Genomic DNA, 134,202 nt, shown 5'->3' with positions numbered 1-134,202 from the left:
TCAATACCTAGGTGCACTGATTCATTAGGAGTTTCAAACTGTGATACTCTATCATTCCTTCTTCATTTCTTAGCTAAAATACTTCTATAGAGAACCTTCTCCTATATTGTGTTTTGTTACCATGAAGTACAGTTCACCCAGCAAAGGCAGGATACATGCTTGATTCTTTTAATTTACTAGGTTTCAAAAGAATGAACTGGCTTCCCCAGCATCTTCCAATTCGGTTTCCCCCCCCCCAAGTATCTTTATTAACTCGTGGACTTTAAATATTTCCTGTGTCTTAATTGCGTCATTTTTCTGATTGAAGCTTGGATTGCTCTAATTGTCCAGTGAGAGCTTCTTCAAGTTGGCTTCAGAATCCTTTGGACATGACTGCAGAAGCCTTTCTTTGTTAGCTTCCTCGCTTTTAAGATGTCCCAGGTTCATCTTGTACGTTTCCTACCCCAGACCTGACATCAATGGCTAGGTAACTCCGAGCTTCTGAGATTTCCAGGGAAGCAACATTTACTGGGATCAAGCAGTGTTCATGGCTCTGTTTTGACAATAACATGGGCACAGCCGACTGGTGCCATTCACCTCCAGCTTAGCTCAGGGAGCCTTCCACCAGCTGCGGCCCAGGGCTGTCTTCTTCCACCTCGGGGCTTATGCTGCTTTCTTTCATTCAGTGAATCAATAACAAAAACAACAAAAGTGGTTACAAAACAGCTAAATCCACAATGACAGCGATCCTTGTTTGCAGAGCAACACGGTCTGTCCAGGGGCAGTTTGGGTCTGGTGGAAAGAACGCTCCACTTGGAGTCAAAGAAAACTGAATTGGATCTTGGCACTTCTTCATTTACGGGACTAAAAATAAACTACCTCAGAGTTGCAAGTGAGATTATGAATATGGAAGTGCAGGATGTACATGATTAATATATTCTATATGATATACTTAGAGTAACCCTGCGTTGAGCATCTACTATGTGCTAGATACCATGATTTTATTTCATTAATCTTCATAACAACAGTGGCAGAATATGCCACCCCAAAATATGCCACTTTGGCATTAAGGATTATTTTGAGCTAAAGGCACTCGAAAAACAGCAGATGCAAGAAGAGCATTCTAATCTCCCCTTTTCCTTCTGAAAACAGGAGATAATACTCCCATCTATTTGTTACTTTTCCACAATCACCCCTTTGTCCAATCTGTTAGAAGAGCATTTACGTTTGCCACCTCTTCGAGTGTCCATTTCCTTATGAGGGCTCCCATGTCACTGTAAAACATATTTGATCAATTTGTGTGCTTTTTCTCCTGTTGATCTGTTTTATATTAATTAAATTCTCAGGCCCAGCCAAAAACCGCAAGAGGGTAAAGGTCAAGTTTTTCCTCCCCCCACATGTTCCTGTGGTGTGCCAGTGAACCAGCTGGGGTTAGGGAGGAGCCTTGATTTGTAGAATTTGCTGATTAACAGCGTGTAAATACTTCCACCAAGGCTGATTTCAAGCTACCAAAGGCTTCAACAACTAGCTTGCAAAATTCCCGAATATTTAACAGTAGGCTCTCCCAAGCCAGTAGGAGCAGGCTTCAGCACACCACTGAATCAGGCCCATTTCAAAGATGAGGAAATGGAGGCTCAGGGAGGTTGAGCAACTTGGATTCACGGCAGGGGGTGTGGGTCCAGGCTGTCAACCTGGTCTGTGCCTCCACAAACGTGTGCTTTCTCTACCACATAGCTGGCCCTTCTCGAAGCAGCTGATCCACACTCTTTGACCTCCTTGACTGTCAACATCCCAGGAGCAGGGACATGCCCCATAATCTTTATATCCTCAGGGCCTCATTCCACGCATGGCACGCAGTAGGCATTCAACAAACATTCATTAAATAAATGGAATCAACCAGCCCCAGTTTTGGGGGGAAACAGAAAGAGAGAATCAACTTTAATTTCATGCTTTACCTGTAACAGGCATCCACTTTGAGAGTCAGAATTTAATTGGGGAAAAAAAAGCATATAATTATAGGGCACTTTCTACATTCCACATGTTATACATGGATTATGTCATTTAATCCTTAAAACAAATCCATCCTTCTGTGTATGAGGCAGGTAGGGTGTAGGGGGTGAAACAACTTGTTCTGTGTTATACAACCGGAAGGCAATGGGGTTGAGCTTTGAACTGGACAGCTGGGCCCCAGACACACCTCACAAAGCACAACTCACTGTCTAATTTAACTGTACACAGTGGCCTTGAGTCATTAATACTGGTGGTGCTTTGGGACTCAGACTTTCTTTGTCACCTGGAAAAGGTCTTGCCTGTGCTTACGTTAGGTGTGGAGGAGCCAGGGGGAAGGTGGGATTGAGACCAACTGCTTCCTGCGGCAACACTTCCCAGCCAGCTCTGCAAGAAAATGCGACTTTTCCGCAGAGGACCAGCTTCAAGGCAAGGCAAGTGGTTCAGGAACCACCCCACTTCACTTTCTCTTCCTCAAATTATATACAAGTTGTTACAAGAAACAAAAATTTGCTCTCCTAAATTTTCCACACGGGCCTCCAAGGAACTGAAAAACAAAAATCATTTTCCAGTTTCTCTGGCTTCAAGCCTGATTCCAGGACATGATCCAACACTAATCACCATCCAAATGCCTGTCAGTGAGATGGTGGCGATGCACTCTGGCATATAGTACTGAGGCAGCCTTGTGCAATGTTGTTACAGCATTATGTTATAATTACACCCCAGCCTTGTTTCCTGCACATCTCGCAGATGCTTATCCACCAGCGGGGTGATAGCTGACAATCACTCTAAACAAGCCTGGACAGAAGAAATAATAGCGGTAACCCTGAGGAACTTCTGAAAGAATATACAGCTAATATTCTAGAACGTTCGGCCAGTTCAGTAGTCTCTTACAGGCAGGTCAAACGTCAGGCAGCATTTCTACCTTTTCCTGTTCTGCTCTGAGCTCTCTCTGTGCTCTCTTGTCTTGTCCAGAATAACATCACTTAACTCCTCTGTATCTTGAAACATGTTGACTTAAAACATGAAACACCGGAGGAAATTCTTACAATCCCTCAGTCCCCACCCCCACCTCCCAGAGGAGCTAAAAGCTTAAGGAGTGGTGTAGCAGGCTGTTTGTTATAACTGCTAAGGGGGCGGGGGAGCTGCCTACCCAACCTCCTACCGCTCCTCCCCTGGGATGGGACAAACAGAATCCTATTGGTCATGGACACTGGGTCCGACCAGATGGAACTCTCTGGAAATGTTCCCACTGAAATCCAGGGAAGTGGGAAGGAGGAAGTTCCAGAGGGAAGAATCTAGGTGGTGGTGTGTGTAGTTTGCATTCCTGTCTGTGTTTTAAGAGGTTTCCAGGCAGGTTTTAATTAACCTCCAGCTGAAACTTGCTAAACAAGTTTTGCAACCCAGGTTGTTGTGTTAGTATTTTTCTGGGTGTATTGTCCTAGGTTTGAATTTCATGAAGTTTATTATTCTTTCTAATTAAAACTCAATGGGAAAAAGCAAAGTGTATGTTTTAAAACCTAGGTATTTCCTGGTAATGGCTTGTAGGAAAGAATGAGATTTGGATTGAGAAACGAAATGAGAATTTATTTACAAGTGATAAGACAAAACTAAAAATATTATTTTTTCCAATGAAAAATACACCATCTTTTGGGTCAAATGCTAATTGTTTAAGACTTCATTTTTAAAACAAACCCTTAGGTTTCATATGCTCCAACACCTAGGGGTGAAACAGAATACTTTCTTTCTAGTTTCCTTCATCAAGGCCTGCATTTCAGAAACTAAAGCACAGCATGATCTTTCTGCAACAATAACCACTGAATAATAATCACTCTGTCCTCAAAGGAGCCACTGAGAAGAGTGGGCTTTGAGGATACTCGACAAGATGCAGGCTGCTGCCGCAGGGGCCTCTGTCCCCAAACCCTAAGAATAATCTTTTGACATGATCTCTGATAAATCACTCTCTACAGTCATTTATATAACCCTCTGCCCCTAGCACAGAGGAGTCTGCTAGTTCAAGTCCTTCAAACTGGGAAATATTTGCCATTTGAAGTATATGAGAACTTTCCAGGTGACTGAGATTTAGGAACTTGCTTTCCAAACCTCAAATTCCATATGTAGGGCTTCCCTGGTGGCGCAGTGGTTGGGGGTCCGCCTGTCGATGCGGGGTGCGCGGGTTCGTGCCCCGGTCCGGGAGGGTCCCGCGTGCCGCGGGGCGGCTGGGCCCGCGCGTCCGGAGCCTGTGCTCCGCGCCGCCGTGGTGGGAGGCCCGCGTACCGCAAAAAAAAATAATAAATAAATAAAATAAATAAATAAATAAATATTCCATATGTACTCTTTCTGGAAATAATCTGCCTGACAGTGCCCCTGAGGTAACAAGGTCACACTCGGTTCCTCTTGACCATCTCCCCTTCCATAATAGTCCTTGCACTTGAATACAAAAAGATGTATCCCTTATCTACCCTGAATCTTAGCAGAGTGTGTTACCTCAAAGTGTAAAAACCTCTGGGCACCAAACCAAGGAATAATTCAGCAATGTACAGCTCCTGAGGAAAGTTCCCTGAGAGTTAAGCCAGAGTCAGGGAGAAAAAATAATTTTTTCTCTACCCTTCTAGGTTCTTGCTGAGATCTCCCTATAATGAAAGACAGATTAACAGGAGATAAACAAACAGAAGTTTAACAACATGTATGCCTCCTGTATACCCAGGAAAACTAATTCTCCAAAATGGCCCAAGGCACCACCTTCAATACCATCTCTAGCTAAAGACAAAAGAAAGATGTTAGGGGAGAGGAGAGCCAGCTACTGATGGTTACCAGGAAAAGCACAGTAAACAGTAAAGGGTATGGCAGATTTAAGTTGTTGTCTTCTCCACTGATAAGAGCTTCTAGAGACTTAGACATTTTCTTTGTCCTAGTACACAGAGGGAGACACCCTTACAAACGGATATTTCTCTTATAAGTGTAAATGTCTCTTATAAAAGTGTAATTTCTACTCCATTTTCAGAGCTTCTCCTGTGTCTGCTAGTTCTTAAAAATAATCAGCCTAAAATAATCGTCATGCCAAAGAGGCATGTTTGAGGGGAGGGATATTTTGCTCCCCTTCACCAGCTTCTCAGGTTGCTTAGGAGCACAAACCAAGGTTTACATTTCAAACTCCACAACGAAAGAGGCTCCTGAGCAAGCCAATTCAAACTGTCTCTCTTGGTAGAAATCTAAGTGGTACAATAAAGGAACTACTGGTTAAAGAGTGTCAGCAGTCAGTTGGCTCCGGGCGGGGGCGGGGGTGGGGGGAAACGACATGACCATACATTTCCACGCGATTGCTGGCTCAAGCATTTTATCATGATTGTTTATTACGTCCCAGAAGAGACTGTAAATTCCATTAGACATTTGGGACAGTTTTCTCTCTCAAGATCTGAGAAAGAGATCATTTGGTTAAAAAACAAATTGAGAGGAACCGTAACTTATTTTACCCAGGTGACAAACTGCTTTATCTAAGCATTAGAAGTGGAAGGGAGATAATATTTAACATTTATTTGAATTGAAAAATAAAGTCAGATTTTCTTTAAGGATTTCCATTCCCTTTCACCTAATTAACTCCTACTCTTCCTCAACTCTCCACTTAAATGTCACTTCCTCAGGGAAGCCCTCCCAGACCACCTCCTAGTATACATTCCACTAACACCTCCTTCATTGCAGTCTTCCCATTTGTGACTTGCTGTTTATCTGTGAAATTCTTTAAGATCTGTCTCTCTCATTAGAACAGAAGCTCATAACGGCAAGAATCATGTCAGTTTTAGGTCCACCATTGGTTGGTGAGCAGGGAGACGGTTAATATTTTGCACATTTCTTTAAAAGTTAGTTTGCTTTGGCTGATTGGTTTGACAATGAGGACTGGCTGTGCCATTAGGTGTACAGCAGGCACTTTCCATTAACTGAATGAGCTAAATGAGCTGTGCTGAGATTTCAAAGCAATAAAAATAGATTTAAAGTATGTGCATAATGTACAGTACATCAGAAATCATGTTCTCTGCAACTATTTAACCTATGATTTTACAAATATAAAATGTCAATTCAAAATGTACAAGAGAAAATTTGAAAATTAAATTTTTAAAAGATGAAATATATGGAGAGGTACATAGCTGTTCAAAATTCTTTTGAACAGAAATGCTTGAACGAAACTGAAATAGTACAATCACTGCACGAACACAGGACTCCCACTTCTACTCTTCCTGGGTGGGCGTCAGTCAGCATCTGCTTGAACACATTCCGTGCTGGGGAAGTTACTACCCTACATGCTAGCTCAAAGCACTGTTGGAAAGCTCCATTTGTGAAAAAGTTCACCTAGCTTGAAGTCGAAAACTGTCTCTTTGTTGTTTCTATTCACCCAACTGTGGCCTTAACTCTGCCACCGGAGGTAGAATAGCCCCTCACCCACTGAGCAGGCTTTTAATGATTCCAAGATAGACACATCCAATATCCAACCCTTTAAAAATTCTGTATTATATTATTTCTTGGCAGGGCACCATCCTTCTTTGAAGATCTCCATTCCCCTTCACCTAATTTATAGACTCCTACTCTTCCTCAGCAATCAGCTTATTTATTTATTTATTTATTTTTGCGGTACACGGGCCTCTCACTGTTGAGGCCTCTCCCGCTGCGGAGCACAGGCTCCGAACGCGCAGGCTCAGCGGCCTTGGCTCACGGGCCCAGCCGCTCCGCGGCATGTGGGATCCTCCCGGACCGGGGCACAAACCCGTGTCCCCTGCATCGGCAGGCGGACTCTCAATCACTGCGCCACCAGGGAAGCCCTCAGCAATCAGCTTAAATGTCACTTCCGGCACCTCCAAGCAATGTGTCCATTTTCTACGCAGGGAAAGTGGGAAGGCAGAGGGTGAAATACACAGCCTGTCCTTAAACAGCTTGTCCTTTTAAAAAAAATTCTGTAGAAAGACATCTCAAAAAAAAAAAAAAAAAAGAAAGAAAGAAAAAAGAAAGCCTTCTCTAATCACTTCCATCTACATTTCATTGGCTGGGACGTGTCACAAGGAAACTCTTAGTAGTAAAGGAGGCTGGGAATTCTAGTATGTTGCTTTCCGATTACTCTTATAGAAAGCCATGGGTATAAGGTGAGCAAAGTGATAAATCACATATTGGCAAAATTACAAGCTATGGTTTTAGAAGTTATTTGGAAGACTGTAAAGTAAACTAAATAATCAGCTAACAAAGTAGTTATTAAGACAAAACAAACCTTTGACAATGTGTAAAGCTACGCAATTTTCTAGCTGGGTCAAAGCAAAAATATAAACAGTTCACCAAAAAATGTAGATTCGCAAAAAAATAAAAGGTAGTATATATGGCCTGACATTGCTTTGCTCTTAAAATTTTCCAGTGACTTCTCTTTCCACTCCCAACTCCAACCACCCTACCCCAAAGTGTTAAATGGTTGTGACGTTCACGTTTCCTAATCAGCATGTAAGTCAGAAATTCCTAAAATGCATTTTAAATTGTGATCACACCAGGACATGACTTTGTCTATAAAGCAATTTGATTTTTAAGGCAACTTAATTTTAAAAAGACTTGCACACAAATGTTCAGTTGATGACGATTAAGACCATTTTCTTCTGGTGAATCAGCATGATTTCTTCATCAAATTATGCATTTTGTCTGCTTTGTGGAACATTGGCAGTTTCATTTCCTGTTAAGGAAACAGTATCTTCAAAACTCAGATAAACCTTTGCCTTTGCTATTTGAGTACTGGAAATAAACCAGGAAAAATCTCAAATAAGTCTTCATGATTATTTAAAGGTTTAGAAGGGGATTATTTGTTCTGATTGAAAAAAATTATCTTTTCATGTGAATACTTTATATGGAAGGTCATTTCTGAAGCTTCTGTGGCTGATGCGGTTGGATTCGTACCTAACTTCTTTCTTCTTGTAAAATAGAATCCTGTCATCATCACAATCTATACTCTCCCACCTGGACTCTCAGCAGGAACCCTGGGGTGGCTCCAGGGGTAAGAGCCCCAGTTCTCTCAGTATACATTGCATACAAACATCCTAACAACTTTTTTCAAAGTGTTTCATTATTAGTGTTTTGTTTGAGAAAAAGTCCAAAAGAGGATCTGGTGAAAAGTCTACAGGATAAGGAACATGAGGAGAAAGAGACAGCATTTTGAAATAGAATCACATGATTTGCAAGCAGGGAAAAAGCAAGAAGAAAAAAAAAAGAGGGGTGGTGAGAAATCATAGAGAAATTGTGCTGAGTGGCAGCGAAGAGAGGCTAGTACCATACTGAACATTTTTTGAAGTGTCTGTATAGGCGTTGGTATGACAGTGACCTTAATGTACCAATAGCATCCTGTAGACAATACAGGGGGGCTACATATAAGGTTGTTTGGTTTCTGTTTTTTTTATGGAACGGTCCAGATTTTTAGTTTTCTGTCTAGAAAGCAAAAAAATCAAAAGTGCAAATACCATGGCCTGCAGAGGCTCTAGTTTTCGCCCAGCCCACTCCCCATCTCCCTCCTTCTGTTCATTAGCAGAACTCCCCTTCCACCTACATGGTCCCGGTGTCCTGGTAAGATTATCAGTCAGGATGCCCTGCTCCTTTCGAAGCTCCCATCTCGCCAGGACTTGGCTCAGGGCTGGGTGTACCCGGGCTCCACAGCTCCCACTAGTTCACAGGCTAGAGGCTGTAGCCAGGAGCTGTTGGCTGCCACCTTCCTCGCCTTGAGGGAGCACCTGCTGTGAGAGGCCTGTGGGAACCAGAGCCAAGCGCTGGGTTTGACATGTTCCTCCTCCCCTTGAACTCTTAGCTCACGCTCCACCGTGAACCACAGCCTCCCCATTTATAGGTTGCCTCATATTCTTGAATCTACCCCATGAGGGTAGCTCTTCTCCCCACCTAGGTCCTAAATGGCTTGGCAGCAGGCCATGTTGTGTTGGGTTTTTTTCCCCAAGAAACAAGGAAATGTAGTTAAGATCTGTTCAATTATTTTCTTGTGACAGAAAGTATACTAAAACCAGAATGTTTTTCTAATAAGCGAGCACACTAGATGGTTGCTTAAAAAACAGCATTTATGGTACAGAACTTACATTATCTCGTTTAATCTGCACACCTAACCTGTGAGGTGGATGTTCAAGTTTATGACCTTGGAATTTTGAGCTGAATTATAAATTGCAATGAATGCAAGTACCTCTGACTCCAAATTCTGTATAAGAAAACAAACGGCCCATAACGCCTCCTCTTCACGCCCCCCCCCCCCCGGCAACCAACAAGCAAACTTGCACCACCTTGTTATTCCTGGTTATCTCAGGGATAAAGGATGTTCAAAGACAAGGCCTTACAAGCTGAATAAACTGGACAAATTATCCACTTGAATTTCATCAAATACATTTCCCAAGCAACAAAGTAGGTGATTCAGCATAGAAAAAACTAACTGCTCAAGAAGATAACACATTTTCTGAGAGTGCCTTTGGCCAACCTTAATAACTGTCTCCGCAGGAGAGGCCTACATTTGGGGAATGGAGGGAGGGAGGACAAGCCAGTTGTTGGACTGGGACCTTCCAGAACCACAGATGTGACCCTTAACAAGATAGCTGACCTGGGCCTTTCATTTCTTTGACTTTATTTATGCTTTTAATTCCAAAGTTGCAAATAACAGGAAATGAACCACAGTGTTAGCCAGTTAACATCAAAGGTAGAAGGAGACCAGGAGGCCGACTGTGAAAAAGAATTAAAAGGGTAAACATTCCAGTGAGTCACAAGCATTCAAAACTCACTAGAACCACAAGAAGCAAATAGTGTGGGAACGCAGAAGTGGACACCCCAAGGAAGAGCAGACCTGGAGCTCTTTGAAAAGTATAAAGTTCTATACAAATGTGAGAAATAAGACATAAGTCACAGGGAAAATATTCATAAGACAGAAAAATGATTTTTAATGGAAATTAATTTGGAGATATACTGACCTGCACTACGTACACGCTAGCCATTTGTTCTTTCTTGTAGAGAGAATAATCCTTGAAGGATACTTGCTCTTATATTTTTCAGACCATAAATATCACAGATTATATGGTACTTCAACTTTGAAATGAAAGTTTGTGTGCTGTGTTTTAATAAAAATGGTAAATTTACAAATCATGGTGCTGAGAGGAAAGCAGTAGCAATCTGCTTTTTCTCTTTGGCACAGTGGTTCCCAGCCTTGGGGAGTCTTACAAAATACTGATAACTGGGTTCCCCCCGCTTGCCTGCCAGAGAGAACCTGATGTCATTGGTCTGAGTACAGCCTGGACATCGGACATTTAAAAATCACCCCAGGTGATTCAAATGTGTGGTTAAGGGCAAGAACCACTGTCCTCAAAATTGCTTAGAAAGCAAGGCAGCTGCCCAGAGAAAGAAGGGAATTTCTTTTGAAAAACAAAATTATTTATTTGGCTGCTCTGGGTCTTAGTTGCAGCACGTGGGATCTTAATTGCCGCATGGGCATGCGGGATCTTTAGTTGGGGCACGCGGGATCTAGTTCCCTAACCAGGGATCGACCCGGGGCCCCTGCATTGGGAGCACTGAGTCTTAACCACTGGACCACCAGGGAAGTCTCGGGGAATTTGAGGTAGATGGAATCCATAGTTCTGATTCCATCCCCCTTAGCTTAGCACCCTCCACCACAGGTGTATCCGCAGAGAGTTTCTACTCCAAGAAATCTGGGCATCAAAAAAAACTTTTAGGGAATTCCCTGGGGGTCCAATGGTTAGGACTCCACACTTTCACTGCCGAGGGCGCAGGTTCAAACCCCGGTCAGGGAACTAAGATCCTGCAAGCCGCTCGGTGTGGCCAAATTAAAAAACAAAACAAAAAAACCCCTTTTAATTTTCCCATTCTTTCAGATGTTTGGGAGAAAAGGGTATAAAGGAAAAGTTCCACAGCTGGCATCTGTCATGCTGGGTTTGCTCACCACCACTTAGGCTGAGTTTGAACGCCAAAAATGTTCGAAGTTAGACTGTTTAAGAGATGTGACCTGCATGTGTGTGTGTGTTTTAACGACAATCAGAGAAATCTGGTGTAAAGGTGCATGACATCACACTTATTGCTACCTCCATCTGACCAAAAGCTCAGGTAACTTTAGTCATAAAAATATTTATGTAATGATGCACAAGCGGGAGCTTTAGTTTCTGTCTAGGTTTATTTCACCTAACAATTAAACAGCGCTAGATGAGGGAAAAAGTGATCTGTAACTTCCCTTTGTCTCTGAGAACTCATTCTAGTAAAGTAAAATGAGGTTTAATGAGAGGAGGTAAAAAAATAGTATAAAGAAGTGAAAATCAGATTGAAAATGAAGATACATTTTCAAGTCTGATCTCGAAATGAAACGTTCACTGCTGTGACTTCATTACAATTTCATTTTGATCATTTCAATTTGATATAAATTCTGCTCCACCTTTTTTTCTGTGTCTGCCAAAAACATTGGTATTTCCTTGATGTACACTTCTGAATCTGCAAAGAGATTAAGATTTACATATTTCTGGGTTAAAACTGCAAGAGAAAAACACCATGGAAGTTCCTCAAAAAGTTAAAAATAGAACTACCACATGATCCAGCAATCCCACTTCTGAGTATTTATCTAAAATGGCTGAAAGCAGGTTCAAAGAGATATCTGTACACTCAGGTTCATAGCAACATTATTCACAATAGCCCAGAGGCAGAAGCAACCCAAATGTCCACAGATGTATGAACAGATGAACAAAATGTGGTATATACATACAGTGGAATATTATTTAGCACTAAAAAGGAATCCTGTCACATGCTACAATGTGGATGAACCTCGAGGATATTATGCTAAGTGAAATAAGGGCAGTCACTAAGGACAAATACTATATTATTTCATTTATATGAGGTATCTATCTAGTCAAATTCATAGAAACAGAAAGCAGAATGGTGGTTCTCAGGGGTTGTGGGGAGAAACGGAGTTGTCATTTAATCGGTATTATAGGGGAGCAAAACTTGCCATCCCAAAATGTGTCTCTTCGGCATGTGGATTATTTCGAGCTGAAAACAACCAAGGCCCAAGACTCAGAAAGAACCTCTGACCTGCCGCCTAACTGCCTAAAAGAATTTAGGTAAAAGGCCTGCTCCCCAAATAGAGCTATCACCAGAGAGCTCTGTAAAGAACATGGGCGAGGTGTGATGAAGGAGACTCAGCAGGGCCTACAGAGATCAGAGTCTACTATGTACCCCACTGTCTCTGCCTGGCCCAGCAAACATTGTTTACGAAACATTTGCTTATGGTTGCATCTTCACAATGAATTGCCTTCCTCTCCTTTGAAGTCCCAAACCACTACCCCCAACATGCTCTTTTGTCTTTAGCTGAAGATGGTATTCAAGGTGAGGGCTTAGGCCGTTTTGGGGAATGACTTAGTTTCCCTGGGTCTCTCCCATGTATACATGTTATTAAACTTTTGTTTGATTTTCTCCTATTAATTTGTTCATGTCAATTTAATTCTTAGACCAGCCAGAAAAACCTAGGAGGGCAAAAGAAAATTTCTTCCTCCCCAACAGTACAGAGTTTTAGTTTTGCAAGATGAAAAAGTTCTGGAGATTTTTTCACATCAATGGGACTATATTTACTACTACTAAACTGTACACTTTAAAATGGTAAATTTTATGTTATGTGGTTTTTATGACAAGTTTTTAAAAATCTTGGTTTCAAACGTCAGAAACAGAATCTGGGTAACTTAAAGGAAGAAAATTTGGAAGATGATGTGATCACTCATGGATCAAATCTGAGAAGGCTGAAGAGCCAAACTTTAAGAACAAGAAAGACTGGGAATCAGGAAATTGGGTGGTCCCTTGAAGTTGGTGAGTTTTGCATGTTCCTTTGACTGGGAAGCATCCAGTAATAAATCTCGGGTTCATAAATATCATGGAGGAAAAAAAACTAAAAAAGGAAGGCTGAGCTAAAGGAAGTCAAAGGGTTTAGGCAGCAGGTGCCCTCCGTTCTAAATTGGGACAGGAACAGTCGTGCAATTGCAGACTCTGAAACAATAAAAGGCAGAGGACTCAACAGTACTCTGAAAAGGTATTCCATTGTGATGTATTTTGATCTGAGTCTGTTCTCATTCTATTAAAAGAAAAGTCTCTCTTTGGTGGGAACTAAAAACAAAATCTGATTCATATTGAATTTTTTCCCAAAAGTTACACAAAGGGAAATAATAATGCCAACTGTGAGAATTGAAGTGGAAATCAGATCTCAGCCCGACTAGAACAACCAATGGGGACAATAGACAATAACTGTGACTCTAATGAAATTCATTTCTCAGCTGAAGGCACTGGGCCTATGTTTCTCTTGTTCTATTCTTAGTACTAAATTTAACTTTTTCCCTTTCAGGGAAACAGCTCTCTTCAGTTTGAAACAATAGATATTCACACTGCATTCCATATTTTCTGGGTTCTCAGTGTTGCCTAAAATGTCATGACCTCCTCTCTTCCCCCACAATATTTCCCTTTCTGGGGGGGGGGTCATAGCTGTTTTCAGCACATGAGAGTGGACAGCTGGGGTAGGCGGTGCAAATCTACGCATCAGGAGCAGTAGTGATGAAGTGAGGGAAGGCACAAAAGCTGTATCTTACTCATCTCTTCCTCTCCAGTGCTATGCTGCCATTTGCTGGCATTCAGGAAATTTTGTTGAATGAATAGGACAAATTTAGTATCTTTCTACACATGAAAATGAGCTAAAAATTTTAAAGTAAAAGTGGTTGTTGCATTACAACACCTCAATAAATGCTAAAGTAATGTGTGGCTGAATGAACTAGATTTCCTAGTAACCATGCCCGCTGTTGCCTTTTAGGTGGTTGTGGTGCAGGGCCCAGCTGCCTACTAAATACACTCTCCAATTCTCTCTCACATTAAGAGAATCCCAGTTTTTCACTTGGCATATTGTTTCTCAGCTAAAAGACATTTGTCAGACTCCGTTGTAGCTAGGTTAAGTTATAGTCAACAAGTAAGCTGAAGTAATGGGTGGAAGTTCTGGGAAGTCTTGGAAGGGAGGTGGCATATGCACCATCCTCTCTTCTTCTATTCTGCTGCTTGGAACTATGGTGTGATGGCTGGAGCTCCAGCAGCCATTTTAGACCATAAGGATGAAGAGTCTATCCTAGAGATGGCAGAGCGGAAAGCTGAAGGGAGCCTTAGTCCCTATGACCATGAAGCTGTCACACCAGCCCTTGGACTGCTTACTCCTAAGGTTATTTTATTGGGGAAATAAACGTCTGTATTTTCAGCCACTAGTTTTAGGCTGAACCCAATCCTAAGAGATACAGCTGTGATCTCAGAAAATAAAGAACTAGGAGAGAGGTCTCAGACCCTCCCCTTTCTCTCCTTAACACATCACACTCAGTTTAGGGAGGGTACCAGTCCTCTACCTTACAAAGGTACCCCTTTGTTTTCATGATATATTCCTGTATTACTGCAAAGGTAGTTTAATTTGACTGGCAGTCTCCTGGCTCCTGACTCCTCTTCCGTATTGCTAGAAGACAGTTCAGTGCCACGGTGCTTACCAAAGACTCCCCTTGGCCTCTCTGCCGCCTTCCCTTGTGACCTCTTCTAGGCCTGCCTTCTCCCTACGGCAAAACTGTCCAACACCCTCTTGCAATCTGATTAAACTGATTCACAGTGAGAATGAATAATAGTCTTCATCTAGGGAGAAGGGTAGGCGAGCACACATTCTATGGGTGTATAATTCAGAATGCATTTGTCACTTGGGGAGAGTGAGAGTGGAACATGGTTGTAAAATGATTTGTGAGGTCACAAAGGCGGTGAGGCACAGGTCTGGGACACGAATCCAGGCCTTCTACCTCCTGGTTCAGTGTTCTTTCCTTCAAGCCAAGGAGTCAGGCACATTAGGCACTCCACTTCAAAACTGGTGTTGCCATGTCCAGGAAGAGCATGTGGAGGGTGAGATGAGTGCCTTATGAGCTCTGCCAAGTTATAATCTGTTGGCAGAGCTGAAGCCACAGGAGTGGGAAGCACATGGGGAGGATCACAGGCTGAACTTTTAACCCCAAGGCTCTGAGCGGCACATGATGGGAAAGGGAAGAGGCTCCCACTGTGTGCACGTGACTTCTCTCGTGTGGCTCTTTCATGGAAGGCTTGCGAGGAATAGATGAAACTGCCCAGAAGGCATCTCTATTGCTTCTTCCAGGGCTAAATTTGTGGTATGGGTCTCGTATCTTCTTGGTGATATTCAGAAAACAGGCTATAGAGAAATCTTTTTTTTAAGTTGTAAAATTAACATAATGTAAAATTTACCATCTTAACCATTTTTAAGCATACAGCTCGGTGTCATTAAATACATTCACATTGTTGTGCTACCATCACAACCATCCATCCACAGGACTCTTTTCATCTTCCCCAACTGAAACTCTCTCCTCATTAAACACTAAGCCCCTGTTCCTTTCTCTGCAGCCCTCAACAATCACCATCCAACTTTCCGTCTCTATGAATTTGACTACTCTAGGTGCCTCATATAAGTAAAATCATACAGCATTTGTCCTTTTGTGTTAGGCTTATTTCACTTACCTTAACGTCTTCAAGGCTCATCCACGTGGTAGCATGTGTCAGAATTTTATTCCTTCCAGGGCTGAATTATGTTTCATTGTATGGAGAGATATAGGAATTATTTTTAAAGAAAAGATACATACATATGTACATAAACAAAGACACTGAAGTTATCTGATACTGTACAAAGGGGTTGAATTTTGAGTCTATGCTTCGTGCGGTGAGTATAGAAGGAGCTGGTAGCCTTGCCACATATTAGGTGCCAGTGAAGAGAGACAATACAATGTGGGCCCGTCCTTCAAGACAGCTCACAGTCAACCTGGGAGGCAGACATAAGTAGCTTTAATACAATATGACAAACGTTACATCAAAATAGAGGTGAAACATATGAATTCTCCCTAGGAGGCGTCAGAATGATTACAGGGTGACCCTTTTTTTCAGCGTGACCTTTGACTAGGCCTTTGAGAACAACGAAGACGGGAGTATCTGGACTGGCGATCTCAATGTCAGGACTGAAACTCTCACAGGTGTTATGTGGGGTTCCTGTTGCGATGGTGGTGAAACAAATTATACCCAAACTTGGAAGCGGAAAAACAGCCCTTTATTTATGCTCATGGATTCTGTGAGTTGTCAATTCCATCACGGCTCAGCAGACACAGAAGGTTGCTGCTCCACTGCATCTCGGCTGGAAGACCTGAAGCCTGGCTCAGTCGCATGTCTGACAGTCTGCCAAGATCATAGCTGGAACCATCAGTGGAACACCTACACTTGGCCTCTCCGTGCGACCCGGGCTTCCTCACAGCATGGCGCCTGGGTTCTGAGGGCAAGCTTAGTGAGGCAACCAGGTGGAAGTCACATTGCCTTTTCTGACCTAACCTCAAAAGTCATGCAGCTCACTTCTGCTGCATCCAATTTGATAAGAGGAAATCACTAAGGTCGGCCCGCACTCAAAGGGAGGAGAATTAGATTCCTCCTTTTGGTGGGAGGTATGGCCAGGTTCTACAAGAACGTGTGGAACCAGAAATACTGCTATGGCCATATTTGATCATAGCAGGTTTGGTGGTACATGCCAGAGGCTGGAACTATCTTGGCATGGGGACTCCCTGTGCGACAAAGGCCGAGTCCACGAGTACAAATCAGCTACAGGAATATAAAGAGTGGTAATCTTAGGCCACCATTCCAGCCCTTGCAATGACTAATTTCAGTAGTGAGCAGGTAGTAATGGCCATGTGTCTATCTTTCATTTAGGACTGACCGATTCAGACCTACTAAGCCCCTAGGGTTCTTAAATACAATGGGGGGGGGGCTTGAGAGAGAGAGTGCAATATTGGATTGGCTACTAATTTGGGTATGTGGGTGTTTGAGCAATTAACTTGGTTACAGGGAAGTGACATTTGTACCTCCAAGCTGGTGAAAAGGTCATACCTACTACAACTTTCATATGCTAATTTGTAGGCCTACCTGCCCCTCCCACCAGATTAGAAGCTCTTTTAAGGACAGGACCCATCTTACATGGTCTCCCCAAAGGATTTAACAACAAGCTTGGCCTTTGGAATTACACAATTCTTTCTTTTTTAACATTTTTATTGGAGTATAATTGCTTTACAATGGTGTGTTAGTTTCTGCTATATAACAAAGTGATCAGCTATACATATACATATATCCCCATATCCCCTCCCTCTTGCATCTCCCTCCCACCCCTCTAGGTGGTCACAGAGCACCAAGCTGATCTCCCTGTGTTATGCAGCTGTTTCCCACTAGCTAGCTATTTCACATTTGGTAGTGTATATATCTCCATGCCACTCTCTCACTTCGTCCCAGCTTACCCTTCCCCCTCCCCGTATCGTCAAGTCCATTCTCTATGTCTTCGTCTTTATTCCTGTCCTGCCCCTAGGCTCTTCAGAACCATTTTTTTTAGATTCCATATGCATGTGTTAGCATACAGTATTTGTTTTTCTCTTTCTGACTTACTTCACTCTGTATGACAGACTCTAGGTCCATCCACCTCACTACAAATAACTCAATTTCATTTCTTTTTATGGCTGAGTAATATTCCATTGTATATATGTGCCACATCTTCTTTATCCATTCATCTGTCGATGGACACTTAGGGTGCTTCCATGTCCTGGCTATTGTAAATAGAGCTGCAATGAACATTTTGGTACATGACTCTTTTTGAATTATGGTTTTCTCAGGGTATATGCCCAGTAGTGGGATTGCTGGGTCATATGGTAGTTCTATTTTTAGTTTTTTAAGGAACCTCCATACTGTTCTCCATAGTGGCTGTAGTAATTCGCATTCCCACCAGCAGTGCAAGAGTGTTCCCTTTTCTCCACACCCTCTCCAGCATTTATTGTTTGTAGATTTTTTGATGATGGCCATTCTGACGGGTGTGAGGTGATACCTCATTGTAGTGCTGACTTGCATTTCTCTAATGATTAGTGATGTTCAGCATCCTTTCATGTGTTTGTTGGCAATCTGTAAATCTTCTTTGGAGAAATGTCTATTTAGGTCTTCTGCCCATTTTTGGATTGGGTTGTTTGTTTTTTTGATATTGAGCTGCAAGAGCTGCTTGTAAATTTTGGAGATGAATCCTTTGTCAGTTGCTTCATTTACAAATATTTTCTCCCATTCTGAGGGTTGTCTTTTCGTCCTGTTTATGGTTTCCTTTGCTGTGCAAAAGCTTTTAAGTTTCATTAGGTCCCATTTGTTTTTGTTTTTATTTCCATTTCTCTAGGAGGTGGGTCAAAAAGGATCTTGCTGTGATGTCATAGAGTGTTCTGCCTATGTTTTCCTCTAAGAGTTTTATAGTGTCTGGCCTTATGTTTAGGTCTTTAATCCATTTTGAGTTTATTTTTGTGTATGGTGGAATCACACAATTCTTGATTTAAATCTCAACACTGCCACGTGCTAGCTGTGTGGACTTGATTATGCCAGACTTAAGGGTTCTCATCTCAGAATTATTAAAATGATTCAATGACATTATTTTGCCCTGCACCAAGAAGGCAGCCAATAAATATTAGTTTCTTTCTTTCCCACTCAAAAATGTATGGTCAGGGGCTTCCCTGGTGGCGCAGTGGTTGAGAGTCCGCCTGCCGATGCAGGGGACACAGGTTCGTGCCCCGGTCCGGGAAGATCCCACGTGCCGTGGAGCGGCTGGGCCCGTGAGCCAAGGCCGCTGAGCCTGCGCGTCTGGAGCCTGTGCTCTGCAACGGGAGAGGCCACAACAATGAGAGGCCCGTGTACCGCAAAAAAAAAAAAAAAAAAAAGGTTCCCCAATTCCCACAATGATAGGAGGAGTTGGGAGGCAGGAAGGGACCAGGGGCTTTAGGAATAAGAAAGAGGAGCTGGCATGCCTTGGGGAGCAGGGAGGAAGCCCAGTTGCTAGAGCAAGTTAAATCCATTTCATTCATTGATGAAATAAATATTGATTCCATCTCACTAGGTCCTAAAGACTATGCAAGAAGCTGGGGATACAGCAATGAGGAAGAACAAGGTCTCTATCTAATCTTTGCAGACTTTTGGAATTTATACTAGTCATTAGTATATTCTATGTGGGGAAAAGATGGTGTAGACAAAAGATAGACAAACAAAACATAGTGATAGTGCAAGAAGGAAAATAAAACTACCTTACACTGGTTGATTGGAACCCACCCAACTGAAGATCGATTTAGGTCAAGACCTGGATGTCAAGGAGCTAGGCTTGCAAAGATCCAGGGCAGGGCTGCTAACCCCCAGCACTACTGACATTCGCGGATGGATCATTCTTTGTTGTGAGACTGTCCTGTGCATTGCCAGAAGTTCAGTAGCATCCCTGGCCTCTGCCCACAAGATGCCAATGGCACCCACTCTCCTAAGTTGAGACAGCCAGAAATGTCTCCAGACATTGTCCAAGTGTCACCTGGGGGGCAGAATTGCCTGATTGAGAACCACTGGGCCCAGCCTGCTTGGCCTCACCAGTTCCAGCTGCCTCTCCCTCTCAGTGAATCTGTCAACTGTGACAACTGGCAATAGATCTTGAAGATGAAAGAGGTAAACCATGAAGTGAGAATACTTCCTGGTTCAACCCTTCTTCATGGGCTGCTCTTCTTCCCCACTTGCAGCCTGAAACTGGGGTGAAATAGTATCAGAATACCACAGAGTACACAGTCAGACGGGTACCATGGGACTGGGTTCTGCATCACTCCCCTGAAGAGGACCCCCCAGCAGTCCATCAAACTTAGAGGAGGGCCAGGCAGCCACATTTCTATCATTTAAGACCGGATTTTTAGTTGCTTTTAGCAGTTGTCTTAGTTAACTGGAAAAAATAAATGTAAACAACTCTACCTCAAATTTTATCATGTAAACTCACCATCTCTAAATATCATCAGCTTCCTAGAAATAAGCCACAAATAGAAGTAACTGAGCTAATATCACTTGAACTTCCTAAGTATACTTTTATTACATTTTGAGAAATTCCCTCATTTTCATTTCAGAGACTATGTATAACACGATATGGGACAGAACAGGGTGTTGGGGCAGAGTTCAGGTAATAGGGGTGTTGCTTGGGCAATGCAGGACACAAGGTCTTTTTTTTTCATTTTTAAAATTGTGATTTAAAAAAACAACATAAAACCTACCATCTTAACCATTTTTAAGTATGCTATTTTTAAGTTCAGTACTGTTAAGTATATTTACATTGCTATGCAAAAGAACTTTTCCATCTTGAACTTTTTCATTTTGCAAATCTGAAACTCCAGAACTCCAGAACCCTTTCATTTTGCAAATCTGAAACTGTACCCATTAAACAAGAACTCACCCTAGTTCCTGGCAACTACCATTCTTTCTGTTTCTATGAATTTGACTATAGTAATACCCCCTTAACCATGGGGGATACATTGTTCCAAGACCCCCAGTGGATGCCTGAAACCACAGATAATACCGAACCCTATATACATACAGGCATACCTCACTTTATTGCATTTCACTTTATTGTACCTTGTAGACACCGCATTTTTTACAAATTGAAGGTTTGTGGCAACTCCGTGTCAAGCAAGTCTTTTGGTACGATTTTTCCAAACATTTGCTCATTTCAGGTCTCTGTGTCACATTTTGGTAATTCTTGCAGTATTTTAAACTTCTTCATTATTATTATACTTGTTATGGTGATCTGTGATCTTTGATGTTACTATTACAAAAAGATTATGACTTGCTAAAGGCTGATGATGGTCAGCATTTTTTTAGTAATAAAGTTTTTTTTTTTTTTTTTTGCGGTACGCGGGCCTCTCACTGTTGTGGCCTCTCCCATTGCGGAGCACAGGCTCCGGACGCGCAGGCCCAGCGGCCACGGCTCACGGGCCCAGCCGCTCCGCAGCATGTGGCATCTTCCTGGACCAGGGCACGAACCCGCGTCCCCTGCATCGGCAGGCAGACTATCAACCACTGCGCCACCAGGGAAGCCCAGTAATAAAGTATTTTTACTTAAGGTACATACATTGCTTTTTTAGACAAAATGCTATTGCACACAATAAACTACAATACAATATAAACATAACTTTTATATGTCCCAGGTGGGATGGTGCAAGATTTCATCACACTACTCATAATGGTAATTTAAAACTTACAAATTGTTTATTTCTGGAATTTTCCATTTAATATATTGGGAACTTGGTTGACTATGGGTAACTGAAACTGGGTAACTGAAACTGCAGAAAGCAAAACCATGGATAAGGGGGGACCACTGTACTTTAGATACCATATCAGTGGAATCACACAGTATTTGTCCTTTTGTGACTTATTTCAATTAGAATAATGTCCTCAAGTTTCATCTACATTGTAGCATGTTGACAGGATTTCTTTCCTTTTTAAAAAAATTTTTTGGGTTTTAGATTTCCTTCATTTTTAAGGCTGAGTAATATTCCATTTATGGATATATTACATTTTATTTATCTGTCGATGGGCATTTGGGTTGCTTCCACCCCCCAGCTATTGTGAATAGTGTTGCTATAAACACAGGTATGCAAATACATACACAGTCTTTTAAAAAACATCTTTATTGAGATATAATTCACAAACCATACAATTCACCCATTTAAAGTGTACAATTCAATAGTTTTCCATATATTCAGAGTTGTGCAACCATCACCTCAATTTTAGAACATACTCATTACCTCAAAAAGAAAACCATTAGCAGTCACTTTCCCTCCATGCCCCTGCCCATGATGGTCAGTTTTATGTATCAACTTGGCTAGACTACAGTCCCTAGGTGTCCAATCAAACACTAATCTAGGTACTGCTGTGAAAGTTATTTTCTAGATGTGATTAAGTCCATAATCAGTTGACTTAAATCTAAGTGGGCCTGATTCAATCAGCTGAAAGGCCTAAAAGCAGAACTGAGGTTTCCCTGAAGAAGAAATTCCACTTATGGACTATAGCTTCAGCTCACACCTGAGAGCCTGCCCTTCCTGATGTCCTATGGATTCTGGACTTGCCTAGCTAACCCCCACAATCACCTAAGCAAATTCCTTGCAATAAACCTCTCAGTATATATCTCCTACTTGTTCTGTTTCTCTAGTTGAACCCTGACTGATAACACTCCCACCCTACACAGCCCTAAGCAACCACTAATCTACTTTCTGTCTCTATGGATTTGCCTATTCTAGACATCTCAAGTAAATGGAATCATACCATATGTGATCTTACAATACAATATGTGACTGGTTTCTTTCACTTAGCATAAGGTTTCAAAGTGTCATCGATGTAGCATTTATCAGTACGTCATTCCTTCCATGGCTGAATAATATTCCATTGTGTGAAAATACATTTTGTTTACCTATTCATCTGTTGATGGACATTCAGTTGTTTCCACTGTTTGGCTGTTATGAATAATGATGCTATGGACATGTGTGTACAAGTTTTCATGAGGACCATGTTTTCATTTCTCTTGGGTATATACCTAGGAATGGAATTTCTGGGTCATATGAATACTCTAGGCTCAATATTTTGAGAACTGCTGGACTGTTTTCTTCACATTCTCATCAATGCTTGTTATTGTCTGCCTATTCTATTATAGCCATCCTAGTAGATGTGATGTGGTATCTCACTGTGGTCTTCACTTGTATTGCCCTAATGACTAAGGATGTTGAACATCTTTTTCATGTATTTATTGGCCATTTGTATACCTTCTTTGGAAAAATGTCTGTTCAAATCCTTTGCCCAGTTTTAACTGGGTTATTTGTCTTTCTATTGTTGAGTTGTAAAAGTTCTTCATATATCTGGACACCGACTCTTATCAGATATACGTCTTATTATACAAATATTTTCTGCACTCAATGGGTTGTCTTTTAGTTTTCTTGATAGTATTGTTTATAGCACTAAAGCTTTTAAATTTTGAGATAGCCCAATTTATCTATCCTGTCGCTTGTACTTTTGGTGTTGTATCAGAGGAACCATTGCCCAACCCAAGGTCATGATTTACTCCTTTACCAAGAGTTACTCCTATGTCATCTTCTGAGAGTTCTGGTTTTAGCTCTTACATTTAGGTCTATGATCCCACACAGTCTAAAATCTTACCTATTTGGTAGTGCTTTCCCAGGGAAGTATTTATGGCACCATCAAAAAACAAACAAACTATTGTGTTTAAAACAAAATGTGCAGTGTGTGCTCTTTAGCATTCTGATCTGGGCTGAGAACAATATTTGAAATGAGCTAGTGCTCTCTCTGTAGGACAAATAAATGCTTTCATAAGTACGTCACTTTTGAATGGAGTGCAGTTTATGACCTATTTACTTATGAACTAGCCCAAACAGCTTGCCTCCATAGCGTGAGGGAAGGAAGAAAGACTCTATTGTAAGAATCAGAAAAAAAAATCCAATCACTAATTTGGTCTAAATAAGGGAGCTTAGTTTTTGGTGGCTTTCAAAAACTACTTTCTTGTTGCTTGAGGAAGACGAATAAAAACTGTTTTTTAATGTCTTGTGACCTGGAAATATTTAATGTAAATATAATAGTCCTTTTATATTTATGTTTTTCCTCTAAAGCAGAGGGGAAGATGGCACAACATAAATGAGACAAATAGCATCTCAACATGCTGTTTTGCGTGTCCCCAAGATTACCCACACATTCGGCAATTCGCTGAAATGACTCACAGGACAGCATACGGTTGTCCTCGTGGCTTAGGTTTATCACGGCAAAGGGTACACAACAAGACCAGCGAGAGAAAAAGACAAGGGCAGAATCTGGAGAAATGCACGCATAAGCTTCAGAGGCTCTCTCCCGCCCAGCCTAACAGGGATACATGAGTGTCTTCCCTTCTCCAGCAGAAAAACTGCCGCCACACACGTGCAATGCTTCTGCCGCAGGGAAGCCCATTAAAGAGACTCAGCACCCAAGGTTTTTACTAGGGGCTGGTCGCAGAAGCAGCCCCTGCCTAGCAACTACCAAAATTCACGAGCCCCAGAAGAAAATCAGGTGTTTGCCATAAATCACATCATTTGCACAAACAATCTATGTGACCTGACAGAGCAAAGTCTGGTGCCTCAGCCTTTATCAGCTTGGGGAACTTCTGAGAAGCTGAGTTTCCTAAGGGCCAACCCTGCAAGAAAGTCTTTCTAAAGATGGCAGTCTCAGGCCTGCTATGTTAACTCTCTTCTGCACAGAGGCCATCGCATTCACTTAAGCTCTAATTTGAAATTTACTTAAGGAAACATTCAAATTTGGTGTCTAATGATATTCTGATTTTGTCATCATTTTAGTGAGATGAAGTTTATACTATCAATGAATTTTAAAAAGTATATTACAACAGTAGATATTGTATGGTGCATGTTTAAGCTAAGAGATTTTTAAAGGACAGTGGCATACCTTACTATGCAAACAGATATTAATTTTAAATTAAACATATCTATCCATTAAAGCACGACTTGCAGGATCTCAGCTGGTACTACTCTTAGCCAGACATTAAAATTCCTATTCATACTGAAAGTAATAAGACATTAAATCTTGTCTAGGACTTCCTTGGTGGTGCAGTGGTTAAGTATCCGCCTGCCAATGCAGGGGACATGGGTTCGATCCCTGGTCCGGGAAGATGCCACATGCCTTGGAATAACTAAGACCGTGCGCCATAACTACTTAGCCCGCACTCTAGAGCCCGCGCACCACAACTACTAAGCCCGCATGCTGCAACTACTGAAGCCCACGTGCCTAGAGCCTGTGCTCCGCAACAAGAGAGGCCACCATGATGAGAAGCCCGTGAACCGCAATGAAGAGTAGCCCCCGCTCACCGCAACTAGAGAAAGCAGCAAATACCCAGTGCAGCCAAAAATAAAATAAATAAATTTATTTAAAAAAAATCATTCCTCCAACCACACTCAAATTTGGGGTCACTAACAAAATCCCAGTATTGTGTCAAATAAGCATTTAAAGGACTCACTAATGACTTCACTTTTGAGTGTGGGGAGCAGTCTTCGCATCCTGGATTTTCCTCCATCTTTGCATTTGTTTTTTGTTCCACCTGTCCTGTACACTCCCAAAACAGGCCAGCACTGAAGTGAGTCTTCAGTGTGTACCTTCAGGGTGTACCTGAGAGGAGAGAGAATTTACGGAGTGACTTTGCCAATGCTGAGCCTGAAGACTACGTCACAGGTGGGAGGGTGGGCAGGGAGAAGAGTCACTTCCTTCGCTTTTCTTTTGCCTTCAAGAGTCACAGCTAAAGTTGAACAACTAAGTTCTAGAGCTGATTAAGATGATAAAGGCCCTTAAATGTGAAATATAGGTGACTCAGCACTGAACAAAATGTGAAATAGTGAAACGCTTGTTTATGAAAACAAACTTTTCCCCCACTGAGAAATGTGCTTGGCTATCATTTCATAAACTTAAATAAGCCTGAACTTCGGTTATATCTGGAGTTTGACCTAATTGTACCTTTAGAACTATGTGCTGGCTAATTATTGACTTGAAATCTGAACCTCTCAGAAGGGAAACAAAACATCAGACAGGAGGTAGACAGGGTGAAAACCAAAACCTCAAGCAAGTTTCTTTCAACCAGTGGTGAACAAAACCATTATTGCAAATATTTACTTTTAATTAAAATTAAGCCTCGGATGAGGGTGTAGTCCCACAAATATACTGCTGGTCCCTCTGACAGTGGTTTTTGCATTAACGTGGGTGGGTGCAATGAATTAAATAAAAAGTGAAAACGTACACTCACAGTAAATTCCTCAGCTCCTATAAATAATCATGAATAGTGCTGGTCACAGACGAAAATGTTCCTCTAAATACTTAGCCTTTTCCAAAAGATTGTGCCAAGTGTGTTCATCAAGAAAGGAGAATGAGGAAAACATAATCTCTTTTTTTTGCTGAGCTCAAGCATTCTGAATTTTATCTTTAAACTAATGAAAATCATCATTACTCATTACTTGGCCTAATTTTAACTGTCACAGATTTGCTATTTAACCACAAGCTAGTTGCATTTTTCTATCTCTATATGTGAACACAGGCATTTTACATATATTTTGAATTTTCTTTGAGCCATTTAGATATAATGTCATTGATCCATTTAGGGAAGTGCTTTGCATCACACAGGCCTCTACTGGGCTGGGATCCAGCACTGCACTTAGCACAAAAGCTGCTGACCCAGCAGCCCAGGCACCTGCTAGTCCACTGCCTGGGTGGGTGGTCCCTCAGCGGGCCTCGATTCTTCTATCTACTACTATTATTGTGACTCTGTCCCAAGGCGTGACATAGGTGATAAGATTGATGAAGGCATTCTTTAGCGCCACTAGTCTCTTTCTTTCCCACTGAAACAATTGCTTTTAAATCTTGATTTTTGACAAAGCAATCTTTCTTAGGACACATTATTACAGAATAAAACATGCCACATCTGTCTCTTCAGAGAAGCTTAAATCACTCTGTATGGTAGAGAACGTTGTCTCCAAAGCCCTAAAGTTATTCAAATAGAACCATCCTGATTAAGTTAGAGATAAATTGGATTGAGAGTCAGTCTTATTATAAGAAAAAATGGTCATAAGAAACAGAGTAAAGAGTGTAAATGTAAGTAGAGAGTATTACCTCAGGACAGAGAAAAACAGAGTACAAATGCACTGAGGTCAGGAAATAAGCCAAAAAGGAAAGATAGAAAATAGCATTAGAAAAGTATAAACAGCTAGGGAAATGTAAGATACTATAATATGAAAAATTTATATTCCCTGCAGTTCAAAGTTCATGGAAGGCATGCAAAAAGTATTAAATACAAAAAAAGGCAGCACTGGATACAAACAGCCATGAAAGGAAAAGATCATAGCATAAAAGCAACTGAGTTGCCCTGGGTGGGAGGTGATTCACTTGTTATCCTAAATATGGGCCAGATACTACTGGGTGCCAGCTCTGTGAGACCCACCGTCCTTGGAGGAGTTAAGAGATTTTAAGGCAGTGTTTCAACACGACTAAAGTGTTAAAAATGGAAGTAATACCTTCCAATTAGGAGACTCTGAAACACCTTTTGATTGATGATCTCCAGAGCACACTGCGGTGGGGGCCATTCCTTCATCTTCTCTAGATCAAGAGTGAGGAAACCTGTGGATTCTCTACTTTCTGGAGGTGACAGAGGAAGCCAAGGCAACGGGAAAAGCCTGAAACAATAATAGTATATTTATAGTGAGATATTATAATTTAGGCACAGCTTTAATGTATTTGGTTGACTGGTATAGTAACACGAAAGTATTTCAGTATAGCAGGAAATAAAAGATTTCTGGGTCACTAGGGGGATTATTCTGGAGACAAATATGCTTCGGCTCATTAATCCAGTAACAATGCTGGCACCGTTCCTGTCATCTTGGCTCTGTCAAATGTATTTAACATTAACATGTGCATGTTCCATTTGTGTATTGCTATCCTACCAACTGCTATCAGTTCTGGAAGGTCAACAATTTAGGAATTAAATTGACACTATAAGAATACAAAGATGACTTATAATTTCTAAGCTTGACTGAAATTTGGAAATTCTCAATCCTCTTTCATATAGTTTCCCCACCCATCCTTCCTGGCTGGCTGACAAGTCAAAAGAAACTCCTGCTGTTCCCACCAGCACCGGGAAGACGGAGTTCAATGAGCTGTGCACTTAGAGGCCACAAAGGCAAATACAAGGCCTACATACAGAGAACCAACACACACAACCACACACCATTCCTCCGCTGGCAGAGGACAGAGACTACGTCATTATGCATCTCCCGCTGGCAGTCAAGAACCGGAAGATCTGTACAAGCTGGGAGGCAATGGCACACAATAAGGGGTCACGGTCATTGTTCTTTTGTATGTCTTCTCATCAGGGTCAGGCAAACTTTTACTTACAAGTTTTGCTCCTTGTGCTGGCAACAGAAGCATCGTCTCTCTGCTCCAGAGCCACTTTTCTCAACTTGACCTTTGGAGACTGCCTGACAGCTGATGCTAAGAAGCAGAGTGAATGGTTTTAACATACACACACACCATGCACACACGCATACCCCCCCACACACATACAGGTACACTCAGAGACACACACAGGGACATCAGATACACTTAAACTGTCACTCAATAAATAATAAGAGAAAAAAAAGCAGGACAACTTTTTTTTTAACTTAGAATTTTAATTATGTACATAAATAGCAACATGAGAATGAGGAGTTCTAAGACTTATACATTATCTCTAGGTGAAAGAATTTCAGATTAGTCCACTTGGAGTATGGCATCACCCAAGATAACAAAGAGGCCTAGTATAGTTTTTCCTGAAGAAGAATGCCAACTTACTACATTCAGTACTGACTTCTCTGCCATTTTTCTGTAGAAATACTGGTTTATCATATGGAGTTTCCAATGTTTACCTATAAATAAAAGAAAAAGAAAACCATAAATAAACAGTTCCCCCCAAAATAAAAACAGCTCTAAGGTTTTGCAGTTTGAAAATTCTTTAGGTTTAAGTGATCACATCAAATACTTATAATACCATTATATGACCATGAGGATGACAATGAGCCAGAGAAATCTGTAATTATTCCCATTTTATAAATGGGTACACTAAAAACCAGAAAGGTTTTGTGTTACATCAATACTACATGCAGATTCTCAGCTAGCTGGGTATCTGAGATAAACAGATGGATGGGTGAATAAATTAAAAATAAACGCTTAAATGGCACAGGACACACTACATCGCTCCCCTTCTGAAAACCAAACAACTACATTTCCATCCATCTGCTGGAGGAGAGCATGATTACATCATTGCTAGTCTGACGCATACCTTTCCTCACATCACCCCATCATTCTTTTCTGGAATGAAACACACATCAAATCCAAAGACACCAAAGACAAACCAACTCTTCTCCAGATTGCCTTTTTCCTAATACATAATGAACCTACTTAGCAATTAGAGGTTTATAAATATTTCAGTTTTAATATAAAACTAAAAATTCTTAAACATCTAAACCACTAACTTACCTTTTCTATCTCTGTTTATTAATCTGTTTTGAACTTCTCTAAGAATTCAATAGATTTACTGCATTGTTAAAAAAAACTACAAACTGCCAGTAATCTATATTAATAAGGATTCAATAGATCATGGTAGTCCATACTAGGAAATTATGAAGCAGCTAAAGGAGGAATGAGATAGATCTATAAGTACCAACAGGGAAAGATGTACACAACATATTAAGTGAAAAAAAAAGCAAGTTCATTCAATATAACTAAACATGACACTGTCTACAAAGTACTCTTACCAAAAAATTGAACCTAAATCTGATTTAGCCTTCAGATCCAACTATCAGTTTATGGGAAATGCAGAGAGGAGAGGAACCAAGAGATAAGCAGAATGACACTAAATGGATGCACTCAGCCACAGCCAGAGCATGGGAAATTTAAAGGAAAAATAAGCCCAGTTTTTCAACAAATAAATGATAAGAGAAAAATGAGGGAGAAGGAACTATTACAGTTTAAAAGGGACTTAAGACATCTGAAAATAAAGACAGTTTATATCTTTGTAAAAAAATTAAAAAACAAAAAAATAAAAGGGACTTAAGAGACTCATCAGTCAAATGCAGTGGCAGATCTTGTTTGGATCCTGACTCAAACAAAATAACTGTAAAAAGTTATTAACGAGACAATCAGGGAAATCTGCAAACTACCTGAATATTAGATGATATTACGGAATTAGTGTTAATTTCTTCAGGTGTGATAATAAAACTGCACTATGTGCCTGCATGGAGCTTTCAGTATACTTGCAAAACAGTACAAGGAATATGATCTCATTCTATCAAAAACCCAAAAGCATGTATGGATGCGTGTACATGTGCATGTGCACGTGTGTGTGTGTGTGTGTGTGTGTGTGTGTGTGTATTACACATAAAGAAAAAAGTCTGGAATGATGTACCAAACTATCAACAGAAATTACCTCTGGGAAAGGAATGGAGGACAAGACAAGCTTTAAAAATATTTATCTAAAAAAACTCTTTACAACAAATATGCATCACTTTTATAATTAAAAATTACGTCTCCAATAAAGAGCTAACAAAAATTAAAAATGAAATCAAGGCTGTGTATATAGTAAGCTGAACTCTGGCCCAGAATATTTTTGAAAGAATGAAGTGGATATGTACATGGTTTTCCTTTATTCTGTGGCTCGTTGCCCCTGTAAAGAAATATAACCATATTCAGTGTAAAGTCTCTGAAGGACATGTGTGACTTCCTGGCTGCTTACCCACCAGTCGCCTTTCTAACAGCATATCTGATGCACACCGGGCTCCACTTTCCAGAGATGCCAGTTCTGCGGTGGGGTCTACGCCTCTGCTTTTTAACAAGCTTCCCAGGTAATTTGTATAACAAAATTTGAGAAATGCTGATTTGGGGTTACTATATGAAAGGCTGTGATGTGAAAGAGGATCTGGATTTATTTTCTGGGACTGCTAAGGCAAGATCAGACCATTGTGTAGGAGTTACAAGGAGACGTATTTTTGCTTAGTATAAGAAACAGCTCCCTAAAAATTAGGACTGCCCAAAGATGGCTGTCCTGTGGGGTGCTTTTCCTATCAGTGGAGGTGAAAAGTGGGAACACACAGGGCTACAGAGAATTTACGCTTGAGGCTGGGGGTTGGGCCAGATGATCCTTTTCAAATTCTAAGATTATATGACTCTCTAGGTCTCTGAAAACACAGAGACAACTTGAGAAAGAAAACCTCAAACCCAGAGCTTTCATGAGTTTTAAATAGTAGCCATGCCTTATGATAAATGTGACACTGATTTTTTTAAACAAATTTCTATTATAAAGAAAATGCATATTCATTGCAAAAAATTTAAAAATACATAAAGTTATACAGAAGAAAAAATATAAAAATCATCCATAATCCTACTATCTGAAGATACATACTTAAATTTTTGTTGTATTTCCTGGTCATTATCCTCTCTAAAAATGTATCACACTAGCCTTTTTTTTTTTAAATTAATAATTGTGCATATGTTCCCATGCAATTAAATATTATTGAAACATAATAACATTCCTCTTTATGGACATACCATAATTAAACCATTTTCCTGTAGCTGAATATTTAGATTGTTTCCAAATTCAATATAATCTAATTACCATGAAATCATAAGTGCTATTATATAATTTTTAATATATACACAAAATAATATTAACATAACTAGTGTTTTCTACTTAGCAAGTACTCAATGGGTAAATATTGAACATATGAATGAAAACAAATGGTGAATTGAGTATACGACCAGAAGAAATCACACTGATTGACTTTATCAGATACTATCCTAAATTTCTCTAGACTCAAGTTACTCAAATCCACAAAGAAAGACGACACCTATGAATTCCCTATGTCACTTACTCTATATAATTTTGAGCTTCTCTACAATAGTCATGCATTCAGCAAATGTTTATTGAATGATTATTAGATGCATACAACTGTGCTTACTATAGTGAAATGCTGTCTGAAAAAAAAATAAGCCTAGGAAATAATTGTTTGAAATAGGTTTATAGACAAATCCCAAATGTCGAGTTCTAGCTTGTATTAAAAAACCCAGGTACTTCTCAGGAACAAACACAATTAAAAAGTCACAGCACTTAAGCCCAGAAATTAAAGATGGAATGAAATATCATCCTGACCCTTATGTGTCCACACGAAGTTGAAATGGCTATAATTAATCAAATTAAATTAATTAAAGACAAGTCATTTCAATTGGTGCTAATAATGCTAAAAATAACCACAGAGTTTTCTTGTTCTTTACCTGATTAAAATGGGCAGAGCATGGAGTATTCTACTTATTTCCGGGTGAATTCTTCACATTTTCCGACTTGTAAAACAGAAAGTAAGAATATTAATGCAGTTTGAAAAGAAATAGTAAAACTTCTAAAGAAATAGTAGACTGTTTCAAAGTGCACATCTTCACCTTGTGACTGAATATTATCTGATGCAAAGTGACCCATGTCTCGGTAAACTGAAGGAATTACTAGGGCTCCCTGAGGGCCCTGCTGTAGAAAGTGACTCAGGCACAGAGGAGAGCAGGAAATAAAGCTCCATTAATCCTCACTACACAGATTCGGCCAACAGCTGATTTGATAAAAAATCCAATCAATAGTGAAAAGATTTCTTTACTACTTCATGGCACTGTAATTGTTAAAGAAAGTTACTGAATCACTTTGCTGTACACCTGAAACTAACACGACACTGTAAATCAATTATACTCCAATAAAAAAAAAGAATAGTCATCATGATCTGAAACTAAAAAAAAAAGGTTTCACACCTATGGGACGGTTTCCTGTGGGTACTCTGCTCCGTATATCATCCAACATAGGGGCTAAATCACAAAACATGTTTACTCTGGAAGAGGTTATAACCAGACGGCACTCATTCCACCTGGCCACCATCTGGGAACATATAATTAGGTCACGTCATCAATGAAAAGTAAGGTAGGAAAGGTTCTAGTGGGAAAAGTTCACGTGTTAAATGTTTAAGGCCTTACTTGCTTTCCCAGATGTTTTTAAGACTTTAATTCTGAAAACACATTAATAAGACCTGATGTACGTCAAGGATCTGAGCTCTCATGAGATGGCAATCTGAAAAACACTAGGCTGTAGTTGGGTGGGCAATAGGGCTGTGACTCTGTGGTCTAGACTTGGTGCAGGTTCTGCCGGTGACCTTCTCTCGGAGTTATCCATGGGTGAAGGAGGGGGGAATGTGAGAAAGCAGGAACACACGCCTAACCTTGTAATTTCAGAGCATGGCTCCTAGGCAACTTCAGGCTTACTGAAGTGGTTGAGAACCTGTCTCTAAGCATAGTGATCATACATCTTGGCTTGCCCAAGTTATACATACTGGTTTATACTTATTGTCCCAGCATAATTAATAGTGCCCCGTTTCACTCTCAAGAGTATCCTGGTTTGGATGATAAATTATATGGTCACCCTATCTACAGACCACATTCCCTTGATGATGGAGTTCTGGGGAAAGAGGCCATACGTATTGCTTGGTGGATCATCACACAATATCCAGGTCTACTTGTTGCTCTGAACAGAGCTCTACAGGACTCAGCGCCTATGCCTTACACTATTCCTTGAGAGCCACTTTCACACACACACACACACACACACACACACCCCAGAGGCATTCTTGCTGTTGCTCTTCCAACTTGCCAAGCTCTTTCCTGGGATAGGACCTTTGCAAAATAAATCCCTTGACCTAGACTGGTCAATCCCAATTTTGGTTTGGCTAAATGCTATTCATCCTTTAGATCAAGGCTTTCCCCTGTCCTCTGCCCTTCGATTCAGATAAGAACCTTTTATTCACATTGATAGCATCCATGTACTTCCTGATTTGTGTAATTCTTTCATTCATGTTTGAATCCTTCACAAATATATTTAAGTTTCATGAGGGCACAATACTCCTAGGACCTCCTAGCATACAGTATTCAAACAGTTGCTGAATAAACAAATGAAATGAGCTAGAACCTAGAGACCTGATGAGTGTTTAAAAAAAAGTTTGGGTATGTAATTAATGAAGAAGAGATAAAAAGAGGCTTATGAAGGCAAGTGAGATAACTATGTCCAACAATTGGGTCTGTCATAAAAACCATGTGGTTCCCTACTTAGTTAATCAAAAATATAAGATAAGATATACTATCTTAGAATAAGATAAGAATACAAGATGCTAAATTCATAAACTTTTTTATCCTTTGGACATTAAGAAAATGAGTACATAAAGACATTCTTCTGGTTGAAGAAAACAACTGTTGCTAGGAAATTTTTCTTGTTTGACTACATATCACTTATAGTATAACAAAACATGCAGTCAAATATCTCACTAATGAAGTATTGAACCCATCCACCCTATTACAAATCAGATCTCTCTTGGCACAAACCATCATCATCTCAGCAAAAACAACATTCTGACTTCAAAAGACAGTTTGTGACTTAGCACAAGCCAGAAATCAAATTTTTTTGCATTTTCGGACAGTTTTATTTAAAATATTTTACAATGCAACCATTCTCCTTATATCTAATTTCAATACATACTGGGTTTCATTGTTTTTTTTAAAGTGATTGATACATTTTATTTAACCCAACACATCTAAAATACTATTATTTCAACATGTAATCAATATAACATCAATCAACATTAAAATTATGAGATAGTTTACAATCTTTTTGTTTGTACCATGTCTTCTAAATTTGGTGTGAATTTGCGCTTACAGCATACCTCAGTTCAGATTAGCTACACTTCATGTAGTCAACATCTGGTGCCTGCCATATTGGATTGCAAAGGGCTAGAGGAATAAGCTAAACAGCACTGCACTGTGATGGTTAATTTTATGTGTCAACTTGGCTAAGCTACAGTAGAAATTTTATTTTCTTACCATGTCCATGAACATGAATAATAATTTCTATTAGCAAAATTGAAACATTTGTTTTAATCAAAATATTTATTTCTAATTAGTATGCACTGCCATATGAAGGGGGATTTCTAGCCAAACCTCTGAGGTACAGCAATCCACTTGAAATGTCTGATCCCCTCACCAGCTGAATTATTTTGATCAATTACTTAACTCCTCCAAAATGCAGTTTCCTCGTTTATAACATGGAGATAATAATAGAACCTGCCTCACAGACTCTTCCTGAGCATACAGTTAGCACACAGGGCCAAGCTCACAGCAAGTGCTCAATAAAAATGACCTATCCCAAAAGAAACGAAACTGAGTTATCTGTAGTGACGTGGATGGACCTAGAGACGGTCATACAGAGTGAAGTAAGTTAGAAAGAGAAAAAATAAATACCGTATGCTAACACATATATATGGAATCTAAAAAAAAAAAAGGTTCTGATGAACCTAGGGGCAGGACAGGAATAAAGACACAGACGTAGAGAATGGACTTGAGGACACAGGGAGGGGGACGGGTAAGCTGGGGCGAAGTGAGAGAGTGGCATGGACATATATACACTACCAAACGTAAAACAGATAGCTAGTGGGAAGCAGCCGCATAGCACAGGGAGATCAGCTCGGTGCTTGGTGACCACCTAGAGGGGTGGGATAGGGAGGGTGGGAGGGAGACGCAAGAGGGAGGAGATATGGGGATATCTGTATATGTATAGCTGATTCACTTTGTTATAAAGCAGAAACTAACACACCATTGTAAAGCAATTATACTCCAATAAAGATGTTAAAAAAAAACTACCTATCCTATGTGGTAGGTCACTTAACTTTTTTGATGAGGAAATAAAAGGTAAACATAAATGACCTGTTACAGACCCCAGTGAAATTCCAGTTCACTGGATGTGGTAGGCAGAATAACGGCCCCTTCAAAGATGTTTGCACCCTAATCCTGGAACCTGTGACTGTGCTACCATACATGGCAAAGGAGAATTACGGTGGCACTGGAGTTAAGGTTGCTAACCAGCTGACCTTACAATAGGGAGATTATCTTGGATTATCTGGGTGGGCCCAATCGAATCACATGGGTTCCTATAGTCTAAGAGGATGGAAGACAGGGTCAAAGAAATGGGACATGAAAAGGACTCATCTGCAGCAGCTGGCTCTGAAGACGAAGGAAGAGGGCTGGGAGTCAAGGAATGCTGCAGCCTCTAGAAGCTGGGAACTACCCTCAGCTGACAGCTAGCAAAGCAGACCTTGGTCCTATAACTGCCAAGAAACTAAATTCTGTCAACCACCTCAAGGAGCAGGAAGCGGATTCTCCCCTGGAACCTCCAGAAAGGAATGCAGCCCTGCTGACACCTTGATTTAGCACCGGACTCCTGACCTACAGAGTCTAAGATAATAAATTTGTACTACTTTCAGCCAGTAAATTTGTGGTCATTAGTTATGGCTGCAATGGGAAACTAAAACAGATAGGAGGACTTTTGACTAAGGAGTATAATAAGCCCTAGGGCTCCATTTTCCATGAGGAAATGTTACCTTCTCCTAAGCAGATGTCACATGACATCTATCATGGTTACCATTTCTAAAGTCTGTCCATTTTCTCAGCTTCTCACATGGATAAACTCAATCCTTGAAACAGCCCCATGAGGTACTACCCCCATTTCCCAAGAGCACCAGAGCGACTTCCCAAGGTTTCAAGGCTTGTAAGAGGTGGGGGTGGGGTGGGAGTGGGGGAAGAGCCCGGTGCACCCACTCTGGAGTCCACTCTCTTGGCCACCAGGCCATGCTGCATCCTGCCTTGTCTACCTTTCCTCATACCAAAAGTGTATGCCTTTCGAAAAAGCAGACTTCTTTTTTCAGGATTTCTTACTATTTATTTTGTTAAGTAATGATGTTTTTAAAAAAAGAAAGGGACTTCCCTGGTGGCACAGTGGTTAGGAATCTGCCTGCCAATGCAGGAGACACGGGTTCAATCCTGGTCCGGGACGATCTCACATGCCGCGGAGCAACTAAGCCCGTGCGTCACAACTACTGAGCCTGCGCTCCAGAGCCCACGAGCCACAAATACTGAGCCTGTGTGTCACAACTACTGAAGCCTGTGCGCCTAGAGCCTGTGCTCCGCAACAAGAGAAGCCACCGCAATGAGAAGCCCACGCACCGCGACGAAGAGTAGCCCCTGTTCCCCACAACTAGAGAAAGCCCGCGCACAGCAATGAAGACCCAACGCAGCCAAGAAAAAAAAAAAGAAAAATCATTGCCTAGTACCTTTATTTCTTAGAATTTTAAACAGCAAAAACTAGAAAGGACACAAATTCAGAACAAATTTAGCTTTATGGAAAACCCACCACATTGTCCTTATTTTTATTTTATTGTGGTAAGAACGCTTAATATGAGATCTGCCCTCCTGACAAATTTTTAAGTGTATAATACAGTAATGTTAACTATAGGCACTATATTGTACAGCAGGTCTCTAGAATGTATTCATCTTGCATAACTGAAACTTTATACCCACTGATTAGCAACTCCCCATTTTCCACTCCCCCCAGCCCCTGGCAACCACCACTCTACTCTCTTCTTCTATAAATTTGACTATTTTAGATACTTCATTTAAGTGGAATCATACAGTATTTCTCCTTCTGTGACTGCCTTATTTCAAAGATGATCACTTTAAAATCACATAACTTACAGCAAAACTTGAGTGTGTTTAGAAAGCTAAGGAATTTCGAATGGAGAAAAAGAAAGCAGGACACATTTACTCAGATTGATGGCTGCTGCTTCCCTTTCAATTTCCTGCTGAGCCAGCAAAGGCTTGAATACAACTATAAAAAGCTCAGCTTTAGAAGTTCTGCTCAGTTTTCATGTTAGTAACAGGTTTACATTTCTTTTATATTTTCCTTACCTTCAAAGAATTATTAAGAATTTTCTTTTTAGTTATTGTTGGTCTTTAACAGTCATTCTACAATTCTTTGATAGTAACTTGTCACATTTTTTAAAAATCTAGTGAAAATTAAACATGACTTTTAATGAAACACACTGCTGTGTTTGGCTAATGTAGAAGACAACTCCAAAAGAGCTATCTGTGACCCTGGAGCCTGACACCCACAAATAGCCTCCATCTCTGAAACTCAGGCTTTGAGCTGGGACTATTCTGAAAGGGTTTCAGATTAGCAACGGACAATCAATAGTTTCATGCTTTTATTAAACATCTAGAGTCAAAGAGTGAAAACCGTAATGGAAAAGATCTATGAATCAACTACATTAAGTACTTCTGATCATCAAGAGGCACCAAAACTGAAGAAACAAGCCTCAAACTGGGAGAAGACATCTGCAAACATGTGACCAAAAATATTAGTATCTAGGAAAAAATAAAGAACTCTTATAATCATTAAGAAAGGAACTAATGACCCACATGAAAAATGGCCAAAAAGGGCTTCCCTGGTGGCGCAGTGGTTGAGAGTCTGCCTGCCGATGCAGGGGACACGGGTTCGTGCCCCGGTCCGGGAAGATTCCACGTGCCGCGGAGCGGCTGGGCCCGTGAGCCATGGCTGCTGAGCCTGCACGTCCGGAGCCTGTGCTCCACAACGGGAGAGGCCACAACAGTGAAAGGCCTGCGTACCAGAAAAAAAAAAAAAAAGGCCAAAAGACATAAACAGGCATTTCAAGAAGAAACCAATAAACATGTGAAAAGATGCTCAACCTCATTAGTAATCAAAGGAACATACATTAAAACAACAATGAGAGATTCTGAGACCATTTTGACATGCCAGACAGCGAGGAAACTATTGCAGAGTCCTTGTGTCATGTCAAAAGGACGCAGAGCCAACTTCTACTGGCCAAAATGGAACAATCTGAACTCCAACAAGGATAAGAAATACAAAGCATTCAAACCCAAATATATTTAAATCTACAAATTCAAAATGATTCTCAAAAAAACCCCACTAATTGGTGACCTTCTGAGGATGAGAGGGAACCAATTTATTATTTTGAAAACCAGATAAACAAGAGCAAAAATTGAGCATTTATCCTAACTTTCCTATAACTGTGTAACTAAATAGTATATGAGGGGAAGCAGTTCCTTATTAAAGTGTTCTAGCTATTATGTGAAATGACAGAAATAGAATATCACCATTTTCCAACTCCCAGTGAGTCAGTAGGTCTAGGCATTGAGCCTCAATAGCCACTAACACCAAAATGGTAAAGTGAAGCAAAAACTTAGATGCCTACATAGACCTATAGCCTTGCCAATAGGATCAAACACGAACTTGATTAGGCAGCCTCTGGATCCAGTGGCCAATCTACAGGAAACGTAGAGAAGAAAGGAACACGTTCAACTGCACCGTAAGCGTGCAATCCGCAAAACCCAAACTGTTGGAAACTCTACAGGTCCGACACGCCAGGTTCCTTTAACAGATACAGTGTAAGGAAAATAAGAGGATGGAAGGGGAACCAGTAGATTAAGTGACTTAAAAGGGAAAAAAAAAAGACTTAAAAGGAATATCAAGTCAGAAATAACCATGGGCAAGACTAAAGTGACAGGGATAAAGACTTAGGTGATAAAGCCATTAAGAAAAACAGGGAAGTTACTTCCTACTATGGAAGTCAGGATAGTAGGTAGTTTTGGATGGAAAGAGAGGAATGTGATTGGGGTGAGCTACATGGAAGGGCTTCTGGGGAGGCTGGCAAAATTCTGGGTTTTTGTCCTAGATGATGGTTACAAGGGTATGTGCCTTATAATAATTCACTCAGCGATAAAAAAATCAATTTAAAAATTGTTGAAGGAAAGCACATTATTGTGGCAACTGAGGAAATCTGACTATGGACTGTATATTAGATAATGATTATGTAAACAATGAAATGTCAACTTTCCTGAGCATGATAATGGTATTGTGATTATATCAGTAAATGACCATGTTCTTTAGAAATATATGCTGAATTAGATATGGGTAGAAAGCGCAGTATCTACAACTAACTCTCAAATGGTTCAGAAAAATAAAATGCACATGTGTGTGCGCACCCAAGCATGTGTAAAAAGACAAAGCAAATGTAGCAAAACGTTAATTGGTGAATCTATGTGAAGGGTATATTCATTATACTATTCCTGCAACTGTTCTGTAGTTTTGAAATATTTTTTCAAAATAAAAACTGGGGAACAAAGTAAAGACATACACACGCACGCACACACACACACACACACACACACACACAAACACACAAACACACCCCACAGTGAAAAGCTATTTCAAAGGCACCAGACTGGCAAAAATGGAAAACTTGTCATCTAGTAAAATTGATGTGCAGACATTATGAACTAGGAATCCTGGCCTAGAAAAACTCTTTTTTTAATTTAATTTAATTTAATTTAATTTAATTTTTGGCTGCGTTGGGTCTTCGTTGCTGAGTGCGGGCTCTCTCTAGTTATGGCAAGTGGGGGCTACTCTTTGTTGCGGTGCACGGGCTTCTCGTTGCAGTGGCTTCTCTTGTTGTGGAGCACGGGCTCTAGGCGCGCAGGCTCAAGTAGTTGCAGCATGTGGGCTCAGTAGTTGTGGTGCACAAGCTTAGTTGCTCCGCAGCGTGTGGGATCTTCCCGGACCAGGGATCGAACCCGTGTCCCCTGCATTGGCAGGCAGATTCTTAACCACTGTGCCACCAGGGAAGTCTCTGGCCTAAGAAACTCTTAATAAACCATGACACATGTACAGAAATATGCTCAAAGCTGTGTGTGCAACGACAATATACTGAAAGCCACCTAGTTAGCCATCAACATGGGTATTTTCCCACAAAGAAATATTCCATAGCAGTGTAAATTAATAAATTACGGGCATACACAACCCATTAACATAATGTTTAGGGAACAAAACAACTTGCAAAATAACACATATAGTAAGACTCCATCTAAACTATATATTTATTTATATGTATATTTGATATTTATATTATAAAGGCAAAAAACAGGCAAGCTCAACTACAGTGTTTTAGAATAAATACGTTATGTGGTTCAACTAAAAGAAAAAGTTTAAAGAAAAACAATGGAATGAAAAGCACAAAATTCTGGATAGTGGTTCTCTCTGGGGAGATGGAAGGGCCCAGGAAGAACTTGGAAGACATTGGTAATTTCCTATTTTTAAAGATGGATGGTTTGTTGGTATATGTATGGTCATTATATTGTTGGATTTTAAACTGTAAATATACATATATATGCAGTTATTTTATATTATATATGTTGTATTTTATGACATATTTTATATGTTCTTTTATCTCAAAAAAAGAAAAAAAACCTAGACCCATTATGATGACAATATTTCTGGACACATCCATCTTTGCTTCACAGTTCAGACAAAGAATTCATTTTAGCTGAAGCAGATAAATTCCTCTTCACTGACCAATGACAGGACTGAAAGACCACCTCATCCAAACTTCGTTGATAGAAGACTCAGTGCAAACATTTAGAATTAATTCCTAAAAGGGAAAAGAGATGTGGCAGAGCAAAAAATGCCACAGACTGATGGTTTCTGAGAGTAATACAGCTCCATGGGAAATAATATAATTGAGAACTGAACCATCATTCATACCACTTAAAATTTCAGGGCCCCATTATTTGATAGTGAAATGCCATTGTCTTTTATTGATTTCCCTGCCCCCCACTTGTTGGACTTTGTGGGTTTCAGTATTTTTTGTTTGTTTTTGCTTTATTAACGAGAGCAAAGACTTAAGCTACCCTGGAACAGGAATCTTTGGGGGCCCGGGAATTCTTTGAAGGGAACTGAAGAACACCTCATGGAGGAGATATTTGTCTGTTTCTTAGCATGTCTGGAAATTGGTTTTCAAGTTAGGCTTCAATTACCAGTCTCAATTAGGTGCAATCTGATTCATAATTGTTTGTACTATAATAATGTAACAGATGTACCTACTTTTGGTTGTAAGTAGTCAAAGAAATTTGTGGAATGCGGGGATCTAGTTCCCCTGCACTGGAAGTACAGAACCTTAACCACTGGACCACCAGGGAAGTCCCTCAGGGCCCCATTTTAAACACAATGTCCACAAATTTCTTTGACTATTTACCACCATTTGATATGATATGTACATATCAAATAATTCCCCAAATCTAACTATATCAAATCTTGAATTAATAAGGCCTTCTGATATTTTTCATTTAAAACTTGTGCTAAATGTTTAAGTAGTCAACATCCATTTTATTATCTTCTATTCACAACAGATAGCTGTCAGGACAACTGTGCTTTGAGAGTAAGTGAATGGAAGGACACTAAGCTCTCAGTGACGCTCAAGAGGGCAAGAGCATAGAAGGAAGACCAGAGACGACATGCAGACCAACCCCAGGCTAATTAGGCATCTTTACTATCTCGCTCCCCAAAGACTTGCATGTAAATACGAGTAGCTGTAATATCCAACGTTTTCAAATTACAATAAAATGCTGTTCTGCTTAGCTTGCATTCCAACCACAGTCCCATTGGTGTGCACGTGTCTGCCTGACACCACAGTGAGCGCTCAGAGGCTCCCAGGGGATCCCCCCCACCATAGCTTTCATGTGCATCGGTTCTGCACTGACACCACAGTGAGCACTCAGAACTGAGGAGGAGTTTCATTTTCTACATTTCTTTCTAAGGCTGTGTATAGTTTTCCTGACATTCTGTTTCCTTTCCCATATTAAACTCAGTGTGGACTTCAGGAATTTTTTAAACAGGAAAGAAAGCTTCCAAAGAAAATGTCAGAGAAATGAAAATAAAACTATGAGCATTTATTCTTTAAAAGGGATTGCCAAAGGGCACTTGATATTAATATAGAACTTCCTACTCAAGAGCTAGTTTAAACAGGCTCAACAGAGACTAATTCATTTACAAATCACCAGTACAATAATTAGTCTTAAGATTTCACTGGAAGATTATTTATGTAACTAATGAGGAGGGCTTATAATTTATTCTGTTAATGTTACTTCCAAATTCCAGTTTGAAATCCTGGGTTTTGAGATAGGTATGTATGTATTTATCTATTTATCTATCTATTTATTTATGGGCCATGCCGCATAGCATGCGAGATCTTAGTTCCCCGACCAGGGATCGAACCCATGCCCCCTGCAGTGGAAGCTCGGAGCCTAACCACTGGACCACCAGGGAATTCCCTAGGTATTTATATTTTTTAAAAGGGTATTCTGATTTGAGATGACAGGAGTCAAAAGTATTCTATGATACAGAAGTTATGTTAATAATAAGAACCCTAATTCTTCCTTATCGAGCTGTGCCTCTGAGTGCTTGGAGGAGGCATGATGCCTTGTTCTATATTCTCTAATCCTTATCAGAGGAAAGAGAGAATGTCCCAGCAAACATAGGCAACATTTAATCAGCTAAGTGGCTGTGAGAAGAGACAAAAAAATGACCTGTCCTTATAATTCCACAACCTTTTCCCCTCTGCTGTTTGCCCACCAGTCAGCACAATGGCCTGTAACTGGTGGCTGGTCCTGTATTTGCCCTTAACTGGACAGTACTGATAAAGCGAAGAACAAAGCCTATGGTGAATGAAATATCAAGAGGAGTCTTGGTTATTTGTCTTTTGATGGGAGCATAGCATGTTCCCTTTGAATCTAGTTTTTTTTTTTTTTTTTTTTTTTTTGCGGTACGCGGGTCTCTCACTGTTGTGGCCTCTCCCGTTGTGGAGCACAGGCTCCGGATGCACAGGCTCAGCGGCCATGGCTCACGGGCCCAGCCGCTCCGCGGCATGTGGGATCTTCCCAGACTGGGGCACGAACCCGTGTCCCCTGCATCGGCAGGCGGACTCTCAACCACTGCGCCACCAGGGAAGCCCTGAATCTAGTTTTGATAAAACTTTCAGATAATATGCAACACTTTGAGCAAACTGTAAATACAATACAGTGGAAATTATGGTCTAAGACTGGGGTGGAATGTATTTTATGGCCCCCACTTATTCAGCCCTGCTGAAAATAATCAAATGCACAGAGGTTCTATTGCTCCTCCAATAAAGGCCACCAGAGAATCTGAGCTAGAAGCATAAGGAAATACAAACAGAAAAAGCAAGAGCAAGCAACAGGGCATCAAGAATTTTATAAAACCTGAGAGAAACCACATATTTAAACCAAAAGGAAGATAATGAAAAAGATCTTTCTCACCTTTTGAATGTTCTCCTTCCACAAATCTTCTACGACTATGTATCCACGTAAACCCCAGTCATATAATTTCTCCCCACTGACCTTGAAACAAAATATAAAAGACACATTGCTATTCCATACATGAAGTAGTAAGGAAGAGAATTTTGTTTTCTTTTGCCCTGTTTCCAAAAGAACTGTATTTAAGCATACGACAAACAAAGGAATCTTGGAACATACACATTAAAACTGTGCAATGTAAGCAAATAAAAGATAGTAAGAATGATAGCATAAAAAGAAAAAATAGCTTCCCAGTGTATAGTTACTGTTTAAAATAATTTGCCATAAATTATAGGTGTATATTTCAAACTTTCACAATTTCAAGGAAAAAAAATGTAGATCATTGCTGATATGGGAAATGCCTGAAGATCAGACAAGAAGGAAGGCTTCTACCTATCACATCTAGCATGTAACAGCCAAACAAGTCTGAAAATCAAGCTTAAAATCAATCATTCATTTTTGGGGCTAGGTAAAAAAAAATAGGTGAGCCCAGTAAAGATACTCTCAGTCTTTCCAGATCCCTCAAAACATAAAGTCTTCGAGTTTCTACAGCGATTTTGCCTCCTGTTTCAAAATCCTTTCTACAACATCCTGAGAGGTAGGCCCCAGGGTCAGAGAATATTTTGGGGTCAGTGAGCTCACTACCTTAAAATGCACTTGTCCAACTTTGGCCTGTTGGCTTTAATTGTTGGAAACTTTTTTTTTAAGTATTGAGCTTTCTTAAAAAAAAATGCTTCCAATAATTTGCATTCGTTCGTCCTACTTATGACCATATTGATTATTCTTCTAAATGACAGTACTTCAATTTTCTGAAAGCAGTTATTATTCTCTTCCTAGTTTTTATAATAATTTGTCTGTGTATAGCATTTTACTTTACAAAGCACATTCACATGATTTATCTCTATTCTATATAACAACCCTATGTGGTAAGTAGGCAAAGACTGTAAGGAAATATTCAGAGGCCGAGTGACTAAGATCACAGTGCTAGTAAATCCAGGGGTTGCTGCAACATGCTGGTTTCTTAGAAGTTATATTCTTCCAGTTGCTCCAACTGTTCTTAGGACATGATATGATTCTCACACCCACTGGTAGACATATCAAGCATTTATCATGAGTATGGCACTGTTTTCAGTGCTTTAAATTTGAGAGAAAAATAATATTTGCCATCACTTTAAGGGTTTTCTTACAGTACTTTTCTCCAAACACTACTGAACAGAAAACAGAATATAAGTGATTAAGTGGCTTGTCCAAGGTCATGGCATTCATTAAAAAAAAAAGAAAAAAAAAGAAGAGGAAGTAGAAAAGAAACTGTGAAATAGGAACTAAATGACACTAAAACGGTATCAGAAATTCTCTTTCAGTCGCTGATGTTGTTTTGTTTTATTGTGGCAAATACACATAACATTTACCATTTGAACCACTTTTAGGTGTACAATTCAGTGGCATTAATTACATTCACAATGCTATGCAGCCATCACCACCATCCATTTTCAAAACGTTTTCATCATCCCAAACAGATCACTAATGTTTTATATCTAGTGAAACTAGTTAATTGCTTTGCTCTGGCTTACCCTAGGTACAAAATAAAAGACAAAACTCCTTCCCCCTGACTTTAAAAATAAATTAGAATACAACTCAGATTTGCATGCTACTATCTTGGTTGTGAATATAAAAAATCTTTTGCAACATATGCTGTGGCATATAAGATAAAAAAAGGCCTCTACTCAGAGGGCAGCCACATATGCTTCTCAGCCAGCAGCCAATTTACTATTTAAACCATAACAGACTGAGATGATGTTTGATTATTTTTATGATCTAGGGCAGGCAGACACGATTCACTGTTCCAGAGCTGGGGCTGAAGCAGGCAGAGGATCAGTAACTGTCCGCCTCCAGGACTGCTGTAAGCAATGACAAGGCCATGCTATGAAGATCTTACTGGTATTTGCCACCAAAGGCAACAATTTCCCGCAGCTGGAGCCACTGGGCTCCCACCTGCAACTGCAGCACCGTCTAGGAATGTAGACTCGATACTGTCACAAGGACTGCAGGGGGCACAGTTTCAGGTCATTTTGGCTCAGAGCCCTCAGGGCCGAAATCTGGTGATGGCACTGCTATTCCTCCTAGGACCAAGTGTCAGTGTGAGATGGCAATTCTGGCAAATGAGTCCTTGTCTCCGTAAGTTGTCTAGGACCTCAAAAGCTCGAGTCTGCCTTGCTCTTGCAGTTTTCCAAGGGACTCTACATGTAGAGTCGCACTAAGTCCACACACCACTGCCCTGAGAGAGTCTAGTCTTTATCAGTGGTTCTCAAATATTATGGGCTTGCTAAAACTCCCCCGGAGGGCTTGCTAAACCACATATTGCTGGCCCTAACCCTCAGTGTCTGAGTCAGTAGGTCCGGGTTGGGGCCTGAAAATTTGCATTTCTAACAAGTTCCCAGGTGATTCTGATGCTGCTGGTCCAGGGACTACACTCTGAGAACTGCTGGTCCAGCTGTTATGGACTGAATTGTATCCCCCAAAATTCATATACTGAAGCCCTAACCCACAGTGTTAATACAGTAGACTGTATTTGGAGACAGGGCCTTTAGAGAGGTAATTAAGGTCAAGTTCATCATAAGGGTAGACCTCTAATCTAACCAGTGTCATTATAAGACAAGGATGATACACCAGGGGAGTGCACGCACAATGACAAGGCCGTGTGAGGACACAGGGAGAAGGTGGCCATCTGCAAGTCACGGAGAGAGGCCTCAGGAGAAACCAACCTTGCTGATACCTTGATCTTGGACTTCCAGCCTCCAGAACTGTGAGAAAATAAATTTCTGTTATTTAAGCCTCACAGTCTGTGGTATTTTGTTACGACAGCTCAAGCTGACTAAGGCATCAGCTTCACCCGTGTTCTTGCCACTGTGTTCTACTTGCCAGGATGCCATCAAACTGAGGCCTGAAGGGTAGGAAAGGAGCAGCCAACTGACAGCCCTGAGAAAGGCGTTCCCAGCAGAAGGGACTGCACTCCCTGTAGTCCCCAGCAAGGAAAGCGAGGCTAGCACCATGATGAGGGAGAAGGCGCAGAGGGCCAGAGCACAGGCCCATGCCTGCAACTCCAAGGAGGGCAGGTTGTGACCAGATAAGCCCAAACTGAGAATGACCTGTAACTAGCAGCTTTGGAATTTGAGTCTCTAGATTTCCATGTAATTATGCAAAAAAAAAAGGCATAGCAAATTTTCTTTGATTAATATTCAAATTAGCATGCATTCTCTGAATACTGACATTGGAAGGAGGGCCAGAAGTGAGGTACATAGTGCAGAAAAACATTTAAATCTGTTGTAGTTCATTTATATGTGCAAACAAATTTTAGTCTGGTGTTAGAAAGGCTGCAAAATAAAATTAAATTAAGCAGTAAACCCATACATACATAAGCAAGAACAAAGGACATGCAAGCTTACTGAATCTAACTTACCTGGACAAATACAATGGCTTGTTGTGGATAATAAAGAGAGGCAGCTAATCCCATGAAAACAGGTGGATACACCAGCTTCTTTATTTTTGAACCTATTAAAAAAAAGGTTATGGACACCATCAGAGTATTCATTATCTTTACCATTACAGTTTGTGTCATATATCTAACATTGAGTAAGACTTCTTTGGTCTTAGACTGACAGAGAATGTGCCTAATATATGAACCAAAAAGGACCACCACATTTTCATAGCTTTAGGAAGATACAATTCACACAACTCACCCACTTAAATTGTACCATTCAATGGCTTTTAGTGTATTCACAGAGGTACAAGGCCATCACCACAATCAATTTTAGAAGTCATCACCCAAAAAGAATCCCCACATCTGTGAGCAGTCACTCCCCAATTCCTCCATGACCTCCAGCCCTAGGAAACCACTAATCTACTTTCTAACTCTATGGATTTGCCTACTCTGGACATTTCGTATAAATGGAATTATATAATATGTAGTCTTTTGCACCTGGCTTTTTTCATCAATACAATGTTTTCAAGAGAACTACCATTTCTAAGCAAACAGAAAAAAAGATTGTTTTAAAAAGAAAACCACACATTATTTTGGTTTCTAAGGTTTACATTCTTTCATAGTAAACTGGCTTCCTATTTAAATACTGAATGCAAGCATTCCTCTCCTCTCCTTTCCAATACCCCATAAAAATAACAGTAAAAGAATAAAACACAGATAATAAACCCACAACGAAGAGAAAATGTATGGAGGGGCTATTGGCTATTAAGAAGGGTCAGCAAAGGTTCAGAAAACGGAGAGTGGATGGGAGCAAAAGGACAGACAGCCTTTAAATCCTGAGGAGGGGCCACAGCAGAGGAGGGAGCAGAATGTCCCTGGCAGCCCAGAGATGTCAGGTACCATGCAGGGTGGAGAGGGCAAACAGGGATCAAAATAGGGGGAGAAATACAAGTCCTGTGCGTGGACCAGGTGAGCCTCTCCTTCCTCCATGCCATGCCTGTGCAAAACTGCCTGTGGCCATGCCATCTCGCCAGACAAAATCTTAAAAGGGGGGCAGGGTATCGCTAAAGAAATGCCATGGATATGCTGCTGAGAACCGAGACAGCTGGTGTGAGTGCATGTGCGTGTTAGTGCTGAAGAGTCCAGCCTTCACTGTCACCCCCCCACCTAAGGGCAGTCCCCTTTTGGCTCACCCTGAGGGAGAACCTGCTTGCCAGCAAGCCCCATCTACACACAAAATGTTCTTATTAGAGTTTCAATTGCCTTGTTCTTTCTTGTTTTGTTTTTTGCCTTGTTCTTAAACATGACTGTACAACTGAGGAAAGCTGAGGAAAGCCTGCAACATACAAGAGAAGATCAAGACAAGCAAGAAGGAAAAATGACCCTAAAGGAAAGAGAAGAACTTAAAAACAAAACTAAACCTGTTATTAAGTATCATCAATAAATTCAAGAAGCTACTGCATTAAAAGAAAAATGAGTTCTGTGAAAAGAGCTCTTGGAAATGACCAAAGTAAACTAATGCAAAAAGAATAAAATAGTCAAGAAAATACAAGAGACACATGGGGTCAGTTTAAATAGCTCAATCACAAATGAATTCGAGTTCAGGAAAGAAAAAGAATGAGAGGAAATTTTCAAATAAATACAAGATATATATTTGCCTACAGCTGAGGGCTGCAAGCTACCAAAATGCCCAACCAAAGAATGAAAACATCTATATGTAGTCACAGCACCATGGAAGTTTAGAACATTGAAGACTAAGAGAAGATCCTCAAAGCTTCCAGAGAAAAAGAAAAAAATGAATCACTTCATAAGGAACAATCACGCAGACTGGTTGCTGACTCTCACACCTGCAATGCTGGGTGCTAGAAGATGCAGCCAGAAAAGTTTTGATGGAGAACAAATTCTACAACCAACCAAACGATCACTAGGTATGAGTCCTTTCAGACTTGCAAAAACTTGGAAAGTTTACCTCCAACATAGGCTTTTTTGAAAGTGACTTAAGCATGTAGTTCAACAACATGGACCCCAGGCAAAGGGGGTCAAACCCAAGAGAGCGTGGAGCCATGGCCCAAGACAACAGCTGTGTTGACTGAGTCTCAGTCTAGACTGTGAGAATACGTAGAGCCCTGGGAAAGGGGAAATGAACAGACAGAAGGATGGAGAGCTGGGAGAAATGAGAATGAGATTAAGAAAACTGGTAGAGGGTAAAACTGGAGAATACACTAGAAATGGACTTGACACAAGAAACAGTCTCCACTCAGAGGCACGGGGTTTTTGAGATGGGACGCATATAGATGCTAGTGCAATGTATGTTACTCACATTTACAAAGAGGAATGTAAGTGCTGTTTATCGGTCTTAAACTTTAAACAGACAAACCCCCCAAAATGGAACTGGGGTTACAGAAGAGAATACAAATACTATCAATCTAGACTCTTATTATGTTTCTCTCCCTGTCCTATTGCCTTGACTGAAAGGCTATAATTACTCCAGAAGAGAAAAGCCTTTTACACCCCTGGAAGCCCACCTGTACACTTGAAGCTTTAAGCACCTGGGCAGCTCATGAAGGTGAGGACCAGGTGGAGGACAGCAAACCCTCCAACCAGCCACTTTTCACTCCTCTAGGGAAAGCTGATAGGCAGCAGCTCTTGAGCTTCTAGCTCCTAGTGGTTCACACAATGAGCTGGGGGCCCCAGAACTTCTGGAAGAAAGTGCAATCCCCTGTCTCCCTGCATATCTCCACACCCACACCTCCCAAGAAGCCAGTGGTCTAAACTGTAACCATCAGCATTGCCAGAGGGGAACCACTGGCTGCCAGTGCTGCAGGGAGCCACCAGAAGGCAACAATGGTGGGCAACGACCACCTGCCACCCTTGGGTGTCCTGGTTGGGCCCACTTCCTCTGAATGATCATCCACTCATCTCTCTTCCAGAGAAGTACCTCTTGTCCTCACCACAGTCCTGGCCACCCTCACCACCATTAACTGCTGAATGCTCAAGAAACCTATCCATATGATCCAGCAATCCCTCTTCTGGGTATATACCCAAAGGAAATGAAATCAGTGTCTTGAAGTATCCCATGTTCATTGCAGCATTATTCACAATAGCCAAGACATGAAACCAAACTAAGTGTCTTTCAATGGAAGAATGGATAAAGAAATTGTGGTATATATTTACCATGGAATATTATTCAGCCTTTAAAAGGAAGGACATTGTACCATGTGCAAAAATATGGATGAACCTGGAGGACATTATGCTAGGTGAAATAAGCCAGACAGAGAAAGAAAAAACAGTGCAAGATCTCACTGATATGTAGAATCTAAAAAAGTCAAATACATAGAAGCAGAGAGTAGAAGGGTGGTTATCAGGAGTGGGGTGGTGGGAGAAATGGGGAGGTGTTGGTCAAAGGGTACAAAGGTGCAGCTATGTAGGATGAATAAGCCTAGAGATCGAATGAACGGCATGATGACTACAGTTAGTAATACTGAACCCTGGACATTTACTAAGAGAGGAGATTTCAAGTGCTCTCATCACAAAAAAGGTAACTATATGAGAAGATATATTAATTAGCTCGACTCTAGTAATAATTTCACTATGTATACGTGTATCAAAACATCATGTTGTACACCATAAATACATATAATTTTTATCAAAAAATAAAATTAAAATAAATAAAATGTTAGACTGAAAAAAAAGAAGAAAAGAAACTCCACCAGGAGGGACCTTCTGAGCCCATCGTACTGCTGCCAGCATAGGGGACCAGGAGGGGCCTGAAAATCATTCTGACCACCCATGAACATACCTACCCTCCCACTCCCCACTCATCTTGCTTAGGGACCCCCCACCCCAATGTTGTTTACCTCAGGCCCTTGTACCCCAGCACCCACGGGAAAAGTTCTGTTGTTTGGTACGTGCGCATGAGTATGTGTGCATGTGTACTTTTCTGAAAAAGAATTAAGGTTTTAAATTATTTTAATACAACCGAGCCCTCTCAGGAAAAGGAAGAAGAGAGAGGAACAAGCAAGAAAACAAAAGCAAAGGCAAAGGACCCGCAGTAGTGGTGTCCTTCTGCTGCTGTTCTGCCCAGGAGAGCATAGTCCCCAGTCGTCCGCAGGACAGTTACCACAGTGGATGTGCAGGAGATAAACACAGTTTAAAGAGCACACATGGCACAGGGAGCTCTCTTTAGGGCTGTAAAACTGCTCCACGTGCTCTACCCATGGAGAGGGAAGGAGGAAGCTAATCTCACTTGATTCCACGTTCCTGGCTCCCTAACACCCAGTCAAATTCCAACACCCTGGCCTTGGGATCTTCATAAATTCTAAACACTATCTAAATAACATAGGAATGCTTTCCTAGACAGCTTTACAGAAGGAGGGGAAAGAAGTTTGGGAAAAAAGCTGGTTCAACTATTGCCCAAGCTGATTAGTAACAACAAACTGCATTTAATTCTTATATATTCTGCACAAGACGGGAGGAGGACACAAAAACTACAACAGGAGTTCATTCCACACACTGGGGGAGTGGCACCAGGGCAGCATTCTTCCAGATTCTAAAAGTGCGGTTAAGGCATGTATAGGAAGGGTTTTTTTGTTTGTTTGTTTTTGTTTGTTTGTTCTTTTGTGGTACGCGGGCCTCTCACTGCTGTGGCCTCTCCCGTTGCGGAGCACAGGCTCCAGATGCGCAGGCCCAGCGGCCATGGCTCATGGGCCCAGCCGCTCCGAGGCATGCGGGATCTTCCCGGACCGGGGCACGAACCCGCGTCCCCTGCATCGGCAGGCGGACTCTCAACCACTGCGCCACCAGGGAAGCCCCAGCATGTATAGGAAGGTTTTTAATATTGAGAAATGGTTATCAAACTAGTCTCTATAGTTATCTTTTATGGGGACCGATTACAGGGTTCATAATCTTTATAATTTAGGAATTTTTGTGAAGCCTGAATTTTACAATCAATGAAACTTCAAGTAGCTCATAAATTCATCTAATTATAATGAAGTATTTTATCATCCTGTATTTCCTATAAATGTTTTGTAATCCAGCAGTAAGGTGCAGTAATATCTTTAAGTTGATATTTGTTAGCTTTTAATTCTAAGTATATATATATTTTTTTGCGGTACGCAGGCCTCCCACTGTTGTGGCCTCTCCCGCTGCGGAGCACAGGCTCCGGACGCGCAGGCTCAGCGGCCATGGCTCACGGGCCCAGCCGCTCCACGGCATGTGGGATCCTCCCGGACCAGGGCACGAACCCATGTCCCCTGCATCGGCAGGCGGACTCTCAACCACTGCACCACCAGGGAAGCCCCTAATTTTAAGTATATTTTTTAAAAATATTTATTTATTTCGCTGCATTAGGTCTTAGTTGCAGCACGCGGGATCCTTGTGGCATGCAGGCTCTTTGTTGCAGCGCACGGGCTTCTCTCTAGTTATGGCACGTGGGCTCTAGAGCACAGGGGCTCAGTAGCTGTGATGCACAGGCTCTCTAGTTGTGGTGCAAAGGCTCCAGAGTGTGCGGGCTCAGTAGTTATGTCACGCAGGCTTAGTTGCCCTGTGGCATGTGGGATCCTAGTTCCCTGACCAGGAATGGAACCTGCGTCCTCTGCACTGGAAGGTGGATTCTTAACCACTGGACCCCAGGGAAGTCCCTAATTTTAAGTATTTTTACAAGTTTTTATCATCACTGACTGAAGGTACAAGACATCAAGAAATTAATAAACTCTCCATTAAATCACTGTTACTAGGAATAATAGCCTGATCTTTTATTTTAATATAAATTTATTTTATTTATTTTTGGCTGCATTGGGTCTTCAGTGTTGTGCATGGGCTTTCTCTAGTTGCAGAGAGTGGGGCCACTATTCGTTGTGGTGCGTGGACTTCTCATTGAGGTAGCTTCTCTTATTGTGGAGCATGGGCTCTAGGCGCATGGGCTTCAGTAGTTGTGGCACGTGGGCTTCAGTAGTTGTGGCACGTGGGCTTCAGTAGTTGTGGCTCGCAGGCTCTAGAGCGCAGGCTCAGTAGGTGTGGTGCACGGGCCCAGTCGCTCTGTGGCATGTGCAATCTTCCCAGGCCAGGGCTCAAACCCACATCCCCTGCATTGGCAGGCGGATTTTTAACCACTGCACCAACAGGGAAGCCCTAATAGCTTAATCTTAATAGTGAAACATTTACAGTTTCTCAGGTGTGACAGATCTTCATTAATGAAAGTTCACTCTTTCTGTATCAAAGAGCAACAGGAATTTGACCAAGTAAATGTGCCTATAAAGGATAACTAATTTCTTTTTCTTTTTTTATTCTAATTAATTTTTTTATTGGAGTACAGTTGATTTACAACGCTGTGTTAGTTTCTGCTGTACAGCAAAGTGAGTCAGTTATACATATACATATATCCACTCTTTTCTATACTCTATTCCCATATAGGTCATCACAGAGTATTGAATAGAGTTCCCTGTGATATTCAGTAGGTTCTTATTAGAGAAAATAATCTTTTTTTTTTTCCCGGTACGCGGGCCTCTCACTGCTGTGGCCTCTCCCATTGCGGAGCACAGGCTCCGGACACGCAGGCTCAGCGGCCATGGCTCACGGGCCCAACCGCTCCACGGTATGTGGGATATTCCCGGACCGGGGCACGAACCCACTTCCCCTGCATCGGCAGGCGGACTCTCAACCACTGTGCCACCAGGGAAGCCCCTGATCTTTTTTTTTTTTTTTTTTAACATCTTTATTGGGGTATAATTGCTTTACAATGGTGTGTTAGTTTCTGCTTTATAACAAAGTGAATCAGTTATACATATACATATGTTCCCATATTTCTTCCCTCTTGCATCTCCCTCCTTCCCACCCTCCCTATCCCACCCCTCTAGGTGGTCACAAACCACTGAGCTGATCTCCCTGTGCTATGCGACTGCTTCCCACTAGCTAGCTATTTTACGGTTGGTAGTGTATATATGTCCATGCCACTCTCTCACTTTGTCACAGCTTACCCTTCCCTCCCCCCATATCCTCAAGTCCATTCTCTAGTAGGTCTGTGTCTTTATTCCCATCTTGCCCTTAGATTCTTCACGATCTTTTTTCTTTCTTCTTAGATTCCATATATATGTGTTAGCATACAGTATTTGTTTTTCTCTTTCTGACTTACTTCACTCTGTATGACAGACTCTAGGTCCATCCACCTCACTACAAATAACTCAATTTCGTTTCTTTTTATGGCTGAGTTAATATTCCATTGTATATATGTGCCACATCTTCTTTATCCATTCATCTGTCGATGGACACTTAGGTTGCTTCCATGTCCCGGCTATTGTAAATAGAGCTGCAGTGAACATCTTGGTACATGACTCTTTTTGAATTATGGTTTTCTCAGGGTATATGCCCAGTAGTGGGATTGCTGGGTCGTATGGTAGTTCTATTTTTAGTTTTTTAAGGAACCTCCATACTGCTCTCCATAGTGGCTGTATCAATTTACATTCCCACCAACAGAGCAAGAGGGTTCCCTTTTCTCCACACCCTCTCTAGCATTTATTGTTTGTAGACTTTTTGATGATGGCCATTCTGCCCAGTGTGAGGTGAGATACCTCACTGTAGTTTTGATTTGCATTTCTCTAATGATTAATGATGTTGAGCATTCTTTCGTGTGTTTGTTGGCAATCTGTATATCTTCTTTGGAGAAATGTCTATTTAGGTCTTCTGCCCATTTTTGGATTGGGTTGTTTTTTTGATATTGAGCTGCATGAGCTGCTTGTAAATTTTGGAGATTAATCCTTTGTCAGTTGCTTCATTTGCAAATATTTTCTCCCATTCTGAGGGTTGTCTTTTCGTCTTGTTTATGGTTTCCTTTGCTGTGCAAAAGCTTTGAAGTTTCATTAGGTCCCAGTTGTTTATTTTTGTTTTTATTTCCATTTCTCTAGGAGGTGGGTCAAAAAGGATCTTGCTATGATTTATGTCATAGAGTGTTCTGCTTATGCTTTCCTCTAAGAGTTTGATAGTGTCTGGCCTTACATTTAGGTCTTTAATCCATTTTGAGTTTTCTTTTTGTAACCAAAAGTATATAATTTCTTTCATTTTATCTTTTTACAATTTCTATATATGTTTAAAATCAAATATACTGGAGAAAACAACCACATCAATTATACATCAAGAAGGCCATATTCAGGAACTAACTCATTATTCCAAAAACTGGTAAGTGAAAAGAAAGAATCAAATGTATATGTTATGTCTCCCTTATGAACTGTTTAAAAAAAAAACTACAAAATTGTACCTACCTCTAGCCAAAAGGAGTCCAACAACTCCAGAAAAGCCAATAACACCAAGTCTTGGAAAAAATCCAGGAGGTGCATTTTGGAGATATTCATAGCTGTCTATAATAGAATCAGACCAGGAAACAGTTTTATAAATTGCTCATTAAAAAACAAAACATGTACATCAACTATACTTCAATTAAACATAAACATAAACAAAAAGAGCAAAACAAAAAAGTCAAATGTAAGTAGCGTATGTAGTAGCAAATGCTTCTCAAATAATGTATTCTTTGCTTTCTGTTAATATGCTTCTTTTCAACAAGTTCTTTTTATGTAAGAGATAAACATGATTTACTAGTTACATCGCAAGTATCCAATTTTCAAACACTTTTTAGCCTGATGACATTCTGACAATAAAGTAATGTTAGATTACCTTCATATTCCTGAAGGCAACAGATCTGAATCAATTATTCATAAGGGTAGAAAGACAAATACAGGAATCCCTTGCTATCCAAACACAGAAACAGAATAAATTTGGATAAATCTTTGGATAGATCTGTCGCTATCTGAAGCTTTGCTGCTTGCTCTCTAAAATTCAGGAACCAAATACATTAGACTCAGGAAAAAAAATGTATCTTTTGCCATCTGAATTCATTATTTAAACTCAAGAATAACTCTGGATAATGAAGGAAATTTGTAGTGCAAGTATATGCAGGAAATAGTCGCTGTTGATAGATAAATACAAATAAATGCAACATGTGAGTCTACTTGCCACGCCTGACCATGCATTATGACCTCATTCGCATGAGGCCGCCTCTCCTCTCCCCTGAGCCAATGCCACCAAATAAAAGCTAGCTTAAGTCCTACCTCCTCAGAAAAGCCTTTCCTATACTCATCAGCCCACACCTCTCTTTCTCCTCTAAAGTCCCACCATAGTTATTTTCTCTACTGTCATTTGGTGCCTAATTGCACGGCCCTTGTTTTTAATTATTCAGGGTATATTTTATGTCTCCTCAAAGAGAATATCTGCTCCTTAATGGTGGACTGCTTAGACTTCTATGTCATTTTCCCCCAGTGGTAAATAGTGGATGTTCACTCAACAGATACTTATTTGAAGCCCTGCTAGGAGTTAATGGATACTGAATGAATTAACAAAGGGATTTCAGCTAGGTCACGACTTGAAAAGCCTGCAGGTCTCTCAACCTCATCTTCAGCACTCCCGATCTGCTTCCAGTTCCCGGCACACGCAACACTAAGTCAGCACTCCAAGCCTTGGTCATGCTGTGCCCTCTGTGTGGAATGCCTCCCAATTCCCACCCCCATGTTTTGGTGTGGCTAACTGTTCCTTCAAGACTCATCTCAGAACTCCTTCCCTGACTGCTCCCATCTCCCCAATCTCTGTTAAACTAGTTTCTTTCCTCTGTACCTTCAATGGTGATCTACAACTGTCTCTGTATTTGTGCTAGTATTGAACACTTTATTATATGCACCTCAGTGGCTGTGACCACTGGCTCAATCAGCCTCTCTCTTCAATGCCTGCCATGATGGTGACTTAACAGATGTACATGGAACTGAATTAACTGGAATACTCAATAATTCTCTCGTCTAGATAATACTAGGCATGTGCCAGTTATCCTTTTCTTGGCTTCTTTGGGAAATGTGGTGATCATTTTAAATACTACTATAGGGCTTGTGTTCTTTGCACCAATTCCTGTCTGGCCTTTTACTTATTTTGCCTTTAACCTGGTTTTAACTTTTCATCCTCTTGTCTGGGTCATTTGAGGCAATTTTCTGCTTCCCTTTATTTTTGCCTACCAGCATGGTATTTTCAATTCTAGACAGGCACACAGAGCAGGTGATAGAAGGATACCCAGATGCCTTGGTGAGCTGAGCCACAGTGGGAAAATCACAAAGAAATGGGAAAGAAGATATGCTGTAAGACTACACTAAATATGAAGCCCAGCTTCTAGCAACATGTCTTGGCTATGACTCCTGGGAAATGGACTGGTTGCCTTGGCAGACAACAATGCAACTCATAATGGAACGTTTCTTCTTAAGTCTTTGCAGTAACTATGAGTCCAGGAGAAGGAAAAAAAGACTCATATTGCAAATACTGCCTACTGCTGTGAATCAATGGGGAATGATAGGCGACAATGAAGAGATACCTCAGTCACACATATAGATAAAAGATCAGGAGTTCTTTAGCTTCCTCAGGTAAAAAATGAAGGTAGCAAAGTACCTAACTGCCAAGGTTGTTATGAGGATTGTACATAAATTAATACTTTCAAAGCACTTAGACTAGTTCCTGACACCTAATAAGCACTAAATAAGTGTTTATAAAATTAAGATATTAACATACATGAATAATTTAAAGAAGTGGTAAGCTACTAATATGTCTGTCTTCAAATGAAGAATTTACTTATATAGTAGTCTCAGGGGTATCAGTGCATCAATACTATGATAATCTTCACTAAGAAATAAATTGTACTCATGCTTATTTTATCGTCACGGAAACACTTGTAAAAACAAGAGGATGACTGGCTGAGATGTCCAATAAAGGGAATGAAATATGATCAATGTCTATAAATTTATCAGTTCCTGATATTAGTTAGAACATAGACTGTGAAACCAGTTTATGAGTGTATGTGTTAAGTGAATGTGAAAAACAATCAAAGGCGATAAAGAACAAATGAAAACATGTAAGAACACTATGAATTATGCAATAAAGCCTTTCCTAGGCACACCAGCCCAGTTCCTTCCTGCCTCTAAACTTCTGTAACATGTATTAATAGCTGTGCCAATGAGCTATCCTGATTCTGAAAACATATAGATGAGTTAGGACATTGCACCTGGAGATAGATTTAAAGAAAGAAAATCCAGTGTATCTGCATCTGCTAGGCCAACAATCCTAATGATCTTGAAGAGACTTACCTGAGTGTTTGGGGACACTAGTTCTCTGAAATCTGATGAAAAAAATAGATTCTCTTTCCAGAAAAATCCAAATAGCTCTAAAATTCTACCTACAATTTTAAGGAATTCACAGATCTCCTGGAGCCCATCCATGGCCTCTCAGTTAAAGAATCCAATGTCAAAAAACAAAAAAACCAAAAAAAAACAAAAAAAAGAATCCAATGTCAAACAAACTGATTATGCCTAATTAAAAATCGACTTACCTAACCCCCACTGAACCACACTTTGCATCTTGGGCTTAGTTTGGGAGTACATTTCCTAAAAAGATGAGAAAAAAAAAGAATCAATAGGATTTGCTGATTAGAAAGTAGCAATAAATATATTTGTCTTTACTGAATAAATTATCATGTTATTAGCACTTTTGAACAAAGGGATATACTCTCTACCTGGGTTTTTTGCGTTGTTTTTCCTTTTCTAATTTCCCCTTCACCACAAATTGCTCAGCAGAATGGCTTATTATTGCCACAGGAAGCAAACATTTCAAGTAGAGTGGTTTCAACAACCCAGCCTTTTCGTTCTTCTATTGAAATTGAGGAGGACGAAAAAAAATCAATCCCCTTGATAATTAAAGTGGATATTCTTTCCCTGTGAGATTAAATCATTCATATTAAGTCTATTTCCTGATTTGCCATGATTTTAGAGCCTATATCTGAAAACTGCCCATTTGAAGCAGGAATGACCAGCTTTAATGGGACAAAGGAGTCTATATCCAGGTTTGGAGAAACATTTACCCCAATTGAGCAAATGAAGTATTTAACATTCTCTTAACCACAACAGTAAAAAGGCTTTGTACATGAACATCAGATGATCCTAAAGAAAGCAAGGGACTACTTCAAAAAGTGTACAGTAAAGATGGGAAAAGAGATATGTGGGTATCAGAAGATATCAGAACCTGCTGTCACATGGAAAAGGATTTGTTTATTTTAATTCAGTTCAAGTCAGAGCAAGTTATCCTAATACTGTTAAATGGTCTTAAATAATAAGTGCTGAATTTGGCGGAGGACATAAAGAACATTAAAAAAACCTGAGTACTGCTTCATTAAAATCCATTATTAGTTTTTTTCTGCACATGAAAAGAGAAAAACTACAGATCAATGTCTAGACTGACTGCCCACTTCTTTTGCTAGCATAATCTGTTTACTATGAAGAAAAATTAAATCAGCTCTTGAAGAAAGGGACTAGAACTTGTAGGCCTGAAAATGGAGCCAGGAATGAGAAAAATTTTCATTCATGAAGACTTCAATCTATAGGAAAATAAAACCAGTGTAATCACACAAAAAAGCTTTTTTTACATATAACTAGTACAAATAAACATGTTGATAACTATTCTGAGGGGTTTTGTTGCACTAAGCATCATGCACAGATGAAAATGTAAAAACCAAAAAGCAACCTTGGGTTGAAAGGTAGAGATAAAGTACGTTTATAACCACAAAAAAAAAAAGAGCGAGAGAAATAACAGTAGTCATGCCTACATGATACAGAAATATTTGCAAATGTGCTGACCTTATCTTAACCACCGGCAGATGGTTTAAAAATCTTCTAGTCCATTCTCTACCTCTGCGGCTTTATTCCTGTCCTGCCCCTAGGTTCTTCAGAACCTTTTTTTTTTTATATTCCATATATATGTGTTAGCATACAGTATTTGTTTTTCTCTTTCTGACTTACTTCACTCTGTATGACAGACTCTAGGTCCATCCACTACAAATAACTCAATTTTGTTTCTTTTTATGGCTGAGTAATATTCCATTGTATATATATGCCACACCTTCTTTATCCATTCATCTGTTGATGGACACTATGTCCTGGCTATTGTAAATAGAGCTGCAATGAACACTGTGGTACATGACTCTTCTTGAATTATCGTTTTCTCAGGGTATATGGCCAGGAGTGGGATTGCTGGGATGTATGGTAGTTCTATTTTCAGTTTGGTTTTTTTGTTTTTTTTTTTTTTTTTTGCGGTACATGGGCCTCTCACTGTTGTGGCCTCTCCCGTTGTGGTGCACAGGCTCCGGATGCGCAGGCCCAGCGGCCATGGCTCACGGGCCCAGCTGCTCCGCGGCATGTGGGATCTTCCCAGACCGGGTCACGAACCTGTGTCCCCTGCATCAGCAGGCGGACTCCCAACCACTGCACCACCAGGGAAGCCCCTATTTTCAGTTTTTTAAGGAACCTCCATACTACTCTCCATAGTGGCTTGAGGACATGGGGAGAGGGAAGGGTAAGCTGGGACAAAGTGAGAGAGTGGCAATGGACATATATACACTACGAAGCGTGGAATGGATAGCTAGTGGGAAGCAGCCGCATAGCACAGGGAGATCAGCTCGGTGCTTTGTGGCCACGTAGAGGGGTGGGATAGGGAGGGTGGGAAGGAGACACAAGATGGAGGAGATATGGGGATATATGTATATGTATAGCTGATTCACTTTGTTATAAAGCAGAAACTAATACACAATTGTAAAGCAAGTATATTCCAATAAAGATGTTAAAATTAAAAAATCTTCTAGAACAAGAGAATAAAGTTTAAGTGTGTTACAACACATTATGTATAAAGTCTTTAGGTATTTCATAACTCAATAATATAGTTACGGTACTTTAGTATAATGGCCTGATTTATGCTATTTTCTTTCTAAATTGGTGAACAAAAGTTCAGCACTGGCACAGACAGTGGAAATTAAAAATTCTAAAACAAGTTCTGGATGAAAATTGAGTTTATCATCTCAAGCAAAGTAAATCTAGACCACGTCACACACATCTACATTCTTTTACTTTGTCATCAGTTTTCAAAATCAAGATCAAGTGTGGCAAATATACATATCAAAGCCCACGAAAACATTCTGTAGACTGTAAATTTTGGTTTCCAATGTTAAAAATTGCACACATGCTTTCATGAACATAATGACAAATGCCTGATTTAAAACCTGAGCAGTAAAAGTCAATCTGTATATGCAGATCTTTGGTCACTAAGGGAAACAGTTAAGTACTCAAGTATGTAATTCCACCCTGTTGTAGTTATCTACCCTCCTATTATAGCATTCAAAATCCTCTGTACCCATTCCTGTTTAAAGGGAAATCCTGGGATTTCCCTGGTGGCACACTTGTTAAGAATCTGCCTGCCAATGCAGGGGACACGGGTTTGAGCCCTGGTCCAGGAGGATCCCACATGCCGCAGGGCAACTAAGGCCGTATGCCGCAACTACTGAGCCTGCGGTCTAGAGCCCGTGAGCCACAACTATTGAGCCTGCGCGCTACAACTACTGAAGCCCGTGCGCCTAGAGCCCGTGCTCCGCAACAAGAGAAGCCACCTCAATGAGAAACCTGCGCACCACAACGAAGAGTAGCCCCGGCTCGCTGCAACTAGAGAAAGCCAGCATGCAGCAACAAAGACCCAACACAGCCAATAATAAATAAATAATTAATTAAAAAATAAAATAAAGTGGTACTGACTTGCAGAATCTCTGTGGGGAGAGAAACTTCCTAATTTTGATATAAATGTTTACATAGTTCCAGCCCCATATCCTCCCCTGGTGGACAATAATGTTTTCATAGCCGCAACCAACAAGATAGGCACCATGGGGGAATTCCCTGGCAGTCCAGTAGTTAGGACTCGGCGTTTTCACTGCCGTGGCCCATGTTCAAGTCCTGGTCGGGGAACTAAGATCCCACAAGCCAAATGGCCTGCCCAAAAAAAAAAGATAGGTACCATGGGCCTCTGCTCTCTAGTCAACGTGACACAGGCTGCCCAGTGGGAGGGAAACTCTCTCTGCAGCTATGGCGACAGCTGCCACCAGGAAGCTAGGGCTCTCTGCTCCACTCCAGAGATGGCACTGATGAACATTTTTAAGTCAGGCACTCTTAAGTTGGGGCCCCTTATTGTGCCTTTTTCTGAAAACATGCAGCCAGTACAAACTTTTTACTACTGACTCTAAACAGAAATGCATTCATTCCATTTTCAGAACAGCTCTCTGTACCTGACACCAACTTGTATATGGTTCGCAATAATGTCGGAGATGGGAGATGCTTTCTTCAAGTTGGGTCCTTGGCTCTTCCACATATTTAGACTGACCCTCAGGAACAGAGTAGAGTGAAAGCTGCAAAGATTGAAAAACAAAATAAAAAGAAATTAAGAAGTGTATACAGTAATGAAATAACAATCAATTATTAAATTTGTAATAATTCACAAACTACAGTGAATAAGGGTTATGTGCACCCTGAACCTTGCTTCAGACGATCTTTGCACCTTAATCAATAAGGACAAGGCCAAGAGAGCAGGGCTATGAGGTGTCCTAGCCTCCCCCAACCCTACTCATAGCAGATAAAGTAGTCCCCTTTTACCCATTTTATATATTAGTATTTGTTATTTCATCTTAGATTTAGTTTGGAAAAAGGATTCTATTACTATAAATGGTGGGTCGGAGGTGGGATAGGAAAAAAAAGCTTGAGGATAACTGAATAGCATATGACTTAGCTCTAGTGATCAGTCTAGTGCTAATCAAAGCAGAATAGCAGGTTTGTTCCCCACCAGAGAGGAAACATTTCACAGCCACCACTGGCTGCCTTCTTCACCCTCAAAAATGCCACTGTCCCAAGGCCTGAGAAGAAGAGAGTAAAGGGCAAAAAAACAAGCTATTTAGCTTTAGGTAAACACCATTCAAGTAACCCTGACCATAACTGAAGGTAGATCTTTATGACACTTTACTCAAAGTCAAAAGAAACCAAATATCTAAAATAATCAGTGGGAAGTATAGACAAAAAGGAATGTAAACAATGGAGAGATGATTTCCTGTTTTTTTTGTTTTTTTGTTTTTTTTTTGCTGTATGCGGGCCTCTCACTGTTGTGGCCTCTCCCGTTGCGGAGCACAGGCTCCGGATGCGCAGGCTCAGCGGCCATGGCTCACGGGCCCATTTGCTCCGCGGCATGTGGGATCTTCCCGGACCAGGGCACAAACCTGTGTCCCCTGCATCGGCAGGCGGACTCTTAACCACTGCGCCACCAGGGAAGCCCTGATTTCCTGTTTTATTTATTTAGTATTTATTAAGCATCTACTTATGAGCCTCTAATCCAGCCAAGAAGCAGGATGAACCCTGGTCTTTAATTTCTTAGGAGAGGGAAAAATGTGAATGTTTTCCTGGCTTGATAAGCAGTCTGGAAGCAGGCAGATCACTTAGAAGTGACTTGTGCTTGCAATCTACTGGGACAGAGCAGATTCCCCACTAAAAATCTAGGAAATATTCCTTAATTATGCCCTTAGCTAAGTACCATTAATTAAAGTTGAAAAAGCCATAGTCTAGCAGCTTCCCACAAGGAAGCACTATTTCCTCCTTTTAAATATCTTCTGAATTGTCCTATCTTCCTGATATTCAATTTGTATGCTTCCCATAGTAAGCAAATCACATATTCAAAATGTATCACATGTTACCTCATTAACCTTCACAGCAGCTTTGTGAGATGAGTCCTTTTTTGCTGATGCATAGACTTTGAAGGTGAGCAGGCTCAGGCTGGCCGGCCCCACAGACCTCTGAATTACCTGAAACACAGAAACAATCTTAAGCCTTCTCTCAGTTCTATAAACTGAAGGTACATAACGTGGGCACATTTGCAACCTCAGCCACTCCTGCCCTGAGAGGCTTATTGCGCGTTATGAGAAATGTATTCCCAAAGTTTTATGGAAGTCAGAAAAAAAAGAACATGTTCTCGTGGACTTAAAATTCCAGGTCACCTTTATCTTCATTTCTACTTAGCCTTTCAAGGAAAATAAAAGATACACCTCCCCTACCCTCCCCAATAACAACAGGGGAAGGAGATTTTTTTTTTTGGCTGCATTGGGTCTTCGTTGCCATGCACGGGCTTTCTCTAGTTGCAGCGAGCGGGGGCTACTCTTGGTTGTGCTGCGCGGGCTACTCATTGCAGTGGCTTCTCTTGTTGTGGAGCATGGGGTTTAGGCGCACAGGCTTCAGTAGTTGTGGCACACAGGATCAGTACTTGTGGCTCTTGGGCTCTAGAGCGCAGGCTCAGCAGTTGTGGCACACGGGCTTAGTTGCTCCGCGGCATGTGGGATCTTCCCGGACCAGGGCTTGAACCCGTGTCCCCTGCATTAGCAGGTGGATTCTTTAACCACTGCGCTACCAGGGAAGTCCGGGAAGGAGTTTTTAATGATCTCACCTAGTAATTCATTGAACAGGGTGAAGATTCTTTCGATAATTCCAATAATCAAACTTTGAGCAGCTCTCCCTTTCCATTCCCACTCAGAACCCCTCTCTCCCAGCCTCAGTTCCCAAACTCAGTCTCTTTCTGTGCCTTGCTCTCCCTGACTAGGTCACTCATGCCCATGGCTTCAACATGAAGCGTGACCCCTAGATATGCAGCTCCAGCCCAGAGCTCTCTCCTGAGTTCCCAACTCATTTATCCTATTACTTCTGGACATTTCCACTTGGATGGGACACAAGCTCCCTACACCAAGAACACCCAAAACCAACTCATCAGGATCCTGTCTGTGCCTCCAAGTCTATACTAGGCCTGATAGGTGAATGTGTGCTGTGGAATCTAGAAAGTTTTAAAAGTGACACATTTTAAAAATTAATACACAGCACTTGACCATCTTGCATCCTTACCCCAGAAATGCCTCCTCTTCCTCTATTTCTGATGCCGCCATCCAACTAGACAACCCAATCGGAAACTCTGAGGTCATCTCCACTGCCTCCCCCCACCATCCTATTGGTCATTAAGTCCTGTTAATTCTGCCTATTAAATACTTAATTCACTCTCTCCTCTTTATCTTCTCCTGTACAATCTTCCCTTGGGCCCTTGTTTCTTTCCTGGATTGTTTCAACAGCTTAATTCTAAACGTTCACCTGGCCCTCTGATGACTCAAACCACCACAATGCAAAAGAATGATCTTTCTGAACTGCAAACCCGAGTATCTTCTATCCTTATTTGAGATCCTTTGGTATTCATTACCTAGGACTTTTATGTGAGCCCAACAAGGCCCATTTATGATCTGACCCCAACCACCTTCTTAACTTCATCTGTCACTCTGCCTTTTCCCACAAAACTTGAACTCCCTATATTTCTCCCATGCTGCTTCCCAGCCTCATGGGTTCACACATGCTGGCTCCTCTGCCTAGAATGTTCCATATTTGCTTTGCCTTTCTGCACAATTGCCTAAGAGCATGGAGACTTATTGCTTTTCTTTTCTTATTTATCCATTTATTTATGTCTATCAAGTTCTCCCTCCCAAACTGGAAGCCCTTTCAGGATGGGGCTGTGTCTTACCCTGTATTCCTCATGTCTATAACTGTGCCTAACACATAAGAAATGCTCAAGAACTGTTTAATGCCTGCATGAATGGACAGAGAGAGGCAAAAAATAAATGACTGGTTGACTTGTTCTAACTACTTAGGCATGATTTGGCATCACAGAAATCATATTCCTGAGATCTGCAGTGCCCGTAATGTGAAAGACTTCGCTACTCTGTAATACTCACAAAACATATAATGCTAGATAAAACCTAAAAAGGTCTGTTGAAATGTATGCCTTGGGCTTCCCTGGTGGCACAGTGGTTAAGAATCCACCTGCTAATGCAGGGCACATGGGTTCAAGCCCTGGTCCGGGAAGATCCCACGTGCCACGGAGCAACAAAGCCCGTGCGCCACAACTACTGAGCCTGAGCTCTAGAGCCCGCGATCCACAACTACTAAGCCCAGGCACCACAACTACTGAAGCCCGCACACCTAGAGCCCGTGCTCCGCGACAAGAGAAGCCACTGCAGTGAGAAGCCCGCGCACTGCAATGAGGAGTAACCCCCACTCGCCTCAACTAAAGAAAGCCCGCACGCAACAACGAAGACCCAACGCAGCCAAAAAAAATGAATAAAATAAAAAATTTTTTTTAAATGTATGCCTGAAGTCGCACACAAAAACAGAAATACCCATATTTCAGAAGCAAATAAAGAGCTAGAAGCTATTTTTAAAAGGAGTGGTTATTACTTAAACTGGTTTAAAAATAACACACCCTAAAGCATTAAGTGGAATACTTAAAAGATATTTATTTCCAGGCAATATTGCCACGAACTTTTTTTGCCTCCAGGATAAAGGTTAGTGAGCCACTGCTGACAGTCAGTGTGGTCCCTCCCTACTTCCCAGGAGAGGGCCTATGAGGCTGCTGGTATCTACAGGTGCCAACTCACTGCTCTCTGCCTTCTGGGTTTGTCCACAACCTCCTGACAACACTGCTTAAACTGGGGACTTTCCACTGAGCCAGCTGGCAGGCACCGCCCCAACTTTGTTTCAGATTCCCTTTCTTACTGTCAATAGCTGGTGCCCCACCCCTTTTCCCACTTCCTCATCCAAGCATTTTGGGTTCATGTTGTCCCCTTTTTCATCCTCATTTGATATAATGCCTTGTGTTGACCTTTTAAATTCTTTTCTTTTTTTAATACATTTACTTATTTTTGGCTGCGTTGGGTCTTTGTTGCTGCATGCAAGAGCTCTTTGGTTGTGGCGAGCGGGGGCTACTCTTCGTTGCGGTGCGCAGCTTTCTCATTGCAGTAGCTTCTCTTGTTGCGGAGCATGGGCTCTATGTGTATGAGCTTCAGCAGTTGTGGCTCGTGGGCTCCAGAGTGCAGGCTCAGTAGGTGTGATGCACAGGCTTAGCTGCTCACTGCATGTGGGATCTTCCCGGACCAGGGATTGAACCCGTGTCCCCTGCACTGGCAGGCGCATTCCTAACCACTGCGCCACCAGGGTAGTCCCCAGATACCTTTTTGAGTTAGTGTTTTTGTTTCCTTTTGATATATTCCTGGAAGTGGAATTGCTGGATCATATGGTAGGTCTATTTTTAATTTTTTTTGAAGAACCTCCATACTGTTTTCCATGGTAGCCGCACCAATTTACAATTCTATCAGCAGCGCACAAGGGTTCCCTTTTCTCCATATCCATGCCAGCATTCATCTTGTCTTTTCTTTTTTAACATATATATTTATCTACTTATTTTATTATTTATTTTTGGCTGTGTCGGGTCTCAGCTGCAGCATGCAGGATCTTCGTTGCGGTGCACAGGCTCTTTGTTGCGGGTCGTGGGCTTCTCTCTAGTTGTGGCATGCAGGTTTTCTCTCTCTAGTTGTGGCTCTCAGGCTCCAGAGTGTGTGGGCTCCGTAGTTTGCAGCATGCATGCACAGTAGTTGCGGCGCGTGGGCTCAGTTGCCCCACAGCATGAGGGATCTTAGTTCCCTGACCAGGGATCGAACCCACGTCTCCACATTGGAAGGCAGATTCTTAACCACTGGACCACCAGGGAAGTCCCTCATCTCTTGTCTTTTTGATGATGGCCATTATAACAGAGGTGAGGTGGTATGTCACGGTGGTTTTTCTTTTTAAAGAAGGTGTTGCGGGTAGGAGTTTATTAATTTATTTATTTTTGCTGTGTTGCGTCTTTGTTTCTGTGAGAGGGCTTTCTCTAGTTGTGGCAAGCGGGGGCCACTCTTCATCGCAGTGCGCAGGTCTCTCTCACTATGGCGGCCTCTCTTGTTGCAGAGCACAGGCTCCAGACGCGCAGGCTCAGCTGTTGTTGCTCACGGGCCCAGTTGCTCCGCGCCATGTGGGATCCTCCCAGACCAGGGCTCGAACCCGTGTCCCCTGCATTAGCAGGCAGATTCTCAACCACTGCGCCACCAGGGAAGCCCCATGGTGGTTTTAATTTGCATTTTCCAAAAGACTTGTGATGTTGAGCATCTTTTCATGTACCTTCTGGCCTTTTGTATATCTTATTTGGAGAAATGTCTACTCAGGTCCTTTGCCCATTTTTTAATTGGGTTATTTTTTGTTTGTTTTTTGCTATTGAGTTGTATGTGTTCTTTATATACTTTACATATTAACCCCTTATCAGATATATGGTGTGCAAATATTTTTTTCCTGTTCTGTAGGTTGTCTTTTCGCTTTGTTGATGGTTTCTTTTGCTGTGCAGAGGTTTTTCAGTTTGATGTAGTCTCACCTGTTTATTTTTTATTTTGCTGCTTGTACTTTAGGTGTCATTAATTTCTACTTTATTTTTCCCTCTTGTCCATTTTTCTAGTTTTAATATTATGCTAAGACTGCCCTTTTATTGCCCAAGTTGTTTTCTTCATCTCCCTCTTCTCCTGTTAGTCACTCCCATTCCACAGCAAGAATTGTGGCCACAAGGGAGGTAGCACTCAAGAAAGGTCCCTCTTGCAGTTGCCCTTTCCGTTTCCTGCAAGCCCTCAACAAACAAAGCAAACAAAAACCAAACATAAAACAAACCTCATCCCCAGAGACTTGGGAGATCCAGAGATTAACACTCCCCAGGGCCACAATTCTCTCTGCAGAGGTATGCTTCAGGGTTTATCAATCTCAGCACTGTTGACATTTTGAGCTGGATCATCCTTTGTTGGGAGGCTGTCCTGTGCACTGTAGGAGGCTTAGCAGCATCCCTGGCCTCTACCCACTAGATGCCACTGCCAACCACTCCCAGCCATAAGTCAAAAATGTGTCTAGACATTGTCAAAAGTCTCCTGTGGGGAAAAAAAAAAAAAGTCTCCTGTGGGGCATCCTCCCGCCTTGAGAAGCACCAATTTACATGAATAATTATTATTTTCTGATATCTCTCACCATCTAGATTTTTTTTTAAGATAAAACACAAGTCAAATTTATTGTTAGATTTGTCCACAGTCAGCAGTGGTGATCTTCTTGCTGGTCTTGCCATTCCTGAACCCAAAGCGCTCCATGGCTTCCACAATATTCATGCCCTCTTCCACCTTGCCAAAGACCACATGCTTGCCATCCAACCACTCAGTCTTGGCAGTGCAAATGAAAAACTGGGAACCGTTTGTGTTGGGGCCAGCATTTGCCATGGACAAGATGCCAGGACCCGTATGCTTCAGGAGGAAATTCGCATCAGCAAATTTCTCCCCATAGATGGACTTGCCACCAGTGCCATTATGGCATGTGAAGTCACCACCCTGGCACAGAAATCCCAGAATTATTCTGTGAAAGCAGGAACCTTTATAACCAAAGCCTTTCTCCCCAGTGCTCAGAGCATGAAAGTTTTCTGCTGTCTTTGAACTTTGTCTGCAAACAGCTCCAATCTATTAACATAGCTTTATGGATTGGATGAGCAGTCACTTCTTGGTTTCCAGGCCCCTTACCTCGAAGGAGACACGGCCCAAGGGCTCACAATCGATGGCAATGTCAAAGAACACGGTAGGGGGCTTCCCTGGTGGCGCAGTGGTTGAGAGTCCGCCTGCCGATGCAGGGGACATGGGTTTGTGCCCCGGTCCGGGAAGATCCCACATGCCGTGGAACGGCTGGGCCCGTGAGCCATGGCCGCTGAGCCTGCGCGTCCGGAGCCTGTGCTCTGCAACGGGAGACGCCACAGCAGTGAGAGGCCCATGTACCGCAAAAAAAAAAAAAAAAAGAACACGGTAGGGCCGACCATGGTTGGGCTGCGTGGGAGGTTCTGGGGTTACGGCGTCTGCAAATCAGCCACCATCTAGATTTTAAGATCTGTGGCCTTAAACCTAATACACAGTGATAGAAATCAGAATAGTCGATGCCTGGGAGGTGAAGTTTGCATGGGGTAGACTTACTAAGAAGGGGGCACAAGGGAACTTTCTGCAGTGACAGAAATGATCTATATCTTCATTGGGTGTGAGTTACAGAAGGTGTATACACTTGTCAAAACTCAAATTGTTGCACGATCTGTCCAACGTACAATCTGTGCATCTCACTGTATGTAAATTACATGTCAAAAAAAATCCACACACACCTAAACCATGTTAAGTTTATGCCAAAATATGGGTGGGAACTGCAGGTCAAGGGTCATTCTTAGGAAGGAGTCAGCCATACACCTGACCATGGTAAGGATCTAGGTGGTACTGACCTGTGCAATGGAAACTCACAGGAAGAGCCTGGGTAAAAGATCCACAGGCAGACAAGCCTGACACTGATGCACTATTCAGCATCTTGGGTGGTTCACTTTCTTTTTTGGCATCAAAGAGGCTCTTCATAGTGAGAGACTACCCCATCCTGCCTTGACCAGATGTTATCACAAACGGGGATTTCTCAATGCCGAGTCCCTACTGGGTGGCTATCATAATTTGTTACAGCTCATATTGATTATACAGGCTAACCCATTCAGTATCAGAATTTAAGAAGGAAAGTCTGTTAAAATGGGCAGAGATCACCCCAGGAAAGTGTGATGGCAATAAAGGGGGCAAAGAATCTTCTTCTTCAACCTTTTGTCTACCCAAGGAAGAAAAAGAACATGAATCTGGAAGTTAGATCTCCTGAAGAAAGATTTAACCAACTGGGTCATAATCACTAAAGCTCTAGCTTTATCACCTTTTCTCCCACGGGTACTCCTGTTGGGTTGCCTTGTGAGACACGAACACAAAGGCTTTCTCTCTCCATGAGGGGTCCTGACCCATTATGGTACAACCAGAATGAAAATACCTCCTGGGAAGTGAGATCTCCCCTGGACCTCTTCTGATGAGGGGCTGGAACCTCTAGACTGTGTGTACCCATGGCCTGAGCACTCACTGTCCCAAGTGACAGTCCTTGAGAATCCTTGTTTGCCAGGCTCACTCTCCACCCAGGGCAGATGGCTTGGCTCAGAAGCTGGGTACACATGCACCTTCCAAGAGCTGATTAAACATTCTCTACTATGGATTAGATGAGTTTGGCTTGCTAGATCAAAGTCAAGCCCACTCTGTTAAGAGCTGTACGTTCAATGAGTGCTAAGCTACAGCTACAGACTAACTAGATCCAAAGGCTGCATTGCTTTACATCCAGCCTATCCTCTGGAGTGTGCCCTTCAGTCACTAGATGCCCCTCCTGGAATTCAGCTAGGTGAGGGTCTTAAATTAAGGACCCAACGTATTGGCTTGTTTGAGGTTTTAAATATAGCTGTAAGAGACCCACAGTCATAGGGGAAACAGGTGAGTTGGTGACCCTGAGCTTTGCAAACCTCAGAGGGAGTGTCACCGAGTTCCCTGGCTCATGTGGTTAAAACACTCTTTCTTTCTGTCTGATTATATTCCCCAGCAAGATATCTTATATACTCTGCCTATCAAGGTATATTCTCCATCTTAGACCTTTGGACTCTCTTTGCTCTCAACTTTTGTTGAGTCCTCAGAGCGCTTAACTGTCAACGGAAACTGAGCACCAGGACTGGCAGTTGGTTGGATGGGGCCCTAACAAGAAGTGTTGTAAAGGAGTAGGTCACCACTGTCTAAAAGGCTTTTGCTTCTTACTCTCTCCACTGGAGCTCATCAAGGACTGATGAGAACAAAACAAATCTGGCTAGGAAAGCAGGGTTATGTATGATATAACAATTGGAAGCAGTCAACTAGAATTTTATTTCAAAAACAAATATTTATTACATACCTATTCCACATCAGGTACCATGCTAAACAGGACACAACACTTAAGCAGACATAGTCCCTACCCTTACAGAGTTTCTAGGAAGCTTATGAGTTTACTCAAAAAAAACTCAGGTTACAATTATTTATGTATTTATTTATTTATTTGCGGTACGCGGGCCTCTCACTGCTGTGGCCTCTCCCGTTGTGGAGCACGGGCTCTGGACGTGCAGGCTCAGTGGCCATGGCTCACGGGGCCAGCCGCTCCGCGGCATGTGGGATCTTCCCGGACCGGGGCACGAACCCGTGTCTCCTGCATCGGCAGGCGGACTCTCAACCACTGCGCCATCAGGGAAGCCCCAGGTTACAACTTTAAAAAAAAAAATGTTTTTTAAGACTGAGGCATAAGATTGAGTTTAGCCTTCAGCTCTAGCAGCAAGGGCAGATTCTTGTACACAGTTAACTAAGATATGAATCGGGTGAGGTTACACTCAGATCATCATGGGTACCCAGAAGACTAAACTATCCTTGTTTTGCAAAAGAAGTGTACTGCTCAGAACTCTAGTTCCAGGACCACTTCCTGATTGTGTCCCAGTAAAACTGCTTCAAGGACAAATAAAACTCTCAAACTGAATAAGCCACCCTCAGAATTATTCAAGGATGCTCAGGAATGGTGGGGCTCAAAGCCCTGACAATTTGCTTTCTCTATCAACTTTATGGAAAACCCAGTATGTAGTCTCTCTCATTATTAAGAAGGGTATGCTTTTGGGCTTCCCTGGTGGCACAGTGGTTAAGAATCCGCCTGCCAATGCAGGGGACACGGGTTCAAGCCCTGGCCCGGGAAGATCCCACATGCCACGGAGCAACTAAGCCCGTGTGCCACAACTACTGAGCCTGCGCTCTAGAGCCCGTGAGTCACAAATACTGAAGCCCGCGTGCCTAGAGTCTGTGCTCCATAACGAGAAGCCACTGCAATGAGGAGCCCGCGCACTGCAAGGAAGAGTAGCCCCCGCTCGCCACAACTAGAGAAAGCCCGTGTGCAGCAACAACAACCCAACACAGCCAAAAATAAATAAACAAAAAAGGGTACACTTTTATTCTCCCACAATTACAGATCTATTATTTTATTAGACCTTCCACTAAAAATATATACCAGTTTCCTAACACATTTTAAATCAACTATAATTCAGTAAAATAAATTTAAAATATATACATACATACACCAGTTTCCTTTTTGATAAAACGTAAGCTTCACTTTCCAGGACTGTGTAACATAAAAAGTTTCAGAATCACCTGGGGAGTTTTTTAGAATCACAGATTCCATTGCCTTCCCCCAGAGTATCTGACTCAGTAAACCTAAGAGAGTCCCAAGAATCTATTCCCATAATCAGCCAAGTTTAGAAAACCACTATTCTAAAAGCAGATGCTTGGGGAACAGTTATTCAACTTAAGTTTGTATAAACACTCAATCGTACTTACTTTTAAAAACATTTGAAAGAATGAAATGAAAACTGTCCTAAACATAAAAAGACACAGTGACTGGTCAACCAGTCTAGAGAAGTTATGGGATTTATTTACATTCAAGAAAATCTTTCCCATCTTAAACACAACACAAACAATACCCTCCACCCCTAATCCCCTTTCTAACTACCACCCTATTCTTCTATCTCCCTCCACTGACAAAATTATTTTAAAAAAAAGACTGGTTAGCAGGCAGAATAATGGATATCCTTAGCAAGCTGGGGAGTGACTGGAAGGGCCCTGAAGGCTTCTCGAGTGCAAGATATACCAGTATGGTCAGTTTGCAAAAATTCCTTGTGATCTGTGCACCTTCCTGTATGTATGTTATATGTCAACACAAAGTTAGAAAGATAGATTCTGCCTGCTTTCTCTGCTTTATTCCCTCCTCCCCTCACTACTCAAGATATCTAAAAGTGGCCTTCCCAAAGCCACCAATGGCCTCCCAGTAACTAAACTCCAATGGACATCTGGCACCTCAGTTGTACCCTGAAACTGGTGACCACTCCACCATCTTCAAAGTCTCTCTTCCTTTGGTTTCCAAGTTTCTACTCTAGCTCCATTCTATAAGTTTTGTAGGGCACTCCTTCCAGCTCTCTTTGGGCCTTCTCTTCCTCTGTCTGCCCATCTCTTCAAGGCTGACGAGTCAGAGTAGTACTTAACCAACCCTCTTCTCACTCCAGAGCAATTTCACTTAAATCTAACCCTTCGGGCTTCCCTGGTGGCGCAATGGTTGAGAGTCCGCCTGTCGATGCAGGGGACACGGGTTCGTGTCCCGGTCCGGGAAGATCCCACATGCCGCAGAGCGGCTGGGCCCGTGAGCCATGGCCGCTGAGCCTGCGTGTCTGGAGTCTGTGCTCCGCAACGGGAGAGGCCACAACAGTAAGAGGGCCGCGTATCGCAAAAAAAAAGAAAAAAAAAAAAATCTAACTCTTCAACTCCTGCCCTATGCTATTGATACCCAAATCAGTATTCCCAGGCCTGGCCACTCCCTAAGGCTCAGGCTTGTGTGTCTAACTCCCCATGGACATCTTCACCAGGTTTTTCAATTGCTACCTCATAATGAATTCTCTTTCTCCAAAAACCTCTTTTTCTCTGGGTTTCCCTACCTCATTTAATAGCCTTACAAGCCACACAAAGGACATCAAAGCAACTCTTTAACGAAACAATGAAAATAGACTTCAAAGACAATAAGATGTGGTCGCTGCCTCCACAATCTAATAAAGCGGATAAACGAATAATTACACCACTTGTAATAAGTGCATTACCAGAAAAAGGACAGGAGTAACACAGAAAAAGGAATAATGTACCACGACTGGAAATTCTGGGAAACAACTGTAGACAGAAGCAGAATCAACAAAGTTTATGCGTTTCTGCCTGCCTTCCTCCCTTTCTTTTTTTTTTTTTTTTTTTTTTTCCCATGTGGCGGAGCACAGGCTCCGGACACACAGGCTCAGCGGCCATGGCTCACAGGCCCAGCCACTCCGCGGCATGTGGGATCTTCCCAGACCGGGTCACGATCCTGCATCCCCTGCATCGGCAGGCGGACTCTCAACCACTGCGCCACCAGGGAAGCCCCTTCCTTTCTGTTTTAAGCAAAGTCACCCAACAGATTGATGTAAAGACTCAGCGTCACTAGGAACAGCCTCTGTAAAGAGCAGTAACAAAAGAAACAAAGGTCTGGAACATGAGGATGATTTCTGACACACTACAATCTTTTCAGCTATACTCATAAGTAGCTACAATCTCTAGATGGAGCAAATATAGGCAACCATAAACCATGACTGCTACATATCAACATTCTCAATCCACAAGTTCCCTTTTAATATCAAGATCAGATGAGGTGGGACTTCCCTGGTGGCACAATGGTTAAGAATCCACCTGCCAATGCAGGGGACACGGGTTCGAGCCCTGGTCTGGGAAGATCACACATGCTGTGGAGCAACTAAGTCCGTGTGCCACAACTACTGAGCCTGCACTCTAGAGCCCGCGAGCCACAACTACTGGGCCCGCGTGCTACAACTACTGAAGCCCAAGCACCTAGAGCCCGTGCTCTGCAACAAGAGAAGCCACCGCAATGAGAAGCCCGCGCACCACAACGAAGAGTGGCCCCCACTCACCACAACTAGAGAAAGCCCGTGCGCAGCAACAAAGACCCGATGCAGCCAAAAATAAATGAATAAAATAAATTTTTTAATTATGAAAAAATAAAATAAGATATTCCTCTATTTACAGGAAATGAGACACAATTATGTATTTTTTCCCTAAATGTTACACTGCTTCTTTGATCTTCAATCAATCTTTTCTGCAAAAATTTCCATCTGAAAGCATTTTTCATTTAAAAACAAAATGCTTTTAATCTGATTCTTTTCAGTTGTTTAAGAGGTAAAAATCTGATAGGGATTGTTAAACGTCTATGAAAAGTGACAATACTTTTGAGATTATTCTTCTTCTAAAAAAAGAACATAAAACAAAAAATAAATTATGTAAAAGAATTTAGGGTAAAACAAAATGATGAAAACAATCAACAATTTTGCCCACATCAGCCTGCATTGCTGTCCTTAGTAATGTGTCACAAACTGAATTAATAAAGAGAAACTAAATGAGTCCATAATCTCCAAAGATCAAAAGAATATGCCTCCCCCCAGAGTGAGCATTCAGTACAGTTCCTACATTTTATACAGCAATCCTTTCTAATCTGTAGGGCCATACACCAAACTGGTAACAGAGGCTTTCTCTGAGAAGAGAATTAGAGGGAAGCAGATGATGGGAACCATATAATTATCATAACTGTACTGTTTGACTTTTTACAAGTTATTTCAGCATTACTTATACAATTTTTAAAATAGGTATTTTCTTACCTCATACCCCTCAGGATGGCCACTATCAAAAATACAGAAAATAACAAGTGTTGGAGAAGATACAGAGAAACTGGAACCCTTGTGCACTGTTGGTGGGATTATAAAATGGTGCAATCACTAAGGAAAACAATATGGAGGTTCTGTAAAAAATTAAAAATAGAATTACCATATGATTCAGCAACTCCCCTTTTGGGTATACATCCAAAAGAATTGAAAGCAGGGTCTCAGGGATGTATCTGCACACCCCTGTTCATAGCAGCATTATTCACAACAGCCAAAAGGTGAAAAGTCACCCAAGTGTCCATGGACAGATGCATGGATAAATAAAATGTATATACATACAATGAAATATTATATAGAACCTCGAGGATATTATGTTAAGAGAAATAAGTCAGCTCACAAAAGACAAATACTGTATGATTTCATCTATATGAAGTGTCTAAAGTAGTCAAATTCATAGAAACAGAAAGCAGACTGGTGGTTACCAGAAGCTGTGGGGGAGGAGAAAATGGGGAGGAGAAAATGGGAGTTTTTGTTTAATGGGTACAGAGTTTCAGTTTGGCAACATGAAAAAGTTCTGGATATCTTTTCCACAACAATGTGAATATATGTAACACAACTGATCTGTACACTTAAAAATGGTTAAGACGGTAAATTTTATGTTATGTGGGTTTTATCAGCATAATTTAAAACTAGGGAACTTAAAAAAAAATGCAACCAGAAAAAAAAAAATAAACAGTATGCCTCCTCCTCCTCAAAAATAAGTATTTTCTCTCCAAAGCAGTAACCTTGATGGATCATACCAGAACCCACTGTAACTATTTATACAACAAATTAATAAAGGAAATTTACTTTTAATATGTGATCATACAGCTTCCATTTCTAAATGCCTTCACATCAAATTTTAAGCCTGTAAGAAAATCAGTCTCAATATATTCGAAATAAAAGCAGATTAGAAAATGAAATAAATTAAATTGTTTTAAAAAGAGGGGGGAGGATTTGTGAGGTTTTTGAAAATGTTAAACTGAGGAGGTCTATTTAAGTATGCCCAGAAATGAGTCTGAAAACGATGTTAACAATGGTTATCTACAGGTGGTAGGATTAAGGGTGATTCTTCAGTATTAACTGAATTTCCTGAAGTTTTTGCAATGAATATTAATTTGCTTTGTAACATGCAAGAAACAAAAATAGCTGGCTCCTGAGGATATTCTAAAGAATCTGTCAGAGAGTATGATGATAACTCCAAATGAAAAAGGACAAAATGTTTTGATCAGGGATGATATTCTGGAACAAATATATTGATCAGTGATGGCGTGTTTGGAAGAGATGTATTGACAAGATAATTAAATCTGTCCTCTCAATAACGACTGTTTTGACAGGCACTCATTTGGATGTATAAATCTGGGAGCACTTACACTTCAACAACAACAAGACAAACCACAATCATTTTAATCTGTTTCATAGTGAATGGATTATGAAGCCAATATTTTAAGAGTTCAGACTTTAACCAACAAAAAGAAAAACTGTCTTCCAACTATGACAAACATAGAACTATCTTATGATAAACTTTCAATTCTGTAATTCTGTACTGTGGTAACTGATATTTCCTAGTTCTTCCTCATCCAGTATAAACACACTGTGGTCTAAAGAGATAAGTGAAGAAAAAAAACCAAGGCTGTTTTCAAGATTAACATTATCTTTTTTTTTTTTTAAGAGAAAACCAGCTTCTATTTTATCTTTGGAGGGCAGAATTCACCCAAAATTAGGTCAACAAAGCAAAGCAAGTATGTTTCATTTGCAATTGTTTTACCTTTAAAAATAATCATTGGATTTTGTTAAATTCATGCAAAAAAATAATAAACTTGTCTGATAAACAGGAAGGAAATGTCAGAGCCAAAGAGTGAGATAATTGTTCGTTCAGGCAGGTTTTGAGTCATCTGGTTGGGCTGTACTGGTTTCACAGTCTTGGAACACAGATGACACATAATTTACCATGTTGCAAATTTATTTTGAACTTCCTCATTCAGACAGAAACTTAACAGTGCTTACCTAAAACTCCAAAAAATATATATATTTCTTTTCTCTTTTGGAATGGCATCCCAAGATCCATTCAATCTTTAATGAGTTAAGGAAATATGGGCAGGAAAAAAAGTCACAGAGGAACATTTACTTCAAGATTTGCCTTTCAAATGCTTCTACATTTTCAAACTAAAAAAAATTCCATTTTCTAAGAGGAAGAGGTATTCTGTCAAAGTAAAGTCTATCTAGACCCAAGTTTCGTTTCCTAATAGACCGCTGTGTGCACAGAGAATGCCGAACTCACTGACAACAAACTGCCTTCAACCTCATCTCAGTTATTCACAGGCTTTTCCTTCTTTAAGGAAAAGGAAACTACAACATTCTTTTGGAAAAAAAATCATGGGCAAGGCTCAATTCAGCTGATGACAATCTGGATTCATAATGAAAATCTCTGTGAAAATAAGGAACAAAAACAAGAGAAGTCAATATTTGGACTAAACACAGCAATTTTTAACAGTGCTCCCGAAAGATGTGACTCCACACACAGGCTCAGTCAATATTTGCCAAGTGAGGTAAGTCATCAACAAACGATTTAGGAAACTTGTTTGAGTCCCTGTATCACTTGGTTCTTACTCACTCACCAGTTTAACCCATGTCATAATACGACACACGAAGCAGCACCTCTAATGGGAGAGGAGATTCATTTCAGCAAGCACAAAGAAAAGCAGGCTGTTATTTCACAAGGACTGACATCTATGGAATGGGGGAAAAAACAAAAATGAACCTTTATTATTTTCATATATCCTATTTAAAAAGACTGTTCAAAGGAATGAATAGGAACATCTGAAAAAAAGAAACCACTGGGTATTGCTCCCAACTAAAGCAATGAACATGCACTTGTGAACCTATCTCTAGCTCCCACAGAGGGCTCCTCATCCTCACCCAAGCAAACAAAGACGTCCTTAAGTTGGAGCCAGTGTGGGCTTTGAACAAAACACGCTGCATTGCTTCAAAGACTTAGAAAGAAGTAGGAAGACAAAGCGTGACTGTATTTAAAGTGCCTTTAAAACAATATTCATTCAAAATACAACTTACTGTCTATAATGGCATTATCATGAAAATATAGCTTAATATTCAAAGTTATAGGCTCTCGGCATAATGAAAACTCTACAACCCTTGCTCTAAATTCTTCCTTCTACAAGTTTTAGTGTACAATGAACACAAGTTTTAAAACCCACTAAATTAAGAAACTGGCACTGTTCCAGTTTTCTAATAAAACTGGCATAAGGCCATGCAAAAATCAGGAAAAACTCAGCAAAAGTGAAAAACAAATAGCTTCCAAATTCTAAAGTATACCTCTAGACTGAGTTTTTTTTCCCCTGAAAATATCCACATAAAGTTTCATGCTGTATGCACTAACCATAAATTTCCGCTTAAGCATTACTGGGGAAAATTAACTGATACAAACTATAATTCCTCAAGGAGAATTCCCTCGGAGATGTTTTAACTGTAAGGGCAAAAAATCTTTATTATCTTTCAAAATATGTGACATTTAAAATAATATTCAAGTAAAATAAACTTACAGTACTTTTCCAATTTGCGGATGATTTTCCTTTTCCAGTTATCAGTGTAATTCTCCCCTTAGTTTGTACTAGTAACATACTATTCACGATAAGAAAATTAATTTCAGGACTTCCCTGATGGCATGGTGATTAAGAATCCGCCCGCCAATGCAGGGGACATGGGTTCGAGCCCTGGTCTGGGAAGATCCCACGTGTCGTGGAGCAACTAAGCCCGTGCACCACAACTACTGAAGCCCACACTCTAAAGCCCACAAGCCACAACTACTGAGCCCGTGTGCCACAACTACTGATGCCCGCGTGCTCTAGAGCCCGTGGGCCGCAACTACTGAAGCCCGTGCGCTCTAGGGCCTGCATGCCACAACTACCGAGCCCGTGTGCTGCAACTACTGAAGCCTGCACGCCTACAGCCCGTGCTCCGCCACAAGAAGCCATCAAGCCACTGCAATGAGAAGCCCGCGCACCGCAACAAAGAGCAGCCCCTGCTCGACGCAACTAGAGAAAGCCTGTGCTCACCAAGGAAGACCCAATGCAGCCAAAAAAAAAAAAAAAGAAAATTTAATTCAGAAAGATAGGCAATAAAGGCATTACATCAAGACCAAAGAGCCACAATAGGTAATAATGCCTTATAGCCAAGGATACGGTCACCTCAGGCTCCTATGAGCAGTGAGCTCTGAACGAAGCTCACATTTCCGTCCTTCAGGAAGGAGGTGATGCCGATCAGCTTTCACTAGGCCATCTTTTGGCCCTTGAAGCATCTGATGATTCCTCCATCTCCAGCCCACATCTCTCTCAGGAAAACTACTCACTCCTGGATTCCATGTCAACTGATTACCACCTCTTAATGTCCACAGATACTTCTCCAAGTCCAACCTATTCAAAAGCAAGTTATCACCTCCCTGCAAACCGAACTCAGCCTTCTTCCACTTTCCCATCTCAATCAACAGTTCTAAGAGCCACTCAACTTTCCAAGCCAAAAGCCTGGGCAGCATCCTTAAATTCTCCTTCTCCCAACTCTGCCACATCCAATGAACTACCAAGATTTGACACTAAAAAATACTTTTGGAAAGTCCCAAGACTGTGCACCACCATAACACTACCGTAGCAGCCTCCTACAAGACGCCAACTAAAAGTTATTAATAGCTCACATTTACAGAGAACTTACTTTGTACCAAACACTGTGCTAAACTTTGGGTCTGAGTTAATTTAATCCACGCAACAATTTAAGGTTGGTACTAGTCTTTTTTTTTTACATCTTTATTGGAGTATAATTGCTTTACAATGGTGTGTTAGTTTCTGCTTTATAACAAAGTGAATCAGTTATACATATACATATGTTCCCATATCTCTTCCCTCTTGCATCTCCCTCCCTCCCACCCTCCCTACCCACCCCTCCAGGCGGTGATCTCCCTGTGCTATGTGGCTGCTTCCGGTACTAGTCTTATCCTTGTTTTATAGATGAGGACACAGCTACAGAGTGGCTACAGAGACACTTTAGTGTCTCACCCTAGGTAACACGGTTTTAACTTGGCACTGAACTCTGACTTCTGTGTCCTTGCATGAGCTTTTCTGCTCTGCTTGGAAGGCCCTTTCAACCATGTCTGCTCAGCTTCAAAGGCATGTTCTCCTCTATCAAGTCTCCTGATGCCCCCTGCTGGTGCTTGTTCCTCTAAGTCAGTAGTTCTCAAGGTTGGCTACATGCCCTATATGCCCTATAAACTAGATGCCTAAATGTCAACCCCAGAGATTCTGATAGCACTGGTCTGGGTGCAGTCTGGGCACAGGGACATATAAAAGCAACCCAGGTGGGTCTAATATGCAGGCAAGGTTCAGACCTACTGCTCTACATTTCCCCAACCCTTTTACATCAGAGCACTTATCCCACTGCATCTGAATGAACTGTTCCTGTCTGTGCCACTAATTACATTGTGAGCTCCTGAAACCCAAGTTTCACAGTCATCTGGGGGGCTTTCTCAAAACTAGAGATTCCTGGACCTCACTTAAAAACTAAATCCGACCCATGGTCAGGGCCTTGGAAACTGTCTCACAAATAATTCTGATATGTGGCCAAATTGGGGGACTCTCTCCTAGGTAAAAAATGGGTCTTTTCATTTATACCTGCCAAGGTACCGCAAAGTGCCCAGCCCATAGATGAACTGTGATAAACATCTGTGCAACAAATGAAATCTAGTAACATGAATCTGAAGACTGGGTGTATGTAGTCAGTATTCAAGCTTCTTGCAGCAGCACCTGGAAAAGCTGCTTCCTGCAATAGAATGCAAACACTGGGCAGCTTTTCAAATGTGTTTTGTGATCCACCAGTGCCCCCTACTGACTTGAAGATGGACAGCTAAATCAAAACAATGGTTAAAACAAATATTTTAATTGTATATGCATATTACTAGCCACACAAACTGTACTTTTTCCACCAACAACTATACTATTAACTCTTCTGCCCTCCAGTCCTAGTTGACCCAAGCTGATCAAGCCCTACCATGTGCTCAGCCCCACTCCCGGGCTGCGATCATGAAAGACGGCCAGTAGCAGTTCTCAGCAGCGCCCTCAAAGCCTCTCACTTATCTTTTTTGTTCTTTGGTCAATGCCTCTTCCAAATCCCACCACACTCATAAAATCTCTCACCTGGAAAACACAAGAAACCATTCATCTACCAGTTTGCCTCAGTTCTTACTATTCATATTACTATGACAGGAGACGAGCAGCATCTACATCACCCAGGAGCTTGTTAGAAAATGAGGACTCTGAGGCCCCCACCCAGACCTCCTGGATCAGAATCTGCATTTTAACAAGAGTCGCATGCACATGAAAGCTTCAGAAGCACTGGTCCTCACCTACTAGACCTGACACCGCCATTTTATGACAAATAATTTTCTAAGTAACTCTTGCTATCTTGAAGTAAAATTCATCACCCACCTACATACATAAGTCCAAAAAAAAAAGAGACCCATATATTAATTTGACGGTAACACAATGGAGAACAAAAAGGAGAGACTTATAAGCGTTATATTTCAGCATATGAATGTTCAACACAACTAAATTAAAGATGTGAAGTTTCCAACCAAGTTTCTAAAACATGCTCGAGGCAGGTGATACCATCCAGATGAGAACCACTAGTCTACAATTACTGCCCTCCTTCGCTCCCTTCCATCTCACAGGTGGAAGGGACTATCTCTCCTCCTTTTCAAAGCTAAGGAATTCTCTTTTATAAAAGTTCCCTCCCTACATTCCTCCCGAGGCCATAAACGTTGCCAAATCTTGAATACTGGAACAACCACAAAACAACTCTAGAATCTTGACCAAACATGTCCCTCTAGTTACTATATTCTCCCTCCTTCCCTTGACAGTCAAGCTTATAAATCCCATTTACTCATATTTCAGCTACCAACCCATATTAATCTAGCTTTCACTTCCATCAGTAAACCACATGTATAAACATTGTGAAAGCCTTCCAACCAAATTGCCCAAAACAGTGAACACTTCTCCAAACCCATCTAACTCATCTTTCTGTAATAGACATTGTCGTTGCACATCTAGTCTCCACTCCCCCACTGTGTTCATGGATTCATTTCTCTCCCAGGTGATTAATGTAGTGATCCCATTCTGAGCTGATCCTGTTTAGTCTAAGCCAATCAGGGCATGGCATTCCCCTGGCACTGGCTATTGGGTCAGGGGCGCTGGTCCAATCAGACTGAAGAGTGTAATCCAAGTCTGGGAATTTTGTCGTCTCTCTTTCTCTTGCTCTAGTGGATGGGAAAGCATGTGTTACTGGCCGTCATCTTGCAACCATAAGGGGAACCAATCTTACTTCGGAAAGCCAAGAAAAGAGATGGGGACCTTGAGGACATCGTTGACCCACCAGAGTCCACCCTTCCTCTGGACTTTGTGAGATAATTTTCCTTACTATTTAAGCAATTGGGTTTCCCCAACTGGAAGCACCCTAACAAAGCCTGTCCTTGAAACTTTCCTCCCTTAATTTTCTAAACATCACTCTTGTGCTCCTACTTCTACTTATCAAAAGTTGCTTCTCGAAAATCTCTGGCCTCCCCTCTTCCTCTTCCTCCTCCTTACATTTTGGTATCCACCAAGGTCTGTCGTGAGTTTTTCTACTCAAAGCACACATTTCAACAATTTCAGCTCCCTTTAGCTTTCCCTTGATACAGCACAGCTGAGCTACTGGCACTTCCTCAATGGAGTACCACTGCTGCTGTTCCCCAGCTCATCCACCTGAGGAACTCCTGTCTCTCAAAACTTGTCTCCCCTGAAGTCCCCAGGGGTTCCTTGCCTTTTTTGTGCCATAGACCTCTTTGGCAGTCTGGTGAGCCCTATGGACCCCTTCTCAAAATAATGCTTCTAATTGCATAAATGTCAATTATAGTGCAATATAATTGTTTTTAAGACCCAAAATCTGATACAGTAATATGTGCTTCTTTATTAGCTCATTAATACTAAAAAGACCTAGTAGTGAGTCATAACTACTATAACTTTGATGTAGTGATGAGCATAAATGATATTTGGAGATCTGCAACAACTGTAATGTGACATGAAAATGTCTGTGACATGCACTGGTCCTGTTAACTTCGACTGGTGACAGGTACTGCTAATACTACTGTAGTTTGTTGCTGTAGTAGCTTATTAAATGAATTGCTCCCAATCAACCACATGTCCTCACATCCATGCTCTGTGTAGTCCCCCACCACATTGATTCTAGGCTTGGTCATATGACTCATTATGACACCAACAAATGTGGTGCAAGCAGGTGTTTAGCATCAGGACTAGCCTTCTTGGAACCCAGTAACCATGTTAGGAAGCCCAAGATGGCCACACTGAGGGGCCCTAGACCCACAGATATGGTATTAAGTCCACCTCATAGTCTAGCACCAGCTGAATTCAGCCACTGGGAGATGCCAGCAGAACTGCCCAGCCAACCTATAGATGGTGAGAAATAATAAATCATTGTTGTTTTAAGGTCGTTATCTGGAAATAGATAACAAACAGTTACCTACATTCATAACTGAAGGAAATGCTAAACTGCAGTGAAAGATTAGTGAAAAAGAGCATTTTTCCCCTCAGAGTTCAGGGACCTCCTGAATGCTATTCACAGACCCTCTGAAGGGCCAATAACCACAAACCCCTGGTAAGACAGATTCCTGCTCTTTTTACTACCACAGTACATTGATAGCCATATAAACTGATCACAGCATATCCTTTGCTGTTCCAACCTTAAAGCTGCGCCAAGCTCCTAGCACATAATAGATGTTCAACAAAAATTTATCAAATGAACCAAGTTTCTTACGGGATCTGTTGTCCTAACTAAACGGTGAGCTGCCTGAAAACAAAATCAAAGCAAATACTTGGATGTCACTTCTATGTGCCAGGACCTCTTCCAAGTGCTTAACACATACTAACTTATTCCTTATAACAACCCTAAGAGGTAGATGTTATTTCCCCAACTTCACCAATGGGAAAACAGGCTCAGAGAGGTTAAGTGACTTGTCCAAGGTGACACAGCTAGAAAGTGGCAATGCCAGGACTGGATGGCCAAATCCATGTTCTGATTTTATTGTCTGTCCTAATGCACCCAAAGCACATTGCAGAAGCTCAATAAGACTTTTAAATGAGTAGGGCAATTCTGAGATTTCATTAGCAATATTTTATGGGTGAACTGCTTCTTCAAGACTCGATTTGTAGACTCCTTTCTAGTAGCCTGTGATTTGTTTTTCATGATAGAAAATATCATTTACTTTTTTTAAAACTAGGAGAATAACACCTTCATGTGTACAGATTTTCGAAACAGTCTTCCCTGTAAAAGTGTATTTCTTTCAAAGGACACGAGTTCATAGAATGTAAAGAAGGGAGCTGACCTATCCATACTATATACTGTTCACTGGAAATGGCAGAGAAGTTCCAACTTCTCTCTCTCACCCAGCCATTCCCATGCCAGCCTCCCCGACCTCCTGCAGCAGCTTCTCTGAAGGTGACCCTCCCTCATTCATACACCAGGTTCTGAAACCTGACCTTGTCAGGCAACCAGAACCGAACCCCGCAGTGCCCTGAGGTGGCCTAACCCTACTCACGAACCCAAGAGGGCACCAAACGGAGGGTGGATACTTTGTACTTTAATTTTTTAAGTGTTTTATTCACGAAAGCACAACCCAAAGGGCCCCACCCACCCACCCCCGGGTCTCACGCCTCAGTCCGGCAGCGCCTCGCTCCAAGCGGACCGCTGAATGAACTGCGGGGCCGGGACGCAGCCGGCCCGGAGGTGGGAAAAACCTCGGGGCGAGCCGGGCCTGGTCCCCGGAGAGGCCCACTAGAGCGCGGGGGGGGGGTCCGGGAGGCCGGGAAGGGGCGGTGACAGCTGTGACCCGGCTCCACTCTCTCACCTTGAACATGTCTCTGGCAGCGGCGTCTCCGGCGGGGGTCACCCGGCCTTGACCCCGCCCACTACAGAGAGGTGGCTACGGCGGCCGGCTAGGGCCCGATTCCTCCGACGCAAACGGGCCGCGGTGCGGGTGACGACCGTACAGCCAATTCGATCCGGCCAAGGCTTAGCTAGGAAGCCTCGGCTGGAAACCGCGACGTTGAGCTGCAGCGCGTCGCGCCTCGAGCGGCGAGCGAACGCAAGCCCCGCCTCTCAGAGGCTCCACCCCTGCGCCGGCGGTTGCTAGGCGGCGGGAAAGCGCCACCTCAGTGTGGGCGGCACGCGGGGGTGAAAGGAGGGAGGTCCCGGCCCCGCGCCCCGCTGGGAATCGGCCTTCGCCGTTGCGATTGGGCGCCCAGTGGTGTGGGCTGAGAATCGTGTGTGCGGAGGCCGCCGGGCGGGGGCGCTCGGCAGGCCTCGGGCGGCTTCGAAAGCCTAGCAGCCGCAGCCGCCGACCTCTGGGGCCTGGATTTACCTCACAAAAGGTTTTTAGTTTTGTGGGGATTTTGTTGTTGTTGTTGTTTTACTCTGGGCTGGACATTTCTAAGATTTTAAATTTTAACTAATTTGCCACGTCATTTAATCTCGAAAGACCTGACATTTTTTTTCCTCTTGAAAATGCTTAAGCTTCTGTCCCTCACTGGGAATCAAATGTTTGTCCCTTAATACTAGTAGAAATAAGTAGTAATGACAATAATTATCTTATTAACAAGAGTAGCAACCACCAATAGCGTTTACTATATGCCAAGCTCTGACCTAAACTCCTTGTCCATAGTCGTCTTCTCTTTCCAACAACCCAAGTAGGTGGGCACGATTATTACTTCCCATCTAATAGATGAAGAAACTGAGGCACAGACAAGTAATATGTGCAAGGCCACACAGAAGGAAAGTGGGAAGTCTGGATCCAATCTAAGTTGTCGGCCTTTAAAGCCTGTGATCTCACCTAAACAATTGTTACAGTGGCTCATAATAGGGTAGTGTTCTATATTTCATTCTGTATTTTATATTCTAACCCTATAGCAAGTGTAAGCCCATCCAGGCAGGCATCCAGAAGATTGGGGGGATTTTTGTGGTGCTGTGTCACTGCCCTCCAGCCAAAGACCACTAAGAACACATCTGTAGTTGAACAAGTTGGGTTTTTTTCTTGTTGCTGTTAGGAAAACGCACACCTTGGGAAACAGTGGGGAATCTCAGTAAGAGGGTGTTAGAAAGATTTATTCTAGGATTTGGGCTTTGGTTGGGTGATTTGGGGGCGGGTTCAAGGACGCAGGGCTTTGCTCTGGGTTCGGTGGTGTTAGGAAGCCAGGGTTAACACTAAAGCCCAGCTGTGAGTGCCAGGCCAGGTCCTGGATATTTTTATTTTAATATAGATTTATTTATTTATTTATTTATTTATGGCTGCATTGGGTCTTCATTGCTGCACGTGGGCTTTTCTCTAGTTGTGGTGAGCAGGGGCTACTCTTCATTGCGGTGTGCAGGCTTCTCATTGTGGTGGCTTCTCTTTTTGCGGACCACGGGCTCTAGGCACACGGGCTTCAGCAGTTGTGGCTCGCGGGCTCTAGAGCGTAGGCTCAGTAGTTGTGGTGCATGGGCTTAGTTGCTCTGTGCCATGTGGGATCTTCCTGGACCAGGGCTTGAACCCGTGTCCCCTGCACTGGCAGGTGGATTCTTAACCACTGCGCCACCAGGGAAGCCCCAGCTCCTGGATATTAAGGAATGCTTTTCTCTTTCTCGAGAGAATAGTGTATTCCAAGCCATCCACATCCCCATCCCTAAGGAGAAATATTAAGGAGACTCTGAAGGCTCTGCATCAGTAATGAAATGTCGTATGCATATAAAAGTGTGACTTATAAGTGATAAATTAAGGCAGGAATTCTTAATTTAGGGGGTACATGAACTTGGGGAAAAATTGCAACTTTATTTTCACTAACGTCTAACTGAACTTTAGCATTTCTTTCAATTATAGTGTAGGTAACAAAACACAGTAGTATCAGCAGCACCTGTGACTTTGTCATCCATAGAAAGCACAGTATTTTCATATCATGTTACAGTCACGGCAGATTTCTTGAAATATCGTTTCTGCTCATTACCACTTCACAAGTACAGTGATTATTAGCACTCTCGTATTACTTAATGCATAAAGAAGACACATTTCTATAATTTTGTTTTTGAAAATGTTTTGACAATGATTTCAGTATAATTGGAGTCTTTTGTAATCCCATATAGTTTATGTTATGTGTCTTAAAAAACATAGTTCGTAGAAGGAGTTTGTCCATAGGGGTCCATGGCACCAAAAGAAAAGATAAAGAGGACCTGGTTTAGTACAAGATACTAAGCAGTGACTAAGAATTTGGCAGCTGCTTCCAAATTGGAGTAATGTGTCAAAGGATAGAAAATCAGAAATGAAATCAGATCACTTACTACATGTCCTCTCACTTTACCAGGGAGGGAACTGAGCTCCTGAAAGGTTAAGGAACTTGCCCAAAGTCTCACAGCTATTCCATGGTAAAACCAGGATGAAAAGTTTTTGGAAAGCATGTAAAAACCCTCCACTCTGATAGGCACTGGGGATTCCATGGTTAGCAAAATGCCTCCTGCCTTCAACAAGCTTGTGGGGTGGCAGCCAAGAAACCAAATTATGATACAATACGAGAAGTACTGTAAAAGAAAAACATACAGTATTATGGGACCTTGGAGACAGTAGTCAGTAGTTCTGGAAAAAAGATAGTGGAAAACTTCAGGGAAGAGGCATCAATTAGCTGGGGTCTTGAAGGATGAATTGATGTTTGCTGGTGGTAGGGAAGTCATTCCAGGTAGAGGAAATGGCATGATCAGCAGCACAGAGTCGTAAAACATTGATTTTGGCAAGAAGTTCTTGTTCTCACAGAGTATAGAGAGGAATGCTAGTGGAAAGTTGATATTTTGAGATTTGAGAAAGAATGGAACTGGATTGTGAAAAGAGTTGAATGCAATTCTAAGGAGTCTGGACTTTAGCTTGGAGGAAATGAGGTGTCCCTGAAAGATTTTAAGTTGAAGAGTGATAAGGTTGGATTATTGCTCTGAAAAGTTAACTCCAGCTGCAGTGTGGAGGATGGAAGAGACTGCAGACAGGGAGACAAGTTAGAAGGCTATGGATAGATCCACTTGTCTTTCCCATATACCTCATAATATTTGTAGTACACAAAGAATGTAAGCAACATTAAGAGATCTAGGAATAAAGACGCGGACATAGAGAATAGACTTGAGGACACGGGGAGGGGGAAGGGTAAGCTGGGAGGAAGTGAGAGAGTGGTATGGACATATATACACTACCAAATGTAAAATAGCTAGCTAGTGGGAAGCAGCCGCGTAGCACAGGGAGATCAGCTCGGTGCTTTGTGACCACCTAGAGGGGTGGGATAGGGAGGGTGGGAGGGAGACGCAAGAGGGAAGAGATATGGGGACATATGTATATGTATAACGGATTCACTTTGTTATAAAGCGGAAACTAACACACCATTGTAAAGCAATTATACTCCAATAAAGATGTTAAAAAAAAAAAGAAAAAAAAAGTGTTACTAGTGACTCAAAAAAAAAAAAGAGATCTATGAAACCTTCCTTTTTCAGGGGTTCTGGAATTAGCACAACAATCATAATGGCACTTGAGTCTCATCCAAACAGTGTAATAACATAGATTGTGACCTCAAATGTTTAATTTATGTATTTCAGAGTACTTCATTGTGAGGAAAATGAGTCATTCCCCAAAGACATCAGTTACTGGTGTCCCCAAATCAGATAGTCCACGCTTGGGAAAAGGTCACAAAGTACATTTGTCAAATGCTATAAAGACAAAGGGAAAACAACAGTAAGTAGCCATTTTTCGCCTGGTATCATCTTCCACAACTGGACAGTTTCCGTATGGTATTTACCCAGCTAACATCAAACACTTCTTGTTTTGTAAATTAGAGGTTTTTTGTGTGTTTTAAAAATACTTGTGAATTGAATAATAATTATAATTATAGTATTTCATAATTGACAAAGCATGTTAACACACATCTCTTTGATCCTGACACAACCCTGTGATGCAGTCTTGTTATTACATCTTATAAGTGAGGAAGTAGCAACTGGAACAAGGTAACTGATTTGCAGAAGGCTAAACAGCTAATAAATGGCATCAGCTAGTATTCAAGGGTCTGTTTCCATACTTCAGGCCTTTTCTACTCTACATCTTGTAGTCTGCACTTTGCCAGTCAACAGTGGCATTATACAGGAGTACCTACCTCTCTTTGTAGCCCTGTGAGGGGTAATGATGGGGTGGGGGGGCAGTTCTTGGAGAGTGAGATCCCTATTATCTGCCAGGGCTGGGACATGATCAAAAGTAGAATAATGCTCTGACCTAACTGGGATGAGCCTGGTTCAAACAAAGATCAGAGAAGGGAGTTTCTTTTTCTAGGGCATGGTCATCCGGTCCCAGAAGAAAATTTGGGCCTACTGTAACTTCAACTATTCTATATTCTATTTTCTTAGCACTTGAACTAGTTGGACAGTGTTTTTAAGAACTATAATGGAATCATTTTAGGTCATGGATGTTTTTAGAAAGCACATTTTTTTGATGATAAAGTTTTAGCCAGGATTTTTTTTAATCTCAAGGGAAATATTCTCAAGCATTTCTTATCCTCATTCTGACTAGATTCGGCAGATGACCAGTTCTAATTACCACATCCAAATGTTCCTCATTAGGTCAGTCTTAGGGTGGAGGATGGGGAGATGCAAGAGGAGGAAGCATAAATCCAGAGTTCCCCAAGATTTTAGGAAAATGAAAACTACTTCACAAATCTTAGGCTCTTTTTATTCCTTTCAGAAATAATAAAGATATTTCAGCTCACAGGATACAGAGAGTGTGGTTATCTCATCTTGACAAGTCAATGTTTCAACTCCTTAAGTGTACAATTTGTGCAGCGGTATGTATTTTGCTTTTTGTTTGCTCTGACAGATATAATTACTTATCAAGGTAAAAGGTGTGTTAAATAAAGAAAGAATATATAACCTTTTAAAATCCCGTCTATTTGAATCTAATAATATTGCATGGGGTTATGGGATTTCTTCTTTGGTTGACTCTAAATGAATATTTCTGTATTTACTTTTTTTTTTTTTTTTTTGCGGTACACGGGCCTCTTGCTGTTGTGGCCTCTCCCGTTGCGGAGCACAGGCTCCGGACGCGCAGGCTCAGCGGCCATGGCTCACGGGCCCAGCCGCTCTGCGGCATGTGGGATCTTCCCAGACCGGGGCACGAACCCGCATCCCCTGCATCAGCAGGCGGACTCTCAACCACTGTGCCACCAGGGAAGCCCTGGATTTACTTTTAACATGGGTAACTACTGTGTCTTTTTCTGAAACCAATATGATTTTTTAAATCTATTTCTTATTTGAAGATGTGAGAGAGTGATCTTCTAGCACTAAAAATCTCTGTATTAAAAGTGCCTTTGCCTTCCACCCAGCAATTTCACTTGTAGGAATCCATTCTACAATCTATATACAGTTTCATTGCAGTATTGTTTGTAACAGCAAAGAAAGTAAACCCTATAATGTCCATCGATAGGATACTGGTTAAATAAATGTTGGTGCTTTCCTACTGTTAAGGCTTGCAGCCTTGCATATGAATCTGCAATAGAAAAATAGCTAAAGTATCTCATTAGTGAAAAGGCAAGTGCAGAACATTATGAATAATATAGTCCTATTTGAATAAAAACAAAGAAACAAAGAAAAAGGTGCACATCCCCCCACTCCCCAAACAACTCTGGCAACGCTGGCAGAGTATTAAGTCTTCTTTCATATAGTACTAAATATTCTCCTAATAAAATCACCTGTGATTACAGTAATCTATAATTAGTAATAGTCACATTAAGCGAATTTTAGCAGCTCTGAAAAAAATGATAAACTCTGAGAAATGTGTACACTTTTTCACCGTCTGACCCACAGACCCACTGCTTTATTTATTTTTTAAATTTATTTATTAAAAAAATTTTTTTCCCTCTTGCATCTCCCTCCCTCCCACCCTCCCTATCCCACCCCTCTAGGTGGTCACAAAGCACCGAGCTGATCTCCCTGTGCTATGCGACTGCTTCCCACTAGCTAGCTATTTTACATTTGGTAGTGTATATATGTCCATATATACACTACCACTCTCACTTTGTCCCAGCTTACCCTTCCCTCTCCCCGTGTCCTCAAGTCCATTCTCTAGTAGGTCTGCATCTTTATTCCCATCTTGCCCCTAGGTTCTTCATGACCATTTTCTTTTTTTTTTTAGATTCCATATATATGTGTTAGCATATGGTATTTGTTTTTCTCTTTCTGACTTTCTTCACTCTGTATGACAGACTCTAGGTCCATCCACCTCACTACAAATAACTCAATTTTGTTCCTTTTTATGGCTGGGTAATATTCCATTGTATATATGTGCCACATCTTCTTTATCCATTCATCTGTCGATGGACGTTTAGGTTGCTTCCATGTCCTGGCTATTGTAAATAGAGCTGCAATGAACATTTTGGTACATGACTCTTTTTGAATTATGGTTTTCTCAGGGTATATGCCCAGTAGTGGGATTGCTGGGTCGTATGGTAGTTCTATTTTTAGTTTTTTAAGGAACCGCCATACTGTTTTCCATAGTGGCTGTATCAATTTACCCCACCAACAGTGCAAGAGGGTTCCCTTTTCTCCACACCCTCTCCAGCATTTATTGTTTCTAGATTTTTTGATGATGGCCATTCTGACTGGTGTGAGATGATATCTCACTGTAGTTTTGATTTGCATTTCTCTAATGATTAATGATGTTGAGCATTCTTTCATGTGTTTGTTGGCAGTCTGTATATCTTCTTTGGAGAAATGTCTATTTAGGTCTTCTGCCCATTTTTGGATTGGGTTGTTTGTTTTTTTGATATTGAGCTGCATGAGCTGCTTGTAAATTTTGGAGATTAATCCTTTGTCGGTTGATTCGTTTGCAAATATTTTCTCCCATTCTGAGGGTTGTCTTTTCGTCTTGTTTATGGTTTCCTTTGCTGTGCAAAAGCTTTTAAGTTTCATTAGGTCCCATTTGTTTATTTTTGGTTTTATTTCCATCTCTCTAGGAAGTGGGGCAAAAAGGATCTTACTGTGATTTATGTCATAGAGTGTTCTGCCTATGTTTTCCTCTAAGAGTTTGATGGTGTCTGGCCTTACATTTAGGTCTTTAATCCATTTTGAGGTTATTTCTGTGTATGGTGTTAGGGAGTGTTCTAATTTCATTCTTTTACATGTAGCTGTCCAGTTTTCCCAGCACCACTTATTGAAGAGGCTGTCTTTTCTCCACTGTATATTCTTGCCTCCTTTATCAAAGATAAGGTGACCATATGTGTGTGGGTTTATCTCTGGGCTTTCTATCCTGTTCCATTGATCTATATTTCTGTTTTTGTGCCAGTACCATACTGTCTTGATTACTGTAGCTTTGTAATATAGCCTGAAGTCAGGGAGCCTGATTCCTCCAGCTCCGTTTTTCTGGTGTACTGTCACTTTGCCATGCCCCCTCTGTTATTTTCAATAGATTGTGCCTGGGCAGGGTACCGCATTCCATTTATAGCACCATCATCTCTTTCAGGAACATCATGTGACACGTGAAATTTTGAAGAAAGTGAGCCCTTTTGAGGCTGAGCTTGTTAAAGATCCTTGCTTGAAGTGTAAAGTTAGATTCAGGTAATGTTTTTATACTGATTTACTTCAAGCAGTGCTTCGTTAATGTGAAGGAATCTTAGAAATTTATTTTCTTAAGTCCTCATATGTAATTACAAAGTAAATGTGTTGTTCTTATTTACCTTTATTATGTGAAGAAACTGAGGCATGACTCTTGGGCCAAATGTTGCCTTGAAAGTAGCTCTCATCTCTCATGATGTGTTCAGTCTGACACACATATGAGAATAACTGTGAGCACACATGCCAAAGTGTGGCTCTTTCATACTCTGTGATCCGTTTCATGACCAGTTCTTTTTATGCTCTGGTATAGCTTTTACCCTGCATGCAAAAAAATATGTGAATGATCTTAAGTACAAGGAGGAGAAGTGACAGCTCCAAACCTGATGCCAAATGACTAATTTTGGTCTTTATTTCAGATTTAGTGGTGAAACATTTCCACCTTTCATCGTGTTTAAAATTTTTCTTCATACTGAAGGCCTTGGTTACAAGTATTTCAGTGGAAAAAATGTATTAAAGCCGTCAAGTGAGGTGATGTTTCATGATGTAGAGTTTGTGTTAATTTAGCTTTTTAACATCTATGTGGTATCTGAATTGCATTCAAAGTATACAGACTATGTTATTTCACCATTAAACAGCCCAGCAAGCAGGTAGTATTTTTTTAAGCATCATGTTTCAAAGTGACTCTGTTTATTAGCTAAAAAAATATTTGGAATGAATTTCGTATATAAGGCCCTAAAATATACCCATCAGTTTTCTTTGTATGAAAATTTTGGTTTGCTAATAATGCATTACAGTGGCCTGTTGGTCAGGGCTTTTTAATTATGCAGAACATTTATGCAATTTTGTTTTAATGGTATTTTATCATTGTTTCTTTGATTCTGGTAGCATGTTTAGAAAAACTGTGCTAGAGTATTGAAAAGGAACTTTTAAAACGTTTATCCTTTTTTACATGAGTTCTCATACTTTTAACTTTCGTGAATATTCATCATAATTGTGTCTACAGCATAGGACTCACCTGAGGATCTTATTAAAATGCAGTTTTTGATTCAGTAAATCTGGGACGGGTCCTGAGATTCTGCATTTCTACCAGCTCCCAGCAGCTGCCACTGCTGCTGATCCATGTACCACATTTTTAATAGTGAGGATCTATGGCATAGGTTTTATTCCTTTGACCCTTATATATGACTATAGTCGAGAAAATGTGTACATTCTCATATTTAGCCTTTTATAAACCACATATCAAAGGTTGTTTTCTTGTAGCCTTCTGGAAATATCTTACATGAAAAGTATGACCCACCTGAAATCATCAGTAATGGCATGTATTCAGGATAGAAGACCACACAGCCTGGCAGTTTCTGACCAGATCCAGCATGTGCAGCATATATTCTCTGAAGAATATTAGAAAAGGAAAAGGGACTGCTTTTCTATGTCTTCTCAGGCAATATCAGAGAAAATTTAGCTTGGTTTCAGAAATGTATCAAAAGGACTAGTGGTTTCATGTGGAATATGGTATTTCAGAAACATTAATATTTGTTCATTTGTATAGAATGACTTCAAATGGGAAAGTAGATGTTTATTCTCCATTCCAGAGATAAATTCATGCCACATTTATCTACAGAATAAGCTTATAGTTGTCCCTATAAAATTTCATCAACTGTTGCTTTTCTGAGGTTATATAATGTGGCTTTTTTAGGAACTGAAATTTTCCCAAGACAGCTCCTGGCAGACCCTGCTATGCCCAGGCTGGAGCAAATGAGAACCTTAGAGGCCATGACTGGAAAGCACTGTGTATATATCATAATTCATTAAAATGCTGTATAATAACTTAAATTTTATTTTAATTACAAAGTAACTGTTAAAAGAAATAGCACAGAGATTTTTTTTAAAGGAAAATATGCCTTTATGCCTTTCTTCTTTGTGCTGCAACTTTCATTCACCTTGGGTGATCACTGTTAATAGTTTATTGTGTATGCTTCATATTTTTCCATAAAAATACACATATTATTGCACATATTTTTCCATAAAATATATTTTTATTTAAATATATTTTAAATATTTTCATTCTTATTTTTAAAATGTGATTATACTATTCAGTTTGAGTTTTTCACTAAACATTATAAGGGGTTACAAATGATCAGAACATACCCAACTTGGAGAGAACAGGTTAGGATTCCTTTTTCCTTTAGTTCAGGTTGAAAACAAATTCTGGCAATTCTTGGATTCATAGTTAATAGAAAGCCTGTAGAAATGGAAATTTTCTCACTTTAAGTTCACTCAACTTTTTTGCTCTTTGAATGTAGACACTGTGTCTTTAGCAAACTGATACAACTTTACTAAGTTTATTTATTTCTCCATGTGAAAGAAATAAGTCAGTTGTAGTCCATTCAGATGTTTAATCTAAGTTCATTTATGAAGGAGGGGAGTTTCACCAATTCTTTTTGGTTCCATCTTTTCCCTCGTTCTTATATCCAATTCTAGTTTCATTTCCTTCTCATTTTCCAACAGCATTTCTCATGTATTTACAAACACACACACACACACACACAAAAGCAAAAACAAGTGAAAGGATGTAGAATAGCCTGAATAACTTTGGAGAAGAAGAACGAAATTAGACTATTTACACTACCTGATTCCAAGACTTAAAATGCTATAGTAGAGGGCAGACAGCAGAAGCAAGAAGAACTACAATCCTGCAGCCTGTGGAACAAAAACCACATTCACAGAAAGATAGACAAGATGAAAAGGCAGAGGGCTATGCACCAGAGGAAGGAACAAGATAAAACCTCAGAAAAACAACTAAATGAAATGGAGATAGGAAATCTTCCAGAAAAAGAATTCAGAATAATGATAGTGAAGATGATTCAGGACCTACGAAAAAGAATGGAGGCAAAAATAGAGAAGATGCAAGAAACGTTTAACAAAGATCTAGAAGAATTAAAGAGCAAACAACCAGAGATGAACAATACAATAAATGAAATGAAAACTACACTAGAAGGAATCAATAGCAGAATAACTGAGGCAGAAGAACAGATAAGTGACCTGGAAGACAGAATGGTGGAATTCACTGCTGCAGAACAGAATAAAGAAAAAAGAATGAAAAGAAATGAAAACAGTCTAAGAGACCTCTGGGACAACATTAAACACAACAACATTTGCATTATAGGGGTCCCAGAAGGAGAAGAGAGAGAGAAAGGACCCGAGGAAATATTTGAAGAGATTATAGTTGAAAACTTCCCTAACATGGGAAAAGAAATAGCCACCCAAGTCCAGGAAGTGCAGAGAGTCCCATACAGGATAAACACAAGGAGAAACACGCTGAGACACGTAGTAATCAAATGGGCAAAAAATAAGACAAAGAAAAATTATTGAAAGCAGCAAGGGAAAAACGACAAATAACTTACAAGGGAACTGCGATAAGGTTAACAGCTGATTTCTCAGCAGAAACGCTACAAGCCAGAAGGGAGTGGCAAGATATACTTAAAGTGATGAAAGGGAAGAACCTACAACCAAGATTACTCTACCCGGCAAGGATCTCATTCAGATTCGATGGAGAAATCAAAAGCTTTACAGACAAGCAAAAGCTAAGAGAATTCAGCACCACCAAACCAGCTCTACAACAAATGCTAAAGGAACTTCTCTAAGTGGGAAACACAAGAGAAGAAAAGGACCTACAAAAACAAACCCATAACAATTAAGAAAATGGTCATAGGAACATACATATAAATAATTACCTTAAAGGTGAATGGATTAAATACTCCAACCAAAAGACACAGCCTTGCTGAATGGATACAAAAACAAGACCCATATATATGCTGTCTACAAGAGACCCACTTCAGACCTAGGGACACATACAGACTGAAAGTGAGGGGTTGGAAAAAGATATTCCATGCAAATGGAAATCAAAAGAAAGCTGGGGTAGCAATACTCCTATCAGGTAAAATAGACTTTAAAATAAAGACTGCTACAAGAGATAAGGAGGGACACTACATAATGATCAAGGGATCAATCCAAGAAGAAGATATAAAAATTGTAAATATATATGCACCCAACATAGGAACACCTCAATACATAAGGCAACTGCTAACAGCTATAAAACAGGAAATCGACAGTAACACAATAACAGTAGGGGGCTTTAACACCTCACACCAATGGACAGATCATCCAAAATGAAAATTAATAAGGAAACACAGCTTTAAATGACACGATAGACCAGATAGATTTAATTGATATTTATAGGACATTCCATCCAAAAAGAGCAGATTACACTTTCTTCTCAAGTGTGCATGGAACATTCCCCAGGATAGATCACATCTTGGGTCACAAATCAAGCCTCAGTAAATTTAAGAAAATTGAAATCATATCAAGCATCTTTTCTGACCACAACGCTATGAGATTAGAAATCAATTAGAGGGAAAAAAACCATAGAACACACAAACACATGGAGGCTAAATAATATGTTACTAAATAACCAAGAGATCACTGAAGAAATCAAAGAGGAAATCAAAAAGTACCTAGAGACAAATGAGAATGAAAACACAACGATCCAAAACCTATGGGATGCAGCAAACGCAGTTCTAAGAAGGAAGTTTATAGCTATACAAGCCTACCTCAAGAAACAAGAAAAATCTCAAATAAACAATCTAACCTTACACCTAAAGGAACTAGAGAAAGAAGAACAAACAAAACCCAAAGTTAGCAGAAGGAAAGAAATCATAACGATCAGAGCAGAAATAAATGAAATAGAAGCAAAGATCAATAAAACTAAAAGCTGGTTCTTTGAGAAGATAAACAAAATTGATAAATCTCTAGCCAGACTCATCAAGAAAAAGAGGGAGAGGACTCAAATCAATAAAATTAGAAATGAAAAAGGAGAAGTTACAACAGACACCGCAGAGATACAAAGCATCCTAAGAGACTACTACAAGCAACTGTATGCTTGTAGTAAAATGGACAACCTGGAAGAAATGGACAAATTCTTACACAGGTATAACCTTCCAAGACTGAACCAGGAAGAAATAGGAAATATGAACCAACCAATCACAAGCAATGAAATTGAAACTGTGATTAAAAATCTTCCAACAAACAAAAGTCCAGGACCAGTTGGCTTCACAGGTGAATTCTATCAAACATTTAGAGAAGAGGTAACACCCATCCTTCTCAAACTCTTCTAAAAAATTGCAGAGGAAGGAACACTCCCAAACTCGTTCTATGAGGCCACCATCACCCTGATACCAAAACCAGACAAAGATACTACAAAAAGGAAAATTACAGACCAATATCACTCATGAATATAGATGCAAATATCCTCAACAAAATACTAGCAAACAGGGGGCTTCCCTGGTGGCGCAGTGGTTGAGAGTCCGCCTGCCGATGCAGAGGACATGGGTTCGTTCCCCGGTCCGGGAAGATCCCACATGCCGCGGAGCGGCTGGGCCCGTGAGCCATGGCCGCTGAGCCTGCGCGTCCGGAGCCTGCGCTCCGCAACGGGAGAGGCCACAGCAGTGAGAGGCCCGCGTACCGCAAAAAAAAAAAAAAGAAAGAAGGGATGGCCCTCCACAAGGTGGCCCCAAAAATACTAGCAAAGAGAATCCAACAACACATTAAAAGGATCATACACCATGATCAAGTGGGATTTATCCCAGGGATGCAAGGATTCTTCAATATACGCAAATCAATCAATGTGATACACCATATTAACAGACTGAAGAATAAAAACCATATGATCATCTCAATAGATGCAGAGAAAGCTTTTGACAAAATTCAACACCCATTTATGACAAAAACTCTCCAGAAAGTTGACATAGAGGGAACCTACCTCAACATAATAAAGGCCATATACAACAAACCCACAGCAAACATCATTCTCAATGGTGAAAAACTGAAGGCATTTCCTCTAAGATGAGGAACAAGACAAGGATGTCCACTCTCACCACTATTATTCAACATAGTTTTGGAAGTCCTGGCCACAGCAATCAGAGAAGAAAAAGAAATAAACAGAATACAAATTGGAAAAGAAGAAGTAAAACTGTCACTGTTTGCAGATGACATGATACTGTACATAGAGAATCCTAAAGATGCCACCAGAAAACTACTAGAGGTAATCAATGAATTTGGTAAAGTTGCAGGATACAAAATTAATGCACAGAAATCCCTTGCATTCCTATACACTAATGATGAAAAATCTGAAAGTGAAACTAAGAAAACATTCCCATTTACCATTGCAACAAAAAGAATAAAATATCTAGGTATAAACCTACCTAGAGAGACAAAAGACCTGTATGCCGAAAACTATGACACTGATGAAAGAAGTTAAAGATGATACCAACAGATGGAGAGATATATACCACGTTCTTGGATTGGAAGAATCAATATTGTGAAAATAGCTATACTAACCAAAGCAATCTAGAGATTCAATGCAATCCCTATCAAATTACCAATGGCATTTTTTGCAGAACTAGATCAAAGAATCTTAAAATTTGTATGGAGACAAAAAAGACCCCAAATAGCCAAAGCAGTCTTGAGGGAAAAAAATGGAGCTGGAGGAGTCAGACTCCCTGACTTCAGACTATACTACAAAGCTACAGTAATCAAGACAATATTGTACTGGCACAGAAACAGAAATATAGATCAATGGAACAGGATAGAAAGCCCAGAGATAAACCCACGCATAGATGGTCACGTTATCTTTGATAAAGGAGGCAAGAATATACAATGGAGAAAAGGCAGCCTCTTCAATAAGTGGTGCTGGGAAAACTGGACAGCTACATGTAAAAGAATGAAATTAGAACACTCCCTAACACCATACACTAAAGTCAAAATTGATTAGAGACCTAAATGTAAGACCGGGCACTATAAAACTCTTAGAGGAAAACACAGGAAGAACACTCTTTGACATAAATCACAACAAGATATTTTTTGATCCACCTCCTACAGTAATGGAAATAAAAACAAAAATAAACAAATGGGACCTAATGCAACTTAAAATCTTTTGCACAGCAAAGGAAACCATAAACAAGACGAAAAGACAACCCTCGGAATGGGAGAAAATATTTGCAAACGAATCAACCGACAAAGGATTAATCTCCAAAATATATAAACAGCTCATGCAGCTCAGTCTTATAAAAATAAACAACCCAATCCAAAAATGGGCAGAAGATCTAAACAGACATTTCTCCAAAGAAGACATACAGATGGCCAAGAAGCACATGAAAAGCTGCTCAACATCACTAATTATTAGAGAAGTGCAAATCAAAACTACAATGAGGTATCACCTCACACCAGTTAGAATGGGCATCATCAGAAAATCTACAAACAATAAATGCTGGAGAGGGTGTGGAGAAAAGGGAACGCTCTTGCACTGTTGGTGGGAATGTACATTGATACAGCCACTATGGAGAACAGTATGGAGGTTCCTTAAAAAACTAACAACAGAATTACCATATGACCCAACAATCCCACTACTGGGCATATACCCATAGAATACCATAATTCAAAAAGACACATGCACCCCAGTGCTCATTACAGCACTATTTACAATAGTCAGGTCATGGAAGCAACCTAAGTGCCCATCGACAGACGAATGGATAAAGATGTGGTACATATATACAATGGAATATTACTCAGCCATAAAAAGGAACTAAATTGGGTCATTTGTAGAGACGTGGATGTATCTAGAGACTGTCATACAGAGTGAGATAAGTCAGAAAGAGAAAAACAAATATTGTATATTAATGCATATATGTGGAACCTAGAAAATGGTACAGATGAACCGGTTTGCAGAGCAGAAATTGAGACACAGAAGTAGAGAAAAACATATGGACACCAAGGGGGCAAAGCAGCTGGGAGTGGAGGTGGTGGGATGAATTGGGAGATTGGGATTGACATGGATACACTAATGTGTATAAAATTGATGACTAATAAGAAAAAAAATACATAAAAGTTGAATGGAAATATAAAGAAAAAAAAAACGCTATAGTAATCCCAGCAGTGTAGTGATGGCAAAAAGGCAAACATGTAGATCAATGAAATAGAACAGACAGTTCAGAAATAGACCCACATATATATGATCAGTTGCTTTTCATCAAAGGTGTGAAGGCAGTTTAAATGGTGCTAGAACAATTGGATAGCCATGTGTATAAAAAAGAGATCTCAATTCAGTTACCTACTTTGATGATCTATTTTCAGAGCTATGCTTATTTAAAGAGGGTTGTCACTATCGTAGTCCACCAACTATATTTAGAATATCCTAAAGCCTTGCTACTCAAAGTGTGGTCTGCAAAGATAAAAATAAAAAAAAATTTAAACAAAAATTTTTTTTTAATAAATAAAAAATAAAATAAACAAAGTGTGGTCTGCAGACCTGCAGCAATGGCATCCCCTGGAGCTTATTAGAAATGCAGGCTGTCAGGCCCCACCTCATACCCACTAAATTAGCCTATGCATTTTAACCAGACCCCCAGATGATCCTAGGCACAATATAGTCTGACAAGCACTGTCCTAAAGGTGCCCTCCCCCATGACCTGGACACCTCTGGGTAATTGACAATTCTTAAACATGAACATCCAGTAATTGTTATTTTAAATTGAAGATCCCTGTTCTTTTTGAGGATTGGGCATTTATGTAAAAAGGAAAAACGTTATTAATAATAGCAGCCCTTATTGAGCACTGTCAAGTATGATGTTAAACGTTTAATGTGCATTATCATTTAATTCTCATAAACTCTAGAAGGTAGATTCTGTTATTGTCTTCATTTTAAAAAGACTAAGTAACTTGCCTAAGGTCTCACACCTACAAAGTGAAGGAACTGACATGAAGACCCAGTGAGCCTGACTCCAGAGCCCATGCTCTTAACTACTTCTGTGTCAGGAACCCTGGTAAATACATTCTCTTATATGACCCCCTGATAACTCTGATGAGGTACATGTCATTCCCATTTTGCCTGTGTGGAAGCTGGAACTTGGAGAGGCTCGTCCGGGCCAGAACTGAGACTTCACTTCTACATATATCTGCTTGACAAGCCTAACTGTAGATCTTGCCCAGCAGGTAGCCGCAGAGCTGTGGGGGAGTGATGATGGCTATCAGGGGAGGAGTCAAATTTAGAGATGCCCGCCTCTGACCCTTTGAGTCGCCCACCAAGAATGGAACCTTCCTCTTGAATCCTAGTCTGATTGGCTGCTCACCTGGAATCGTTGCCTAGTTTTCACCCTTCCCTTTCTCCTGGGGCTGGGCTCTTTATTCCCATCCCTTCCTATCCAGAAGGACTTTCCTGAATCTGGCCATACACAGCCAATGTCTGAGAAAGAACATCTTGACCACTGGAGGGCAAACTTTTTTCAAACCCCTGTCACAAGTGGGCAACAAGCCTGCCCTGTGCTGCCAGGCATGGGGTTTTTTTGGCTGAGATACTGAGATGGGCTTGACAAATCTGAGCCACGCAGCTGAGGCACTGTATGAATAAGGAAACTGGGACTTGGAGAGATTGGTGGTGGTGGCTGAGTGGAGTAGAGTAGGAACTGACAAGAAATACCTTTTCTAAGTAACTTGAGCTAGTAAAATATAGTTATATCTAAAGAAATTCGCAAGGCAGAAATTATAGGGTTTTCAGACCTGTTCTGCGTACAACTATTTGCTTTTACCTTTAGTGTCACTGTGGGGATGGTTAATTAGAACCCACAGGAAATAAATTGCAAGAAAGCATAATGGAGATATGTGCCAATACTGCCTTTTCTTTAGATGCATAGTGTTTAAAGAAACTAATGAAACGGAAAGCCAAAATGATCTGCCTAAAGATGCATAGTGTTTAAAGAAACTAATGAAACGGAAAGCCAAAATGATCTGCCATCACATTTTTAGTAAACTGTTTCTGTCCCTTCGATTTAGTGCATTAGGAATCAAACTACAACCATTTGAATATTTTCTTTCACTTTCCCTATGTGTCTGTGTTCTAAGCTTTGGAATTTAAATAAAGAAATAAATAGGAAATATTCTGGATAAGAAAAGTGAGAATTGGAATAAGAAGTACATTAAGGCTTGCTATTATTTTGCGTGTTAAGTAAAAACAGGTTCCGAGTTTTAGTCCTGTCTCAACCACTATTCTATAGTCTTATATCAGCATTAAAACACAGAGTTCCCATACTTTCACAGTATCACATTCTGAGATACAAAGGAAAAAAGAAACTGATCTGGAATCAAATGATGCTTGAATTTTCATCTACGCCAGTCTCCCTTCACATAAGCATAACCTTTGTGGCCAGAAGCACAGATATGTAATATAAATATGTATTAGAATAGTCAGCACATACTTACGGGGGGTGGGAAGGAGGGTGGGGAAGCACTTAATTCTCTATTCACAGTCTATGTATATTGCTCTTAGCACAAGGATAGGTATACGTGGAGGGGTATGGTGCAAATACAGCCAGACTGGATTCGAGCCTCCATGTTTTCTGTGATTCTTCTGTCTCTGCCCTCTTAGGTGCTTTCCTTGAGTAGAAAATGTTGACATTTGTGAGAGGAAAAAAAAAAACCTTTGTTTGCTACTCTTTTGCTACTGAGAAAAGCCTAAAGGAGAGGGAGGTCTCAGCCCTCTGAAACGTACATGTTTCCATTTGAGGGCGAGATATTAACAGCCACATAAAAGAGAGCTGGCCCCAGTACCTTTCATTGCGGTTCCTAGGGCAACCTGTTTAATAACCAGATAAGCTTTCTCTGCATTGACAGCATGAATATGTTAGCGGTTTGTTTTGTTTTTTAAAGGAAAATAATGTCCTCTGAGGATTGTGGACTCCGCTACTCCTCTAGCTACATTTTAAAACTATTTAGATATGGTTATGGAAACAAATTTTAAGTGGTTTAAAAATCTATATAATCTTTTCTTTGTAAATACAGTCTTTTTATTGAATAGCAAGCTACTAGAAGAAAGGAACAATATTTGATGCATTTGTCTCAAAAAATATGTAAAGTGTGTGCTGATAGTTATTGCTATTATACTACTATTTTAAAAGTATTTTTTTCCTCTTTATAGGCTGTGGTTGATGCTTGTAAAATAATGGGGAAAAAGAAATTTTATCATCAAATTATGGAAGATGAACGTCTTTTCCAGAAGTTCAAAATAACTGATGAAATAGATATTGTCACCCTGAAAGATTACATGCAAGTAAGGAATTTAGATTTGGATTTAGATATTGCAATTTAGATATTGAAAACAACAAAATAAGCCTCCTGACCCTATCCTCCAGGAAGAATCATGTATCAGTTTACTGTGGTGAAATACACACAATATAAAATGTATCATTTTAAAGTGTACAATTCAGTGGCATTAAGTACCTTCACAGTGTTGTGCAAACATCACTACCGTCTAGTTTAAGAACCTTTTCGTCACCCTGGAGGAAACCTCACATCCATTAAGCAGTCACTCCCCATTCCTCTGTCACTCCAGCCCCTATCAGCCACTAATCTGCTTTCTGTCTCTCTGAATTTGCCTGTTCTGGACGTTTCCTATTAATGGAATCATATAGTATGTGGCCTTTTGTGTCTGGGGAGTGATAGGTAAGGAATGTAGGGTTTTTTCCAGGGGTGATGGAAACGTTTTGGAATTAGTAGTGATAGATATTGTGAATTTACTAAAAAAAAAAAAAAAAAACACTGAATTTTATACTTTAAAATGGTAAATTTTATATTATGTGAATTTTATCTCAATAAAAAAATCAAAAATAAATACATGGTGCTAAAAAGAGTACATGACGGGGATTTGACCTAGTAAGGAAGGGGTCTATTATTGTTTCGATGCTTTCTGCTACAAGGAACAGAATATCCCCAACCACAAGAGGCTTAAACAATAAAGGACATTGTCCCGTGTTAGGGAGTCCCTGGACAGGTGCGTCCTGGGATAGCTAGTGTCGCAGCTCAAGGACATCAGGGTTGTTGGTCAGCTTCACTACAGTCCTCTCAGCTTCCTTCACATAGTAACAAGATGACTATCACATTCTCAACTACATTCAAAGGCAGGAAGAAGAGGACTCAGCATCTTTTTCTCTAAATCTCAAGAAGAAAAATCTTTCCCAGAAGCCCCCAACAGACTTCCTCTCAGGTCCCATTGGTCAGAACTGGATCACATGCTCCCCCTAAACCAATCACTGTAAAGGGAAATGGGATCGTTTCCCATGATTGACTTAGAACAATCATGGTTCATGTGCTGGGGCCTTCCTTCCCAGAGCATATGTCTGTTCCATATGTGAAAAAAAATCAGGGCTCCATAAGTAAGGGAGAAGAGGGAAATGGGTGATAGGCAGGCAATCAACAATGTGTCACAGCCTCGTCTGCGGCTGAATGGGTGGTGCACCCCAGGCAAAGGCTCTGTGGCAGGACAAACTGCAGGGCATGAAAGCAGGTTTGTGGGCCTGGAGAAGGGAGAGCACGGAAGGTGTGGTATGCAGTCAGGCTAGAGGGCTGGTAAGAGATCATGATGCAGGGCTTTTGACCATAGTAAGGTGTTTATTTTTTTCCTTGATTGTGTGTGCAATGAGAAGCTGGTGCAGTGTTTTGGGAAATGCGGTGACCTAATCTAATATGTGAAGGGACCCATCTGGCTGCAATGTATTATAGATAAAGAATTAGAAGACAGCAAGAGCCTCCTTCTAGTTTGGAGGTTCCTGCAATATTTTAGGAGAGATGGTGGTATCTTGGTTTAGGGCTGTGAGGCTGGAGATGCAAGAGATAACTAGAGAATAAAAGCAGTGGGCCTTGGGGACAGAGAGGTAAGCTAAAAGAAAGTGTCCAACATGGCTTCTAGGTTTCTGGTTTGTATAACTGGTCGGACAGCAGTGCTGAATCAGGGAACTTAAACTAGATACCTGAATAGTAATAATAGCAAATGCTGGTGTAATAACTCCTTTTATTCTCATAACAACCCTAAGAAGCAGGTACTATTATTACCCCTGTTTTATAAGTTCTAAAGAAACAAGGGATCCCAAAATTCTAGCTCATAATAATAATAATAATATATGGCCTTAACTGTTCACCCAGTTGCTTGCATGTGAAACATGAAATTAATGCGGTGCTTTAGAGACTCCCAGTTGTGTTATCTTTCTTTTAGAGCCTTAACCTAGAAGATTTGGGGACTGAACCAGGAAATAAGTAGAGCTTGGGGATGTCAGCTATCTTTGCTAAGGACATGGGTGGCATACTTCCAGATTGTCCCTATGCCAAGGATTGGTGTCATAGAAAGAAGTTCCCAGATAGACATATTGGAAGAGAGAGATCTGATGATAGCTGACATTTATTGAGCCCTTTATGGACACAGCATTGTTTTTAGCTCTTTAAATGCATATTATCTCCTTTAATCTTCAAGTTTGTAAATTATGTGACCCTTTAAGAGATGAGGAAAATGGAGCTTAATGAGATTTTTAAAAACTTACTCAAGGTCGTATAGCTAGCTAATAGGTGCAGAGCAGATCATAGACAGTTCTGAGATGTTTACCCATTTTACCATTCCACTATCGGGAAATAAAATATACAGGCAGTCCTCGCTTTGCATGGTAGTGCAGGGCCATAAAAGCTGAAACCATGCAGAGCAAACTTAATCATCAATGGGAAAAATCGTGATTGTTCCGTGCCTTTAAAAAAATCTTATCAAAACATTAAAAACTCTCTTACTCTGTTATAAATATATAGGAAAATGGAAAAAAGCAAAACATTTATTTAGTACACTATAATTTAAAACATTAGAAACATTCAGAATTTAAAATGTTTTATTTCTTTGTAAAAAGCTTATCAACTGTGAATATACTAGAAACTATTGAATTATATACTTTAAATAGGTGAATTATATGAGACATGAATCTCAATAAATCTGTAAAAAAATCGTTTTATCAAGAGTAGTTTAATCAGTGCTTACCTTCTTGTTCTCATATAATTTACAATAAGGAGTGAGCATCTTCTCCATGCCCTGGCAAATTGTCATACTCCTTTCTAAGTTTGGATCACCCGCCAACATTTTATCCTCTGTACTTTTATTGGCCGCACCACGCAGCTTGCAGGATCTTAGTTCCCTCACCAGGGATCAAACCCAGGGCCCTGGGAGTAAGGGCACCGAGTCATAACCATCGGACCACCAAGGAATTCCCTATCCTTTGTACTTTAAATGTTATGAAATGTTTCAGAGCTCCTTTAATATGAAGCTTCTTTTTTGCCAACATTACTTCCTCTGAGAAAACTTTACCCTTTTCAGCAGTGCCATTTTCCCCATTTATGTTGATAAGTTCACCTTCACCAAATTCGTCTAGCAGCCTCGCTGCAGTGTCTTGAATGATGGCAGTGTCAGCATCCCCATGGTCACCTATTTCTTCTAGAACTCTATTTACCTTTGATTTGAATTTCACTTCCAGCTTTACCACTTTTTCTTTCTTTGTTTGACCTTTCCCTCTTTTTTTTTTTTTTTTTTTTTTGTGGTACGCGGGCCTCTCACTGTTGCGGCCTCTCCCGTTGCGGAGCACAGGCTCCGGACGCGCAGGCCCAGCGGCCATGGCTCACGGGCCCAGCCGCTCCGCGGCATGTGGGATCCTCCCGGACCGGGGCAGGCGGACTCTCAACCACTGTGCCACCAGGGAAGCCTTGACCTTTCCCTCTTTTGATTATCTTTATTTGTAAAATGTCATATGGGTTTATCACTGGGAGACAAAGAGGTAACACAATTACACACTTTGCTGTCTGTGAGTGAACTAAAAAGCAGATCTACAGTGACCAATCACTGACACACTTCGAAAGAACTGACGTGATTTGTCATTTATCACCATGCACATCTGTTATTTATGTAGTAATCTATGGACTGAAGAGCTAGCAGCAGAGTTTGTACTTCATGCATTTAACTCAGTTTTACTGTGGTAACTGAAATTTGAACTGTGTTATTGAAGGACTGAGCTTATTTGACTAAATGGTGGTGATTGATTGAAATTCGTGCATGCCTAAATGATACAAAGGGAGCACTGCCTGTATGTGTGTGAGTGCGAGAGCACAAGAGGGAGAGAGAGAGAGTGTACGTGTGTTATACCCTAAATGCCAGGATTGTAGCTCCTCCTGCCCTATTCCTATCTCTTAAATGAACATTTATAAGGTTGAATTGATTATATATATTTATATTTTTAAATTCCTAATTTGATATTTTAAATTAAAAACAAAAAGAGGGCTTCCCTGGTGGCGCAGTGGTTGAGAGTCCGCCTGCTGACGCAGGGGACACAGGTTTGTGCCCTGGTCCGGGAGGATCCCGCATGCCACGGAGCGGCTGGGCCCGTGAGCCATGGCCGCTGAGCCTGTGCATCCCGAGCCTGTGCTCCGCAGCAGGAGAGGCCACAGCAATGAGAGGCCTGCGTACTGCAAAAAAAAAAAAAAAAAAAAAAAAAGGTGGGATTTCTACAAATACTCCAAATGAAAATAGTGAAATTTGCCACTTAGCACCAGAGGTGAACTAATTATTTCTAAAAAGGTTTGTGCAAATGTCCTTTCAATGCAAGCATGTCATGAATAAGTATTGCCAGGTATGTAGATCACATAGCTATTTTCAATTTTCAGGCCCATCCTGAGTTTAATTTATCTGAGTTATATTTGCCTTAAAGATTTAGTGTTTATGCATTAAATAAATATTTAATGAGCGTGGTACTATGTGCATGATACTGTGTGATAAGGATCCTGCCTTGTCACAGTAGGGGAGCTAAAACATACACAGATAGCTAGAACATCAAGTAGTCAGTAATAAGAGTCATAGAAGTGAGATACCAATACAGTTCAGAGATGGGATCAAGGAATGCTTTTGCATGAAGTAATATTTGAGTGGATCCTTGGGAAATGTGTCAAAAACATTCGAGAACACCACAGCCAATCATGCTTAGTTATTTTTTCTATATAGTATTCCAGTCTTCTGGATAAGATCCCTGCATCTTCTGGTGGCAGAAATAACTACTGGCGAAGATTAAATCTCGAAAACATTCCTAGGACAATGATAATGTATGACATAGTTTATTATGCGGAGTCTGGAATAATCTCAAACCGTCTAAAAAAAGAAATGAAGTATCTATTACAAAGACCAAAAACAGAAGAGATGCGTCAGCACCAGCTACAGATTGTTTCTCAAGTTAGGTAAAAAGTGATCCTTCACTGGGGTTACAATACTAGGGGCATTTCTGGAAATGTTCACATTCTGCCAAATAGCTCATGAAAAATAATAACAGAGCATACGGGGAAAAAGGGGTTGGGGCAGATTGCTCAAGACTTATGCAACTTTGCAAACAGAGCACTAACGAAAAGGACAATTGGTACCTGGGAAGATACCTTGTACCACCAGACAGGCCGCCACAGCAAATATAAAAAATGTACAATAGAGTGAAAATGCTGGCGGCTCTTTCATTAGAGCAGGTAGTGGGCACCGAGACAGTGCAGATGGAAGTGGAGCCCTGGGCCAATGTGGTGGCCTTTTAAGTGGACATGAGAGGCAGTGTGACCTGCCAGGAACCATGAACCGCTCAAGGCAGGGAGTAGGGAAGAGGGCAGTAAGGGTGGATCGTGTGTGTGTGCGGGGGAGTGCCTCTCTGCGGAGAGAGCCCTAGGTGCTTGTGCTCATTCTTGTTTTCATGAATGCAGCCAAAAGGGCTCCCTTTGCCCATGCTGCACAGAGGAGAACTTTTTCCTTTTCTGCTGAAGGTTATAATTCTAGTCTTGATATTCTGGCTCCCTTTGCAGAGGATAAATTGCATATAAATTACAGTGACATTATTCCCTTCTTTACCAATAACATGTGCGCCATTTCACATTATAAAAGAACATGTTGTAGCAAAATAGACTGTATTATGATTTGAAACAACATGGACAGACTATGACTGCACCAGTTATCTTCCTTTTTTCTTTCCATTACCAAGTCTCACCTAGCCCATCTTATTTACAAATTAAGCTTTTTTTCTTAAGAAAAAGAAAGAGATAATAAGACTGAAGAGGACCTGTTGGTAGTCTATTTTCACACAGTCATATTTGAAATGAAAAATACTCCTTTAGTACATGAAAAGACACTGGTGACCCACTGTCAGGCAAACACACTGGTTGTTTTTTTTTCAGGAGTAGAGATGAGTGGGTGCTGACCCAATAACATAATTTAGCCCATTTATTTTATGATCAAGGCTATACATTTGCCAGACAGATGGCCTAGTGTAGGGCGCAGTCTGTCATCATGAAATAGATTTTCTCTAACTCATCCATCTAAGCACTGAATATGGAACTTAACTCTGTTACCACCAAGGTCAAATAAATGATGTAATTTTCTCTGCTACCATATATAACTGTAGGCTCCCTGCTATTTAGACTCATGCTACTGATTATCCTAGAATGAGTCACTTAAAGAACCAAATAAGTAGCCAAATTCTAAATCAACTGAAGAGGGAAAAGTACTTTCTTAACGGCTCCTTTGAAGGCAGTTCAAAGTTTGGGATCTCTCAGAAGCAAACCCTGAGGTAAGTATTTGAGTATGAGTAGTTTATTTGGGAGGTGATCCCAGGAACCACTGATGAGAGGGGTAGAGAAGTGAAACAGGGAAGAGCAGGCAGCCAGAACAGTGTATGTTAGCAAGCAGGTTGTCACTGTGGGTAACTGGAGCTTAATCTCTCCTGGGAATGTCCTGGCCAGTGTAGAACACACAACTCAAGTTATCCCACAGAGGGGAAGGGAGTTGGGATATGTATACACCAACACCCATCAGTCACTGGTTAAGGGTAGCTTAGGAGGGGAGGTATTAATTCTGGGGCCCTTTCCCTGCACAAGGGCTCTTGTTTTCATAAGAAAGCTCTCAGGCTAAGTGAGGCCAGTGTGCGCTATGGCCCAAGGGGACTATGAGCATGGCACCAACTGTGTCTGGTCCCAACACTGATAAAAGCAACCTGTTTCAGCCATTATGAAATTTAATACTTTTTGGTGTTAGTATATAGTATATCTTTTAAAAAGATTCAAATGGCTACTACACGGTATTTTCCCGGAAGACTGATTTTAAATTGATATAACATTTTATAATTTTCACTATCATTATTGTAAACATCATCTATACACCTTCATAAGTGGCAAAGAACTATGCTATGTAACTCAAGCAGAAATGATAACTTTGGCCTAAAAACTTACGTGCAGTATTGCTCCAAGCACTGAGGTCTAGGATATATTTACCAGAGAATGCTTTAATAAAATTTGGAACTTGCTTAAATTTAAAATTTTATTTTGTACAATTTTTCTGTCTGTACTACAAATATTTTCTAGGTGCCCTTCATCCTTATCAAGTCTTCAACCTTTATATCGGCCCTACCAACAGCAAAGTCAAATTAAACACCTGGGACGTCGATCCGAGCAAGCTCAAATGAAAGTTGAAAAAATGAAAAAAGCTTATAAGATGGCTAAAGAAAAAATTGCTTCTGCGGGAACTGTAAGTTTAACTTGTACTGAATTCATTGTTTTGGACAATATTCAAACTGTAAGTAATTCTACTTCCTTAAGTAGAATTTTCCTAATCTACAAGTTCAAGGATGAAACACATACATTTGGTATATACCTTGGATAGTATAAAGCTACATTCCTCTTGGTAACGCATATTTTAAAAATTCTTAAACAATATGAGTAGCTATTCTGATAAATACCAGCCATTTTGACTCCACATGAGCATGAGTTGGCAAAAACCCTATTGTTTCTGTATATTGGCACTGTTGATTCAGCACATCGCTAATAGTGCTCTTCTCAAAGTGGAAGTCATTTCTATTTACACTTATTAAGACCTGTAGTGTGGAAAGTCGGCTTCAGTATACTACATTGCAGGAATATTTACAATGAACATGTATTCATGTTTTACTTTGTAATTTTTAAAAAATCTGCTATATATTTTTTTGAGATGAGGCTAAGTGTGAACAGTCAAATATAAAAAACATAAAATAGTAAAAACCAAATATAAAACACTTTTCGCTTTTATTTATAATTCTACCTAGCAACTGAAAATGGACACACCGGGTACAAAGCAAAACGAGACGATGGTCTTCTCCACCCCATTCTTTGACATTGTAAAAGTTAATGAGCTCATGTCAGATGACGAATTGGAAGAAGAGGAAAAGGAATTATTTGCCTGGTGTCAAGACTTGTATATTAATAATTCTCCATCATGTTAAAGCACAGCTAATTGACAGAAAACCAGGTTATTCAACAACCTGCTTGTCTGTCTATAAATGATGAGTATATGCGTTAAAGGAAAACAAAACATAAACAAGCACTCAGTATGCTCTCTTAACCAAATGTGTGACAGATTTTAAAGCCCTTTTAGTATTACCATAGGTACAAGTATTTTTTACTAACAGAATTTTAATCTAAATAAATTAAATTAAATCAACTAGATGCCCTCAAACTAGCTGTATATGGTTTTGTTCAAGAAATGGTATTTCGTCCCTGGAACTTTTATTCAATTGTGATTTTCCTTCATTTAAAAAAAGTATCGAACAGGCCATGCTTAGCATAAATATTAGAATTCACAGAATAAAAGGCTGCTCTTGAGTCAGCCTCCAGTGTCTTTTTTTTTTTTTTGTAGCATGTTGTTTTTTACAGAACAGCTTGTGATTGACCTATTCTGTTATAATAAAAATAATAATGAATTTGTTGCTACAGTAGGCATGACATAGCATACCTAGTCATTACTGAGCATTGTAAGCACCTGGGGCAGAATGTTGCATCTGCTTCAATGTTGTACTTTGTATTTTTTTAAGTGTAAAGACTGTTTTGAGTAATATTTATCAATTTCCTTTTAAATTGATAAATTCTCATTCCTGATGTAGTACAAATTATTGATATTTTTTTTGATCCAGGCTATTAGATTATATCAAACCTTACTTGAGGCTGTGATAATTAAACAAAGTACATTATTTATTGAACTTTAAAAATACAATTTTTTTGAATTTTATTTTATTTTTATACAGCAGGTTCTTATTAGTTATCTATTTTATGCATATTAGTGTATATATGTCGATCCCAATCTCCCAATTCATCTCACCACCACCATCTGCCCCTGCCACTTTCCCCCCTTGGTGTCCATGCATTTGTTCTCTATATCTGTGTCTCTATTTCTGCCTTGCAAACTGGTTCATCTGTACCATTTTTCTAGATTCCACATATATGTGATAATATACAATATTTGTTTTTCTCTTTCTGACTTACTACACTCTGTATGACAGTCTCTAGATCCATCCATGTCTCTACAAATGACCCAATTTCATTCCTTTTTATGGCTGAGTAATATTCCATTGTATATATGTACCACATCTTCTTTATCCATTCATCTGTTGATGGGCATTTAGGTTGCTATTTAGCCATGACCTGGCTATTGTAAACAGTGCTACAGTGAACGTTGGGGTGCATGTGTCTTTTTGAATTATGGTTTTCTCTGGGTATATGCCCAGTAGTGGGATTGCTGGGTCATATGGTAATTCTATTTTTAGTTTTTTAAGGAGCCTCCTTACTGTTCTCCATAGTGGCTGTATCAATTTACATTCCCATCAACACTGCAAGAGGGTTCCCTTTTCTCCACACCCTCTCCAGCATTTGTTGTTTGTAGATTTTTGATGATGGCCATTCTGACCGGTATGAGATGATACCTCATTGTAGTTTTGATTTGCATTTCCCTAATGATTAGAGATGTTGAGCAGCTTTTCATGTGCTTCTTGGCCATCTGTATGTCTTCTTTGGAGAAATGTCTATTTAGGTCTTCTGCCCATTTTTGGATTGGGTTGTTTGTTTTATTAATATTGAGCTGCATGAGCTGTTTATGTATTTTGGAGATTAATCCTTTGTCCGTTGATTCATTGGCAAATATTTTCTCCCATTCTGAGGGTTGTCTTTTCATCTTGTTTGTAGTTTCCTTTGCTGTGCAAAAGCTTTTAAGTTGCATTAGGTTCCATTTGTTTATTTTTGTTTTTATTTCCATTACTCTAGGAGGTGGATCAAAAAAGATCTTGCTGTGATTTATGTCAAAGAGTGTTCTTCCTATGTTTTCCTCTAAGAGTTTTATAGTGTCTAGCCTTACATTTAGGTCTTTAACCCATTTTGAGTTTATTTTTGAGTATGGTGTTAGGGAGTGTTCTAATTTCATTCTTTTACATGTAGCTGTCCAGTTTTCCCAGCACCACTTATTGAAGAGACATTCTTTTCTCCATTGTATATCCTTGCCTCCTTTGTCATAGATTAGTTAACCATAGGTGCGTGGATTTATCTCTGGGCTTTCTTTTTTTGATTTTGCTTGACATTTAAAATGTAGAGGTTGATTCCTGATTTAACTTAGGCAAAGCAGCCTACAAATGGATCTCATCCTCTGCTAAAACATTGTCTCAAATGATAAAGAATATTGGAGTAAATGTACATAATTCCCACTAGAATATATTTTACATAAATGTGTACTCTTCAATATTAATATATCCTCATTAGATTTCCAAAAATAGGATGGATAATCCTGTTGTTTTGAGAGCTTGTACTGGACACCGGTTGAATAGAAAATACATATTTGTCCTCATGAGTCACACATATTCTCATTCATTAAGTTGGGAAGCAGTCCCTCATCTAATCAAATGCATATCAGATCTAGTCCACCCATAGTATGTGCAATAACAAAACTAAGGAAGATTTCAGGTAACGAGATGAAGGAAAAGGTCAAAGAAAGGATAGACTCTTTACGTTTAAGGGCACACACTTCTCATATTTTATTAGCTATGACTTTGTCCCATCATAATGCCTGACTACAGGGGAGGCTGAGAAATGTACTCCTGTTTTGGGCAGTTATGTACCCAACTAAAATTCTGCTGTTATAAAAGAAAGGGATAATGGATATTAAGGCATAACTAGGGGCTTCCCTGGTGGCGCAGTGGTTAAGAATCTGCCTGCCAATGCAGGGGACGCGGGTTCGAGCCCTGGTCTGGGAAGATCCCACATGCTGCAGAGCAACTAAGCCCGTGCACCACAACTACTGAGCCTGTGCTCTAGAGCCCGTGAGCCACAACTACTGAGCCCGCGTGCTACAAATACTGAAGCCCGAGTGCCTAGAGCCTGTGCTCTGCAACAAGAGAAGCCACCGCAATGAGAAGCCCGCGCACTGCAACGAAGAGCAGCCCCTGCTCGCTGCAACTAGAGAAAGCCTGCACACAGCAATGAAGACCCAATGCAGGCAAAAATCAATCAATAAAATAAATAATTTTTTTTAAAAAAAGGCATAACTAACATCAGCTGCCAGACAGAGATGTGCCTTCTATTATTCTTTTAACTCACATTAAACAATGAAACCACATCACAAAAAAAGTACCTTTTCGGGCTTCGCTGGTGGCGCAGTGGTTGAGAGTCCGCCTGCCGATGCAGGGGACATGGGTTCGTGCCCCGGTTCGGGAAGATCCCACATGCCGCGGAGCGGCTGGGCCCGTGAGCCATGGCCGCTGAGCCTGAGCATCCGGAGCCTGTGCTCTGCAACGGGAGAGGCCACAACGGTGAGAGGCCCGCTTACCGCAAAAAAAAAAAAAAAATACCTTTTAAAAGTAGAATTACAGGGTTTCCCTGGTGGCTCAGTGGTTAAGAATCCGCCTGCCAATGCAGGGGACATGGGTTCAAGCCCTGGTCCAGGAAGATCCCACATGGTGCAGAGCAACTAAGCCCATGTGCCACAACTACTGAGCCTGCACTCTAGAGCCCGCAAACCACAACTACTGAAGCCCGTGTGACTAGAGCCCGTGCTCCACAAGAAAAGCCAACACATTGAGAAGCCCGTGCACAGCAACAAAGAGTAGCCCCCGCTCACCGCAAATAGAGAGACCATGTGCTCAAGGAAGACCGAACGCAGCCAAAAATAAATAAACAAAATTTTTTTAAAAAGTAGAATTACATATAATCCCATCACTATAATATAGTAACTGTTTTCATTTGCTCATATTTTTCTTTCTTTCTTTCTTTCTTTTTTTTTTTGGCTGTGTTGGGTCTTCGTTGCTGCACATGGGCTTTCTCTAGTTGCAGCAATCGGGGGCTACTCTTCATTGCGGTGGTGGTCTTCTCATTGCAGTGGCTCCTCTTGTTTTGGAGCATGGGCTCTAGGCACGCAGGCCTCAGTAGTTGTGGCATGCATGCTCAGTAGTTGTGGCTCGTGGGCTCTAGAGCGCAGGCTCAGTAGTTGTGGTGCACGGACTTTGTTGCTCCACGGCATGTGGGATCTTCCTGGACCAGGGCTCGAACCCATGTCCCCTGCATTGGCAGGTGGATTCTTAACCACTGCACCACCAGGGAAGTCCCTCATATCTTTCTGATCTGTCTAAATGCACACATATTTTCACATACAGTAAGTCCTCTACATATGAACGTCCAAGTTGCGAACTTTCAAAGATGCAAATGTGCATTCAGATGTCCAATCACATAAGTTAGTTCACGTGTCTGGCGTACTTTGTCACGTGTGTACATCCTTTACATATGGACCAGGGAGTTATAGCGACTGTCAAGAAATATTATTTACATCACACTTTTCGTCAGGTAGTAAAGGCGAGTGACAAATCAAGAACAACCTTGCGACAATTTTGGAAGGTCTATAACATCTACAAGGCCATAAAAAATAGACTTTGCTTGGTGTGAGGTTACGGCTGTCACCATGAATAGGGTTTGGAGGAAACTTTGCCCAAAGTTTGTTCATGATTTTCATGGATTTGAGAAGATGGATGAGGAGCCCAAAGAGGTCTTCAACAACTTAGTGACCCTCAGCGAGAAGCTGGAGCTAGATCTGCAAGAAGGCAACTTCATTGAACTCCTGGCTGTGCAACACGAGGAGCTTACTAATGAAGACGTGATGGAATTGGAGGCCCAGAGAAAGGACGAAGAGAGACAAGAGGAAGAAGAAGTAACTGAAGAACCGAAGATATTCATGACACAGGAAATAGCAAGGGGATTTTCTTTATCTGAGGAGGCACTGTTAGTTTTTGAGGCATAGGACCTGAATGTAGAACAGTACATGAAGGTCGCAGCAGCCATTCAGAATGCAATCCGGTGCTACCGTGTCATCTGTGATGAGAAAAAAAGAGCTACTACCCAGACATCACTGGATCGTTTTTTCAAGAGGGTAGATAGAATTGAGTCCAGCAAGGAACCAGAACCTGTGCCATCAACGTCAGGCATGAGTGAAACTGCAGCTTGCCCTTCATCTTCTATTACTGACGATCCTTCAGCTCTACCATCTCCCACCTCCTCTCCCTCCTCCAGTCAGTAACTCTTCTTGCCTGTTCACTCAATGCCAGCCCCTGTGTGCCAGCTGTTGTACTGTACTACTTGTACTTTTCAAGGTACTGTGCTGTAAGATTGAAAATGTTTTCTTTATTTTGTGTGTTTGTTTTTTATGTATTATTTGTGTGAAAAGTATTATAAACCTGTTACAGTACAGTACTATATAGCCGATTGTGTTAGTTGGGTACCTAGGCTAACTTTGTTGGACTTATAAACAAATTGAACTTATGAACGTGCTCTCGGAACAGAACTCGTTCGTATGTAGGGAACTTACTGTAGTTGTAATCATATAATATTAAGTGAAAATTTAGAATCTATCTTAAATATAGTCTATTTTAAAATAAATTAGGAGTTTGGAATTAACATATACACACTACTATATATAAAATAAACAACAAGGACCTACTGTATAGCACAGGGAACTATATTCAATATCTTGTAATAACCTATAATGGATAACTGAATCACTTTGCTGTACACCTGAAACTAACACAAAAAATAAAAAATAAAAAAATTTTGGGAATTCACTGGTGGTCCAGTGGTTAGGACTCCGTGCTTTCACTGCTGAGAGCACGGGTTCAATCCCTTCTTGGGGAACTAAGATTCTGCAAGTCACATGGAAAAAAAAATTAGAAAGTAGAATTACATATAATCTCATTACTCTAATATAACAACTGTTTTCATTTGCTCATATTGTTCTAATGTGTCTAAATACACACATTTTCACATGGTTGTAATCATAAGTAACATATAGATTCTAAATTTTCACTTAATATTACATCTTGAAGATAGTCTATTTTAAAAAAATAATTTTTAATAGCCACATGATACCCCATTGGGTTGATGAGGCATAATTTACTTAACCATACCCATATCACTGGATATTTCAGTGACTCTAATTTTTCACTATTGTAGGTAATTAACACTAGAGTGAACATCTTCATACACAGTCTTCTCCCTTTTGGTTATCTTTCTGTTATTTATTTTTAACCCAATTGCACTGTAATCAGAGAATATGATTTGTATGACACTGATCCTGGGAAACTTGTTGAGACTGGCTTTATAGCCAAGTATATGGTCAGTTTTTATAAGTCTTTCTTGTACTCTTAAGAAAAATGTACATTCTCTATAGTTAGGTCCAACATTCTGTACATGTCCTTTAGATCAAGCTTGTTAATTTTATTATTTATATTTTCTATACTATGCTACTAATTTTTGGTCTGTATGCTATCAGTTACTGAGAAAGATATATGTTATATCCTACGATGGTGGTGGACTTGTTGGTTTCTCCTCATAAGTTTGTGAATTTTTGCTTTATGTTATTTGAAAATATCATTAGGTACATATATAATTTCAGAAACTGCATCTATTCCTGGCGAATTGAATCTGTTATCATTACGTATTATAGTTACTATCTTTATTCCTAATAATACATTTTTCTTTGAAGACTTGTCCATTATGAACAGAGCTACTCTAGCATTCTTCTGGTTAGTGTCTGCCTGGCATATCCTTTTGCATCTTTTCTTATTTTCAACATTTTTATGTGCCAGAGACTGGCTAGATGTTCACTAATTCCATTTCCTCTTCCTGGGAACACAAGACTACATTTCCCAGCTCTTTTTGCAGTTATGTTGGGACCACCAGAGGAATGTGGGCAGAAGTGATGTATACCCCTTCTAGGCTTGACCCATAAAATGTTATACATGGTCTTCGATGTACTCTTTCAGCTGCTCACATGGCTCAAGGCAAAAAAACTCCAAAATGGTAGGACTAGGATTGAAAGATCTTAGATTCCTATGTCACCGATTGAAGGCGCAACAGTCGAAGCAGCACCCTGACCTGATGAACTGTGATGTGAGCAAGAAATATATTTTGTTGTGTTAAGCCCCAGGGATCTTAGGGGTGGTTTGTTACAGCAGCTAACATTAATTATTCTGATATACCATGTCTTTGTGTTTTAGGTTTTCTCTAGGATAACAGCAAATATCTGGATTGTTTTGTTTTGTTTTGTTTTAGTCCAGGCTGAGGATATCTTTCTTTTAACTGGTGAGTTTAGACCATTTACACTTTATTGTGATTTTAATTAATTGTTGATGTGTTCAATTATCTTTACCATTTTATTTTGTGCTATCTGTCCTGATTTTTTCTGTCTTTTCTCCCATTTCCTGTTTTCTTTCAGATTGTTCTTTTGATTCCACATTTTTCCCTCTATTATTTTGGAAGTTATAACTCTATTTTTTTCTTAGTGATTACTCTTAAAGTTTAACATGTGTACTTGAAATCTAAATCAATAGTTCCCCCCCTCTCCAAATTTATCCAAGGGTCTTAGAATGCTAATCACCATCCCCTTGTCTTAAAAGTTATTGTTATCCAATATTTTAGCACCACCTTGTTTTCAGCCTCCAAATTAGACATTATTGTTGTTTTATAAATCTCAGACTTTTTTCTAAGATTATTTTTCTTTATCCTGATGAACAAGCTTGAAAACTTCTTTAATGAGCATCATTTGGTGAGAACTCTGTTTTTGGTTTTCTGAAAATGTCTTTATTTCACCCTTATTCTTAAATACATAATTTCAGTAGGTATCAAATTCTACATTGACAATGGTTTTCTCTCAGCAATCTGAAGTTATTGTTCCCCTGTTGCTGCCAGTCTATTTGTGCCTATGTTGTGCCTTTTAGATGCTCTCTCTTTTCTCTTTGTATTTTGTGCTCTTCAGTTGTACTGAAGAAGATTGTCCCACATTCTCTCTCTTCCATCTCCGTTTTGTTTCACCTCACTGTTATTTGAGAGTCTGGCTTTATGCGGAGGTCTCAGTTCCAACCTTACCTGAGCCCACGATTTTGTCTCTCACATACATGAGATCATTAAAACCTGAGACTTCAGGGACTTCCCCGGTGGTCCAGTGGTTAAGACTCCCCACTTCCACTGCAGGGGGTTTGATCCCACATGCCATGAGATGTGGCGAAAAATAAATAAGTAAACAAATAAAATTAAAACCTGAGACTTTAGGTTCCAGGGAGTGACAAATGTGCTAGTGTGTAGCTCCCTCTTTATTTTTCACTCCTGAGGATTTTCATTCTTACAAGCTCAACTATACCTTTTTTTTCTCTCTTTTCTTTTCTTTTTTTTTGGCCGTACCACGCGGCATGTGGGATCTTAGTTCCTCCACCAGGGATCAAACCTGCACCCCCCACCCCAGCAGTGGAAGCTCAGAGTCTTAACCACTGGACCACCAGGGAAGTTCCTCAACTATACCTTTTGAAAGATTTAAAATTTTATTTTATCTAGGGTTTCTGTGGCTTTTGCAGTGGGATGTTTTTTCAGAATATTTAGTCTACCATTTTCTCATAAGTGAAAGTTCACATTGTCATTTAATTCTGTTGAATTACATCCTTAGGATAAAATGTTGAGAGTGGTACTACTTACTGCGTCAGAGATTTTAAATATTTTTATAGCTGTTCATATTTTGAGTGGTGAGTACTATATTGATGTTTGTTTATCCACTTCATGGAGGCAGAGTAGTATCATAGAGTATTGGTTTAAATCACCCAAATCTGCTTCTCTCTCCCTACCCCATCTCTCTCTATTCTGCCACTATTCACACATATACAGATTAGAGAAACTCTTTCCCTAAAAAGTTTTGTTGTGGTTTGAGATGCAAGAGAATTAAGAAAGAATTAATTAATTCTTCCCTTTGAAAAGGAGAGAATTAAGATATGTGTAGAAGAACTTCTGACTAAAAATGCTGGCTTGAGTATCTATCGTAGTCTCTTCTCCCCTGCCAAAACCCACTAAAATAACAGTAAAAAGATTTTTTTAAAGCATAAACTTTCAATGATAAAGAGATTTCAGAGAAAACAGTGGCAAAATTTTGTCAGTTGGGAAACTTACAAGTTTTTGGCATAGTTGATGTAGCATGTCTGAGAAAACTGTATCTGAAACTGGCTAAGGAAAGCTAAGAAGCAAACCAATTTACACCGTGTGACCCCCACCCAGAAGACTCAGAAATTGGCAACAACTAACAGGTTATTTTTGGAAGTGAGGGGTGAAGTGAACGAGAAAGAACTGGCTGAAAATCTGTTAAAGAAGCAATTAAAACACCAAATCCCTTTCCCACTGTTATGGGTTGAATTGTGTCCCATCCTCTTCCACAGAAAATATATGTTGAAGTCCTAACCCCTAGTACCTCAGAATGTGACCTTATTTGGAAACAGAGTTGTTGCAGATGTAATTATTTAAGATGAGGTCATCCTAGAATAGGGTGGGCCCCTAATCCAATAAGACGGGGTGTCTTTATAGGAAGACAGCCATGTGAAGACAGAATCAGTTAAAAGAATTGAAATGGTTGCCTGTAAGGATGAGAAAATGGGAGAAAGAGGAGCAGTCTAGTGGATTTTAGAGCAATCATTGTAGAACTCTTTGACTTTTAAAACTCTGTGCAAGTATGCATTTGACTTTAAAAACTAAAATTTTTAAAAGATACAAGAAAGCAAGAGAATTGTTGGGATGCAGACAGTAGTGTGTCAGAGCAGCTCATACTTAGCTTGCTCAAGCTGGTTGTTAAATTTCCAGGAATTTCATAAGCCAGTTGTTGAATATAGCCATTATTAAAAATTAAATTAGATATGCTTACAATTAAATAGACTATTATATTAAAAGCACAGTTAGTTACTCGAAACTCATCACTTCCTATTTATCTTACTACATTTTACTATGATCTATGACCTTGCTGTTATTTATATCTATTTTATCTGTCTCGTAGAAATGCTATATAATGTTGTGCTACTGGACATCTCTTCTGAACTCCGTGTTGTCGTATCATGTTGGAAAGTAACTTGAAAATATATGTATTTCTTGTTTACTTCTTAAACTTTTTTATTGTTAAATATAACACATCTATAGAAAACTATATAAGATTAATATATAGTTTAATGAATTATTGGAAGCCAAAACACCTTTGTGACTACGATCCATGTCAGAAAAGGAACCATGGCTAACCACCCCAGAAGCTCCCCAGCTGCTCCCCTTCTAAGAGTAACCATACTTCTGACTTTTACGTTAGTCACTTCATTACTTTATAGTTTCATCACCTAAGCATGCATCCATAAACACTACGGTTTAGTTTCAACTATTATTTTTATATGGCTTTTACCTCTTTTTAACCTGTAGGTTCCCCATCCACCTCTTTTTCTCCCCCTCCCAATTTGTTGATAAAACTGGATCATTTATCTCTAGCATCTCCCATGATCTGGATTTTGCTGATTGAATTCCCATGGGGTAGCTTAACATGTTCTTCTGTTCTGTGTGTTTCCTATAAATTGGTAGGTGGATCTAGAGACTCACTCTTTATTATTAACAACAATGACAACAACAAAAATAGTAATTCAGTAAATATATATTGAACATTTATTACATGCCTTAATGGGATGCTATAAAAATACGAAGTAATTTTTAAGGACTTTCATTATTTTCAGGTAACTGACAGAATCTTCTTGAGAGACAAGTTGTTATACTTCACTCTATAGCATTAGCTTGGTCGTCAGCTCAGGATGCATCTCCAAAAGTGTGAGGCTTTATATGTGAAATGTTTATTAACTGACAGAGGGACTCCTGATAATAGCATAGCAGTAGTGCAACAATGCCTTCCTGAAGAAATTATTAACTGCATAACCACTTGTATAGAAACCTCTGGCTGTTTTTTCAAGGCTAGTACATTTACCAGACACCACTGACAATGACTGCAAATTTTATAGAAACAAGTTTGTAGGAACTCAGCAGTAAAGGACTTTTTAAAAGAAAAGGAGGAAATTTGTTTACATAGTTCTAAGTAATCAGAACCTGGGAATTCCCTGGTGGTCCAGTGGTTAGGACTCGGACCTTTCACTGCCAGGGCCCAGGTTCGATCCCTGGTCGGGGAACTAAGACCCTGCAAGCAGTGCGGCATGGCCAAAAAATAAAATAAAATAAAAAATCAGAACCTTAAGTTTAAAATAGGACACAGAACAGTAAGATTCTATAACTTGATGCTCTCTGTAACTTTTTCCCATGATGAACCAAAATACAGTCTCCTTAACTAATACTAATTATTTCTAGAATAATATTGAAATTTGAAGAACTGTTGATTTGCTTTAAATCAAACATCAAGGCTTCCTGTTCATAAACAGTACTAGGCTAAATTATTTAAAGTGTGGTTTAATTTAGAATAATTTTGTGGCTTATTTTCATAGTGTACTAGTGAATGTTTTACATATGTATATTATGCTGATAAAATTAATGAAGTTTTAGTAAGAAGAATTTACTTCACCTCTACTATTCAATCTTTGCTTGGAAGTAAGGTGAGATGCTCAGATTTGTGGACCAGAAAGATAAGAAAGAATGAAGATTGCCCAAATACCAAAAAATTTCAACCCTTTTCTGTAAATTTACAGTATTATATTCAGCTATGATTCATAGGAATGACATTAAGTTTAAAATATTCATGTGTATCATTTTTTAAAGTTCTCCAAGAGTAAGTCATTCCTTCTGTATTTTTGGAAAAGTGAATATTCATTTCTCCATGGTAATATTAAATTTTGACAATCTTTGGCATTAAAATTAACCTGTCAAATTATACTCTCCAACATTTGCAGAGATATGAGAAACTTCTAAAAGTGAAAATACCCATGATGGTTATGGACCAGACTAAAAAAATAAATACCAAAAATTATACCATTCCGTCATGAAACATTAAGAAAGAATCAAACACAACCTGAGCTTATTTTGTATCAATAATTATTACAAGTTTCTATAAATAAAAATCCTCCAGTGTTAAAAGACGTTGGATCAGCATTTCTGGAAATCTATGACTAATGCCATTATACTATCTGTCCCAGGGAGTTTTATTATGACATCATCTCTTGAGAAACTTTAAATATTAATCTATAGGTTATTCTCAGCATGGAATCCATTACTTTTTTTCCTCATTCAGAGTACTTTCTCATTTAGTGCACATCAGTTGATGTAATTCTTTTAACATGCTAAATAGGATCAGATGATGATATTCAGGTTTGCATTAATTTAAAGTGAATAAAAATGCTCTATGCAAAGACTATGCATTGCCAGTCCCTTATTGCCTTCACAGATTATTTCTGAAGACATAGCATCAAAGGGCTATTATTTTTGACAAAAATTTTATAGTGTCACACCCAGGAATATGTTCCTATAGTTTGAGTAATTTTGGAATAAATTAAATCATGATATTCATATTTTCCTTCTAAAATCACACAAATCTTTCTCTGCAAGGTAATTTCACTGTCTCCAAAATGCGATTCCCCTTCCCAGCTATGGCAGATGCTGTAGATGTGTTGTGTGTATCCCTTCCCCTTTTCCACTTCCGTGCACACAGCCTAACTTCCAACTTACCAACCCCTGACCACCTTTTTTCCTCTTATTCATAAAATTCTGTATTCATATTTAATATCATCATTAGGAAGACCACTGCAATGTACTAATGGTAAACAACTTTTTAAATTTAAGCCTGGGAGAATGTATTTGAGAATTGTCAGTATAGAGAGATGAAGAACCACAAAAAGAAGAGGAGTGGATTAAGAAAGGAATGCAAAACCTGGAACAATAATAAATATTGGGACCAACAGGTAAAACCGTTGCTTTTGTTTTTGTTTTGTGTGTGCTTGGCTTTTTGTTTGGTAAGCAGACTGATCTTTGTTTAGGGCATTCTGCTGCTGGTTTTACATAGCAGGCCAAAAGTGCCAGGGAATTAATGCCTCTCAAGAGTGACTCTAATGCAATGCCTGAAAGAACTTGGTGTATAATTATCCCAGCTCCTTCTGTCTTTGGTGGAGTAACTGAGGTGTGTGTGCCTTACACTGGTTCTCAGAATTTCACCAGCACGATTAATTTCCAGTCACCCATAGTGGCAATGGACTTAATAATTCACTCTATTGGCTGCCCTGCCTTCCTTGTCTTACTTTCCCAATAACTTCCTCATTCTCCTACTGAGGTGTTTATTGTTTGTTTTTCTACCTTCTAAATAAGCTACCTGCGCTGGAATCCTTGCCTCAGAGTCAGCTTCTGGGGAAAACCAACGAAAGACCAGCCCTTACTGCTTTGGTTCATTCTTTCCTCAACATTTGAATTTATTTGTCATTTCCTGGTTTTATAGTGCAATGAAGAGAACAAATATCACCTTTGTTAGGAAATGACTTTTCAGCTCCTTCTGAACATACTATCTTCTTTCTATTCTGTGTCAAGAATAGTCATTTTAATTCCTTTGCTAATCCTCCAAGGTATAGAAATCTACAATTAAATTTGGCTACCTGGAGAGAAAAAATGGGGTCTCTGGTGTCCCTATAGTCAAATCAAGGTCCTAGTCAGTACTCGATTTCAAAGGTGCCTTCCAGCTTTAAAATTCTATGAGTTTTAGCACCAATTCTACAGAAACTCTTCCACAAAGTTGAAGAGGATGGAATGCTTCCCAGCTCATTTTGAGGACAATATAATAATACCCAAACCAGATAAAAGCAGCGCAAAAAGAAAACTATTGAATAATATCATGCATGAACTTAGACACAAAAATTCTCAAAAAAATTTTTTAGCAAATCAAATCCTGCAATATATAAAAAGAAGTATATACACCATAATCAAGTGGGGTTTATTCCAGGATGTAAAGGTCAAATATTAAAAAATCATATGAACAGGCTAAAGTAGAATAATCACATGATAATATAACTGATGCCGAAAAATCATTTAACAAAATTAAACACTCATTCATAATAAACACTCAGCAAATTAGGAATATAGGGGAACTTCCTCACCTGATAAAGAGCATTGAAAAAAACCCCTAAAGGGTTTTTTTCATACATAACAGTAAAAAACTGAGTGCTTTCTCCCTAGGATCAGGAACAAGGCAAGGATGTCCACTCTCACCACTCTCATTCAACGCAGCACTGTGAGTCCCAGCCAGTGCAATAAAACGATAAAAGGAAATAAGATGCATACATATCAGAAAGAAAGACTGAAAACTATTCCTATTTGCAGATGGCTTGATTGTCTACATAAAAAATCCCAAGGAATCTACCACAAAAACTTATAGAACTAATGAGTTCAGCAAGGTTGCAGAGTACAAGGTAAATACCCTGAAATCAATCTATTCCTATATACTAGCAAGAAACATGTGGAAACTGAAAAAGAATACCATCTCATATCATTACCGAAAACACCCCCACCCAGGTGCAAATCTAAACAATCATGTAAAACATATGTATGCTGAAAATTTTAAAATATGGATGAAAGAAACCAAAGATTTAAATAAATGGAGAAACATACTGTGTTCATGAATGGGCAGACAATATAGTAAAGATGTTAATTATCTCTAAATTGATATACAGATTTAACACAATTCCTGTCAAACTCCCAGTAAGACTTTTTTGTAGATATGGAAAAGCTTATTCTAAAAGTTATATGGGACTTCCCTGGTGGCACAGTGGTTAAGAATCCGTCTGCCAACGCAGGGGACGTGGGTTCGAGCTCTGGTCCGGGAAGATCCCACATGCCTCGGAGCAACTAAGCCCGTGCGCCACAACTACTGAGGCTGTGCTCTAAAGCCTGTGCTCCACAACAAGAGAAGCCACCGCAGTGAGAAGCCCGCGCACCCCAACGAAGAGTAGCCCCCGCTCGCCGCAACTAGAGAAAGCCTGCGCGCAGCAACGAAGACCCAATGCAGCCAAAAATAAATAAATAAATTTATTTAAAAAAAAAAAATAAAAGTTATATGGAAAGGCAAAGGAACTGAAATAGCTACAACATTTTGAAAAACAGGTATAAAGTGGCAATAATCACTCTACCTGATGTTAACATACTATATAGCTACAGTAATCAAGGCAGTGTGATATTGGTGAAGGAAAAGACACATAGATCAATAGAACAAAATAGAACCCAGAAATAAACCAAAATAAATACACAAATTGATTTTTTACGAACATGCAAAAGCAATTCAATAGAGGAAGTATAGTCATCTCAACAAATGGTGCTTGAACAATTGGACATCCATAAGCAAAAATAGAAGAACGTTAACTTGAACCTCACATCAATGTTTCCCATATTTCGAGCTTGCTTTACTCTGATTAATTTTTCATATGCCAGTATTATTGCTTCCAGTTGTCTTTTCAGAAAGGGACATGACTCCTTAAATGTCTGAAATGTTTGCCTTTGCACATGAAGAATAGCTGGAACAGGGGCTGAATTATAGCGTCACATTCCTTTTCTGACAGAACTCTATTTTTTTCTATCATTTGATTCTAGACTTGAAGCTCCATGCTAGTGAAATTAATAATACTTTAATAGTATTTTGGTCAGATTGAGATGAGAGATCAACAGTGATAATGGACAAAGCAGTATGGTAAAATTTTTCAAATTTAAGTTTTATCTTTCATTTATTTCCTTCCTGACTTTACTAAAATGTTTCACATTTTAGCCAAATGTTGAAGTGCATTGATTGAAGAAGTTTAATTCTGCAAATAAAAGATGAATAATTTTCAAAGAGGAGAAAAATATCTTAGCCTTTGAATCCCTGTTTTTCTGCCTCTGATAACTAATAAATGGCGAGTGCCTGGTCAAGCATGACTATGGTTATAATCCTCACATAGAAAATTGGGCCAGGGAAAAATATTCTCAATACACAGTACAGGGACTTCCCTCGTGGCACAGTGGTTAAGAATCCGCCTGCCAGTGCAGGGGACACGGGTTCGAGCCCTGGTCCAGGAAGATCCCACATGCCACGGAGCAACTAAGCCTGTGCACCACAACTACTGAGCCTGTGCTCTAGAGCCTGTGAGCCACAACTACTGAGCCCACGTGCCACAACTACTGAAGCCCATGCACCTAGAGCCCGTGCTCTGCAACAAGAGAAGCCACTGCAAGGAGAAGCCTGCGCACCACAAAGATGAGTAGTCCCCGCTCACCGCAACTAGAGAAAGCCCGTGAGCAGCAACGAAGACCCAACGCAGCCAAAAATATAAACAAATTAATTAATTAATTTTAAAAAACTGCACAATACACAAATCTTAATTTTAAAAATTGCAACTGCTTTGTTGAGGTGTACTAGACATACAATAAATCATACATATTGAAAAGGCCAATTTGCGAAGTTTTGACCTATGTATATACCCATAAAACCATCACCACAGTCAAAGTAGTGAACACGTCCTCCATCCGCATAAGTTTCTTCACACCACTTTAGTCCCTTCCTTATGCCCTTCCCGGCCCCCATCTCCAAGCAACCACTGATGTGCTTTCTGTCAGTATAAATTCGTTTGCATTTTCTAGCATTCTATATAAGTGGAATCAAATGACATGTGCTCTTTTTTTGCCCAGCTTCTTTCACTCAACATAATTATCTTGACATTCATCTGTGTTGTTGCACATACTCATCTGAGTAGTATTTCATTGTTTGGATAGACCACAATTTGTTTATCCATGTTGGGTAGTTCACCTGTAAATGGACATTTGAGTTGTATCCAGTTTTGGGGCTATTACCAATAAAACTACTGCTTTGAACATTTATGTACAGTCTTTGTGTGGACATAGACTTTCATTTCTCTTGACATCATCAGTCTTTTTAATTTTAGCCATTCTGATAAGTGTGAAGTGATATCTTACTGATACATAGTTTAATATGTATTTCCTCAAGGACTAATGATGTTGAACATCTTTTCATGTGCTTATTTGCCATTCATATATCTTCTTTGGTGAAGTATCTTGCCAAACCTTTTGCCCATATTTTTATTGGGTTGTTTTCTTATTGGATATTGAGAGTTTTTACATACTCTGGATACAAATCCTTTATCAGATATACTCTCTGAAGAGATTTTCTCCCAGTCTGTGGCTTGTCTTTTCATCACAAATGTTTTTTGAAGACCAGTTCTTTTTTTTTAATATTTATTTATTTGGCTGCATGGGGTCTTAGTTGTGGCATGAGGGATCTTTTGTTGCTGTGCACGGGCTTCTCTCTAGTTGTGGCGCACAGGCTTAGTTGCCCCGCAGGTGTGGGATCTTAGTTCCATGACCAGGAATTGAACCTATGTCCCCTGCATTGGAAGGTGGATTCTTAACCACTGGACCACCAGGGAAGTCTCCTGAAGACCAGTTCTTAATTTTGATGAAGTCTAATTTATGTTTGGTTTTTAATGGATTATGCTTTTGCTGTCCTATCTAAGAAATCTTCACCTAACTCAAGGTCACAAAGATTTTCTCGTATGTTTTCTTACAGTTTTATAGTTATAGGTTTTACATTTAGGTATATGATCCATTTTGAATTAATTCTGGTATATGGTGAGTATATAGTGTGAGGCATGTATCCAAGTTCCTTTTGTTTTTTGGGGTTTTTTTGCATGTGGATAACCAACTGTTACAGTACCATTTGTTGAAAAGGCTATTCTTTCTCCACTGCATTGCCTTTGCACCGTTGTAAAAAATAAGTTGTTCATATATGTGTGGATTTATTCCTGAACTCTCTATTTTATTCCATTAATCTGTTTGTCAATATTTTACCCAAAAAAGATCCTGCTAGGACTTTGGGATTGCATTCAATTTTTGATCAATGTGGGAGAGAATTAACATCTTAATATTGAGTCTTCAATATTAAGAAGACACATACCATACAATTCACCCATTTATTTTTTTAATTAATTTATTTAATTAATTTATTTTTGGCTATACTGTGTCTTCGCTGTGCATGGGCTTTTTCTAGTTGCGGTGAGCGGGGGCTACTCTTCTTCGTTGCAGTGCGCGGGCTTCTCATTGCGGTGGCTTCTCTTGTTGTGGAGCATGGGCTCTAGGCACAAGGGCTTCAGTAGTTGTGGCGCACGGGCTTAGTCGCTCCGCGGCACGTGGGATCTTCTGGGACAAGGACTCAAACCCGTGTCCCCTGCATTGGCAGGCGGATTCTTAACCACTGCACCACCAGGGAAGCCCCAATTCACCCATTTAAACTAAGTATATCTTGTCATTAATTTAGTCTTTTAAAATCTCTCTCAGCAATATTTTGTAGTTTTCAGAGTGTAGGTCTTTCACATCTTTTGGCAAGTTAATACCCAAATATTTAATGTTTTATGCTATTATAAATAAAATTTTTTCAAAGTTTCAATTTTCAACTGTTTATTGTGAATATATAGAAGTAAAATTGATGTTTGTGTATTGTTCTTGTATCCTACTACCTTGCTAAACTCATTAGTTCTAGTAGCTTTTTTGTAGATTCCATCAGATTTTCTACATAGATAATCTTGTACAAGACAATTTTACTTCCTTTTTCCAATCTGGATGCCTTTTTAAAACAGCTTAATTGAAATACAATTCACATACCATACAATTCACCCATTTAAAGTGTACAATTTTATGATTATTAGTATATTCACAGAGTTGTGAAACCATCACTGCAGTCAATTCTAGAACACTTTCATACAGCAAAAGGAAATCTCATACCCGTTATCAGTCACTCTCCATTTACTGCCTACCACTGTCCCCACCCCTAGCCCTAGGCAACCACCAGTCTACTTTATGTCTCTATAGATTTGCCTATTCTGGGCATTTCCTATAAATGGAATCATACAATATGTGACCTTTTTTATTATTATTATTTTTTTTCGGTACACGGGCCTCTCACTGTTGCGGCCTCTCCCGTTGCAGAGCACTGGCTCCGGACGCGCAGGCCCAGCAGCCATGGCTCACGGGCCCAGCCACTCCGTGGCATGTGGGATCCTCCCGGACCGGGGTACGAACCCGCGTCCCCTGCATCGGCAGGCGGACTCCCAACCACTGCGCCACCAGGGAAGCCCCAGCGTGTAGCTTTTTGAACCTAGATTCTTTCACTTAGCATAATGCATTTGAGATTCTTCCATAATGTTGCATGCGTCAGTAGTTCCTTTTTAATGCTGAATATTATTCCATTTTATTGATGTACCATATTTTGTTTATCCACTCAGCAGTAGAATGATATCTGGGTTGCATCCAGTTTTTGACAACTGAATAATGCTACCATACACAGTTGCATGCAGGGTTTTGTTTAAACATATGTTTTCATTTGTCTTAAGTAAATATCTAGGAGTGGGATTGCTGTGTGGTATGGCAAGTTGTATTAGTTTCCTATTGCTGTTGTAACAAATTACCAAAAACTTACTGGCTTAAAACAACACATATTTATTCTCCTACAGTTCTGGAGGTCAGAAGTCCAAAAGGAGTCTTTTTTTTTTTTTTTTTTTTTAGTATTTATTTATTTGGCTGCGCCGGGTCTTAGTTGTGGCATGCAGGATCTTTAGTTGCGGCATGTGGGATCTAGTTCCCTGACCAGGGATTGAACCCGGGCCCCCTGCATTGGGAACGTGGAGTTTTAGCCACTGGACCACCAGGGAAGTCCCGAAAATGAGTCTTAAGTGGCTAAAATCAAGATGTCAGTAGGGCTGATTCCTTCTGGAGGCTATGAGGAGAGATTCTTTTCCTTGCCTTTTTCAGTTTCTAGTAGCCACTTGTATTCTTTCTTCAGGTGGAATACAGAAGGATGGATGAAGGTCTCTTCTTCCATCTTCAAAGCTCATCACTCCAATTCTCTGCTTCCATCGTCACATTACATTCTCCTCTTACTGACTTCTCTTGCGTCCCTCTTATAAGTACCACTGTGATTACGTGAGGCCCACCCAGATAATCTAGGATTATTCCCTCATCCCAATAGCCTTAACTTAATCACATCTGCTTGTTCCTTTTACCATGTAAAGTAACTTTCACAAATTCCAAGGATTAGGATGTGGACACATTTGGAAGGTCATTATTCAGGCTGTGTGTGTTTAACTTTGTAAGTGTATGTTTAACTTTACAAGAAACTGCCAAACTCTTTTCCAAAGTGGCCATAACATTTTGCATTCTCACCAGCAATGTATAAGAGTTCTAACGGCGCCACAGCCTTGCTTTGTGCTTGATATTATTAGTTGTCTTAATCTTAGCCATTCTAGAGGGAGTAGAGTGGTATTTCATTGTGGTTTTAATTTGCGTTTCCCTAATAACTAATGATGTCAAGCAGCTTTTCGTCATCCATATATCTTCTTTAGTGAAGTATCTGTTTAAATATATATATATATATTATTTTATTTAATTTAATTTATTTATTTATTTTTTGCGGTACACGGGCCTCTCACTGTTGCGGCCTCTCCCGCTCCGGAGCACAGGCTCCGGACGCGCAGGCCCAGCGGCCATGGCTCACGGGCCCAGCCGCTCCGCGGCATGTGGGATCCTCCCGGACCGGGGTACGAACCCGTGTCCCCTGCATCGGCAGGCGGACTCTCAACCACTGCGCCACCAGGGAAACCCTGTTTAAATATTTTGACCATTTTTTAGTTCGGTTGTTTGTGTTCTTAGTGAGTTTTCAGAGTTCATTATGTATTCTGCCTACAATTCCTTTATCAGATATGTATTTTGCAAATATTTTTCTCAGACTGTGGTTTGTCTGTTTCCTTTTCTTAAAAATGTTTTTCAAAGAGCAGAATTTTAGGGAAGTCCAGCATCAATTTTTTATAGATTGTCCTTTTCGTGTCAGAGATAAGGATTCCTTGTCTAACAAAAGTCACAAATATTTCATTCTAAAAGTTTTCTGCTTTAGATTTTACATCTAGTTCTGTGATCTATGCTTAATTCATTTGTGTATATGACGTGAGGTATACAATGAAGTTCTCTTGTTTGTTTTCCCCTGTGACTGTTCAGTGGTTCCAGCAACATTTGTTGAAGAAATTATCTATTTAAAAATTGCCTTTGTGCCTATGTTAAAAATCAATTGACCATATATGTGTGGGTTTATTTCTGGATTCTCTGTTCTATTTCATGGTCTATGGGTCTTTTTGCCAATACCACACTTAATTACTCTAGCTTTATATCACATCTTGAAATCAGGCACTGTGAGCCCTCCAGCTCTGCTCTTTTTTTTTCAAAATTATTTTGACTATTCTAGTTCCTTTGCTTTACCATATCAATTTTAGAGGCAGATTGACAATTTCTACAAAAAGTCTTTCTGAGATTTTTGATTGGGATTGCATGGAATCTATCCATCAATTTGGGGAAAATTGACATAGTATTATCTATTACTACATAACAGACTAGCCTAAAATTAACCAGTCGACACCATCAAATATTTA

General features: G+C 40.3%; 2 protein-coding genes and 1 pseudogene across 2 annotated transcripts; 1 reads left to right on the top strand and 2 right to left on the bottom strand.

Annotated features, from left to right (window-relative positions):
• Window positions 1-28,122: 28,122 nt before the first annotated feature.
• Window positions 28,123-86,241, bottom strand: APOO (apolipoprotein O). Its single transcript, XM_030843699.2, has 9 exons — window positions 86,007-86,241; window positions 63,675-63,782; window positions 62,226-62,345; window positions 58,461-58,515; window positions 55,312-55,407; window positions 47,039-47,130; window positions 43,546-43,626; window positions 31,768-31,833; window positions 28,123-28,367 (listed from the first exon to the last, which is right to left on the bottom strand). Exons 1-8 carry the CDS (start codon window positions 86,013-86,015, stop codon window positions 31,798-31,800), a joined length of 597 nt encoding a protein of 198 aa, XP_030699559.1. The 5' UTR covers window positions 86,016-86,241; the 3' UTR covers window positions 28,123-28,367; window positions 31,768-31,797.
• LOC115845659 (peptidyl-prolyl cis-trans isomerase A-like) lies at window positions 68,899-69,527 on the bottom strand (annotated as a pseudogene).
• A 3,531-nt stretch (window positions 86,242-89,772) lies between the features above and the next one.
• On the top strand, window positions 89,773-112,917 carry CXHXorf58 (chromosome X CXorf58 homolog). Its single transcript, XM_030843697.2, has 8 exons — window positions 89,773-89,888; window positions 90,885-90,984; window positions 93,657-93,751; window positions 94,165-94,276; window positions 104,769-104,900; window positions 109,644-109,873; window positions 112,025-112,187; window positions 112,741-112,917. Exons 1-8 carry the CDS (start codon window positions 89,773-89,775, stop codon window positions 112,915-112,917), a joined length of 1,125 nt encoding a protein of 374 aa, XP_030699557.1.
• Window positions 112,918-134,202: the final 21,285 nt, after the last annotated feature.

Source organism: Globicephala melas, chromosome X, assembly GCF_963455315.2.
Source record: "Globicephala melas chromosome X, mGloMel1.2, whole genome shotgun sequence".
Classification (NCBI taxonomy): domain Eukaryota; kingdom Metazoa; phylum Chordata; class Mammalia; order Artiodactyla; family Delphinidae; genus Globicephala; species Globicephala melas.
This window is presented reverse-complemented; position numbering and strand designations above follow the sequence as displayed.

Coding starts and splice junctions, on each gene's coding strand:
- APOO (XM_030843699.2), bottom strand. Junction 58,516..62,225: donor CATATACAAGTTGGTGTCAG/GTACAGAGAGCT, acceptor TCATCTTTTTAG/GAAATGTACTCCCAAACTAA. Junction 31,834..43,545: donor GGAAGGAGAACATTCAAAAG/GTGAGAAAGATC, acceptor CTGTTTTACAAG/TCGGAAAATGTGAAGAATTC.
- CXHXorf58 (XM_030843697.2), top strand. CDS start 89,773: ATGAGTCATTCCCCAAAGACATCAGTTACTGGTGTCCCCAAATCAGAT. Junction 94,277..104,768: donor TATTAAAGCCGTCAAGTGAG/GTGATGTTTCAT, acceptor TCCTCTTTATAG/GCTGTGGTTGATGCTTGTAA. Junction 109,874..112,024: donor CAGATTGTTTCTCAAGTTAG/GTAAAAAGTGAT, acceptor AATATTTTCTAG/GTGCCCTTCATCCTTATCAA.